Source organism: Rana temporaria, chromosome 5, assembly GCF_905171775.1.
Source record: "Rana temporaria chromosome 5, aRanTem1.1, whole genome shotgun sequence".
Lineage (NCBI taxonomy): Eukaryota > Metazoa > Chordata > Amphibia > Anura > Ranidae > Rana > Rana temporaria.
In genome coordinates, this window is record NC_053493.1 from 378,259,183 (window position 1) to 378,403,361 (window position 144,179).

Genomic DNA, 144,179 nt, shown 5'->3' on the forward strand with positions numbered 1-144,179 from the left:
TCAGATACGGTGCGCCGGGGGAAAACTTTGTGGATCTGCCCCAGGGTCTGCAGATGCAGGGCCGATTCTAGGCAGGGTGCACAGGGTGCATTGCACCCAGGTGCCTGCAGAAGTGGGGGGCACCGAACATCTAACAGACTCTCTAACAGAAGCCCTCTCTGTGTCCATCACAGAGGCCCCCCTCCAGGTCCCAATAAAGTACCCTGCTTCTCTTCCTGTATTTTGTTTATTGTTAAGAGATCATGTAAGGATCCCAGGTTAATGAAGACTTTGTGGGGGAGCATCTCTGTGGTTGAGTCATTGCCATAGAAACATTTGTAAAGGGGAGGAGTTAGTAAAATGATTACACCCATGTGGGGGCGCCAGAAATATTTCTGCACCCAGGCGCCTGTGACCCTAGGATCGGCCCTGTGCAGGTGAGTCATCTGTACACAACAATAGGGCAGAGGTGGGCAGCATTTGTAGCAGCACTTCACACTGAGATAGCAGGACACAGCAAAGGACTAAAACTTCAAGGGACAAGGGAATTTAAACTGGGATAGTTGGCAAGTATGAGGCAACTGCTTTGGGCCCCACAACAATAACAGGGCCCAGGGCAGCTCCCCCTTTTGCCCTGCCTTAAAGATGGCCCTGGTTATGTATACTTCTCAGTGGTCATGGCCAGTCATCAATTGTCAAACAAACAATGAAATACAGACAATTGATTACCTATGCATGACAAAGAAAGAACACAAAGGAGCAGAGTCAAGGCTGATAATGTATTATAACACTAGAGACCGGAGATGTGGGACTTGGTTGTTCTCCTGATTAGATGTCACTCTGACAATGGCTCCTATAATTACAGACCTGTTGAGCCTAATGATAAATCCAGCCCAAGACCCATTCATAAGATGAAAACATTAGCAGAAATATTATAATTTTCTTTTTATTTGATGGCATTCATATTGAAAGCAATTTTTCTTTTGCGGTAAGGATAGGTTCATTTATATGTAGCATGTATAGTCCAGCACAGTAGGGTAGTAAAAATATACCTTGATGTGGATCAGTAGAATTTGTGACTTCCACTCGTCATATTTCCCAAAGGATCATATAAAAGAGATATACAGTTATGAGGTGCAAAGCACAGGACTGCCTAGGAACAGGAAGAGCATGTTTTTATTTTTTTTATTTTCTGGCGGAATCCAATAGATAAGATTGACCACAATTAACATTTCTGAATGTTCATCATTAACTAGCAAATCTTCACCCTTTGAGTTCAGGTCTGCCACGATGCTTGTATTTCAAAGCTTGATTGATTTTATATAGATGAAGGCTGTAACTGGGTTCCTATCTGCTGCTGTACAATGTATCTCCAACTCTCTAAGCGTGGATTTTAACCACTTCAGCCCCGGAAGATTTTACCCCCTTCCTGACCAGAGAACTTTTTACAATTTGGCACTGCGTCACTTTAACTGACAATTGCGCAGTCATGCAATGCTGCACCCAAATTAAATGTGCAACCTTTTTTCCCCCACAAATAGAGCTTTCTTTTGGTGGTAATTGATCATGTGCTATAAATAAAAAAAGCGACAATTTTGTAATAAAAAAATATATTTTTAACTTTTTGCTATAATAAATATTTTTTAAAAACAAATGTCTTCATCAGTTTAGGCCAATATATATTCTTCTACATAATATATGTATATTGATTGGTTTGCACAAAGGATATAGCAACTACAAACTATGGGAGAGATTTATGTAATTTTTATGGCATTTTCTTTTTACTAGTAATGGCGGTGATCTGCAATTTTTAGCGGTACTGCGACATTGCGGCAGACAGATCGGACATGTTTGGCACATTTTTGGGACCACTGACATTTATACAGCGATCAGTACTATAAAAATGCACTGATTACTGTGTAAAGGTCACTGGCAGGGAAAGGGGTTAACACTAGTGGGCGATCAAGGGGGGTTAAATGTGTTCCCTAGTTAGGCCCCATGTACACTTTTTTTACGCATACTGTTAGATGGGTTAATTGGTTGTCTGCAAGCTGGTCGGTAAGTAGGCTTGGTTTTTCCTGGGCATTCCCCAGGCCTTTGTTGATACCCATGTTGGGCGTTTTTTTCAACTGCCCCTGAACTTTCCTCTGTTATCTTATCAGTACATGCACACAGGGTCAGTTATAGTCGTTTCTAGGCAGTTGAGTTTAGGGACTAGATTCAAGTAGCCCGCCGTAAGTTTGTGCGGGCGTAGCGTATGTTATTTACGCTACACCGTCGCAACTTACACAGGCAAGTGCAGTATTCACAAAGCACTTGCCCGGTAAGTTGCGGCAGCGTAGCGTAAATGGGTCCTGCGTAAGCGCGCCTAATTCAAATGAGTATGAGGGGGGCGTGTTTTATGTAAATGGATGGTGACCCGACGTGATTGACGTTTTTCCTGAACGACGCATGCGCCATCCGTGGAATTTCCCAGTGTGCATTGCTCCAAAGTACGCCGCAAGGATGTCATTGGTTTCAACGTGAACGTAAATTACGTCCAGCCCTATTCGCGAACGACTTACGCAAACAACGTAAGAAATTCAAAATTCGACGCGGGAACGACGTCCATACTTAACATTGCGTACACCTCATAATAGCAGGAGCAACCGTACGCCGAAAAAGCCTAACGTAAACGACAAAAATAGCGCCGGGCGTACGTAAATTTGTGAATCGGCGTATCTAGGTCATTTGCATATTCTACGCCGAAAACGACGAAAGCGCCACCTAGCGACCAGCGTAAATATGCACCCTAAGATACGACGGTGTAAGAGACTTACGCCAGTCGGATCTTAGGCTAATGTTGGCGTATCTTGCTTTCTGAATACAAAAAGAAGATACGCCGGCGCAGCTTTGAAATTACGCGGTGTATCTATAGATACACTGGCGTAAATCAATGCTGAATCTAGCCCCAGATGTTTTTTCTGGAACCCCCAAAAATGCGTTCAGAAGCTGTGTTTAGAGGCATTTCAAGCGCCAAACGCGGTTAAACGAAGTAACTCGTGTTCAGCAGCGTTTCGTTTACAGACATTTTTCATTTTAACCCCAAAAACTAAAATATGTTTTTTTCCCAAACACTTCTAGATGCAAACGCGGCTAAACGTGGCATGTAAACGCGGCTAAAATGCTGTTTTTAGATGCCGGTTTCTAGCTGTCAAGTTAATTTGTTCAGGAGAGGTTGAACAACGTCCTGTGTACATGAAGTCTTAGTGTTTCTAATGCCCTGTACACACGATCGGTTCATCCGATGAAAACGGACTGATGGATTTTTTCATCAGATATCCGATGAAGCTGACATTCATCAGTCGTGCCTACACACGCGGTGACGTAAAACACAACGACGTGATGAGAAAAAGGAAGTTTAATGCTTCCAAGCATGCGTCGACTTGATCCTGTGCATGCGTGGATTTTTAACCGATGGACGTGCCCACAGACGATCTTTTTTTTTCTATCGGTTTTTTAACCATCAGATAATTTTAAAACAAGTTCCTAGTTTTTTAACCGATGGATAAAAAAACGATGGGGCCCACACACGATCGGTTTGTCTGATGAAAACGGTCCGTTTTCATCAGACAAACCGATCGTGTACGCGGCATTACTGTATGGGGATAGGACTGACTGGGGGAGGAGACATATCGTTGTTTCTACTTACTAGGAACAAACAATCTGTCTCCTCTCCCCTGACAGAACAGGGGACAAATCCCTGTGCTGGCTCTCATGCCTGTGATCACGGGTGGCCAGCAGCGATCGCGGCCACACGCATTGGGTTCCCCGTCGTGCAGCCTCCGGTGGCTCCTAAAGATAACAACGTACCCATACGTTGTTTTTCACAGCCGCGCAATTCTGCCAACGTATATCGGCGTGAGCCGGTTGGCAAGTGGTTAAAGTGCAGCTTCACTTTCCTGAAAAGAAAAAAACATTCTCCAAATGCAGAATCATACCTGTGTCTGTTCTTAAGGAACTGTTGTTTGCCTTACCGTATTCTTTCCTTGCCGTTCTGAATGTGAAGGTCAGACTCCCAGTTCTAAACATTATCAGATTTGTGAAGAGAAAAGCTTCTCTTAATTCAGAGATTATGAGACTGATTGGCTAAAGAAATAGAAAATCTTAATACTATAGATTGTAGTCGTGTTCACTTTGAATATCCAATCATATGCATAAATCACATGATTGAACAATTTGTGATCTTCACTTAATTTATCAAGTGGAGATTCTCAAATCAGCATTTTTATCTTACTTATATATTGCAGGGGATGCTGGAAATAGGACTTGGACCTCAGTACAGACTTATAGCAAAAGCAGTCAGGTACACATGTTCTATACAAATACCATGTACAAAATGCCTCCAGATTATTGTTCTGCAAGGAAGCAACCTTTTATTATTAACCACTTCCATACAGGGCACTTACGTACCTTCCCGCCCAAGCCAATTTTCAGCTTTCAGCACGGTCGCACTTTGAATGGCAATTGCGCGGTCATGCTACATTGTACCCAAACAAAATTGGCGTCCTTTTTTCCCCCACAAATAGAGCTTTCTTTTGGTGGTATTTGATCACCTCTGCGATTTTTTTTTTTTTTTTCTTGTGCAACAACTAAAAAAAGACTAAAAATTTTGAAAAAAAAATATGTTTTTATTTTTTTCTGTAAATTTTTTTGTAAATAAGTAAGTTTTGTCTTTCAATTACGGGCACTGATATGGCGGCACTGATGAGATGGCACTGATGGACATCGATGAGGTAGTACTGACGGGCACAGATAAGGTGGCACTGATTGGCGGCGCTGGTATGCGGCACTGATGGGCACACATGGGCGGCACTGATGGGCACTCATGGGCGGCACTGATGGGCACTCATAGGCGGCACAGATGGGCACTCATGGGTGGCACTTATGGGTGGCACTGATGGATACTTATGGGTGGCACAGATGGGCACTGGGCATGGATGGGCACTGTGGGGTGGCACTGATGGACACTGTGGGGTGGCACTGATGGACACTGTGGGGTGGCACTGTGGTCGCGTCACCTATGTTGCCAGTCAGTGCCCATTTGTGGGCACTGATTGGCATCTTTTTTTTTTATGTTTTTTTTTTTTCCCAGCCTTTTTTTTTTTTTTTTAGTATTTTTTTTTTTTGGGGGGCATTTTTTTTTAGTTTGCCCTTCCCTGGTGGTCCAGGGTGGGCTTCCCTGGTGGTCCAGTGTGGCGATCCAAGGGGGGGATGCGCTGATAAACAATCAGCGCAAACCCCCCCCTGTCAGGAGAGCAGCCGTTCGGCTCTCCTCTACTCGCGTCTGTCAGACGCGAGTGAGGAAGAGCCGTCAACGGCTCTTCCTGTTTACATCGTGATCAGCCGTGGTTGGACACGGCTGATCACGTGGTAAAGAGTCTCCGTGAGAGACTCTTTACCGAGATCGGTGTTGCGGGGTGTCAGACTGACACCCCGCAACAACGATCGCCGCGATGCGCGCGCCAGGGGGCACGCAGCGGCTCAGAATCCTGAGGACGTCATATGACGTCCGGTCAGGATTCTACAACATCTTTGCCGACGTCAATCTGTCATTGGCGGGTGGCAAGTGGTTAAGGAAAATTTCAGTGTCAGCAGAATAAAAAGTAAAGGTGTTTTATTAAAGCGGAGTTCCACCCTAAAAATGAACTTTCTATTTACAGCTTGCCTCTAGTTCAACTTCCTGTCCTAAGACCCCATTTCCTCCTGGGAAATAATGACACTCATTTCCCAGGAGTCTCTGGGCATTACTGTGCCTAAAAATCGCCCAGCATGCACCTCTCCCTGAAAACCAGGAAGAAAAAAGAACTGGGCTTCACATGCCCACACATATGATGGATACGGCCACAACATGGGCTGGAGGATATAAGGCAAGTGTTTGCAATGATTTCTGGAACTATTGGGGAGCTATTAATATGTTTTAGGGACTATTTAATGTGATAAATTTTAGCTTGCAAAAAAAAAAAAAAAAAGATTATGCCCGAAACCCCGCTTCAATAACAAAGAGGCCTGCGTATAAATGATGCATGCTATTTTATTCTTTTTAAAAAATACATTGGTGTGGGTGCGACTAAAACTTGCGTTTTGTAGTGTTATTGGTAGGCTGAATCACTGGCTTCCTTGTAAAGGGTTATTAAAACCAACAACAGTAAAATCAGTCTGTATATGTAGTAAAGCATGCTTGGTATACTCACTGTGGAGCCTAAGGGGTAAATCCTCCGCCGTCTTCTCTGATCTTCCACTTCTTCCACCCTCCCCCAAACCATCTCTTGATAGTACAGAGCCTTGAAGTCACTCTGCACATGCTCAGTTTGGTGTGTATTGCTAGAGAGTTGTTCTTTTGTCTTAGGAGGGTGCATGTGATCAGCACATAGCCAATCAGCACTGTCCAGACAGAGGGTCATAGGACAGTCAGAGTGGAATGAAAACGCAGGCGGGCGATCGCGGCTTATAATATCATATGACGCCCAGTCAAGATAACAGAACCACCGCCCAGATGTCATTTTGCTATAGGCCATGAAAAAAAACAAAAAAACTTAAAAGCCCTTAAAAGCGGCATTTTTAATGCCCAGTGTGCATGAGGCCTAAAGAGGCATGATCTGTGAATTCTGAAATTGGATTTTCAAAGGAAAAGTTCAGCCATTTTACTTTTTTTTTCATTTGTTAAATTTCTCTGTTTGATAGTCTAGATTTCTATTTGAATGGGATAAACTAAAGCCTCGTACACACGATCAGTCCATCCGATGAGAGCGGTCTGAAGGACCGTTGTCATAAGTTAACCTATGAAGCTGACTGATGGTTCGTCGCACCTACACACCATCGGTTAAAAAACCGATCGTGCCAGAACGCGGTGACATAAAACACAACGACGTGCTGAAAAAAACGAAGTTCAATACTTCCAAGCATGCGTCGACTTGATTCTGAGCATGCGTGGATTTTTAACCGATGGTTGTGCCTACTAACGATCGGTTTTGACCTATCGGTTAGGAATCCATACAGTAGGTTAAATTTAAAGCAAGTTGGCTTTTTTTTAACCTATGGTTAAACAACCTATGGGGCCCACACACGATCGGTTTTGACCGATGAAAACGGTCCATCAGACCGTTGTCCTCTGGTTAACCTATGGTGTGTACGAGGCCTTGAAGCTATTTTTTTCCCTAAATATCTTCCTTTACCTTAGTGCAGTCCTCCTTTACTTACCTCATCCTTCCATTTTGCTTTTAAATGTCCTTATTTCTTCTGAGAAATCCTCACTTCCTGTTCTTCTGTCTGTAACTCCACACAGTAATGCAAGGCTTTCTCCCTGGTGTGGAGTGTCGTGCTCGCCCCCTCCCTTGGACTACAGGAGAGTCAGGACGCCCACTAACACACAGCTCCTTTCTCTATCTGCAACGTAGAGAGCGTCCTGAGTCTCCTGTAGTCCAAGGGAGGGGGCAAGCATGACACTCCACACCAGAACAGGAAGTGAGGATTTTTCAGAAGAAATAAGGACATTTAAAAGCAAAATCGAAGGATGAGGTAAGTGAAGGAGGACTGCACTAGGGTAAAGGAAGCTATTTAGGAGGAAAAAAAATGTACCCTTACAACCCCTTTAATTCCTTCATTAAAGGAAGACCAAGAGACTGAATTTACTGTATACATGTTACAGATTAAAAAGTCCATGTGATGTTTTTTTTTTATCAAATTTCAACATAATGCATGCTATGTGTACTGTGGTTCTTCTCAGCGATTTATGTGCTTCCCGTTTATTGTACAGTTCATTGGGGTGCGATTCACCATGAATGGCACCACAACACACATAGAGCAGGTGCATTGCCATGCTTTTCAGAAATACTGTCATTTTGCCCATTCAGAGCATGAAATGTTATGCTGTCAGACTAAATTCCGACCGTCCAAAACGCAGTGGCGTAAAACACCACAACGAGCCGAGAAAAATGAAGTTCAATGCTTCTGAGCATGCGTCGACTTGATTCTGAGCATGCATGGATTTTTCTCCGACGGAATTCCACACAGACGATCGGAATTTCCCATCGGATTTTTTTCCATCGGAAGAATTTAAAACATGTTCTATTTTTTTTTACTTTTAGTCCGATGGGGCCCACACACAAGTCCATCTGACTTTTTTCATCAGAAAATACGATCGTGTGCACGCGGCATTAGTCTTTTAAAAATAAGTTTCATGTAAAAGTTACTATAATAACAAATTAAGTGTGTTCTTATTAAATATTAGTTGTTATTAACCACTAGAGTACCGGGCCATCGTCAAATGACGGCTCCACGGTGACTCTGAAAACTCAACAGGACATCATATGACGTCCTGGATTCCTCCGGCCACTGGGGGGCGCGCGCACGCCCGGCGCGTCCCCGAGATGCCGATGCGCGTGCCTGGCGGTCGCGATGTCCGCCAGGTACCCGTGATCGGTAACGAAAGAGCAGTGATGTGGAGCTCTGTGTGTAAACACAGAGCTCCACGTCCTGTCAGGGGACAGAGGAGACCGATCTGTGTCTCTTGTACATAGGGACACAGATCGGTCACCTCCCCCAGTCACCCCCCTTCCCCCACAGTTAGAACACAATACAGGTATACATATTAACCCCTCCCTCACCCCCTAGTGTTAACCCCTTGAATGCCAGTCACATTTATACAGTAATTAGTGCATATTTATCGCATTAATCGCTGTATAAATGTGAATGGCGCCAAAAACGTGTCAAAAGTGTCCGATGTGTTCGCCGCAATGTCACGGTGACAGTAAAAAAATCGCAAATCGCCGCCAATACTAGTAAAAAAATTTATAAAATAAAAATGCCATAAATCTATCACCTATTTTGTAAACGCTCTAACTTTTGCGCAAACCAATCAATATATGATCATTGCGATTTTTTTTACCAAAAATATGTAGAAGAATACGTATCGGCCTAAACTGAGGAAAAAAAAAGTTTTTTTTAAAAAAATTGTGATATTTATTAAATAAAAAAGTAAAAAAATTGTGTGTTTTTTTTAAATTGTCACTCTTCTTTTGTTTATAGCGCAAAAAATTAAAACCGCAGAGGTGATCAAATACCACCAAAAGGGGGGCGTGTCCAAGATGGCGACGTGAGCGGTCGCACTCTCCGTGAGCTCCGCTGGCTTCTCCCACTAGATCCGTTCCTGTGGTCTGCAGCCTCAAATTTTTCCGCCCGCTGCCACCTGGATGAGGCGAGGGATCCCCCGGGCGCAGTCCGGTAAAGGAAAGAGGATTCGTTTCCCTCCACAGACGGAGGTACCTCAGCCCCCTCCGGCCTACCACGTGGAGCCGCGCACCACGCGCTCCTCCCGCATGGCGTCTCATCCGCCAGCGGTCCCCGCGGACTCCAGACCATCCTGGCTCCCGGAGGTGATGGCTGCCATAGCGACCTGCCAGTCCACCCTGACGGCCAAGATAGAGGAAGTGCAGCTCGATGTGGGGCTCATCCGTCAGGACATGGACAAGCTCCGCTCTCGGGTCACGGAGACGGAGCAACGTATCGGGCTCCTCGAGGACGATTCCAGTGACCACTCGGCCTCCCTCCGCACACTCCACACTAAGGTGAGGGCATTGGAATTTAGGGCCGAAGACGCCGAAAATAGAAATCGGAGGAACAATCTCCGCATCATCGGCCTCCCGGAGGGGGTCGAGGGGAAGGACCCGACGGCCTACGTGGAGGACTTGCTCCGATCCGTCCTCCCGGACGCGAGATTCTCCCCTCACTACACTGCGGAGAGGGCGCACAGAGTTCCCCCTAAGCCAGGGCCTCCGGGAGCCCCCCCGAGGACATTCATCCTGCGGCTCCTGAACTTTAGGGATAGAGACGAGGTCCTCCGGGCGGCCAGACAGCAAGGAGAAATCCGCTTCCAGAACTCAAGGCTGATGATTTTCCCTGACTACTCCGTTGAGACTCAACGGCAACGCAAGTCTTTTGACCAGGTCAAGGGAGCCCTGAGGGCCCGGAACATCAAATACAGCGTCCTTTTCCCGGCCAGGCTCAGGGTCCAAGATGGCGAATCCCTCCGATTCTTTAACACCCCGAGAGAGGCCTCTGACTGGCTTGACACCTTACCTCCGCACCGCTGAGCAAATAGCTGTGAGTACCTTCCTTGTTTCTTCCTCGTCTCATTTGCTCTAACCCCCGCATCTTGGATGGAGACTCTGACCCCCATGTTGTTGGCTTTTTGCCCCCCCCCTTTTTCGGTCGGATGTCTCTCCGTCCGAGGCCCCCTCCCCTGACTATTATCCTTGCATTAGAAGCCCTGTTGGGGGGCCATGCGGTGGGACCTTGGGGGGTATCCACACCCCCTGCGGGAGTCTCTTGGCTGGAGAGCCGTACCAATGTCACTCTGTTTATACCTGTCGTTGCAACACAAGTTTTGCGCCCCTGAGACTTTCAGGAGAACAGTAAGTTAAGCCTACTTTCTATATCATGCAGCCTACACCTGCCTGCGGGGATCCTCCGTTGGGAAAAAGTTTTCTTTTCCCCCCTTTTCTTTTTTGGATTATATTTTTTTCTATTTTATTTTGACTCTTCCAAGTGAAGGGAACGGAACTGAAGGAGAAAACCTTTTGCCTTTCCCCCGCCGGTTTATGTTTAAGCGAGGTGTGGCGTGACTGTAGGAGATCAGCACCCTAGCAGGGGGGGGGGGACGACACACTGAACGCTGACAGGGGGATTTTTTCTTCCCATTTTTCTGATGTCCTGCCCCCACCTGCTCGATAATTTCACATGGAGAGGCCAGGAGCGGAGAGGCGTCGTGCTCAAGCGGACACCCCCCGGATATCCGGTGGGCCCCGGCTCGCCTCTTGCACATCTACCCCCGTTTGCAGCCAGCGTGCTGATGTGGGACTGGGGATTGGAAGCTCTTCCCAGTTTTAAGGGACTGAGCAGGGTGGGGGGGGGGTTTGTTGCCCGTTCTGGGCTTGTTATGCTATCTGTTTTTTTTTCCTTTCACCCATTTTGTTTTTTGTTTTTCTTTAAGTTTATGTCCAGATGTTTTATTGAGCATGCACGGTGTTGTACACTGTCTGGTCCTGTGCAGTGGAGCCCGCCTCGGGCCCTGGCGCCAGTTTCCCTGGAGCTTGCTTTATATGATCCGGTCCACTACCCTCCCAATGCTCGCCATGCCGCTACTTAACATTATGTCCTGGAACACCAGGGGCCTCAACTCTCCGGTTAAGAGGTCATTGGTGTTCCAATTCATTAGGTCCCACAACCCTCACATTTGCATTCTTCAGGAAACCCACTTAGTGGGCAGTAGAACCTTGGCCCTTAAAAAACCCTGGGTTGCCGCCCACTATCATTCCACATATTCCACCTTTGCTAGAGGGGTGAGCATTTTAGTTAACAAATCCCTGCCCTTCAAGCTCCTGGACCTGGCGCTGGACCCAGACGGCAGATATGTGGTTATTAATGCTAGAATTTTATCCCAGACGTGGTCTATTGTGGGTCTCTACCTGCCTCCCCCAGCCTCCCTGGTATTGTTGAATAAGATAACTGCCATTTTAGCTGACTTTGCTTCGGACCACATGATAGTGTTGGGCGACTTCAACATCGCCCCCGACCCAGCGGTGGACAGGATGGCGGGTGTGGGTCCCTCTTCCCCGGGACTGGTTTCCTGGGCCGAGGCCTACGGCTTGACTGATCTCTGGAGGTGGAGACACCCTCGGGAGCGGGCCTACACCTGTCACTCTGCCTCATACGCCTCCTTCTCCCGCATAGACCTGGCCTTCGCGGGTCAGTCGGTCCTCTCTAGGGTCGGGGAGATTAAGATACTCCCCAGGGGTATTTCAGATCACGCCCCTCTGTGGCTGAGTCTGGGTGATACGGGGACCCGAGCCGGGCTGTGGCGGCTGTCACGGTTCTGGATCTCGGACCAGGATGTTGAGGCGCAATTCACGGGAGTACTAGATAACTTTTGGACTACTAACCCGGGCACGGCCTCCCCGGTTATGGTCTGGGATGCCTTCAAGGCCTTCACCAGGGGCCAGTATCAGACTATTATAGCTCGAGTTAGGAGGGAAAGGCGTTCTGCGCTGGTTGCGGCTGAGGTTGCTGCCACAGCGCAGGAGGCATTGTATGTCCGATCCCGTGACCCCCAGCACTATATCACGCTGCAATCCCTCACTAGAGAGGTTATGACACTCCGTACTTCCCTGACCCAGAAGAGACTGCTGGCACAATCCCACCGTATATTTGAACAGGGGGAGAGATCGGGCAGGCTCCTTGCGTGGCTCTCGAGGGAGCGCTCGGGGGGCATGGCCGTTCCCCAGATTGCTGGTCCCGACGGGGGCATTCTGTATACTCCGGAGGAGATCACCCGGACCTTTGCAGAATACTACCAGCGTCTTTACACAACACAGGTGACCTTTGGTGACGAAGACTTGGCCCTTTACCTGGAGGAGGTTGACGTCCCTGTCCTATCTGACAAATATCGGACTACCCTTGACAGACCCATCTCCCTAGATGAATTACTTACAGCGCTTAAGACCATGCAGCCGGGCAAGACCCCCGGACCCGACGGTCTCCCCGTAGAACTCTACAAACAGTACCCTGACGTGTTGGCTGCTAGGCTCCGGGAGGTGCTGGTGGCGGCCGACCACCTGCACTCTCTTCCCACCTCCATGGGCGATGCGGTGATTGTGGTTATACCAAAGCCGGGTAAGGACCCCTCTCTTTGCCCCTCCTACAGGCCCATCTCACTACTAAACGTCGACGCTAAACTGCTGGCTAAAGTCCTGGCTATCAGGTTGAACACGGTCATCACGGCCTTAGTGCACCCTGATCAAACGGGCTTCATGCCAGGTAGGGGTACTGACATTAATCTCAGGAGGCTCTATACCCACATTGCTAGGGCAGACGACACGGGCCAAACCCTGGTGGCCTCCCTCGACGCCGAGAAGGCTTTTGACTCCGTTGAGTGGAGGTACCTGTGGGCGGTCCTTGCCAAATTTGGATTTGGTCCCAAGTATATTTCCTGGGTCAGACTTCTCTACGACTCCCCCCGGGCCAGGGTCTCTACAAATGCGTGTCTCTCGGATCCATTCCCACTGCAGCGTGGTACGAGACAGGGGTGTCCCCTTTCCCCGGGTCTCTTCGCGCTCGCCATAGAGCCCCTTGCGGCTCTTATTAGGGCGGACGGGGAGATTCGGGGGATTAGGGTCGGTCCTCTACACGAAAAAATTTCCCTTTACGCTGATGACGCCCTACTCTACTTAGCCGACTCGTCCACTTCCCTTGACAAGGCACTGGCCCAGTTTAACCGTTTTGCGGGCTTCTCTGGAGTCCGCATTAATTGGGATAAATCTGAACTCTTCTCACTCCACCCCTCCCCCACTAGCTCCAATTCTCGCTCGCAGCTTAAATGGGTAGGGGAGATTAAATATCTGGGAGTCAGGGTCACTGCGGTGTTAGATGATTTCGTAGCACGAAACCTCCAACCTCTGATGAGACAGGTCACCACTAAACTTGCGGCGTGGCGCTCGCTCCCTTTGACACCGGTGGGTAGGATTAACCTCCTGAAGATGGTACTCCTGCCCAAATTCTTGTACTTCTTCCGGAATACCCCAGTCCACCTTTCGAGGGAATTTTTCAGGAAGCTGGAGAGTCAGATGGGGGCTTTTGTTTGGGCGGGTAAGACCCCTAGAATAGCTAAGAAAACACTCTACCTACCCCTTTCGGGAGGTGGCCTGTCGCTCCCAAACTTTCAGCTGTACTACTGGGCGGCGGTTTTGGTCACGGTCAGGTGGTGGTTCGCCCAGCCCAAGCAGAACCCGGCGGTCACGCTGGAGGCTGCTGTCCTGGGCTCATACGCCGCTCTGAGCAACCTAGCATTCCGGGGTTGCCGGGCGGCCCCTTCGGTCACGGTTCCCATGCAGACCACCATTAGGGCCTGGAGGGACGCTAGGGTAGTCTACACTAAACCCTCCCACGTCTCCCCTCATATCCCCCTCTGGGGTAATCCCCTCCTGCCCCACTTCCACTCTCTTCCCGACCCCTCGGTGTGGGCTAGTAAGGGGATAATAACTCTTAAACATATTGTATCCGATGGCACTCTTATGACTTTCCAGGAGCTAAGGAACCGGTACTCGATACCACCGCAGTGGACTTTCCGGTACTGGCAGCTCAAGCATGCATACGGAGCCCAATTCCCGGACAGACTCACACTCCAATCGGACTCGATTGAGCGACTCCTGACTTCACGTTCCATGGGGCGCCCGTTATCTACCCTTTATCTTTATCTGACGGTAGCGTATGACACTGGGTCGACCCGCACACTTGCAAAATGGAAGGCTGATATACCTGACCTGGATGACGAAAAATGGGAGGAATGTGTCTCAGTGTTCATCCCGTCACTTATAGCAGCTAGAGATAGGTTCATCCAGATAAAATTTTTACACAGGGCCTACTACACCCCTCAAAGGCTGGCTCGTATCTTCCCCCAGCGAGACCCCCTTTGCCCGCGATGTGGGATCCACGAGGGCTCGTTTTGGCACATGGTGTGGTCCTGCCCCAAGATCCAGCCCTACTGGAGCCGGGTTGCCGAGGTCCTGGGCTCAGTGTCTGGGCTGCAGATCCCGGTCGAGCCCCTACTTCTCCTCCTCAGCCATTTGGAGGAGGTGGGGGGGGACAGATACTCCAAACTATTTCTTACTTTCTCCCTCTTCTATGCCAGGAGGGAAATCCTCCTCAAGTGGAAGGCGGCAGACCCGCCTACGGTGGATTCTTGGACCCTGTCTATCAATAAAGTGCTCCCGCTGTACAGGATCACGTATGAGAGTAGACAGTGCCCGGCGAAGTTTGACAAAGTGTGGTCTATGTGGATTGATGCCAGGGGCTAGAGGTGGTCCCGGATTCGGATGCTGAACTATTCATGTATAATATAAGCTGCTCCCTATTGCCTTCTCCCCCCCCACCCCTCCCCCCCCAGCCCCCCCCCTCTCTGCGCTCTCTGGTCTATTCCTCTCCCCCTTACTATATGATCCTCAGAGGGGGGCGGGCATTGTTGAAGGTCCCCGCTACGTTTCCTGTGGTACGGATGGGGATTCGGACATCCTGTTTTTTCACCCTGACGAGGTGCAGTGGCTAGGGACTTGGACTTGCTATGAGCCCTACAAATTTCCCCTGATGTTTGTGCAAATACTGTGCTTCTCTATACATGTGCATATGTAACCCTGCTTTTTTTGTCTCAATAAAACATCTCTGTTAAAAAAAAATACCACCAAAAGAAAGCTCTATTTGTGGGAACAAAATGATAAAAAAATTGTTTGGGTACAGTGTAGCACGACCGCGCAATTATCATTCAAAGTGCGACAGTGCTGAAAGCTGAAAATTGGCTTGGGCAGGAAGGTGCGTAAGTGCCCGGTATGGAAGTGGTTAATTTCTAATAAATCCTACAATAGTTGTTGAAAATATATTTTTCTTATTGCTTGTTGATTTAGTGGTTAGTTATTATTTAGTTGTTTTTTATTTCTAATAAATCCTACAATAATTGTTGAAAATATATTTGTCTTATCGCTGTAGACTAGCCTTCCTCAATCAGGCTTCTGTGTAACCCCAGGATTCCTCCAGAGGTTTTTGGGGGTTCTCTGAGCAATGAACAATTTCTGCCTCTGACCTATTGATCTTTTTAGCTGTATGTCATGCCGCGTACACACGACCATTTTTAATGTTCTAGAAAAAGACGACGTTTTTTTTTCCAACGTGATTCTTGTCAAGCCTGCCTTGCATACACACGATCATGAAAAAAAAATGCTCACGCAAAAGCGCGTGACGTAAAACACGTACGACGGCACTATAAAGGGGAAGTACAATTCGGATGACGCCACCCTTTGGACCGCTTTTGCTGATTTCGTGTTAGTAAAAGTTTGGTGAGAGACGATTCACGCTTTTCAGTCTTCGTGCTTTTCAGCCTGTTACAGCGTGACGAATGTGCTATCTCCATTACAAACGCTAGTTTTACCAGAACAAGTGCTCCCTTATCATAACTTGCTTCTGAGCATGCATGTTTTTTTCACATCGTTAAAGCCTACACACGACCGTTTTTCACTACGTAAAAAACGGCAACGTGAAAAACGACGCAAAAAATTAGAGCATGTTCTAAATTTTTAATGGCCATTTTTCACGTCATGAAAAAATGCTCTGGAGCCTACACACGATCGTTTTTAATGACATTAAAAAAAAAGTGTGTACGCAGCATGAGACTGAGAAGTCATTTTAAAGGTCCCTCCATCTGAAAAAAAATTTGAATGTTTGCTGTAGACTACATCACACTTATTCATTTATGATCATGCCTGTTTTTTGAAATCTCGATACTGATACACTAAATCTTTACTAAGATTATAATTTTCAGGTGTTGGAGCCTGTGTCACGCTCCCTCTTCCCCCCCCCCCACCTTGTCCATCCTCTGCAAGCATGTGACCCTCTGCAAGCCCAGTGGTCTGTGGCGGTTGCTTCCCTTCGGGCTAGGGGGTGGGTGTTTCACCGACATGGACCAATATTAGACCTGGGAAGACTATATGGAATTATTTTTTAAAGAAGTCTCTGGTTAAAATGAACTCCACGTGGCAGAAAGGGTAAATACGCAGTCAATGCAAAACTGAATATATGTTAGCATGTCTTTTTATAAGGTAAAATGTACTACATACTAAAATGAACAAGGCTAAAAACATGTCACAATTATTCTGTAACATATGTACCCTGTTTTTGATGTCCCATAGAAATGTAAGATCCCCCTGAGGAAGACCTAGAATTCCCAAAGGTCGAAATGCATTGGGGCCTTTCCTAGCATCAAACAGCATTGAATTTGATTTTGTGTGATATGTGAATAATGGGGGGAACTAATGCGCAAACCACACTCAACAGAGAACAGCCAAAGAATTTTAACGATAATAAATAAAATAAACTACACACCAACCATAACTAAAATAAATTAAGAGAGATGGTGAGTAGATAAAGTAAAATAAAAAATCCCTAGCAGCAGCCACAACTAAAATAGTGCTGAGACACTGATAACAATATGAAGAATGGGGGGTGTCGGGGCGCTTGCTAATTAAATAGTACGTATTCCAAAGTACGCAAAAACAACATTATAATAAAATTAGTGTAAAAAATATCAATTTTCTACAATGTGCATAATTAAAGTGCACCACTTAGTCATAGGTGTGACCAGCCACGTAACGTGTAAGGGAAGGGGGAGAGCCGTTGGTGACGTCATCCCCGCTCGCGGCCGAGAGCGGAGGAACTTGCTTATGTTTGCTGTTCGTTTTCTACCTAAATGTGAGTGTGATGGTATTTAATAAAACCACATTATTTTAACAATACTGCACTATGGAGCCCCTTTTTGTTTTCTATCTACCACTGGGGGCCATGTATCATCATTGAGAGCTGCTGTGATATCGCCAGCCCTGGAAGTTTTGGAGTGCTCAATCCGTGATTGTTAGCTGCTGCCATTGATACTGGGAGGCTTATGTTACAAGCCAGCTGAGGTGAGAGGCTTGTGAGAACGGGGTCACTTGGAGTGGAGCATCTGTCAGTTTGCGGTGGAACACTATTATATTTTCTTTCACTTTGCACTTCTTGAATTTCATGGACAATATTATTAATTTTGGATGAGATTGGACTTATTTACTTCTGAGGATCACCCATTTGGATTCACAAAAATATGAATTTTTGCATGAAGATCATTCTTTTACTCTTTATTGCATTCTTTGCACTAATACTTGCTCTTTATTTTGATTTTTTCATGCACTTAATTGTACAAAATTGATATTTTTTACACTAATTTTATTTTAATGTTGTTTTTGCGTACTTTGGAATACGTACTATTTAATTAGCAAGCGCCCCAACACCCCCCATTCTTCTTAAAGTGGAGTTCCACTCATAAATATAACATTACATCAGTAGTTTTAAAAAAATGGCATTAGTCCTTTAAGAATATTTTTTTTTTTTTAGATGCCTTCAAAGTGTTGTTGCTAGGCAGAATAGTTAATCTTCCCTCTTCCTGCACCTAGGTGCTCAAGCTTCCTAACCTACACCGCACAGACTCCTGGGAATGTAGTGGGTGTAACTTTCCAGGAGTCTGTGCACTCCCCAGTCTCGAAGAATCATGTGACTTGGACAGTACAGGTGCTGAAACCTGATCTGAAACCTGTTACACTGCTTGTGCAGCACTGAGCATATGCGAGATCTGCAAGGCTGAAATCCAGGAAATCATACAGTCTGGCTTCATGATGCCCACACTTAAGATGGCCCCAGTCAATTTCTATTTTATAAAGTGTCTAAATGCTGCAACAACCTAACAAAACTGACCTCTGTTTACAGACTAACTTTACTAGAATACATTAAGCTTGTGTATTACAGGGGTATTTATATTTAAAAAAGTGAAATTGTGGCCGGAACTCCGCTTTAATGTTATATGTGTATCTGCCTGTTAAACCATTGTTAGCTTTCGCTTTTTTGCACTTACCAGAGCTCATTAATTTTAACATTTGTACATGTGTCATTTGTAATTCCCTTCCTTTTTTCACCAATAAAATCAGTATATTTTATACATATTGAATTGCTAAAAAAAAACCCATGGGGAACTGTTTCTCATTTTTCTAAGTACCAAACTCGGGGTGTGCAGCCCTCTCAGATTCCCATATGTGTCATCTCATGTTAGAGACATTCCAGATAGTAAGCTCCTGTGACACAGCACTGGTTTAAGATGGAATGCCACAAATAGGTAAATCCTATATAACTGCAGATATAAGATAAAAAGAAAAACACACATGCACATATTTGAGACTAAAATATAATTTATTTAAAAATGTATTACTTATTGTTTATTACATATTTTAGAAGAAAATATCTCACAGACAAAAATATTAAAGGATTTTTGTTATATTTTAATTTAGCTAAAATACATGGAGCTCATTGGTGAAATGGAACTAGTATAAACTGCAAGTCCCAAAGGACATAGAGGGAGGCTTTGAATCCTTATGTTGAACTTGTGGTCATATACACATCTAGAAAAGCTTTTCCATTAGAGCAGGTATAAAATTTATTTTACAGTCTTTATCTGTAGAGCACATCTGGAGTCCCCCAAAACAACTTACCGTATGTAAATACTGAGGCCAGATTCACATATAATTGCGGCGGCGTAACGTAGCGTATATATACGTTACACCGCCGCAAGTTTTCATCGCAAGTGCCTGATTCACCAAGCACTTGCGTGAAAACTTATGCCGGCGGCGTCTGGCGCAAGCCCGCCTAATTCAAAGGGGCGTGTGCCATTTAAATTAGGCGCGCTCCCGCGCCGGACGTACTGCGCATGCTCTGTTTTGAAATTCCCGCCGTGCTTTGCGCGAAGTGACGTAATTTTTTTGAACGGCGACGTGCGTAACGTACGTTCGTATTCCCGGACGTCTTACGCAAAAAAATAATAATTTGAAATTCGACCCGGGAAAGACGGCCATACTTTAACATGCCTCGACTAAAGTTATGCCATGTTAAAGCAGCCTTAACTTTGCGACGGGAAAAAAATTACTAGCGATGACGTAACAAACGCGAAAACCGTCGTGGATCGCCGTAAATCCTCATTTGCATACCCGACGCTGGAATACGACGCGAACTCCACCCAGCGGCGGCCGAGGTATTGCATCCTAAGATCCGACGGTGTAAGACAATTACACCTGTCGGATCTTAGGGCTATCTATGCGGAACTGATTCTATGAATCAGTCGCATAGATACTCTGAGAGATACGACGGCGTATCAGAAATACGCCGTCGTATCTCTTCTGTGAATCTGGCCCTGACTTCCTAAAAGTCAGAGCATGGGGCATGTCATCCTCCCTTATCCCAGATTGCACTTTTCAGTATCCGAGTGACCTACCGGAGTGTCCAGGCATTGCCACTTGGAAGGCACAAGGTGTATAATTATATGTTGACTCCCAAGAAGTCAGTGTTTTTATAATTGCTTTAGGTGACTCAGGAGGCCATCTTTAGGCATTTAGAGTAAAATATACTGCATTTCCAAAAGTATTGGGACACCTGCCTTTACACGCACATAAACTTTAAAGCGGGGGTTCACCCTTAGAGGGCACTTTTCCCCCTTAGATTCCTGCTCGTTATTACTAGGGGAATCGGCTATTTATTTTAAAATATGTGCAGTACTTACCCGTTTACGAGACGCATCTTCTCCGTCGCTTCCGGGTATGGGCTTCGGGAATGGGCGTTCCTTCTTGATTGACAGGTTTCCGAGAGGCTTCCGACGGTCGCATCCATCGCGTCACGATTTTCCGAAAGAAGCCGAACGTCGGTGCGCAGGCGCAGTATAGAGCCGCACCGACGTTCGGCTTCTTTCGGCTACGAGTGACGCGATGGATGCGACCGTCGGAGGCCTCTCGGAAGAATGTCAATCAAGAAGGAACGCCCGCTCCCGAAGACCCATACCCGGAAGCGACGGAAGAAGATGCAGCTCGAAAACGGGTAAGTACTGCACATATTTTAATATAAATAGCCGATTCCCCTAGACCGAACGAGCAGGAAGCTAAGGGGAGATTTTTTTTTTTTTTTTAAATGGGTGAACTCCCGCTTTAACCGCTTGCCGACCAGCCGCTCTGCTGGGCGAGATCACGTAGATCTACGTCATTTCGCCGAGCAGCCAATAGGGGCGCGCGCGCCCCCCGCTCACCCCTGACGCCGACGCGATCACCGCCGTGCACGCGCAATCGCTAGTTACAGAGCGAGAACCAGGAGCTGTGTGTGTAAACACACAGCTCTCGGTCCTGTCAGGGGGAGAAATGCTGATCGTCTGTTCATACAATGTATGAAGAGCTATCTGTAATTTCCCCTAGTGAGTCCCACCCCCCCTTCACTTAGAACACACACAGGGAACATAATTAACCCCTTCCTCGCCCCCTAGTGTTAACCCCTACCCTGCCAGTGGCATTTTTATAGTAATCAATGCATTATTATAGCACTGATCGCTATAAAAATGCCAATGGTCCCAAAAATGTGTCAAAACTGTCCGAAGTGTGTCATAATGTCGCAGTACCGATAAAAATCGCTGATCGCCGCCATTACTAGTAAAAAAAAATATTAAGAAAAATGCCATAGAACTATCCCCTATTTTGTAAACGCTATAACTTTTGTGCAAGCCAATCAATAAACGCTTATTTGGATTTTTAACAAAAAATATGTAGAAGAATACGTAACAGCCTAAACTGAGGAAAACATTTATTTTTATATAATTTTGGGGGTTTTTTATTATAGAAAAAAGTAAAAAATATAATTTTTTTTCAAAATTGTCGCTCTATTTTTGTTTATAGCGCAAAAGCTAAAAACCGCAAAGGTGATCAAATACCACCAAAAGAAAGCCAATTTTGTTTGGGAGCCACGTCGCACGACCGCGCAATTGTCAGTTAAAGCAACGCAGTGCCGAATCGCAAAAAGTGGCCTAGTCTTTGAGCAGCAATATGGTCTGGGGCTTAAGTGGTTAAAAGCATCCCGGTCTTCGTTAATAGTGTCTATATTACCAACCAACGATACGTGCGGCGTTGTCACTGTTCAAATACTCTAGTGAGTCTTTACACATTGTTCTTCTGATATACAAACATTACAACTTTTCATCCTTTTTTTCATAAAGTAAAGAACAATTGCTACCGAGATTGTGGCCGGCTGTATTTTCTCCAAGTTCACGACAAAGTTAGCTCCCAAATTGGGTGTCGGGGTGCGTAGACAGTGCCGCCACCATACAAATAATACAAAGACTAAGTTCACTGCTCAAGTTCCAGTATAACTCCTGTCATGTTAATGTAACTCATTTGATGACCTCTTACTGTAAGTTTCTTTATGAATAATAAGAAATGTCATTGATTGCATTAATTACTATGTGAAAATCTCAATAAAAATATTGTTGAATGAAAAGAATCCCGGTCTTACTCCGTAGGATTCAATATTGAGTTGGCCCACCCTTTGCAGCTATAACAGCAAACCAATAAATATATGTTTATTGCGATTTGTTACAAAAAAATATGTAGAAGAATACATATTGGCCTAAACTGATGAAGAATTTTTTTTTGTCTTTTTTTGGGGGGGGGGGGGGGGGGGATATTTATTATATCAAAACGTAAAAAATATTGTTGTTTTTTCAGAATTTACGTTGATTTTTTGTTTATAGTGCAAATAATAAAAACCACAGAGGTGATCAAATACCACCAAAAGAAAGATTTATTTGTGGGAAAAAAATGACATCAATTTTGTTTGGGTACAACGTCACACGACAATTGTCAATTAACCACTTGCCGACCGCGCACCGCCGTTCTACGTCGGCAAGTTGGCTCTGCTGGGCGAGAGCACGTAGTATAACGTCCTCTCTCTCAGCCGCCACTAGGGGCGCGCGCGCGCCCCCACCTCTCCCCCGACTCCCGTGCGTGTGCCCGGCGGGCGCGATCGCCGCCGGGCACACGCGATCGCTCGTTGCAGAGCGGGGACCGGGAGCTGTGTGTGTAAACACCCAGCTCCCGGTCCTGTCAGCGGGGGAAATGCTGATCTTCTGTTCATACAATGTATGAACCGAGGATCAATGTTTCCCCTAGTGAGGCCACCCCCCCCACAGTAAGAACACACCCAGGCATACTTAACCCCTTCCCCGCCCCCTAGTGTTAACCACTTCACTGCCAGTGGCATTTTTATAGTAATCCAATGCATTTTTATAGCACTGATCGCTATAAAAATGCCAATGGTCCCAAAATGTGTCATAAGTGTCCGAAGTGTCCGCCATAATGTCACAATACCGAAAAAAAATCGCTGATCGCCGCCATTACTAGTAAAAAAAATATATTAATAAAAATGACATAAAAATACCCCCTATTTTGTAAACGCTATAACTTTTGCGCAAACTAGGGTTGTCCCGATACCACTTTTTTAGGACTGAGTACAAGTACCGATACTTTTTTTCAAGTAGTCGCCGATACCGAATACCGATACTTTTTTTAAAATGTGTCCCCAAATGCAGCGATGTCCCCCCACAGATGCAGCCATGTCTCCCCCCATCCAGCCATTGTCTCCCCCCCATCCAGCCATTGTCTCCCCCCCATCCAGCCATTGTCTCCCCCCCATCCAGCCATTGTCTCCCCCCATGCAGCCATGTATCCCCCCATCCAGCCATTGTCACCCCCCATCCAGCAATGTATCCCCCATCCAGCCATTGTCACCCCCCATGCAGCCATTGTCACCCCCCATGCAGCCATTGTCACCCCCCATGCAGCCATTGTCTTCCCCCATGCAGCCATTGTCTCCCCCATGCAGCCATTGTCACCCCCATGCAGCCATTGTCACCCCCCATGCAGCCATTGTCACCCCCCATGCAGCCATTGTCACCCCCCATGCAGCCATTGTCACCCCCCATCCAGCAATGTATCCCCCCATCCAGCCATTGTCACCCCCCATGCAGCCATTGTCACCCCCCATGCAGCCATTGTCACCCCCCATGCAGCCATTGTCACCCCCCATGCAGCCATTGTCACCCCCCATGCAGCCATTGTCTCCCCCCATGCAGCCATTGTCTCCCCCATGCAGCCATTGTCACCCCCATGCAGCCATTGTCACCCCCATGCAGCCATTGTCACCCCCCATGCAGCCATTGTCACCCCCCATGCAGCCATTGTCACCCCCCATCCAGCAATGTATCCCCCCATCCAGCCATTGTCACCCCCCATGCAGCCATTGTCACCCCCCCATGCAGCCATTGTCACCCCCCATGCAGCCATTGTCACCCCCCATGCAGCCATTGTCTCCCCCCATGCAGCCATTGTCTCCCCCATGCAGCCATTGTCACCCCCATGCAGCCATTGTCACCCCCCATGCAGCCATTGTCACCCCCCATGCAGCCATTGTCACCCCCCATCCAGCAATGTATCCCCCATGCAGCCATTGTCACCCCCCATGCAGCCATTGTCACCCCCCATGCAGCCATTGTCACCCCCCATGCAGCCATTGTCACCCCCCATGCAGCCGTGTCTCCCCCCATCCAGCCGTGTGTGTCTCCCCCCATCCAGCCGTGTGTGTCTCCCCCCATCCAGCCGTGTGTGTCTCCCCCCATCCAGCCGTGTGTGTCTCCCCCCATCCAGCCGTGTGTGTCTCCCCCCATCCAGCCGTGTGTGTCTCCCCCCATATGCAGCCATGGCCCGCTTACCTGCTACCGCCGACTGTGTACTACGGCCGGCCAGAAACATTACAGCTTTGAATAGCTTTGTAATGATTGGCGCCACGCTGCGTGTATAGACACTCCCCCTCGCTCGGGATTGGACAGTTCACCCGAGCAAGGGGGAGTGTCTATGCGTGGCGCAAATCATTACAGCTATTCAAAGCTGTAATGTTCCCGCCCGTATTACACAGTCAGCGGCGTAACGGCGGCGGATCGCAGCGGCGAATTGCGGCTCCGGTGGCGGCGGTCGGCGGCGGCGCGGCGCGGGGGGGGGTTAAGTATTCTATTTGTGTATCGGGGCGGGGTATCGGCGTCTGACTACCGCCGAAAAAACTCAGAATCGGTCCCGATACCGATACTAGTATCGGTATCGGGACAACCCTAGCGCAAACCAATCAATAAACGCTTATTGCGATTTTTTTTTACGAAAAATAGGTAGAAGAATACGTATCGGCCTAAACTGAGGAAAAAATGTATTTTTTTATATATTTTTGGGGGGTATTTATTATAGCAAAAAGTAAAAAATATTAATTTTTTTCAAAATTGTCTCTCTATTTTTGTTTATAGCGCAAAAAATAAAAACCGCAGAGGTGATCAAATACCACCAAAAGAAAGCTCTATTTGTGGGAAAAAAAGGACGCCAATTTTGTTTGGGAGCCACGTCGCACGACCGCGCAATTTTCTGTTAAAGCGACGCAGTCCCGAATCGCAAAAAGTACTCTGGTCTTTGGGCAGCAATATGGTCCGGGGGTTAAGTGGTTAAAGTGACACAGAGTTGAGAATTTTCACTTCAAAAAACTGAAAAACGAATTTCTGTTCACTTTGAATACTCAATCAAGTGCTGATGAAATAAGTAAACAGGAATTTGCTTTTCACATGAATAAATAATTGTGGATATTCATGCAATTTTTTTTAAAGCTGATTGCTGGCCTCTCCTTATCCCATCCCCCTATAACTGATTCCTTATCCTCCATCCCCCTATAACTGATTCCTTATCCCCCATCCCCCTATAACTGATTCCTTATCCCCCATCCACCTATAACTGATTCCTTATCCCCATCCCCCTGTAACTGATTGCTGCCATTAAAAAGAGAATCCTAAATATGCCCTATTTACTCACCTAAAGCTGTGGTCATATGACGCTCCAATCCAGTGTCATCTCTTGTCTTCTGTTTACATGATTTGGGGTTCTTCTTCAGGTGTTCAAGTCACTCCAATGGCTGTGCAGAAGTGGGGTCCTCTCTGAATCCAGTAGAGGGGTCTTCATGGATGATGTCAGTGTAGGGGGACTGTCAGGGGCCAGCTGGTGCAGGCACATCTGCAGTGCTGGATTATTCCCCACACCTGGAAATATCAAGGGACCTGGATGGTGGACTTGAAGTGGTTGTAAAAGCACAAGGTTTTTTACCTTCATGCAGAAGCCCCCCCCCCCCCCCAATACTCACCTAAGCCCCCCTCTTCATCCAGTGATGTCCACGAGAGCCTTGCCTTTCTGGTGATGTACACTCCTGATTGGCTTTGGGCAGCAGCGAGCCAATCAGGAGAAGGGGAGGGGTGGGGCCGAGCCACGGCTCTGTGTGTGATTGGACACACAGAGCCACAACTCGGGAGCACACCTGCTTGAGTGGCCCCACAGCAACCTTGCTGTGGGGGCAACCCAACAGGAGGGAGGAGCCAGGAGCGCCAGTGTGGCATATCAAGATGCTGATTAGACAGCATGATTATTGCACAGGTGGTGAACTAACCCTTTAAAGCAGTGGTTCTCAACCTTATAGTGCTGTGCACCCCTTGATAAAATTTCCCGAGTTGCGGGGGAACCCTAAGGCCTTGTAAACACGACCGAGTTTCTCGGCAATAACCAGCAAGAAACTTGCTGGGAGATATTTTTTTGCCAAGGAAACCGGTCTCGTGTACATTTTCGTCGAGGAAACTGTTGAGAAACTCGACGAGCCAAAAAGAGAGCAAGTTCTCTATTTCCTTGACGGGAATGGAGAAATTTGGCTTGCCGAGTTTCTCGATGGCTTCACAAGGAACTCGACGAGCAAAACGATGTGTTTCGCCCGTCGAGTTTCTCGGTCGTGTGTACGAGGCTTCACAGTAAAATTATTTTCATAGCATGGGTTGTCAGCACCCAAGGCAAGACAAGTAGTCTAACCCCTAACCCACGGACATTTAGAGCTCCCCGAGTCCCTTACACTTGTACAGTATTAAAACCCCTCCTGGTACATTTTATGTACCTCTCTCTCTTTGTTCTCCTTTCTTTACCTTGTATCTCTCTCTAGCCTAATTTCTTGATTTTTTCCCCCATCCCTCTCTCTAGCCGTCTTTCTTGTTCTTTCTCTCCCTTTTTTTGTTCCTTACCCTCTTTTCCTCTCCCTTCCATGTATTCTCTATTTTTATTCCTTCTCCTACTCCTTGGTGGGGGTTGGGGGGATGGGATGAGTGGCAGTGCTAACGGGGAGTTGGGATGAGTGGCAATGCTGGGGGGAGTTCTGATCAGCCAACTTAGGTGCTCTGGATCAAGGTCATCTCCTGATCTGAGAACTGTAGTGGGGACTTTTAATGGCCACTATAATTACAGGCACACTCACTGTGTCTCTGGCTATGTGGTGTCTCGTAGCAGTGACACCTATGCCATAATCAGGAGATTACAGACTACAGCCCCTCCCACTTCACATTCCTCACCAGTCAGCTGACCTCTAGTCTCTGCCCCCCAGCCATGCCGTGAACTAAATGGGTGGCTGCGAAGAAGCTGAGTGGGTGACTGTGGGCTCCAGGAACAGCCCAGCTGGGTGGCCACAGGCTCCAGGGATAGCCCTGCTGGGGGGCCGCAAAAAGGCTGGGAGAGCGGTGTGGGCTTCAGGAACAGCCCAGGATATGGTGACCCCTGGCAAATCATCATTCGACCATCAAGGGGGTCCCGACCCCCAGGTTGAGAACCACTGCTTTAAAGGAAGTTTAAAAATAAGATACCTCCTGGCCAAGTCAACAGTTAAAAATAAAAGTTAAAAACGAGAAACAAAAGAAAAAGAATGTAGCCACGACATTTAAATGATAGGTTAGGTGCAATATATTACAATTTTTGTGTTGTGGTTTAATAACACTTTATGTTTTTGGCTTTAATAGCACTTCAAAGTGTAAACAAATTAAAAAAATTGCAGAAGGGGTTGGCTCAATTTCGATCTATGTATGGTCGGCTTATGGCTCACATCATTGTTTGGGATAAAACGTCAGAGGCATGATAAACAGGTATCTTTGCTCTAATCAATCAAATATAGAAACGCTGCATTCTAGCGATGACCGCTAGGGGGCGCTCCCATTGTGATCTGTGTATAGTATGCAAATTGCATACTAACACCGATTCACAACGGTGCGCGAGCCCTGCGTACGCAAATTACGTAGTTTGCGTACGTCAGGTTTCGCGTAACGTTACACATCCTAATAGCAGGCGCAGCCAATGCTATAGGATACCCACGTTCCCGCGTCGAGATTTAAAATCTACGTCGTTTGTGTAAGTGATTTGTGAATGGCGCTGGACGCCATTCACGTTCACTCTGAAGCAAATCACGTCCTTGCGACGTCATTTGCCGCAATGCACGTCGGGAAAGTTTCCCGACGGAGCATGCGCTCTACGCTCGGTGCGGGAGCGTGCCTAATTTAAATGATTCCCGCCCCCGGCGGGATCATTTACATTGCGCGCGCTTACGCCGGGCAATTTTGCCGGCGCGCCCTCGCAATTTACGGAGCTACTGCTCCGTGAATTGAGGGCAGCGCAAAATATTTGCGTGGGCGCAGGGCAAAATCGCTGCCCTGTGCCTCCGCAAATAAAGCGCAAATGTACCTGAATCTGGGCCACTCTTTTCTAGTGGTATATTTATTTACCAGACCACAAAGAAAGAAATAAGCTCAAGAAAAAAGGTGTTTTATACACTTTAATAGTCTCCTGTTCTACAGATGTGTATATAATCTTCCTTATTGGTGATTGCACATGTGCCAATCTTACTGATTTTTCAACACACTCAATATTGTAATCACATGTAGAAAAAACATCTTTAAAAAAGCATCTATAGTTCTTCATTCTTTTAGATAATATTTTTTAGGTTCTCAGTTCTTTTATAGCATGTTGGTATTAAAATCAATTTCTTTTGCTGCAATCCCTTGGAGCAGGAAAAATCCAATGAAAATGAGATGAAAATTCATTGATTTTTGTGGGTTTACAATCAAACTTTTGAAAATAATTTCAAACTATAAAAGCAGCAAAAATATTTGTATTGTGGCTGAACAAGCATGCTACCAAAACTGATCGAACTTTCCAATAAAATCTACACATTTTCATGTGTAGGGACGTACACACGGCCATTTTTCATGTCATGGACGTGATTCCTCTTAAGCCTGCCTTGCATACACACCTTTGTGATAAAAAATGCTTGAGCAAAGCACGGTGACGTACAACTCGTACGACGACACTATAAAGGGAAGTTTCTTTCGAATGACGCCACCCTTTGAGCTAATTATGCAAATTTCCCTTTTCCATGCGTGTTTTTTTCCCCGTCGTTAAAGCCTACACGGCGAGAAAAACGACGAGAAAAAGTAGAGCAGGTTCTAAATTTTCATTGGCCATTTTTCTCATCGAGAAAAATGCTCTGGAGCCTACACATGACCATTTTTAACGATCAATTTAAAAAATGGCATTTTTGTCATCATGAAAAACGGTCGTGTGTATGCGGCATAAGTGTATATTGACTGGTTAGCGCAAAAGTTATAGCGTCTACAAAATAGGGGATAGTTTTATGGCATTATTATTTTTTTATATATTGTTTTTCCTCAGTTTAGGCCGATACATATTCTTCTACATATTTTTGGTAAAAAAAATCACAATAAGCATATATTGATTGGTTTGCGCAAAAGTTACAGTATATCGTCTACAAAATAGGGAGTAGACTTATGTAATTTTTATTATTATTTTTTTTACTAGTAATGGCGGCGATCTGCGATTTTTATTGTCACTGTGACATTGCGGCGGTCACATTTGACACTATTTGGGACCATTGACATTTATAAAGCGAGCAGTGCTATAAAAATGCACTGATTACTTTATAAATGTCACTGGCAGTGAAGGGGTTAACACTAGAGGCGATCAAGGGGTTAAATGTGTGTCCTAGGGAATGATTCTAACTGTGGGGGAGGGGACTGATGAGGGGAGGAGACTGATTGGTGTTCCTATATATAAGGAACATATGATCAGAGAGGGTTCCTGCGGCCGTCATATTACAATGGCACGGATGGCAAGTGGTTAAATCAAAAAAATCTGATTTAAATAAAAAACCCAGATTATTTTTTTTTTGTTTCAAATAAACCTTTGATTTTTATCCACCCTGTCGACAACCCATATAAACTGATTAATCTGGATAAGGCCCAACATTGTTAGGCTGGCCATACATTATACCATTTTCTTGATCAGTTTCCTTTAGATTCACCTTCAACTATGTAGGGCAAGAGCAGGGGCGGACTGACCATTCGAGCACCCGGCACTGCCCGAGGGCCCCATGCCACTAGGGGGCCCCATCAGGGTAGCCAGGCTCAGTAAAACCAGGGACAGTATGTAAAAATCTGTGTTTTTTTACATCTGTTCCTGATATGTCCAAAACCGACATGCCTTTGATGTGAAAATCCTGAGATTTTAGCTGCCCCGCCTCTGCACTGCCTCCTGGCGTGGTGGCCATCTGTAAGCCCGGGGGCCCCATAATCTTCTGTTGGCCGGGGGCCCCATGAGTTGTCAGTCCGCCCCTGGGCAAGAGCCTGCCTGGCTGCACACATTGAAAATGTTTTGTTTGGCCTCATTTTATATGAATTTTTAAATGTAAAGGCAAATTGTACAAGAAAATTCAGTGGCCAGAAAATTCTATGGCCAGCCTTAGGAAAGAGGAAAGGGAGGGTCCCTCTTCTGACTCATTCAGTTGTGTGTGTAATCTAACATCCAGATATTGTGGAGCTAGTCACAACAAAGAAAAAATTCATCTTCCAGAAAAGATTACACTGTGACATCACGCTCATCCCCCGGGGCCTGTAAGGCTTGGTTCACACCTATCGCAACTTGGAATCCGACTTGTGAGACCCCAAGTCACGTGACACGTGAAATCCCATGTTAGTCAATGAGAGCTGTCTCCTAATTAGCACTACTGACGCCACTCTGACTTCAGGAAAGGTTCCTGCACTACTTCAAGGTGACTTATTTTCTCTTATATTCTATACTTCAAAGTAAAAGTAGTACTCAAGTCACCAGGAAGTCACCTGGCAAAGTTGCACCGCAAGACGCATGACTTTCAGGACGCGGCAGTATGAACTGAGCATAATGCCGCGTACACATGATCGGAAATTCCGACAAGAAAAGTTTGATGTGAGCTGTATGCTCCATCGGAAATTATCTGTCGGAACTTCCAACAACAAAAATTTGAGAGCTGGTTCTTCATTTTTCTGACAAGAAACGTTTTTGTCGGAAATTCCAATCGTCTGTATGCAATTCCAACGCACAAAACAACACGCATGCTCGGAATCAAGCAGAAGAGCCGCACTGCCTATTGAATTTAATTTTCCTTAGCTCGTCGTATGTCTTGTATGTCTCTGCGTTCTTGACGTTCGGAATTTCAGACAACATTTGTGTGTCTGTGTGTATGCAACACAATGTTGAGCCAAAATTCCGTCTGAAAAAATCCACGGTTTTCTTGTCGGAATTTCCGATCGTGTGTGATCGTGAATTTGAAGTATTAATATTTAATAGATCATATTTACTACTGTTAAAAATGTAAAATATTTGTTCAGTCCAGTGCATGATACCTACATAAATAAACATATATACAAAGACTCTACACATTCCCTATAACACCCCTTTCACACTGGGGCAGTTTTCAGGCATTTTAGTGCTAGAAATAGCGTCTGTAAAGCATCTGAAAACTGCCTCCCATGCCGCGCGAGTATGAAAGCCTGAGTGCTTTCACACTGGGGCGGTGCGCTTGAGGGGCGTTAGAAAAAGTCCGGCAAGCAGCATTTGTGGCGTGGTTTGGGAGCACTGTATACAGCACTCCCAAAATGCCCCTGCCCGTTGTAATGAATGGGCATTGCTTCTGAAGTGCCTGAAAAGCGCTTCCAAAGTGCCAAAACACAGGCGCTTTTAACCCCATCTTTGGGCTTAAACATGCCCTGCTAGCGGCCGAAAGGCACTACTTAAACACCAGTAAAGCGCCGCTAAAATGAGCGGCGCTTTACCGCTACCGCTAACGCCACCTATTACATTAGGGTGTGCACCCCAAAGCTCAAACACACATGTGTGTGTATATATACACACACACAGTGCCTTGCGAAAGTATTCGGCCCCCTTGAACTTTGCAACCTTTTGCCACATTTCAGGCTTCAAACATAAAGATATAAAACTGTCATTTTTTTTGAAGAATCAACAACAAGTGGGACACAATCATGAAGTGGAACAAAATTTATTGGATATTTCAAACTTTTTTAACAAATAAAAAACCGAAAAATTGGGCGTGCAAAATTATTCAGCCCCTTTCCTTTCAGTGCAACAAACTCTCTCCAGAAGTTCAGTGAGGATCTCTGAATGATCCAATGTTGACCTAAAAGACTAATGATGATAAATAGAATCCACCTGTGTGTAATCAAGTCTCCGTATAAATGCACCTGCACTGTGATAGTCTCAGAGGTCCATTTAAAGTGCAGAGAGCATCATGAAGAACAATGAACACACCAGGCAGGTCCGAGATACTGTTGTGGAGAAGTTTAAAGCCAGATTTGGATACAAAAAGATTTCCCAAGCTTTAAACATCCCAAGGAGCACTGTGCAAGCGATAATATTGAAATGGAAGGAGTATCAGACCACTGCAAATCTATGAAGACCTGGCCGTCCCTCTAAACTTTCAGCTCATACAAGGAGAAGACTGATCAGAGATGCAACCAAGAGGCCCATGATCACTCTGGATGAACTGCAGAGATCTACAGCCGAGGTGGGAGACTCTGTCCATAGGACAACAAACAGTCCCTGTATACTGCACAAATCTGGCCTTTATGGAAGAGTGGCAAGAAGAAAGCCATTTCTTAAAGATATCCATAAAAAGTGTTGTTTAAAGTTTGCCACAAGCCACCTGGGAGACACACCAAATATGTGGAAGAAGGTGCTCTGGTCAGATGAAACCAAAATCGAACTTTTTGGCAACAATGCAAAACTTTATGTTTGGCGTAAAAGCAACACAGCTCATCACCCTGAACACACCATCCCCACTGTCAAACATGGTGGTGGCAGAATCATGGTTTGGGCCTGCTTTTCTTCAGCAGGGACAGGGAAGATGGTTAAAATTGATGGGAAGATGGATGGAGCCAAATACAGGACCATTCTGGAAGAAAACCTGATGGAGTCTGCAAAAGACCTGACACTGGGACGGAGATTTGTCTTCCAACAAGACAATGATCCAAAACATAAAGCAAAATCTACAAGGGAATGGTTCACAAATAAACATATCCAGGTGTTAGAATGGCCAAGTCAAAGTCCAGACCTGAATCCAATCGAGAATCTGTGGAAAGAACTGAAAACTGCTGTTCACAAACGCTCTCCATCCAACCTCACTGAGCTCAAGCTGTTTTGCAAGGAGGAATGGGCAAAAATGTCAGTCTCTCGATGTGCAAAACTGATAGAGACATACCCCAAGCGACTTACAGCTGTAATCGCAGCAAAAGTTGGCGCTACAAAGTATTTACTTAAGGGGCCTGAATAATTTTGCACGCCAATTTTTCAGTTTTTTATTTTTTTTAAAAGTTTGAAATATCCAATAAATTTCGTTCCACTTCATGATTGTGTCCCACTTGTTGTTGATTCTTCAAAAAAAATTACAGTTTTATATCTTTATGTTTGAAGCCTGAAATGTGGCAAAAGGTCGCAAAGTTCAAGGGGGCCGAATACGTTCGCAAGGCACTGTATATAGCAGTAGGGCAATGGACGGTGTCAGTAGAACAGTGGATGGTGTCAGTGGGCAGGGACTGTTGTCAGTAGTTTATTTTCAATATTTTTTTTATTATTACTTCTTACAATTTAATTTATTTATTATTTCTTATAATATTTTTTTACAATCATTTTTTATTATTTTCTTTTACAATTTTTTGGGGGCTTTGGTGAGATATCAGGGGCCTAAACAGATCCCTTTTGAGACAGAAAAATGGGCTGAGGACAGAGATTCCTGAGTCCCTTTCTCTGCATCCAAGCATCAGGGGGAACATGTGCATTACAGGGTGATTATGGTATGCCTGGGCACACCTGGCACACCCTGTGCACACGCCAATGCGGAAACCAAAAACAGCAGCTGTAAAAATGTCCAAAAACATCAAGTGTGCATGAGGCATAAATATCAAGGAGAAAATTTGAGATTTTCAAAAACATAAAAAGTGAGCAATTGTATAAGCATGTATGGACACCTCATACTAATTGCAAATAAAAGACACAGAAGGGAAATTATATATTTAATACTGTATAAAAAACATCATGGGTTACCAAAAATCATCTCCACCGCTGCTTCTCGTACTTGCTCGCTCTCTGGTTTTTATTCGTAACATCTCCATGATACTCTTGGCATAAATGTCTCGCAGGTTCACATTTATGTCCGATTCCATACTTATGTTTTTCATGAGTTTCTTCAACGCTTCCCTCTGTCTGAGTGCGGCTTCTTTCATCTTTAATGTAAAGTAACAGGCAGCAAAGCGGTCATTTATAATGGCAATGGGCAGTGCTAAGACTAAAATCCCCGACAAGATGCACAGGAAGGCAATAATTTTGCCAACTGTCGTGTCTGGCCTGATATCACCATAACCAACAGTTGTCATTGAGGTTGTCGCCCACCACCAGGCACTTGGTACACTGGTAAAGGTTGTGTCAGGAACGTTGAATTCAACAGCATACTCCAGGGCGGAGAATATGGAGATACCCACTGACAAGAAGAGAAGTAAGAGACCTACTTCTTCATAGCACTGGGCAATTGTCAATCCTAAAGACTTCAAACCTGCAAAGGAATAGCAAAAAGGTTATTTTGTAGATATTGATTCAAGTCATAGTAAAGCTTTTTTTGTTTTTTTAAGTCAAATAACAAACATGTTAAACTTACTGTAACTGCATTGAGTTGCCCTGAACCTCCCCTTCTGGTTCCCCCTGCCCCGGTGAGCTTGGCTCCTCCTTTTCTGTGTCTGCCCCATAACAAGCTGCTTGCTATTGAGGCACATGTGCCGGCCCAATCCCAAGCTGGGCTTCATTTGTCTATAGACACATACACTGTGGGTCAGCCCCATCCTCACTTTCTCCTCACTGGATTTGACTGGTAGCAGCAGACTGGCACTGCCAGCAGATCTAGCTCTAAGGAAGGGGTTACATCCCTCAAAATGCACCAGGTTGCCAATCAAGTGGCGCATTGGTTTAGGAGACACTTCACTAGCACTGGATTTGTGATTGGTGTGATACAATGCTTGCATCTTTCTTTGCTTGTGAGTATTTGGCTCATGTGTTTATAACAATACATCTTTTGGTAATGCACTAGGCATTTGCTCCCTCCTGTCTGCTTTTCCTACAGTCCCACACAAAGATCTCAATGGATGTGTCAAACTAATGCTGATGTAATTTTGGACCCAAACTAGATCATAAGAAGACCATTATGGAATGAAGTGGCACCATACCCAAAATGGCAGCCCTATCTTTATTAATGGGGTTGTAAAGGTTTGTTTTTTATTTTCTAAATAGGTTCCTTTAAGCTAGTGCATTTTCCTTCGATTTCCCTTCTAAATGTTTTTTTTTCTTTGTTTTCTTTGTCTGAATTTCTCACTTACTGTTCCTCTTCAGTAAGTTGTTCTGGCTGACTAACCCCCATGGATGATGGTGGAAAGCTTACTAAGGAGAAACAGAAAGTGAGAAATTCAGACAAATAAAAAAAATTAGAAGGGAAATCGAAGGAAAAGGTAAGTGAACCAACAATGCACTAGCTTAAAGGAACCTATTTAGAAAATAAAAAACAAACCTTTACAACCCCTTTAACTCCGGTTTCTCAAAGACCCTTAGGCTGGGTTTACACTTGTAACAGGAGGGCCCATGGAACCCAGAATATCTTGGAAAGTATGGGATACCCTTCAGCTCACCATGCACCTCCTATGTCTAAATCACCCTGTGTCTATTAGGCCCCGTACACACGACCGGATCTATCCGCTGAAACTGGTCCGACGGACCAGTTTCAGGGGACAGATCCGGTCGCGTGTAGGCCCGAGCGGACAATTGTCCGGCGGATCGGACAGTTTCCTGCGGATAAAAATTTCTTAGCATGCTAAGAAATCTGTCCGCTGGAAACCTGTCGGTCGGATGTGTTCGGTCGTCTGTACAGACTCACCGGACACGTCTGACCGACCGCCATCCCTCGCATGCGTCGTACTGATTCGACGCATGCGTGGAAGCTTTGAACTTCAAGGCCGCCCACGTCGCCGCGTCATCGTCACGGCCACGCCCCGTGTATTGTTTACGTGCGGATTTCTGTCTGATGGTGTGTACAACCATCAGACAGAAATCCGGCAGCCGGACGCAGCGGACATGTCTGCTGAAAACGGTCCGGCGGACCGTTTTCAGCGGACAGATCCGATGGTGTGTACAGGGCCTTAGGGGCACAGAGTGAGCAAGAAAATAATGGAAATTAAGAAATGTCTTGGATTACTTAAAATGGGACAGTATTATTTATCCACAATATCTCCCAGGATTCATGCCATATTAGAAAGAGTGACTCATTCATACTGTTGGGACATATACCTTAAGGAGATGCTAATGTCATCACCTCCAGTCACCTGTCTGTCTGTTGTCTGTTATAAAGTAAATGAGTCTAGGATAACTTCTTAAGCCTGTACACACGATCGGTCCATCCGATGAAAACCGTCTGAAGGACCATTTTCATCGGTTAACCGATGAAGCTGACTGATGGTCCGTCGCGCCTACACACCATCGGTTAAAAAACCGATCGTGTCAGAACACAGTGACGTAAAACACGACGTGCTGAAAAAAACAAAGTTCAATGCTTTCAAGCATGCGTCGACTTGATTCTGAGCATGCGTGGATTTTTAACCGATGGACGTGCCTACTAACGATCGTTTTTTTTTCTATCGGTTAGGTATCCATCGGTTAAATTTAAAACAAGATTGTTTTTTTTAACCTATGGATAATTAACTGATGGGGTTCTCATCGGTTTGACCGATGGTGTGTACGCGGCATAAGGGTCTTTCATTGTGGCTTGTGCTAATTGACCCTGTAATTGTGTGAAGGATTTCTGTGTTGATTGGTGATAATGTTGATTGTGTCTTCTGAGCTACAAGATGGCAAGTCTAGCCTAAAGGTCATGCCTCTGAGTCATCTTGGCTGCTTAAAGGGATTAGTTAATTAGCTCATGTTAATTAGGTCTGGCCACGGGTGTATTTTCAGCGTAATATGAGCAGGTTGTAGGAACCTCTTTTACTGTATATAAGACTGTATTCCTCAATAAAGATATATTCCTGTTTGACCTTCAACACGGAGCCTCGTCTCGTATTTGGGGAAGAATTATTCGTATGGGTTTCTTCTTTGGATGGTTGGAGTGTTGGTAGCTTCCTTGTGTTCGGGAATGGAATGTCCTAATCGACTTTAACCCTTTTTATACACAGGGTGTCGTTACAACTAGGCATGTGCAAAAGGGAAAAATTTGTTTTGTTTTGTTTTAATTTGTTATTTAATTAATTTCGTTAAGTTAGATTCGTTACATGTGTTAAATTTGTTTTCGGAATTCGTTCGTTTTCGACTGAATTTCGAAAAATCCGGTCTAATTCGAAAATATTTCGACCGTTTTCGGAATTCGTTCGTTTTCGACCGAATTTCGAAAAATCCGGTCGAATTCGAAAATATTTCGACCGGATTCTAAAACAAATAGTCTCTTTTCGAATAGAATTTGTTTTCGAATTCGATTCAAATTTATTTTTATTTTTTTCGAATTCCGATCGAATTTCGTCTGCGGGTTTTCGATTCGGAATCGAAAACATTCGTTCGGATTCGGTAAATTCATTAATATTGCAATTCGGGTGCATCCGAATGTCCGAATAATGAAAAATTTGTCCGAATTTCGATTCGGAACGAAACGAAATGCACATGCCTAGTTACAACACTGAATTTGGTTACAGCACACAGCCGGGTTTCGGTGCCTCCCTGTTCTCTATTTCAGGGACGAAACAGGACCACATTTTGCCAGAATTCGGACCTGAAACGGCGCCAAAGATGCACAGGACCTCTGTGCAATCCACTCCACGGCTGCTCCAGGGATGTATGAACCGGCTCCACTAAGAGCCGGTCACAGTCTCCTGCCCTGCAGGGGAAACCTGCATCCAGTTCGCATAAGTGTGAACCCAGCCTAAGAACTCACCTAGCTGCAGCGACAAATCAGTAGTTACGAATAATACCTTATTGGTATTCACTACACTTGGTCCCAGTCTGGAAAAATAATATAACTAAGGGCAGAAGGTTGGGAATGCTCATCTAACACTGTATCACGTGTCGGAACACTAGGTGGTCTCTCAAGCCTCCTTAGTCCAACTCTGGAGCTTCAATCACTGAAAGTGTCTAACTCATCACACCACATCTTTCCCTGTTATTAACCATCTGCGGCTCTGTCCTTTCAAATCGAGTCAAGCAGGACTTATGCTTCTGTACACAGCTCCAGGCCTGGCTTTCCCATTACTGTAGCAACAGTTGCTTTGCAGTGGCTTGGAAAATATTAAGTTGCAGACACAATAATAAGATCTATATAATATATATATACTGTATAGATATAGATATATACTATCCCATTGGGTTTCATAATACAGCCCTGTTTTCTTGCTGGGTGAGCTAAAAAACGTATAACCTGTAAAGCTCTTACTTCAAATGCTTTGCATTTTCATTCCATGCTCTGTTGAATATTAATACATATGTATTTCCTTTTGACCGTGTTCTGCCACAGACCTGATCCTATGGGAGGCTGATGAGAATTTTAATAACTGGCTGCCTGTGGCATCAGCGTCGCAATAACAGGGAAGGTTAAAGGATGAACAAATGTATTTAATAATAATTATTTTTCTTGTATATTAATGTTTCACAATCTCACGAGCAGCAGTCATAAAGAAATGAATGTATTTTAATTATTTATGTTTAGGGCTATAAGAAATTAGTTTTGGGTGTTTGAAGTTTATTATGTATTGTTTTTATGATTATTAAGAAATTATACCAAAGGCTAGATTTACTGTTGTTGAATTTTAGTTTAGTGATTTGAATTGTCATTATTTATGGGGTTGGACCATCATAAAAATATTTGTATGAGATAATCTAATTGGAATTTTTTTTTTTTTTTGTTTTTTACCTTTAGTTTTATTAGAATTACACTTAGGATTGTCTTTATACCAGAACACTGTTTTATATTATTTCCAGATGAAGTATGTAAATATATGACCCCAATTCCAAAAAAAGTTGGGACGCTGTATAAAATTTACATACAACATATTACAAAGATTTGCAAATCTCCTAAACCAATATTATATTCACACTATCGGCCCTTGTGTACCACAGCCGGTCCGACAGAAGCTCTGATGGCCCCCCTGCCAGAACACTCGGGTTAGCAGAGCGGGGACCTGGACACCAGGGGCCAGATCCACAGAACAATTATGCCGGCTTATCTATTGATACGCCACGTAATTTCAAATTTTGCGCGTCGTATCTTTGTTTTGTATCTAAAAAACAAGATGCGACGGCATCTCGGAGGGATCCGACAGGCGTACGTCTTAGTACGCCGTCGGATCTTAAGGTGCAATTTTTCGGCGGCCGCTAGGTGGCGTTTCCGTCGAATTCTGCGTCGAGTATGCAAATTAGCTATTTACGGCGATCCACGAACGTACGTCCGGCCGGCGCATTTTTTTACGTAGTTTGCGTTCAGCTTTTTCTGGCGTATAGGTAAACCTGCTATTATGAGGCGTACTCAATGTTAAGTATGGTCCGTCGTTCCCGCCTCGCATTTTGAATTTTTTACGTCGTTTGCGTAAGCCGTTCGCGAATAGGGATTTGCGTAGAATGACGTCACCGTCGTAAGCATTGGCTGGTTCCGGTTTAATTTCGAGCATGCGCACTGGGATACCCCCAGTTGAAAAAAATACGTCATTTACGTCGGGTCAAGACGTATTTACATAAAACACGCCCCCATCACATACATTTGAATTGCGCGCCCTTACGCCGCCTAAGTTACGCTACGCCACCGTAACTTACGGCGGAAATTCTTTCAGGATACAAAAAAAAATGTAAGTTACGGCGGCGTAGCGTATCATAGATACACTACGCCGGACGGAAGAATGCGCCGATCTACCTGGATCTGCCCCTATATTTACTGTTGTTGAATTTTAGTTTAGTGATTTGAATTGTCATTATTTATGGGGTTGGACCATCATAAAAATATTTGTATGAGATAATCTAATTGGAAAAAAAAAAGTTTTTTTTGTTATTCTGCCTTTAGTTTTATTAGAATTATTGTCTTTATACCAGAAGACTGTTTTATATTATTTCCAGATGAAGTGTGTAAATATATGACCCCAATTCCAAAAAAAGTTGGGATGCTGTGTAAAATTTACATACAACATATTACAAAGATTTGCAAATCTCCTAAACCCATATTATATTCACACTAGAAAATAGAAAACATATCAAATATTTAAACTGAGGACGTGTATCATTTTAAAGCGGAGTTCCAACCACAATTGGCATTTTTTAAATGTATGTCCTTTCATCCTGCGTTTTTATAATATAAATCCGGTCACTTACTATTTTACAATCCGCAGCCGATCCGCATAGATATTCAAAAAAGATAGTTTATAAAATGTCCACACAGTTGTCATTTTGCTTGTGGGCATTGCGAAGCCTACAAGCACTTACTTCCTGGAAGTCTTGGATGGGGAGTGATAATTGGACAGTGCACTGCATCCTGGGAAATGATGACACACATTTCCCAGGAGCATTAGAGGGAGATGATGTCAGAATCCTAGGTGATTTCAAAGGCAGATTTTGTGGGACCGCATAGCAACAGGCATTTCCAGATGAGTTTTTTTTTATTATTTTACTTGTTTAGGTCTAATGAGCACAATAATGAAAAAAAAAATTGGGATGGAAACTCCACTTTAAGAAAAAAATAAGGTCATTTTGAAATTGATGGTAGCAACATGTCTCAAAAAAGTTGGGACATAGCAACAAAAAGATGACAAATTGGGACTAACAGTGAAGAGCTAGAAGAACATTTTGCAACTTTTTAGGTTAATTGGCAACAGATAACTAACATGATTGGATACAAAAAGAGCATCTTAGAGAGTTGAATAAAATATGGGGTTATGAGATCTGCAAATCATTGCATTCTGTTTTTATGCAGATATTACACAGCATCCCAGCTTTTGTGGAATTGAGGTTGTAGAATTTTACTTATGTAGTACTGACAATCTTTATTGTGTTGCTTCACAGAGAACACTGAACTATTCTCTTCAGTCACTGCACCCAAGGTAGGTCTATTCGTGATGCCCCTACCATAGTCATACACATGTAGGTCCAATTTTGGTGGAAACCAGTATCTACAGAATTTTTTTGGAAAGCATAGGAATATTTAAAAATTCTGTCCCACTGGGAAGATTTCCCTTCACTTCCAGTCCCAGGGACACAATAGGAAGTGATCAGAAATGTCTTCACAATGATTGCAAAACCCCTTTTTAATCACTTGCCGACCAGCGCACACACTTTTACGTCGGCAGAATAGCACAGACAGGCATATTGGTGTAGAGGCAAGTCCTTTAAATTTGCTGCGAGCTCTATGACCTTACCCACGGGACCCACGGACTCGATGTCCGCCAGTGTCCCGCGATCGTGTCACGGAGCTGCAGAACGGGGGGATGCCTATGTAAACACGGTATCTCCCTGTTCTGCCCAGTGACAGGACACTGATCGTCTGCTCCCTGTAATTGGGAGCAGCGATCAGTGTCGTGTCAAAGTAAGCCACGCCCCCACACAGTTAGAATCTTTTCCTAGGACACACTTAACCCCTTCCTCGCCCCCTAGTGGTTAACCCCTTCACTGCCAGTGTCATTTACACAGCAATCAGTGCATTTTTATAGCACTGTTCCCTGTATAATTGACAATGGTCCCAAATGTCCCTGTAATTGGGGGCAGCGATCAGTGTCGTGTCAAAGTAAGCCACACCCCCACACAGTTAGAATCTTTTCCTAGGACACACTTAACCCCTTCCTCGCCCCCTAGTGGTTAACCCCTTCCCTGCCAGTGTCATTTACACAGCAATCAGTGCATTTTTATAGCACTGATCCCTGTATAAATGACAATGGTCCCAAATGTCCCTGTAATTGGGGGCAGCGATCAGTGTCGTGTCAAAGTAAGCCACTCCCCCACACAGTTAGAATCTTTTCCTAGGACACACTTAACACCTTCCTCGCCCCCTAGTGGTTAACCCCTTCCCTGCCAGTGTCATTTACACAGCAATCAGTGCATTGTTATAGCACTGATCGCTGTATAAATGACAATGGTCCCAAATGTCGCAGTCACACTGATCGCCGCCATTACTAGTAAAAAAAAATATTAATAAAAATGCCATAAAACTATTCCCCTAAATGCTTATTGCAATATTTTTTTACTAAAAAAAATGTAGAAGAATACGTACCGGCCTAAACTGAGGAAAAAAAACATGGGCCAAATCCTCAGCCAGCGGGCGTAACGTAATTTTTCCTATTTAAGTTACACGCCGCAAAATTTCTACCTAAGTGCCCGATCCACAAAGCACTTACCTAGAAATTTTGAGCGGTGTAACTTAAATCCGGCCGGCGCAAGGCGTTCCTCTTCTCCAGGGGGCGATTCCCATTTAAATGAGGCGCGCTCCCGCGCCGGCCGTACTGCGCATGCTCGTGACGTCATTTTCCCGACGTGCATAGCGCGAAATTACGTTACGTCGGGCTTTGTGGATTGCGACGGGACAATAAAGTTGCGTCGGGTAAAAAAAAAGATACGGCGCCAAAAAAAAAAATTTAAAATTTAAAAAAAATTGCGTCGCTAGCAAGAAAGGTCTGTTTTTACAAGGTGTAAACAGTTTACACTTTGTAAAAGCAGCCCTAATTTTGCGTTTGCAAAATAAAACTTACGGAGAAAAAACGAAGCTGAAAAGCTTCGTGGATCTCCATAAGTCCTAATTTGCATACCCGATGCGGCATTTCGATGCGAAATGCCCCCAGCGGCGGATGCGGTACTGCATCCTAAGATCCGACAGTGTAATTCAATTACACATGCCGGATCAGTTCAGTTCAGTTCCATAGTTATAAACAGGGATACGACGGCATAACAGCAGTTACTCCGTCGTATCTCTTTTGAGGATTAGGCCCCATGTTTTTATATATTTTCAGGGGATATTTATTATAGCAAAAAGTCAAAAATATTGCTTTTTTTCAAAATTGTCGTTCTATTTTTGTTTATAGCGCAACATTTTTTAACCGCACAAAACCACCAAAAGAAAGCTATTTTTGTGAAGAAAAAAAGGACGTAAATTTTGTTTGGGAGCCACGTCGCACGACCGCGCAATTGTCAGTTACCACGACACAATGCCGAATCGCAAAAAGTGGCCCGGTCATTTGGCAGCCAAATGCTCTGGGCTGAAGGTGGTAAACAGTTGTTACTGGAACAGATTTTCCATTTGAAGATCTACCTCTCTCCTCCTGTTCTGGTTTAGAATCACTTTCTGTCCCGGTAACAAATAAAAAAAGAGGCCGACTCTCCCCACCTAGAACACAGTTAACAATGAAAATTTACGGGAGGTGCTAATATTTTCCTACTCTGGTAAAAAATTATGCCAACCTATCCAACTTCTAAAGCTTTTTGTATTTGATAGGGAATGGTTAGCAACTATGGTCTTTATTTTTGTCTGTGAGAGGGGGTTTCACATCTCTATTTGTCCAAGTGACCACTGTCACATACACTAAAGCCCTGTACACGAGCCAAATGTTGGGCGGCATCGACCGGTTCCAAAAAAAACGGCCGACATTCGGCCCGTGTGTACCACAGCCGGTCCGACAGAAGCTCTGATGGCCCCCCTGCCAGAACACTCTGGTTAGCAGAGCGGGGACCTGGACACCAGGGGCCAGATCCACAGAACAATTACGCCGGCGTATCTATTGATACGCCACGTAATTTCAAATTGTCGCGTCGTATCTTTGTTTTGTATCTACAAAACAAGATACGACGGCATCTCGGAGGGATCCGACAGGCGTACGTCTTAGTACGCCGTCGGAGCTTAAGGTGCAATTTTCCGGCTGCCGCTAGGTGGCGTTTCCGTCGGATTCCGCGTTGAGTATGCAAATTAGCTATTTAAGGCGATCCACGAACGTACGTCCGGCCGGCGCAGTTTTTTACGTCGTTTGCGGTCGGCTTTTTCCGGCGTATAGTTAAACCTGCTATTATGAGGCGTACTCAATGTTAAGTATGGCCATCGTTCCCGCCTCGCATTTTTTATTTTTTACGTTGTTTGCGTAAGTCGTTCGCGAATAGGGATTTGCGTAGAATGACGTCACCGTCGTAAGCATTGGCTGGTTCCATTTTAATTTCGAGCATGCACACTGGGATACCCCCACGGACGGCGCATGCGCAGTTAAAAAAACGTCGTTTACGTCGGGTCACGACGTATTTACATAAAACACGCCCCCATCACAGAGATTTAAATGGCGCGCCCTTACGCCGCCAAAGATACACGACGCCGCCGTAACTTACGGCGCAAATTCTTTGAGGATTCTAAAAAAAAAATAAGTTGCAGCGGCGTAGTGTATCTTAGATACGCTGCGCCCAGAGTATTAATGCGCCGAGGTACGTGAATCTACCCCCAGACCTTTTTCAGTCATGCCCCTTCAACAGAAGCCGGCCAAAAAAAGGTATGTCGTCCAGGTCCCGGTCTGCGCTCTCAGCCAATAGCTGAGAGCGCTGACCAGAGTGTTATGGCAGGAGGGCCATCCCCCATATCAAAACCCAATAGAACAGCAAGGGAGATTGTTGTACTAACATTGAATTGTTAGTACAGTGGCTCTGATCTGAGCTGTATTTTTTTTTATTTCGTTCAGCCTGCTGGGTTGGCTGAATGAAAACAAATAGCAGTGCGTGCTAGGCTTAAAGGGGTTGTAAAGGTACAATTTGTTTTTCCTAAATAGCTCCCTTTACCTTAGTGCAGTCCTCCTTCACTTACCTCATCCTTCCATTTTGCTTTTAAATGTCCTTATTTCTTCTGAGAAATCCTCACTTCCTGTTCTTCTGTCTGTAACTCCACACAGTAATGCAAGGCTTTCTCCCTGGTGTGGAGTGTCGTGCTCGCCCCCTCCCTTGGACTACGGGAGAGTCAGGACGCTCTCTACGTTGCAGATAGAGAAAGGAGCTGTGTGTTAGTGGGCGTCATGACTCTCCTGTAAGGGAGGGGGCGAGCACGACACTCCACACCAGGGAGAAAGCCTCAAATTACTGTGTGTAGTCACAGACAGAAGAACAGGAAGTGAGGATTTCTCAGAAGAAATAAGGACATTTAAAAGCAAAATGGAAGGATGAGGTAAGTGAAGGAGGACTGCACTAAGGTAAAGGAAGCTAGGAAAAAAAATTGTACCTTTACAGCCTCTTTAACAATAAGGAAACATCTAAAATTTGGAATTCCTAGTGGACTCCTCATTATTCTCTCAGTAGAGGCCAAAAGAATAACAACACAGCATTACAGTAACTCGCAGTAACCAGAGTTTACGTGTTTGTGGTCAGATCACTGAGAGATGTATTCTGATAGCTAGAGAGGAGAGCGGTACTACTGTGCTGTATAGTGTCTCTTATTATTCAACTTACAAATAGAATGTATTATGCAAAATACAAGCTAACATGAGTCAGAAGCTTAAAATGAAACAACTGAGAGAAAAATCTACATACTTAGATATGCAAAAGATAGCATACCAAAGGCTAAGCAAGGATAATTTGAAGAGCTTGTTTATGAAGGTAAAGTGAAAATCCCTGAAGTAAGTTTACTGCTCACCATAAAAAAAAGCAAACCAAGTTCAGACAATAACAGAATTTATTATCTTGTTTTTTTGAAAATGGGAGCTCAGTTACAAAATCAAAGACCTTTGCTACTTGCGGAAAGCAGAGCCAAACCTGCGCAAGATATTAACCACTTGCCGACCGCCGCTAGTGCATATATTTCCGCAGAATGGCACGGTTGCGCAAAGCAACATACAAATACTGCGTCACTGCCGCAAGCTTCGTGACCGTGCCCGCCGGTGTCCCGCGATCGTGTCACGGAGCGACAGAACAGGGAGATGCCTGTGTAAACAAGGCATTTCCCTGTTCTGCCTAGTGACAGGACAGTGATCTACTGCTCCCTGTCATCAGGAGCAGCAATCACTGTCATGTCACTGGTAGCCCAGCCCCCACACAGTTAGAATCACTCCCTAGGACACACTTAACCCCTTCCTCACCCCCTACTGGTTAAAGCGGATGCCCGCTGAAAAAAAAAAAATATTAAAAGCCAGCAGCTACATATACTGCAGCTGCTGACTTTTAATATTAGGACACTTACCTGTCCTGGAGTCCAGCGCCGTCCGCAGCAGAGGACGAGCGATCACTCGTCACTCTGCTGCCCCCCCGCCATCCTCGGTGGGGGAACCAGGAAGTGAAGCGCTCCGGCTTCACTGCCCAGTTCCCTACGGCGAATGCACGAGTCACGCTACACCTGTCGATTGGCTCCCGCTGTGTACTGGGAGCCGAGTGTTCCCAGAACACCACGGGGGGACGGGAGGTGACGTCATGCCCGCAGTATGGCCGAGACTGTGTGGCCGAAAATGCACAAAACGCGCTACGCCTGCTGATTGGCTCCCGCTGTATACAGGGAGCCGAGTGTTCCCAGAACACATAGGGGGGACGGGGGGACAGGAGGTGACGTCATGCCCGCAGTCTGCCCGAGACTGTGTGGCCGGAAGTGGGTGCAAATACCTGTTTGCACCCACTTTAAGTCGCCTTGCAGTAACAAGCAGAATACGAGGGATAATACTGTGAGTTTTCCTGTACAAAGCACTTTACTTTAAAGCTACACTCTTAGGGCCAGATTCTCGTAGATCGGCGTATTATTGTGCGGGCGTAACGTATCCTATTTACGTTACGCCTCCACATTTTAATCGGGCAAGTGCTGTATTCTCAAAGCACTTGCTCCGTAAGTTGCGGCGGCATAGCGTAAATAGGCCGGCGTAAGTCCACCTAATTCAAATTTGGAACAGGGGGGCGTGTTTTATGTAAATAACTTGTGACCCGACGTGATTGACGTCGTATCTCTTTTGAGAATCTGGCCCTTAGCATGAATGCGTTTCCTCATGGAATAGTACATTCACATTAGCTTTTAGACCAGAACTCCTTCCTTACTGACACTGCAAAAAAAGGCTGTTGTTTACAGACCTCAATGGCCCAAGCTGATATTTACTCATGAGTGAATGGGCAAGGAGTATTAATAGAATCACAACTGACATGGGGTAACTCAGCAGGGAGGGCTCAAAGTACAAAAATAAAATGTGCTAATTTATTTGCACCTTCACAAATTGTTGATGGTTTGTATAACACTGGAAAAAATAGCAAATGTTGCCAAATATGCAAGTGATGTGTTGGTGACTTCTTGGAAATTTGTAATTCAAACAGTAAATCAAGGACTAAAAACCTACAAGTAAAAATCTTTTACTGTTCTCAATCTTTAGAAAAACTATAGTGCTCTGATATTTTTTTTGTAATGCAGTTAATATTTATTTGTAAAAACAAATATTAACCACTTCCCGACGGCTGTACGACTATATACGGCCGCAGGGTGGTTCTACTTCTCGGGGGCGCCGTCATTTGACGTCCGCCCCTTTCCGCGTTCCCCGCGCGCACTCCCGAGCGCGCAGCGGGGAACTCCTGTGCTGGCCGTGTCCCTTGGACACAGCCAATCACAGATCGCCGTGAACGGCCAATCGGAGTGGCCGTTTGCTAGGCGATCTGTGCGGCCAATGAGAGATGATCTCATATGTTTACATATGAGATCATTTCTCATTGCCGGCTCTCACAGACAGCGGTGCTGTCAGGGAGAGAGGAGACCGATCGGTGTCTCTTGTACATAGAGACACAGATCGGTCACCCCCCAGTCACCCCCCTTCCCCCACAGTTAGAACACTATATAGGGAATACATTTAACCCCTTCCTCACCCCCTAGTGTTAACCCCTTCCCTGCCAGTCACATTTATACAGTAATCGGTGCATATTTATATCACTGATTGCAGTATAAATGTGAATGGTGCCAAAAATGTGTCAAAAGTGTCCGATGTGTCCGCCATAATGTCGCAGTCGCAATAAAAATCGCAGATCGCGCAAACCAGTCGCTTATTGCGATTTTTTATTTTTTTTTACTAAAAATATGTAGAATACGTATCGGCCTAGACTGAGGATAAAAATTTGTTTTTTAAAAAAAATTGAGCTATTTATTATAGCAACAAGTAAAACATTTTTTTTTTCAAAATTGTCGCTCTATTTTTGTTTATAGCGCAAAAAATAAAAACCGCAGAGGTGATCAAATACCACCAAAAGAAAGCTCTATTTGTGGGAAAAAAAGGACGTCAATTTTGTTTGGGAGCCACGTCGCACGACCGCGCAATTGTCAGTTAAAGCGACGCAGTGCCGAATCGCAAAAAGTCCTCTGGGCAGGAAGGGGGTTTAAGTGCCCAGTAAGGAAGTGGTTAAAAATATTACAAAATATATATATAATGATCTAAAACACAAGTTTTAATGCTTGAAACATCAACAAAGTCATAATTTCCTCTTAAACCAACCAGTAAGTGAAGACTTTGGAACCATTATTATTAACTTTTGAAAGCCCGAGCCAATGGTCATTGAAAAATAGGATTCATTTATCAGAAAATAGAGTTTGTTTTACAAAATTAAACTTCACTTTTAGCTTGAAGAAGAAGATACTACTGTGTTCACCTCAAACATCCAATTAAGTGCAAGGAAAAAAAGTTATTTTTCTGTATATTTACTTTGCCCCTGATTGGGTATTTAAAGCGGTGGTTCACCCTCCTTAACATCAGTCTAGCATTACATTCGGCATAGTAGCGCGAGCTACAGTATGCCTATCTGTATTTTTTTATCCCCGTACTCACTGCGCTATTGCACATTGAAGATTCCGACTCCGGCGGGGAATGGGCGTGCCTATGGAGAGGGAGGATGATTGACGGCCGGCTCTGGCACGTCACGCTCCCCGAAGACAGCCGGAGCAGGTCTCGGCTCTTCACGGCGCCTGCGCACAGGCTATGCGCAGACGCCGTGAAGAGCCAAACCTATTTCGGCTATTTCCGGAGAAGCGTGACGTGACAGGGCCGGCCGTCAATCACCTTCTCTCTCCATAGGAACGCCCATTCCCCGGAATCTTCAATGTACAATAGCACAGTGAGTACGGGGATAAAAAAATACAGATAGGCATACTGTAGCTCGCGCTACTATGCCGAATTTAATGCTAGAGGAAAAAAAAAAAAAAAATTTTTTTATATAGGGTGAACCCCCGTTAAAGATTTTCCATTCAATTAAAATAAAACTCCTATCTAGCCAAACTATTAAATAAATAAATTCCACTCATTTTGCATAGAGTTTTGAATATTTTGGTGGAGCTTGCAGTTACAGAGATATTCTGAGATGCTGAATGACAGTTAAACGTGTTTTACCTATATCCCCAGCAACAACATTTCCAATGTAACCCTTAAGCCTCGTACACACGACCGAGGAACTCGACGGGCGAAACACATCGTTTTCCTCGTCGAGTTCCTTGTCAGGCTGTCGAGGAACTCGACAAGGCAAGTTTCTCCATTCCCATCGAGGAAAAGGGAGATATGCTCTCTTTTTGGCTCGACGGGATCCTCGACAGTTTCCTCGTCGAAAAATGTACACACGACCGGTTTCTTCGAAAAAAAAAAAAAAATCCCAGCAAGTTTCTTGCTGGTTTTTGCCGAGAAACTCGGTCATGTGTACGAGACCTAAGACATTATGGCAGTAGAGTTCAAGAAAATTAAAGTCGGTGTTGTATACTTCCCATGCATTCCTCCTTCATGTGGGTGGCAAATAAGGAATATTTAGGCCCTCTAACTCCCTTGGCGACTTCCAAACCCCCCACCCCCACCACCAATGGCATCCTACAATATCAGTGATGTGAATAGGCCCACCCAATGCTTGCATTCTACAGTGAGCTAACCAATTCTTAAAGTGGTCCTACAAGTTCAAGGTTCTATGCATTAAGGTAAAATACCTTCTGGGTGCAGATCCCCCCAGCCCCCCTTATACCTACCTGAGCCCTATCGTGTCAGAAGACTGGCCGTGCGCAGAAGAGCTGTTCGGCGCATGCGCAATAGCGTGAACGGCGCACGCGGGAGCATGCTCCCGCGCGGAGTGACAGCACTTGGCGCCAGAATATGCTATTTAAAGGGGTCAGACACCTTGCTGTCCAGTCTACAGCGTTTCCTGAGACCCCTGCTACTGATTGCTGACCTGTTACCTGATCCGGCTCTTCCCTTGACTGCTCCTGCTTGCTGCCTGCCTCTGATCCCAGCTTGTCCTGACTACGTCTCTGCTTCTCCTCCAAACCTGATTGCTGCCTGCCAGACAACTGACCTGGCCTGGACTTTGACTATTCTCTAAATTCCGCTTCTGTACCTGATCTGCCTGCCTGTGGTTGACCTGGCTTGTCTTCACTTACCAATCTTCTGATCACAAGCACTTCTCTCCTGTTTATGTTTACAGTTCCCAGCCTGCTGCTTGCATCCTGCTTCTGAACTACAAAAAACCTTCCGCTGCTGCATCCAGCCCTCTACTTCAGCTTTCCTGTCAGGCACTTGTGCCCCTTTGCACACTTGAGCTCCTGTTTGCTCTAACAGGGGTTCCTGAGCCAGTGGTATACGAGAGGCCGCTCCCTGCACATTGGGTCCAGCAGGTACGTGAGAGGTATCCTCAATGCTGAGAAATACAGGCGGATACTTATCCATCATGTCATACCCATACCTCCCAACTTTTTGAGATGGGAATGAGGGACACATATTGGCAAAAGTATATAGGCATAGGACACACCCCTGCCACGCCACTTTAATAGGAGATTATACAAAAAAAAAGTTGTTAAACCCACAATTTTTTTTTTTTTTTTTTTTTACTACTATTATTACTTTATTCTGACTTTTGACATTTACAAATGCAGCAATTTAGAAATTGGATGAAAGGTTTAGCATTGGGAAACACTTTTTGAAAGATAAACAGTGCATTTATACAACTATAAAGATCAGACCAAAATGAGGGACAAAGGAGGAGGAATGAGGGGCAGAGAGACATTGCTCCAAATCAGGGACAGTCCCTTGAAATCAGGGACAGTTGGGAGCTATGGATACCATCAGGGAAGCATGTGATTGGTACCATATTATTCAGCAGGACAACGACCCCAAATATGCAGCCAATGGCACCAAGAACTATCTTCTGTGTAAAGAAGAACAAGAAGTCCTGGAAATTATGGTTTTGCCCCCCACAGAGCCCTGATCTCAACATCATTGAGTCTGTCTGGGTCTACGTGAAGAGACTGACATTTTTGAGGCCACAGAAGATCCATGGTTAGTTCTCCAAGATTTTTAGAACAACCTACCTGACAAATTCATTCAAAAACTGTGTGAAATGTACCTAGAAGATGTTATTTTGGCAATGGCAAAGGGTGGTCACACCAAATACTATTATTTTTACTATAATATTTTTTCACACCTGCCTAAAACTTTTAGACAGTTATATATGTGTGTGTGTGTGTATGTATGTTTAATGAGCAGGGCCCTCTGATTCCTCTTGTGTTGAATTGTATTGTAACTGTACTGTATGCCCTCATGTTCTAAAGTGCTGTGTAAACTGTTGGCGCTATATAAATCATGTATAATAAAAATAATAATAATAATAATGTTTGTGCACGAGTATTGGAGTGTAACAGTGCAAGTAAGGCCTCGTACACACGATAGGTTAACCAGAGGACAACGGTCTGAAGGACCGTTTTCATCAGTCAAAACCGATCGTGTGTGGGCCCCATAGGTTATTTAACCATAGGTTAAAAAAAAAGCCAACTTGCTTTAAAATTAACCTATGGATTCCTAACCGATAGGTCAAAACCGATCATTAGTAGGCACGACTAACAAGTCGACGCATGCTTGGAAGCATTGAACTTCGTTTTTTTCAGCACGTCGTTGTGTTTTACCTCACTGCATTCTGACACGATCGGTTATTAAACCTATGGTGTGTAGGCGTGACGGACCATCAGTCAGCTTCATCGGTTAACCTAAGACAACAGTGCTTCAAACCGTTGTCCTCCGGTTAACCTATCGTGTGTACGAGGCTAATACACCATATAAATGTTCTGTTAATGGTTGAGAAAACAATTGTTCCTATTCCTGAAAACTAAAAAAAAAAAACAGCTTAAAGTCCAGGGAGGTTTAACCACTTCCATACAGGGCACTTATACACCTTCCCGCCCAGACCAATTTTTAGCTTTCAGCACTGTTGCACTTTGAATGACAATTGCGCGGTCATGCTACACTGTACCCAAACTAAATTTTTATCATTTTGGACCCACAAATAGAGCTTTCTTTTGGTTGTATTTGATCACCTCTGGGATTTTTATTTTCTTCAAATAAAAAAATAACCGAAAATTTTGAAAAAAAAAAACGTTTTTTTTTTGTTTCTGTTATAAAACATTGTAAATAAGTACGTTTTCTCCTTCACTGATGGGCACTGATAGTACTGCACTGATGGGCACTGATAAGGCGGCACTGATGGGCACCGATGAGGTGGCACTGATGTGGTGGCATTGATGGGCACTAATATGCAGCATTGATGGGCGGCACGGATGGGCACTCATAGGCGGCATGGATGGGCTTGGATAGGTGGCACGGAAGGGCATGGATAGGTGGCACAGATGGGCGGCACGGATAGGCGGCACGGATGGGCACGGATAGGCGGCACGGATGGGCACTGATAGGCGGCATGGATGGGCACTGATACGTGGCACGGATGGGCATAGATGGGCACTATCGTATGTGTTGTACTAATGGATGCCAATCAGTGCCAAACAATGCCTGCCAATCAGTGATGTCCATTGTGGGCACTGATTGGCATCCATTGCGGCACTGATTGGCATCCATTTTTTGTGTCATTGTCATCCCTGGTGGTCTAGGGTGGCATACCTTTTTTTTTTGCATCCCTGGTGGTCTAGTGGGCATCCCTGGTGGTCCAGTGGGCATCCCTGGTGGTCCAGTGGGCATCCTCGGGGGGGCTGTGCTGATAATCGATCAGCACAAACCCCCCTGTCACAGGAGCAGTCGATCAGATCTCCTCTATTCGCGTCTGACAGACGCGAGTGAGGAAAAGCCGATTACCGGCTTTTCCTGTTTACATCGTGATCAGCCGTGATTGGACACAGCTGATCACGTTGGATAGAGTCTCTGTGAGAGACTCTTTACCTTGATCGGTGTTGCGGGGTGTCATACTGACACCCTGCAACAACGATCGCCACGATGCGCGCCCCCGGGGGCGCGCAACGGCTCAAAATCCTGAGGACGTCATATGACGTCCTCAGGATTCTACAACCACTTTGCCGATGTCAATTTGTCATTGGCGGGTGGCAAGTGGTTAAAAAGATTAAAAGAAAAACTTTGTCTACAAAACTTTCTCACTATACAGTTAAAATGTTTATAATAAAAATGTTGGTTTTGGAAAAAAATATCCATTATAACTGCATACTACTATCCAGTATTTTTCAGCTCCTTTAGTCTCTAAAAGCGAAGTTTTATGTATGTAAATATTTGCTGGCAGAGCACAGAGGCTGTTTTACGCTCTCCACCCCGGGATTCTGTAACCCAGCTGCATAGAAGTAATAATCAGAAATACAACCAGTGCTTGTGTATATAAAGCAAGGCTTTTAAAGTCAATAAGAAATGTAATTTTATTTTTATTCACAAGAGGAATAAATTCCCTGTACACAAATGGATGTGAATTGAATTCTTAAGCCAAGGAGCTGAAGTTAGGCAAAGTTTATTTTTTGGAAGCTATGATGTCCATGGAGCTTGGAATATGGCATTTCTTAACTCAATGGGAAATTAAAGATTTACCAGGATGTTGGCTCTTCTTATTGGAGTTTTAAAGTTGTAAACAGATAAACAATATACAGACCCATAAAGGGCTTTTTCCTTTTGGCCCTCCTCACCATTACCTCTCTGGTTATACTTTTTCCTTGCCCCCAAGCCCTGCTTCACAGAATGTTGTTTCCATGAATTGTTCTGCTGAGGACTAAACAAGCCTGAAACAGCTGTATGCAGTTTGGAGTAAATGGATCAATATAATATTAGACTGTATCTGTGCTACAAACCAATGGTTCTGGATGTAGATGTTGCCACATGGCAAATAGAAGGTTTTGCACGACTCTACCCACTATCCTCAAAAATACATTTTGGGCCAGATCCACGAAGCAGTTGCGCTGGCGTATCTATTGATACACCGTGTAACTGCTAGGTTGCTCCGGCGTATCTTCGTTTTGTATCCAAAAGATACGCCTGAAGCTGGGCTAGATCCGACTGGCGTACGCCTTAGTACGCCGTCGGATCTAAGGTGCATATTTACGCTGGTCGCTAGGTGGCGCTTCCGTCGATTTCCGCGTGGAGTATGCAAATTAGCTAGATACGCCAATCCACAAACGTACGTCAGGCGGGCGCATTTTTTAACGAGGGTTTCCGTTAGGCTTTTTTCGGCGTAACGTTACCCCTGCTATATGAGGCGTAGCCAATGGTAAGTATGGACGTCGGGCCAGCGTCAAATTTTTTACGTCGTGTACGTCGTTTGCGTAAAACGTTCACGAATAGGGCTTTGCGTAGAATGACGTTCACGTCGAAAGCATTGGCTTGTTGCAGGTTAATTTGGAGCATGCGCGCTGGCATACCCCCACGGACGGTGCATGCGGCGTTCAGAAAAAAACATCATTTACGTTGGGTCAAGACGTATTAACATAAAACATGCCCCCATCTCATCCATTTGAATTGCGCGCCCTAACGCCGACACAGTTACACTACGCCGTCGTAACTTACGGCGCAAATTCTTTCAGGATACGGAAAATACGCTGAAAGTTACGGCGGCGTAGTGTATCTGAGATACGCTACGCCAGACGGAAAAATGCGCAGAGGTACGTGGATCTGGCCCTTTGTCTTTTGGTGGAAGTGAGACATGAAGATAACTGTTTACTGAAGACTATGTTGTGTTCCAGTATATACAGTAAAACCTTGGTTTGAGAGTAACTTAGTTTGAGAGCAACATGCAAAAGCAAGACAAGCACATTTTTTTTTATACATTTTGACTTGATATACAAGAAATGTCTTGATATACAAGCAGCATCATGTCACAACTAAGTTATAAAATAGAAGAGAGGCACCTCTAAGGCCGTGTACAAACGATCGGTTAAACCGATGAGAATGGTCTAATGGACCGTTTTCATCGGACCAAACCGATCGTGTGTGGGCCCCATCGGTTATTTATCCTTAGGTTAAAAAAAAGCAATCTTGTTTTAAATTTAACCGATGGATACCTAACCGATAGAAAAAAAACGTTAGTTTGTAGGCACGTCCATCAGTTAAAAATCCACGCATGCTCAGAATCAAGTCGACGCATGCTTGGAAGCATTGAACTTTGTTTTTTCAGCACGTCGTTGTGTTTTACGTCACCGCGTTCTGACACGATCGTTTTTTTAACTGATGGTGTGTAGGCGCGACTGACCATCAGTCAGCTTCATCGGTAAACCGATGAAACCGGTCCATTGGTCCGTTCTCATTGGATGGACTGATCGTGTGTACGCGGCATAAGTGTAGCAATGACATTTAATGAAGTTACAGCATTTTGAAACTCACATGGTTGATGATTAAAAGAGGCACATCTAAGTATGCAGGCATCCGGGGTAAAGATGTCCACATAAACCATATTCCTCACCGCCATTGACGTCATCCCTTCCATGCTGCGCTCCACGAGTAATTCAAGCCTCGCTTTTAGATTGCTCTACTGCAGGGTAGTCTTCCCGGTCACGGTTGCAGACAGCTTTACCCCAGATGTCTGCATACTTAGATGTGCCTCTTTTAATCATCAACCATGTGAGTTGGTAAATGTTGTACCTTCATTAGCTGTAACCATATTTCTACACTTAAGTCTCATACACATGATCAGACTTCAGACAAACTTTCCCATGGATTTTTGTTTGAAGGGCGTTGCCGATGGACTTCTGTACACACGGCAGGACTTTGCAACGTAGGACTTTTGTTGCCGAAAAGTTTGTCCGTTTGCAGAGCGAACTTTTGTCCGAAACGGAAAACCGAAAAAGTTTGTCCCAAGTTTTGAAAACCTGCTCATTTTGAAGTTTGTTGTCAAAAAGTCCTACCACGTGTATGGGCCTTTAGAGGTGTCTCTCGTCTCTCTCTCTTTTATACTCTGTAGCTCCTGATGGATTTCTGCTTCTAATCCCCTTGTGGAGGCTTCCATTTGTTGATGGACATTTCATGGTTACACAACCTATCAAATTGCTATAATCTTTTTATAAGGACTATAAACTGAAGGACCTATGAATAAATGGTTGTGGAAGGAATCATTTGAGTTTTCATTATTTCTTATGGGAAAATTTGCTTTGATATACAAGTGCTTTGGATTACAAGCATGCTTCTGGAACGAATTATGCTCGCAATCCAAAGTTTTACTGTAATTTAGAATGATCAATTGTAATTTAAATTGTTTAGCACCATCATCCCTTTACAAGAAAACACAATATACAAAGTCCTATTGGAGGGTGTTGGACTTTCAGAGCGCTATTCACTGATCAAAATACAACAGTTTATAATTAAAACGTTTTTTTTTATTGTTACATACAAAAAGAGAGAATATACAAAAATACATTTTCTCCATACAAGTATTCCAAACTTATCGTTCTACATGTTTTGCCATGTGGCTTCCTCAGGAACAAGCGTGAATATTCTTTTCTATTATACTAGTAGGAACAAAATTATATTGTTACAAAAACACATCTACTGTACCAAAATACAATGTTTACAATTATTCTAGGGCTGTGGAAATTAACTATTAATTCCTCGATTAAATTCTTTTGATCGGTATTCACCTCTCTGCCGGCTTCCAGGTCTTCAGGGAGTTCCCTCTGAGATCCGGTGACGTCACAGACACCGGCCGGGCAATAAAAACAACTTTTTACTTATAAACTGTTGTATTTTGATCAGTGAATAGAACCCTAAAAGTCCCATACCCTCCAATAGGACTTTGTATGTTGTGTTTCAGACAGAACACTGGAAACCCAATCAGTGATGGGCTGAAGCATAACAGGGAATGTAATCTTACTATAGTCCTCACTAATCAGCTGCTTTTGATGAACAGATGTGTTTTATAGACCTCATTCGTAGATTACTAATTGGTTGTTATTTTACCTAGAAGTTATCAATGGCATGAGGGGCAGATTATGAAGCCTGTCTTGATGCTGTGGGAGTCGATCTACAATACGAATAAAAAGTGTTCACTTCTAAGTATATGGAACCAATACTCTAGAACAGGGGTGTCCAAACTTTTTTCAAAGAGGGCCAGATTCGATGAAGTGAACATGCATGAGGGCCGACCATTTTGCCTGACATTCTTTGAACCATTAAAATGCGTTCTAAGTGTGTTTGTTCGAGCACTAATACACCGCCCAACAAGAATTCTCTTGCCTTTGTGGCTGTGGGTGAGTTAAAGAGATGAGCTTGGGCGTGTTATTTGGATATACCGTATTTATTGGCATATAACATGCACCTTCACTTTAAGAAATTGCCAGGAATGCTGCACCCACCATTGCCAGGAATGCTGCACCCACCATTGCCAGGAATGCTGCACCCACCATTGCCAGGAATGCAGAGTCATACAGGAGAAACTCCTGTTTACATGGCGGCCTCTTTAATACAAAGTCCCGCCTCTTATGATGGACAGAACAGTTGTCCAATGGCAGCACAGGAGACGGGAACACCCATTATAGAGGCTGCCCGTAAACAGGAAATTCTCCTCCTGTATGTACAGCACTCGTTCCACCTCCTCCCTGTCCCCTCCAAGGCAGCCAGCATATATATCTTTTGTGGCCCCGGCGCTGGAAGATTGTTGGGGGCCACAAAATATATATATGTCCAAATAACCAGGCGGGCCGCTCAGAACCAGAACGCGGGCCGTGATTGGCCCGCGGGCCGGACTTTGGACATACCTGCTCTAGAACAATCAAAATTAATGACTGGAATTTACATCCTCGCAGTATTGTCTGTTTTTCAGACTTTTGAGATTCCTGGATTTATTTTTATTTTCACTGACTATTTTTTGCACTGCATGTTGTTTGCAGTGAAAGTCAGATCCCGATCTCACACATACCAGAAAAGTGATCACACCTTCAAAGAAATTCACATTTGCCATCTGGGTGAGATCACACAGAGTAGTTATAAATACAATGCTGCTGCTACTCGCCAATCACATGCTCTTCCTAGAAGAGAGTAGAGAAAAAAATGCTGTTTTTAGGATTGTGGTTGTGCTGCTCTGTTTGTTGGTGAATGTAATGCATATGAGCAGCTTTGTGTATGAACAATATATATTTTCAGGCTGAAGCTAATTGAAGCTTAATCTGTAGCATAGATAAATAAAAAAAACACAATTTAATCCAATTATTTAATCCAGTAATATATTTTTAGAACTAGCGAGATATTTCTTCTTACTCACTTCTGTTGTGTTCCCAGCAGGACGTAGATGGCAGAAAAAGAAAACCTGAGAGTGGTGTTAACAATTTCCTACTCTATTCAGGAAAAAAAATGATTTAGAAAAACGTTTTATTTTTTTAAACTTCCGGACCGCCGCACGACTATATACATCAGCACTTTCAAGCGGGATATCTCTGTTATGGCAGCAGCTAGCTGCCATAACCCAGATATCCTCGTCTTCAGGCTGCGGTCCGGTTTACGATAACGGTGGTCTCGGCAGTGGATTCGCTGCAAGATAACCGTTATTGGCCTCCAGTGTTGCCAACCGTCAGTATTTTTACTGGCAGCCAGTAAAAAAAAAGCAGATTTTCCTGCCAGTAAATGCCAGTAAAAGTAAAAGGTTGCCAGTAAAAAATATGGCTGTGAAGCTCAGCTTGGTCCATAGCTGGCTGAGACCATCCGAGTGCCTGCTACAGTGTGATCCGGTGGCTCTGGTGGAGGCGGGGCCTTAGCATGCCATGTGATGTCATGGTGCAATGGAGCCAACGCGTAGCGGCCAGAGCCTCTTGTGCGGGTCTGCGGTATGGGAGCAAGGCAGGCTGGGACCGAGACCGTCAGTGCTGTTTAGACTGCAGTGGACTGGAGGGACCACTTGGCTTGGAGAGAGACTGTCACTGGGACATGCCGTGTCGGGGAGGTCTCATCATCATCTGTGCTGCTCCACACTGCTGTCACTGTCACTGTTAAGCCCCGTACACACGACCGAGGAACTCGACGGGCAAAACACATAGTTTTCCCCGTCAAGTTCCTTGTTAGGCTGTCAAGGAACTCGACAATGCAAGTTTTTCCATTCCCGTCAAGGACATAGAGAACATGCTCTCTTTTTGGCTCGTCGAGTTTCTCGACAGTTTCCCCGACGAAAATGTACACACGACCGGTTTCCTCTGCAAAAAAATATCTCCCAGCAAGTTTCTTGCTGGTTTTTGCCGAGAAACTCGGTCGTGTGTACGAGGCCTAAGAGTCAATTTTATGTGTGTGTGTCGTCCATTCTAATTTCATGCCCTCCTGTCTCCTGTCCCTTAGCTACTTACCGGTACATACTATATCGAAAATAAAGTAAGAAATATGTTTTTTGCCTTATTATCTACCCTAAATAATATTGCTAATTGCACATTGGATTTGTTTGTAGCCTAAATACTCTAATTTGCACTTAAAACTGTAATTATGCAACTTTTGGAAATGTCAGTACAAACTTGGCTGTGTCAGTAAAGTTTTGGTGTTGTGTCAGTAAATTTCAATCTGGTAGGTTGGCAACACTGCCCTCCTCCCGCCGCTCTCCCGCGCCCTCCGAAGCCGTCGGTAGCGGCGGAGGCGATCGTGTTCTTTCCATGGCTGGGTATGGAGACGAGTGAGGGGAAGATGGCCCCCACCCGTCTCCATACCATAGCAGGGCGGAGCTCTTAAAGGGCCTTTTTCTGGTCATTTTTTCAAATGTAAAATTTTTGTTTATTTATTGTATTGCATTTTAGTGTAAATATGAGATCTGAGGTCTTTTTGACCCCAGATCTCATATTTAAGAGGACCTGTCATGCTTTTTTTTTTAATACAAGGGATGTTTACATTCCTTGTAATAGGAATAAAAGTGACACTTTTTTAAAAAACAAACAGTGTCAAAATAAATAAAATAAAGTAAAAAAAATATATTTTTTTTCTTTAAAGTGTCCCTTCCCGACAAGCTCGCACGCAGAAGCGAGCGCATACGTGAGCATCGCTCGCATATGAAAACGGTGTTCAAACCACACATGTGAGGTATCGCCGCGATCGTTAGAGCGAGAGCAATAATTCTAGCCCTAGACCTCAAAACATGCAACCTGTAGAATTTTTTAAATGTCGCCTATGGAGAATTTTAAGGGAAAAAGTTTGTCGCCATTCCACCAGCGGGCGCAATTTTGAAGCGTGACATGTTGGGTATCAATTTACTCGGCGTAACATTATCTTTCATATTATAAAAAAATTGGGCTAACTTTCCTGTTGTCTTATTTTTTTATTCAAAAAAGTGTATTTTTTCCAAATAAAGCGTGCTTGTAAGACCGCTGCACAAATACAGTGTTACAGAAAGTATTGCAATAACCGCCATTTTATTCTCCAGGGTGTTATAAAAAAATATATAATGTTTGGGGGTTATAAGTAATTTTCTAGCACAACGTGTTTTTAAACAACATATCTAAAAAAGAGGCTCAGTCCTTAAGTGGTTAAACTACACCTTTTTTGTATTCCACATTTTTAAATGGTCATACAACTATATCAAAGAAGAACTGAACTGTGAAAACTGTGCCCAAAAAAAGCAGGCAAAACGCAAAGGACTAGTGACCACTAATGCCTGTGGTTTTTCAGCTTCTGATCTTTCCCCATTACTGACTTACCATGCCTTGTTCTGTTATCTGTATGGAAACAGACATATTTGGTTGAGGCAGGGCTTTGCTTTCCCATGTCAGAGCCTCCAGCAAGGAGAACAGTGAGAAGCATGATAGTGACAACACCAAATTTCACTCCACCTCTCTTATTCTGCAGATATACACCTCTTAGGCCCCGTACACACGACCAAGTTTCTCGGCAGAATTCAGCCAGAAACTCGATCAGAGCTGGATTCTGCCGAGAAACTCGGTCGTGTGTACACTTTTCACTGAGGAAGCCGACGAGGAACTCGTCGGGCCAAATAGAGAACATGTTCTCTATTTCCTCGTTATTCAATGAGGAAAGTTGGCCCGCCGAGATCCTCGGCGGCTTCAACACAGAACTCGACGAGGAACTCGATGTGTTTGGCACATCGAGCTCCTCGGACGTGTGTACGGGGCCTAAGGCACTAGGAACAGGAAAGCCTAAACCAGCCATTCTCAAACTTTCTAACATGAAAAAACCTTTTAAAGAAACCTTTGAGGTCTCAGGAAACCTCAGCTTATAATTACTATAGCTACAGCTCAGGCTAGGTTGATGTGAGCAACAAGATATAAGAATACATTAACCGCTTGCCGACCAGCCACCGTCTTTATACGGCAACAGGTCGGCTCTCCTGCGTGTATCGCCGTAGCTGTATGGCAGCTTGCGCAGGAGCGATACCGGGGGGCGGGAGAGTGCCCATGGGTCATGCAAACTCGATGTCCACTGGCGACCTGCGATCACCTATTACAAAGGCAGAACGGGGAACTGCCTTTCTAAACAAGGCGATTCCCCGTTCTGACAGGTGAAATGACAGGAATCTACTGTTCCCAGTGATCGGGAACAGTGATCTCTGTCATGTCCCTGGCAGCCCATATCCCCTACAGTTAGAACATACCTACGGAACACATTTAACCCCTTGATCGTCCCCTAGTGTTTACCATATAGTGTGACCAAATCCCCATATTTTTGAATATGTTCAGGTGTTTTTAAACAGCCTTGCAGGATTTAAATGTCATTGTTGTATGCGTGCTCTATAATCTTTTTTGTTCTGTTTGTGGTCTTATAGCAGCACCATCTTGAACTTAAATGTATTTTTAGGGTGTGCCCCCCAAGTCTGTTGTTTGTATATTGTATAGACCCTCACCAGGTTCCTTGGGCTGGAGAACCCCTTTCCCCCTTCATTAATTATTTTTAGTGTCCACCAGAGTTATAGGAGGAGTCCTTTCAGTTCTCCCATAAAGAGGAGTTTGTCTCCCATGGTTGAGACGCAGGATCCTTCATTCTATTACTAGTGTAGGACCCACTGATAATGGGGTACTTTGTCGCAGTAAGTGGGCTTAGCACTATATGACCAGATAGTGTGACCAAATCCCCATATTTTTGAATATGTCCAGGTGGTTTTAACTGCTAGCCGACCAGCCGCTACAGTAATACTGCAGCAGGTCGGCATGGCTACGTAAATCTCCATAGGTATACGTTGCTCCTTTAAGACAATCGAGTAGGCGCACGCCTGCCATGTGTCACCAGAGCCGATGCGCCTGCCCGGCAAGCGCAAAGTTTGCCGGGCACCAGCGATTGCTCGTAACAGAGCAGGAACATGGATCTGTGTGTGTAAACACACAGATCCACGTCCTGTCAGGGGAGTAGAGACAGATTGTGTGTTCCTAGTATATAGGAACAGTGATCGGTCTCCTTCCCTAGTCAGTCCCATCCCCCCACAGTTAGAACACACCTAGGGAACACAGTTAACCCCTTGATCGCCCCCTAGTGTTAACCCCTTCCCTGTCAGTGACATGTATACAGTAATCATTGGCTATTTTTAGCTCTAATCGTTGTATAAATGGCATAAATCTATCCCCTATTTTGTAGACACTATAACTTTTGCGCAAACCAATCATACACTTATTGCGATTTTTTTTACCAAAAATATGTAGAAGAATACATATCGGCCTAGACTGGTGAAGAATTTTTTTATTTTTTCATTTTTTGGGGGAATATTTATTATAGCAAAAAGTACAGAATATTGTGTTTTTTTTTTTACAATTGTCGCTCTTTTTTCGTTTACAGCGCAAAAAAAAATGCTGAGGTGATAAAATACCACCTAAAGAAAGCTCTATTTGTGGGGGAAAAGGGTCATAAATTGTGTTTGAGTACAATGTTGCATTATGTCTCTGCAGAGATAACAGAGCTGAAATTCGCACCGCACAAGTATAAATCCAGACAGGAAGTAAGTAGTTCCACAAAATAGACAGGAAGTAAGTAGTCCCACAAAATAGACAGGAAGTAAGTAGTCCCACAAAATAGACAGGAAGTAAGTAGTCCCACAAAATAGACAGGAAGTAAGTAGATATCTCACAAAAAGGGAAAACAAGCATAAAATAAAAAAGATTTTGAGTATGAGTTTTGACTTTTCTACATTCTTTCAAAAGCTAGCACAGCAGAAATGGCTTATTGTGCTTTCACACTTCCAGGTCCAGAGAACTCCAGCTGGTTACAAGAGTCTGATATAAAGACAGAATCCGAGTATTCTTATTCTACCTTCGCCAGGGGGCATTGGCACTCTTACAATGTCCATTTCCACCAAGGTATCAATTTTGACATGAGTGTCATGGAATTTAAATATGGCTACAGACCATGAATTCATCTTCTCATCTCCTCTTTGTTTCTTCACAGATTCACTGAATTAACCTCTGCTTTACTGGATATCTATGTAAAACTCATGCTGTGTAAAACTGTTTCTGCAGACCTCTGTAACACTGATACAACAAATAAACCTACAACTGCTTATCTTTTCTATATTAATAAGATCGATTTTACTCCTATTTTGTTTGATAAGATCACCACCTGTTTTAAGCCAGCCATACATGGATCAAAATACGATCCGCTCAGCAGGAGCTAGCCAAATTTTAAACCTTGCATGGGCAAGGTGGTTGTACCCTTTCCTCTTTCAAATTTCACTGTACTTGACTTTTTCTCCAATTTCTCCTAAGATGGATTTGATTCATCAGCCTCCAGGACTGGTGCCCTGCTTCTTTGGTGACTTCTCTGCCTGGCTACCCTACTTGCTTATACTAATAATAATTCTTCCCTGCTCATGCTGACACCCTGACTACCTCTTAGTTTCTCATTCTAACCTAAACATTTGACCTAAATCACTGGGCAACACCCTCTCTAACTTTTGCACTCCGTGCAACCCCTTCAATGCCCCTTTTCTTTCTCTGATCACAAGTTTCATGCTGCAAAATCTGGTGCAGCTGTGCATGGTAGCCAATCAGCTTCTAACTTTAGCTTGTTCGATTAACCTCCCTGGCGGTATGATTCTTTCAGAAAAAAGGTGCTGAAAGCGGTACCATTATTTGCAAGGAAATTTGGTGATTTGTACTGTAGGCCTGTAATTCTTAGGCCCCGTACACACGACCGAGGAACTCGACTTGCCAAACACATCGAGTTCCTCGGCGAGTTCAGTGTTGAAGCCGCCGAGGAGCTCGGCGGGCCGACTTTCCTCATTGAACAACGAGGAAATAGAGAACATGTTCTCTTTTCGGCCCGACGAGTTCCTCAACGGGTTCCTCGCTGAAAAGTGTACACACGACCGAGTTTCTCGCCAGAATCCAGCTCCGACCGAGTTTCTGGCTGAATTCTGCCGAGAAACTCGGTCGTGTGTACGGGGCCTATGGAATAACTCACTTAAATCTGACCAAACAAGAGTCTAGTAGGCATCCTGGGTATGAAATGTTTTTAAAAAACAAAATTATAAATTATAATATAATAAATAATTATAAATAATTATAACAAATAATAATATAATTATAATAAAAATTATTCAATAATGTAATCAACTCAAAATCACTGAAATTTGCTCAGTTGCAGAATTGTCGCTGTCATTACTTTTATTTTTTTTATGACGAATTTCCCCACAAATCGCTATCGCACAATTCTGCAAGTGATTATAATTTATTATCGCTGTTTTCTAGCTGCTCTAAAACCGTTTTTGACATAAAGGGACACTTTTGGTTGCTATGGACAATCTACAGTTTGCAGGGAGAAAGAAAGGTTTTTATTATATAAAAGTGCATGTAGGGCACTGGGCAGACCACTAGGGACAAGGGGGGGGGGGGTGTGTTTTTTACATACAGTACTGTAATCTATAAGATTACAGTATACTGTATGTAATGTGTTTGTTTAAGTTTTTGAATTTGGCGCCGTTCTCCGCTCCCGTGCGTTGTAACGTCGCAGGGAACGGAGATCGGCGGCACAGGAGGACGCTGTGTGAATCGAGCGAAGTCCCGCTCGCTCACACAGCGCGGTGGCATCGCTGGATCCAGGGACAAGGTAAGTAAACACTGTCTGTGGATCCAGCGAGGCGAGCCCGAGTCTGACTCGGGGTTACCGATCCTAGCACAAAAATCTAACCCCGAGTCAGACTCGGGAATACCGCCAGGGGGGTTAAAGTGGAGTTCCACCCAAAAATTGAACTTACACTTTTTGGAATCCTCCCCCCTCCAGGTGTCACATTTGGCTTACTTTCAGGGGGGAGAAGGGATCGGATACCTGTGTAATACAGGTATTTGCTCCTACTTCCGGGTATAGATCACCTCTGTGACCGAGGTGACCTACGCCACATCCGACGCATACTCTGTTCTCCTCCATTGTCTTCTCAGAGACAACAGGTCCCAGAAGACAGCAGGGACCAGTGAGGACGTGCAGCGTGACTCGCACATGCACCGTAGGGAACCAGAAAGTGAAGCTGCAAGGCTTCTCTTCCTGATTCCCTTACCGAGGATGGTGGCAGCAGCAGCCAAGAGCTGAGCGACAGATCGGCATCGGCTGCCGACATCGCGGGCCCCCTGGACAGGTAAGTGTCCTAATATTAAAAGTCAGCAGCTGCAGTATTTGTAGCTGCTAGCTTTTATTTTATTTTTTTTAGGCGGACCTCCGCTTTAAGCTTTCACAATAAAATGTGTTGAATGTATTGTATGACTCCCGCAGATCAACCCTAACCAAACCATACCATTTTCTATGTCCCTACATCTGAAGCAGGACCCAGAATGGTTTGGTTGTATTGGGCCGCTTTCATAATGGAAACACTCAAAATTGCATACCGTACCGTACCAACCCGAACCGATCCGCTCAGTGGAAACGAGGCAATACAGGATTTCTCCGGGGCCTCTCTCATTCTCTGGACCTCCATACTTCATTCCTGTATGGCTATCTTATGCTCTTATGCTCTAGTCAATTCCTGAAAACTCATCTGTACAGGAAGTCTATCCTGATCCTACAACTGAAAGTGATCCTCCCAATCCTCTTCTTTATCTTTACTACTTACCGATTGCACTAAATCAAACTCCTGAATAAGTGTAAGAACAAAAATAATAATAATAATAATCCTATATCAAATATATATTTTTTGTAATAAACTAAGTTAAAGGGGTTGTAAAGGTTTGTTTTTTATTTTCTAAATCGGTTCCTTGAAGCTAGTGCATTGTTGGTTTACTTTCCTTTGATTTCCCTTCTAAATGTTTTATTTCTTTTTTTCCTTTGTCTAAATTTCTCACTTCCTGTTCCTCCTCAGTAAGCTGTTTTGGCTGACTAACCACCGCTCAGATGATGGTGGGAAGCTTACTGAGGAGAAACAGGAAGTGAGAAATTCAAACAAAGAAAAAAATGGGAAATTGAAGGAAAAGGTAAGAGAACCAACAATGCACTAGCTTAAAGGAACCGATTTCTCTTTAGAAAAAAAAAAAAAAAACCTTTACAACCCCTTTAAATTGTGTTTTTTTTTTTATATCTGCCTGGAATAGAATATTAATTATGTATTACTTTCACTACACACAGTTTTTATATATCCACTTCCGGACCGCCTCCTGCACATATAAGTCGGCAGAATGGCACGGCTGGGCACAAGCACGTATATATACGTCCTGTACTTGTACCCAGCCGTGGGTCGCGGGCGCGACCCAGTCCGAAGCTCCGGGACCGCGGGTCCCACGGACCCGATCGCCGCTCGAGTGCGGCGATCGGTCCCCGGAGCTGAAGAACGAGGAGAGCCGTGTGTAAACACGGCTTCCCCGTGCTTCACTGTGGTGGCGTATAGATCGCGTCATCCCCTTTATAGGGGAGACACGATCGATGACGTCACACCTACAGCCACACCCCCCTACAGTTGTAAACACTCACAAAGTGAACCCTAACTCCTACAGCGCCCCCTGTGGTTAACTCCCAAACTGCAACTGTAATTTTCACAATAAAGAATGCAATTTAAATGCATTTTTTGCTGTGAAAATGACAAAGGTCCCAAAAATGTGTCAAAATTGTCCGAAGTGTCCGCCATAATGTCGCAGTCACGAAAAAAATCGCTGATCGCCGCCATTAGTAGTAAAAAAAATGTTTTTTATGTTTTTGGTGGATATTTATTTCTAGCAAAAAGTAAAAAATATTGCATTTTTTTCAAAATTGTCGCTCTATTTTTGTTTATAGCGCAAAAACTAAAAACCGCAGATGTGATCAAATACCACCAAAAGAAAGCTCTATTTGTGGGGAAAAAAGGACGCCAATTTTGTTTGGGAGCCACGTCGCTCGACCGCGCAATTGTCTATTTAAGCGACGCAGTCCCGAACTGTAAAAACACCTTGGGTCTTTAGCCAGCATATTGGTCCGGGGCTTAAGTGGATATATATATTTTATTACTGTAAACACTTGAAGTAAAATTCGAAGGCAACATATTATTGTTTGTCTAGCTGTGGTAAGGGTGCCAAAAGGTTAGATTCTCTGTGAGATATTATTGCACATCTGTGTATGAGAACTAGTTTGCCTAACTTCCTGTCGTAGTGGCCAGAGTTGGATTATCCACAAAGTAATTAACATGGAAGCATATGGCTTGATGCATGTCTATCTGTCAAGCCTCGTACACACGACCGAGTTTCTCGGCAAAAACCATCAAGAAACTTTCTGTGATTTTTTTTTTGCCGAGGAAACCGGTCGTGTGTACATTTTTCGACGAGGAAACTGTCGAGGATCCCATCGAGCCAAAAAGAGAGCATGTCTTCTTTTTCCTCGACGGGAATGGAGAAACTTTGTCTTGTCGAGTTCCTCAACAGCCTAACAAGGAACTCGACGAGGAAAACGATGTGTTTCGCCCGTCGAGTTCCTCGGTCGTGTGTACGAGGCTTTATTCTCCTGAAGTAAACTCAGGAGATAGTACAATTGGTCAAAGTTGTTTACCCACCTGTCATTTTACTAGGGAGCATGTAACAAACCAACCAAGTGTAGGAAACTGGCACTTGAGCTGTTTATGTCGAATACTTTAGAGAAGTTTTCCATTTTTCCATTTTCATTTTGTGAGCCTTCTGTTTACAGTAGTATGTTAAAGCCTTTATATATATATATATATATATATATATATATATATATATATATATATATATATATATATATATATATATATATATATATATATATATATATATATATATATATAATATCAGTCATAACATTTTGACCACCCATCAAATATTGAGTAGGTCTTCTCTGCCAAAACAGCCCTGACCCATGGACTCCACTAGACCCTCTAAGAGCCGGTTCACACTGGGGCGAGTCGTCAGGCGACACAGCCGCCTGACAAGTCGCGTCCCATTGTAGTCAATGGAACCGTTCTAATAGGAGCGACGCAAGTCGCTCCGACTTAGAAAAAGGTTCCTGTACGACTTCGGGGGCGACTCGGGGCGATTTGCATTGACTTCTATACAGAAGTCATTTTGCAAATCGCCTTAGAAGTCGTCTTCAGGACGACTTGCCGAGTGGCCCCCGAAGTCGTGCTGCCCTAGTGTGAACCGGCTCTAAAGGTACACTGTGTGGTGATACTGTGTGTCCAAGCCATCAGTATCAGATCCTTTCAGTCCTGTAAGTTGTGAAGTGAGGTCTCCATGGATCAGACGTGTTTTTGCAGCACATCCACCAGATGTTCAATTGGATTGAGACCTGGATACTTTGGAGGCCAAATCAACACCTTGAAGACACTTTCTTCTTCTCTTCTATTGGATTAGACTACACAGGCCAACATTTGCACCCCACGTGAATCAATGAGCTTTTGCCACCCATGAGGCCCCGTACACACGACCAGTTTCCTCGGCAGAATTCAGCTTCCGACCGAGTTTCTGGCTGAATTCTGCCGAGGAAACTGGTCGTGTGTACAGTTTCGGCCGAGGAAGCCGACGAGGAGCTCGACGAGGAAATAGAGAACATGTTCTCTATTTCCTCGTTGTTCTATGGGAGCTCTCGTCCCGCCGAGCTCCTCGGCGGCTTCAGTGCTGAACTGGCCGAGGAACTCGATGTGTTTGGCACGTCGAGTTCCTCGGCCGTGTGTACGAGGCTTGACCCTTTCGGCAGTCCGCTGATTTTCCTTCCTGGGACCCCTTTTGGTAGGTCCTGACCACCGCTGACAGGCTACATCCCACAAGAGCTTCATTTATGGAGTTGTTTTAGTTGTCTAGCCATTAGAATTTGGCAAAGTCACTCAACTTTAGAGACAACGGGGCAGATCCACAAAAGAATTACGCGTAATTTTAAAGTTCCCGCGTCGTATCTTTGTTTTGTATCTACAAAACAAGATACGACAGCATCTGGGATCGATCCGACAGTACGCCGTCGGATCTTAGTTGCATTTTTTCTGCCGGCCGCTAGGTGGCGTTTCCGTCGAATTCCGCGTCGAGTATTCAAATTAGCTAGTTACGGCGATCCACGAACGTACGTCCGGCGCATTTTTTTACGTTGTTTGCATTAGGCTTTTTCCGGCGTATAGTTAAAGCTGCTATATGGTACTCAATGTTAAGTATGGCCGTCGTTCCCTCGTCGAAATTTTTATTTTTTACGTCGTTTGCGTAAGTCGTTTGCGAATAGGGATTTGCGTAGAATGACGTCACCGTCGGAAGCATTGGCTTGTTCCGGTTTAATTTCGAGCATGCGCACTGGGATACCCCCACGGACGGCGCATGCGCCGTTAAAAAAAACGTTGTTTGCGTCGGGTCACAACGTATTTACATAAAACACGCCCCCATCACAGCCATTTGAATTCCGCGCCCTTACACCGCCAAAGATACACTACGCCGCCGTAACTTATGGCGCGAATTCTTTGAGGATTCTTTGAGGATTCTAAAAAAAAGTTACGGCGGCGTAGTGTATCTTAGATACGCTGCGCCCGGCGGAAAGAAGCACCAAGGTACGTGGATCTGCCCCAACATGTTCACTTGCTGCCTAATATATCCCACCCAATTCCAGGTGCCATTTTCACCACATAATCAATGTTATTCACCTTATTTGACAGTGGTCATAACATATATATATATATATATATATATATATATATATATATATATATATATATATAAACTGTATACTCATATACTTCCCCAGAATACAGTTTGGATGGAGTTCCACTATAACTCAAGAAAATAAATGATCTAAGGGCCAGATTCACAAAAGAGATACGACGGCGTATCTCTGAGATACGATTGTCGTATCTATGCGACTGATTCATAGAATCAGTTACGCATAGATAGCCCTAAGATCCGACAGGTGTAACTGTGTTACACCGTCGGATCTTAGGCTGCAATTCTAGGACGGCCGCTAGGTGGCGATTCCATTGCGGTCGGCGTAGAATATGCAAATGACTAGTTACGGCGATTCACGAACGTCCGCTTTGCCCGTCGATCTAAATTAACGTCGTTTCCGTAGCGATACGCGTCGTAAAGTTAAGGCTGCCCTCTAGGTGGTCTAGCAATGTTAAGTATGGCCGGTGTTCCCACATCGAAATTTGAAATTTCACGTCGTTTGCGTAAGTCGTCCGTGAATGGCGCTGGACACCATTTACGTTAACATCGAAACCAATGACGTCCTTGCGACGTCATTTAGCGCAATGCACGTCGGGTAATTTGACGGATGGAGCATGCGCAGTACGCTCGGCGTGGGAACGCGCCTAATTTAAATGGTGCCCGCCCCATTTGAATTAGGCGGGCTTGCGCCGAGCGGATTTACGTTACACCGCCGCAAGTTTACAGGTAAGTGCTTTGTGAATCAGGCACTTACGCTGTAAACCTGTGGCGGTGTAACGTAAATGGGATATGTTACGCCGCCGCTGCGCAACGTATTTCTCTATGAATATGGCCCTAAGTTACTAATAGAATGTAGAGAATTAGGACTGGAAAATGTAGCTGAGTCAGACTGCTAATTGGCAATATTGTGCATTTAAATGCATTTTTTCTCTAGAGAATGTTTTAATGTATTACCACAGAGGCTGCTAATTAAAATTAAAGACATAAAAGTGTATTCCTGTTTAAAATACGCATATTATGTGATGCCATGAACCAAATGTATAACCAACTGACTTACAGAATATGGATGGCATATATGACAAACTGAATTATAGGCTTTTCATTTAAGGCAGAAGTGAAGACTAAACCTTTTTTATTTTGGATAGAGGATTAGGTGACGGTTATAAACCTTGTCAGTTTTTTTTTTTTTTTTTTTCCCATCTATGTTCCATTTGGGCGATTTATCTTAATTTCCTAGCCCATAGTTTAAACAGGTGAGAAAAAAGCCATGCAAAGTGAAGAATTTGAGCTAGTGTCCTCATTGGAGGATTTCCCCTCTATTCCTTATCTGGTGCCAACCCAAAATTTGGAGTATTCTTTCACGTTCAGTGATAATGGTAAACAAGAACAATAAAGAGGAAAAGGGAGTTACCACTCCAGGTGGGTATGCTGGACAATCGAAAGCTTCTCAGGAGATCAATAGTGCCGGCAATGCACAAGGCAAAATATAGAGGCTAGAAAGATGGACAGCCGCACTTCCAAAAAAAAACTTAGGTTGTCTTTATTGTAAAACAGGTAGAAGATGCGCTACAAAATACAGCAAAAGATAAAGATAGCAGCCTACGCGTTTCACACTATAATCAGTGCTTAGTCATGGCTATATTTTGTAGTGCATCTTCCACCTGCTTTACAATAAAGACAACCTAAGGTTTTTTTTTGGAAGTGCGGCTGTCCTTTTTTCTCGGCTCGTTGTAGTGTTGTACGTCACCGCAGTCTTGACATTCGGAATTTCCGACAACATTTGTGTGACCGTGTGTATGCAACACAAGTTTGAGTAAACATTCCGTCTGAAAAAAATCCACGGTTTTGCTGTCGGAATGTCCGACCGTGTACGCAGCATAAGGCTTTAACCCAACTATATAAGAAAAAATTTACTTGAGTTGGGCTTTAATACATGGAAAAAATAAAACAGGTAATATAAAATAACCCATCACAACTGGTCAAGAAATGTCTTCCCTTTACTGAACTAAAATAAACCGATCGATTGCAAAGGGTAACTGCTTGTTTGAATAATTGTATTAAAGGTCAGACTGTGCACTTTGCAAAATGCAGTTGCCCTCTGCAAGTACAGATGCTCTAGAGGTTAGTACTTTTCAACTTCAGAATGAGGGACAAATGAGCATACCTCCCAACGAAGTTGTTGAGCGGGGGGGGGGGGGAGTTCCGTGGATCGGAGTTGTTGAGCGGGGGGGTACGCGGATCGCAGTTTTTGAGCGGGGGGGGGTTCGGAGTTGCGGACCGCGGGCATTTACAGCGAATCGCGGGACAGTCCCACGAAATCAGGGACGGTTGGGAGGTATGGGTAAGGTTTTATTTTACCAAGAGTACCCAATCACATGCAAGGAAAATAAAATAAAAAAACTGAATTTTTGCTTACACATGATTGGATGAAAGGATTTTCCTTTCAGTTCAATTTCAAGTGCACTTTGCACTTGTAGTTTTCACTTGAAGTGCAAAGTGGAGTTGCCTTTAGTAAATAACCCCCATATCTATACCAGCAAAAAGGGCCAGCCTAAGGGGATCTAACAGGACTTCATTTTCGGAGTAAAGTTCCACTTTAGCTTTGTAAATTGAGTCTCATGTGTGATGTCATATGCTAAAATAACTGTCAGTTCAATATTCAGAGTCTTGTACATGTTTAACCACAGCTGGTTCTATTCCCCGGTGGATCGTCTTAATGACTGCCAAGTATGCACTTGCCCTCTAACAAATACTAAACATATTTCTCACTATGTTTGGCATCATGTCCCACTGTATACAGTTTTCTCAAGCACTGGGGGGGGGGGGGGAATTTATTAAAATTGGAGAAGACAGAATCTGGAGCATCTGTGCATGGCACCCAGTCAGCTTCTGTATTTTATTTTCCAATCTTAGCTGAACAAGATAAAGATATAAGCTGACTGGTTGCCATGCACAGCTGCTCCAGATTCTGTATTTTCCAGATTTGATATATATAGCTTGAAACTGTTGCAAAATCTCTAGAGATACTGTCAGTTACAGTACTGCCAGCAGACAGTTCGTCAGCCACATAAAGCAGAATTACCCACATTTGACGGCTGACATGGAGGAGTTAATCAGCATAGCGTGTGATACTCCCACTAAATTCACTCATATATGGGCTTGTTGGCTCCACTTCAAAAAAAGGATACACTCCTTGACTCCGTAGCCCACACCCACGTACAAAAATGGATCGTCCATCCCCTTCTCTCTATACATGACTCCTCACCCATGCTCCCTCCCAGGGGTGGACTGACCATTTGGGCACTCGGCACTGCCCAAGGGCCCCATGCAAATAGGGAGCTCCATCAGGGTTGCCAGCCTCAGTATGTAAAAATCTGTGTTTTTTAAAATAAAATCCCAAGATTATAGCTGCCCCACCTCTCCAGTACCTTTTCAGTGTGTGTATTCTATGTGTGTATACTGTGTGTATATTGTGTGTCTGTGTGTGTGTATACTGTGTATGCATACTGTGTATACTGTGTATACTGTGTATACTGTGTATATATACTGTGTGGCCCCATAATCTATTGCCTGGGGGCCCCATAATCTCCTTTTGCCCGGTGGCCCCATAATCTCCTATTGCCCAGGGGCCCCATGAGTTATCAGTCTGACCCTACTCCCTCCCTATCACCCTACCCCTTCCTCCTCACCCTGAACACTCCGACTAACCATACGCTAACATGTGTGGTGGTGATGTACCCTATCCAAGGGACTCCACAAGTTTCTTTGTGGTTTATATTCATAATTAGACATGTGCATTCGTTTTCGTCCGAATTTCAGGTATTTTCATTATCGTTTTAACAAACGAAAACGGAAGCACAGAAAACAAAAACCGAAAGATCCGACATAAACAAATGCTTTATTTTCGTTTTCGTTGCGGTCGAATGTGCCTAACCTTAACTCTATTAGTCCAATATTATTCTACATAAAGAGAAAAGATTCGACATAGAGAGAAAAGATTCGACATTATAGAGACATAAAGAAGAGTCGACATAGAGAGAAGAAATTTGACATAGAGAGAAAAGATTCGACATAGAGAGACAAATTTTTTTTTTTTTTTTTTAAAGATTCTGTCGAATCTTCTTTTTTTTTTTTTTTTCTCAGAACAATCGACAGACACCATAAGCCTTCAATGACAGATTCGACATAGAGAGACATGAAGATTCGACATAGAGACATGTAAATTTGACATAGAGAGACATGAAGAGTCAATTTTTTTTTAAAGATTCTGTCAAATCTTCTTTTTTTTTTCTTAGAACATTCGACAGACACCCTAAGCCTTCAATGACAGATTCAACCTTAATTTGGATTTTCGGACGAATGCATTTTTTTAACGAAAAACGAAATAAATAAAAACGAATTTCGGGAGTAACTAAATACATTTATTTTTTGGACAAAAACAAAATTACGAAACGAAATATTTCAGTGTGCACATGTCTACTCATAATGGGGTGCTATGTGACAGTTATGGTTGTTATAATGTTACTTGTCACTTGGTTTATTTTAATGATGGCACTCCTATAGATTATTAACCTCCCTGGCGGTATGATGATTTTTGAAGCTGATGCTTTCAGCTTTAAAAATCATCATACCGCCAGGGAGGTTAATAATCTATAGGAGTGCCATCATTAAAATAAACCAAGTGACAAGTAACAATGTTTTGCATGGAAATTTGGCATTGTATATTGTAGGCCTGTAATTCTCAAGCCTCATACACACGATGAGACTTCCATCAGACAAATCCGTGAATTTTTGTCCGAAGGGCGTTGTCCGTGAACTTGTTCTGCATACAAACGCCAGAACTTTTTCAACCAACATTCACGAAACAAAGTGTTTTTTCTGCTCTTTAGTGCCACCCTTTGGGCAAATTCTGCTAATGTTGTCTGATGGTTAGCATTGGTTCGGAGCATGCGTGTTTGTACTTTAGATTTTAGATTTGTGTACACACGATTGGATACTCCGACAGAACACATTTGTTGTCGGACAATTTGAGAGCCAACAATTGTGGTCGGAATTTACGATTGTCCGATGGAGCATACAGACGGTCGGATTATCCGATAAAACGCATCCGTCGGACAATTGTTGTCGGAATATCCTATCGTGTGTACGGGCCTTTAGAGATAATTGTCCAAACAAGAGTCTAGTAGACATCCCGGGTATAATAAAGTTTGAAACACAAAATCATAAATTATAATATAATAAATAACTATAAATAATTATAACAAATAATAATTTAATAATAATAAACATTATTCAATAATGTAATCAAATCAAAAACACTGAAATTTGCTCAGTTGCAGAATTGTCGCTGTCATTACTTTCCCCACAAATCGCTATCACTCAATTCTGCAAGTGATTCTAATTTATTATCACAGTTTTTTAGCTGTTTTTTAGCTGGTCTAAAACCACTTTGATGTAAAGGGACACCTTTTGGTTGCTATGGACAATCTCCAGTTTCCAGGCAGAAAGAACAGTGTTTATAATATAAAACTCCATGCAGGGCACTGGACAAAGCACTAGGGACAAAAGGGGTGTGAAATAATTGTATACAGTAATATAATCTGTAAGATTAGAGTGTACTGTATGTATTGTGTGTTTTTCACTTTTTGAATTTGGCGCCGAGCTCCGTCCCTGTGCGTTGCGTCGCTTGCAGGGAATGGAGCTTAGCATTGTGATACATTGAGCGGAGACACGGCTCACACACACAGCGGGGAGACATTGCCGGATCCAGGGGACAAGGTAAGTAACATGTACATGGATCCTGCGATGCGATCCCGAGTGGGATTCCCCCCGAGCCACACTCGGGAATACCGCTAGGGAGGTTAAACCAGCTTACATTACGACTTCTTCTAATACACCTGATAAGGTATCCACATAACCAGATTGTTACTCCTGACATAGTCATTTGGAAGTTGTCCTATTTTTCTACATGTACAGGCGGTCCCCTAGTTACAAACATTTGACTTACAAATGACTCTTACTTACAAACAGAGGGAAGCAACAGGAAGTGAGAAGAAATCTACCCCTAGGAAGGGAAATTCACTCCTGTTATTAAAAAGGTGTCTCCACTGATGCTTTAGCACCAAGGCTTGTTTCCACAACAACCCAACATTTTCAAAATCCAATTGTCATTGGGACAGAAAGTGAAGTGAAATCTTCTGAACAGGGGCACAGACAGCAAAAAAAAGGTTACAGGGGTGATAACCCTTCCCTACGCTATCCAAAAAGCTTAAAAAATGTACCTGTTCCAACTTACAAACAGATTCAACTTAACCTGCCTGACGGTATTCCCGAGTCTGACTCGGGGTTAGATTTTCATGCTGCGAGCGGTAACCCCGAGTCAGACTCGGGCTCGCCTCGCTGGATCCACAGGGAGTGTTTACTTACCTTGTCCCTGGATCCAGCGATGCCAGCGCGCTGTGTGAGCGAGCGGGACCTCGCTCGATTCACACAGCGTCCTCCTGTGCCTCCGATCTCCGTTCCCTGCGACGTTACGGGGGCGGAGAACAGCGCCAAATTCAAAAACGTAAACAAACACATTACATACAGTATACTGTAATCTTATAGATTACAGTACTGTATGTAAAAAAAAAACACCCCCCTTGTCCCTAGTGGTCTGCCCAGTGTCATGCATGTCATTTTATATAATAAAAACTGTTCTTTCTCCCTGCAAACTATAGATTGTCCATAGCAACCAAAAGTGTCCCTTTATGTCAAAAATAGTTTTAGATCAGCTAGAAAACAGCGATAATAAATTATAATCACTTGCAGAATTGTGCGATAGCGATTTGTGGGGAAATTCGTCATAAAAAAAAAAAAATGACAGCAACAATTCTGCAACTGAGCAAATTTCACTGATTTTGATTTGATTACATTATTGAATAATTGTTATTATAATTATATTATTATTTGTTATAATTATTTATAATTATTTATTATATTATAATTTATAATTTTGTTTTAAAAAAAATGTCATACCCGGGATGCCTATTAGAATCTTGTTTGGTCAGATTTAAGTGAGTTATTTCTCTCACTTACCGGCCTACAGTATAAAACGCCAAATTTCCTTGCAAATAATGGTACCGCTTTCAGCACTTTTTTCTGAAGTGGAACTTCCGCTTTCACCCCTCTGGCGGTATTACCGAGTCTGGCTCGGGGTGGAATTTCAGCACCAAAAGCGGTAACCCAGAGCCAGGATCGACTTTGTAGTGTCCACAGGCACAATCTACTTACCTTGTCCCCTGGATCCTGCGATGCATCCCGATGTGTGATCGAGCTGTGTCCTCCTCGCTCGATTCACACAGTGCCTGAGTGCCGCCAAGCTCCGTTCCCTGCGACGTTACGACGCACAGGGGGCGGAGATCGGCGCCAAATTTTAAAAAGTAAATAAACACAATACATACAGTATACTGTCATCTTATAGATTACAGTATTGTATTAAAAAAAATACACACCCCTTTTGTCCCTAGTGGTCTGCCCAGTGCCCTACATGCACTTTTATATAATAAAAACTGTTCTTTCTGCCTGCAAACTGGAGATTGTCCATAGCAACCAAAAATTGTGCCTTTATGTCAAAAGGGACAACAGTGATACTAAATTAGAATCACTTGCAGAATTGAGCGATAGCGATTTGTGGGGAAATTCGTCATCAAAAAATTAAAAGTAATAATTTGTATTATTATTATATTATTTGTTATAATTATTATTATTATTATTATTTATTGTATTATAATTTATGATTTTGTGTTTCAAAATTTTATCATACCTGAGATGTCTACTAGACTCTTGTTTGGACAGATTTAAGTGAGTTATTTCTAAGAATTACAGGCCTACAATGTAAAGCGCCAAATTTCCATGCAAAATAATGGTACCGCTTTCAGCACCAAAAATCTGAATTAATTATACCGCCAGGGAGGTTAAGCACTCCTCGCCCCCTCACCTGCCACATTTGGCATGTCATTTTTTTGGGGGGGGGGAGTTGGGGCTTCGGTAGGAGAGGGAATTCCTGTCCCACTTCCTACTTCCGCCCAGGGACCGCCTCGGCGACTTCTCTTCTTGCTTTAGGCGGCCTCTCCCTTTAGGCGATCTCCAGGGACACGTGACAGGTCCCTTGAGATCGCCTGTCCACTCATAGTGTGCAACGCGACTCGCGCATTTGCAGTAAGTGCCCAGTCGTGAAGCCGAAAGCTGTCACGGCCGGGTATCCACACTATGAATGGAGGTGCCGGCCGGAGAGGGGGGGAGAGGAGCGGAGCTCCGGGCGGCCACGTCGCTGGACCGTGGAGCAGGTAAGTGTCTGATTATTAAAAGTCAGCAGCTACACTAAAAGGCTGGAACTCCCCTTTAAGAACAAGCCTACAGACCCCATCTTTTTTGTAACCCGGGGACCACCTGTATATGTTTCTGTACCTTTTTTGATCTATGAAAGACATAGCTGATATGATTTTCTTGTAATGTCTTAAACTTTTTTTACTTTTTTTTGATCATTAATGTATCCCACTACTTTATATCCCGTTGTTTCTTTGTAATTTTGATGTAAAAGTTAATAACATTTATCAAAAAAAAGCAGAATTAAACCCTCCTATCCTTCACAGCCATGGAAGCTGCCATCTTAGCCTCTGTATGAATTGTAATGGTCATGGTGCTGCACGTGTGATCAGTTAGAACAACCACTATTTGACAGTTATTATTCATGGCATACCTTGAATGTAATTGCTTTGGGAAAAAGGTTAAATGTATGGGTTTGGTTCCAGTTTTAAAGTGATAATGGAAGTGGTATACCGCGCTAATAGATAAAAATGTGCAAATAGCAGCGACACAAATACATGAGATATAATAATGCAAACAGAAGATAATAAAAAAGAAAAAAGTCATGCTTATTAAATACTAAAATGAATATAAATCAAGGAATTACAATCAAAAAGTGTGAAACCACAATAGGTGAGTATATGTGAACAGTCAATTGCACATGTGTATGGAAAAATTGATGCAAATGTAAACGTCTCTAAAAGATAAAGGCAATATAAAGTGCAACAATGTTCACAAATTAGAAAGATCCAGCAGGATGAGATGTTCCAGGACTTTCACCACCACCAAGGAAGATGGAGATCTCTGTGTGATAATAACTCAATAAGTGGGGACTCTTACCAGAAGGAGTGGACCTCTTTTAGCAGCGAGGTCAAAAGTGCCTGCGAATATAGCCCTCTGCAGGGTCTAAAGATACGTCCTGTCTCAAGGATTTGCTGACAGTCTAGGGCAGTCTTCCTCGATATCTGGCTAACATCCAATTCTCCTCCTAGAAATCAAACTCCAAATGGCACGGAGCATATAAAAGAATAAGGGCTCCAATAGTGTATTAATGTTAAAACTTATTTTATTGCTTTAAAATCCAGGGCTGGATATATATATATATATATATATATATATATATATATATATATATACAGCATAAAACACATTTGCTGGCAAAACAAAAATTCATGTGAACAATTCATGTAAGGCGTGAAGACATCAGCACATAGCTCCGTCCAACATGTTTCGTCATACGTGACGTCTTCCAGGGGCGTTTTATCGAGTTATTATCACATGGAGATCTCCATCTTCCTTGGTGGTGGTGAAAGTCCTAGAACATCTCATCCTGCTGGATATTTCTTATTTGTTGCACGTTATATTACCTTCATCTTTCAGAGACCTTTACATTGCACTTCATATTGCATTCATCTTTCAGAGATGTTTACATTTGAATACATTTTTCTATACGCATGTGCAATTGACTTTGCACATAAGAAAGAGTAGAAAAAAAAGAAGCACCGCCTAAGTGCAGTATTAAAAGATTCTTTTAATGACACAAATATCAATCACACTTACAGGAAAGGAAGCAAAGGAAGGCTCATCTGTAAAGATCCTGTAGTCCTCGTCCCGGGTCCATGGGCTTCACAGATGTAGAAGATGCAGAATCTGTTTTGGCCAATAGAAGGAGCAGTGGCTCAGAGCGTGTAGCCCAATCACCCCCTTGCTTCTCCTGTGTGACCCTCCTCCCGGAAGTTTTCCCCGGAAGCAGTCACGTGACCCGTGATGTCACGTGCGTTCCATGCTGGACCAGGTCTCACCCTGATGGCCAGGACAAGCCTGAGGAAAACAGACTTTGCATCTTCTACATCTGTGTAGCCCTTGGACCCGGGACGAGGACTACAGGATCTTTACAGATGAGCCTTCCTTTGCTTCCTTTCCTGTAAGTGTGATTGATATTTGTGTCATTAAAGGAATCTTTTAATACTGCACTTAGGTGGCGCTTTTTTTTTCTCTACCAATTTCTTGTTTACTACAGAGTCAGCACTCTGACTTTAGCAGCCGCCATCCACCAAAATATGCTTTTTAACCCTTGAACTGCCTGTTACTATTATTATTTTAAACAGACTCATTGCTATATCCCCATTTACTTATGCACTGTGTTTGCGCTAACAGTTACCTTTTCTATTGTATGACTTTGCACATATACTCACCTATTGTGGTTTCACACTTTTTGATTGTCATTTCTTGATTCATATTAATTTTACTATTTAATAAGCACAACCTTTTTTGTTTTTATTATCTTAAAGTGATAATAAACTATTTCATATGCCCACTGAAGTGGCTAGCCTTAGGAGATATACAGGGATTAAGCAAAAAAAAAAAAACATTTAATAAAAAGTTACCCCTACATCTTCAGCTGATAATAATTTACACTCAAAAAGAGACACATATGAATTATATCAAAAACAGAAGAAAGGGAAAATAAAATGACAAAAAAATGGTAAAAAGTATACAGTATATTATTTGTTATGAAATTGTCTCAGAAAGCACATTTTAATAGGGAGTGACATTTTAACTGTTGAACAGTTTACATCATTATTTAAAATGTTATTGTATGCATACATTTATGTCTTATTATTTGTGATATAAAGTGATCTTTACCCTAGATGCAAAATGCCATTTTAATTAAGCAGATAGTAGATACAGTACATTTGTTTTATTCCTACCATAAGGCAAGGAGAGGGTTGTGCCTAAAGCACCCTAGGCAAAGCACAGAGGAGGGTCCAGACCTAACCCCCTGGCCTACAGCTGCCCTACGTTCCTGTGCAGTCTATGGGAACAATGAACTCATCTGTTGTTCTCACATTAGAGGTAAGTAATCAAAGTTTGAATCTGATCACAAGAATTGTAACCAAGTTTTTCCATCAATATACCATCACTATGTGATCTGCAGAACTAAAACATATTTGGCATCATAAGTTTTACCCCATTGAAAGGGTGATTAACCACTTAAGACCCGGACCATTATGCAGCTAAAGGACCTTGCCCCTTTTTGCGATTCGGCACTGCGCCGCTTTAACTGACAATTGGGCGGTCGTGCGACGTGGCTCCAAAAACAAAATTGGCATCCTTTTTTCCCACAAATGGAGCTTTCTTTTGGTGGTATTTGATCACCTCTGTGGTTTTTATTTGTTGTGCTATAAACAAAAATAGAGCGACATTTTTGAAAATAATTTAATATTTTTTTCTTTTTGCTATAATAAATACCCCCAAAAAAGATATAAAAACGTTTTTTTTTGTCAGTTTAGGCCCATAAGTATTCTTCTACCTATTTTTGGTAAATAATTAATTATTATTAATTATTAATATTTTATTTTTACTACTAATGGCGGCGATCAGCGATTTTTTTTCGTGACTGCGACATTATGGCGGACACATCGGACACTTTTGACCCATTTTTGGGACTATTGTCATTTTCACAGCGAAAAGTGCTATAAAAATGCACTGATTACTGTAAAAATTACAATGGCAGTGAAGGGGTTAACCACTAGGGGGCGCTAATGGGTAAAGTGTGTCCTATTGACAGGGAACAGACCAGGGCCGATCCACCCTATAGGCTCACTATGCAAGCCGCTTAGGGCCCCACAAAGCTGCGGAGGGCCCCCCCAAATTACTAGAGGCCCCGCCTGGTGAGAAGTAATTTTCGGGCCCCTCACCCCGCTTCTCAACTCGCTGGCTGCATGGGAGAAGAGGTAAGAAGTCAGCACCCCCCATCATTTTCAGCAAGCCCCCCCACCCCCCCATCCGCTTTCTCAACTTTATTGTGTAATTTTGTGTAATTTTGCTTAGGGCCGCAGGGAGGTCAGGATCGGCACTGGAACAGACGATCAGTGACAAGCCAAAGAGAAGAACGGGGAAGGTTTGTTTACACTCACCTCTCCCCGTTCTTTAGCTCCTGTGACCCAATCGTGGGACACCTGTGGCGATCCGGTCCGCAGGTGCGTTCACAGAGCTTCGGACCGGTTCGCGAGCGCGCCGCCAGGGGGGCGCTCGCGACCCACAGCTGGGTTCCTAAAGGGGACGTACATGTACGCCCTTGTGCCCAGCCGTGCCATTTTGTCGACGTTTATCGTCGTGCGGCGGCCCTTACGTGGTTAATTTCTGATCTGGTCAGTAGTAATATCAATAATGGTGGGGGCTCTACCATAAACCAATACACTAATAGACACGATAGGAACATTGGATAAATGATTGTCTGTTTTTTTTTTGTATGCTAGGCTCATATCGAAAACCAATAAGTTACTAAAGTTACGAGAATTCTTGTAAAACAGAATATTTGGACGTGATGTAATGTATTGTACTACGTTGTAATGTTTTCTTTAATTTCCGAGCATGCGTGTTCCTGGTCGCCCAATTATCTGTGCTTGTCCCTTTGGATAATTGTTCATGAACTGTTGTGATCACCTCTCGAAAGCTGAGTACTAATAATCAGATTATTGGATGATTGCTCCAAAGGTAATATTGTCCCTCCGATTTTCTAGTAGGGATCTATATTGCCAGTGGTAGATAAAACCTTGTGAGATGCCAAAACTAAAGAAATACCATAAACTGAACTAAAAAGCTAAAAGAAGTCCCAGAGGAAATCATGAGATCTGTGACGAAACTGGTAGGAGGAGCCTGATTGTCTGACGTGTAGGAAGCAGGAAGTAGTCTGGAGAGGAAGTATAGGATGCTTTGTACACTGTGAAACCGGGGCTGCAGATCCACGATTTAGGTGACACAACCCAACCCCCCCCTCTTCAGTACTACAGCAATACAGCACTTTATAAGCAAATCTTTGACTATGTAGATGTGAGTTGAATGTATATAGACCGTTTTTTACATATTAAATGGGAAGGTCGGCCTGAGTTTGTAGGGGGAGTCGGGGGTCCTCCTTACTCCTGTCGGCCTGAGGTTTGTTTCCCACACTCCCGGCCCTTTTTATTTTGCCTTCTTTTTTTTGTTATCTCTTGTTTGGGTAGGCCCCCCCGTTTAGGCGTACTGACCACGTGACCTTTGGCACACACCAGGTCTTGTTCATTTGTTCTTTACCACGTTCCTACTTTATCTCACGTGGAGACTCTGAGTACAAACATTTTTAAACAGTATTACACTATTGTATGCCTCTATCATTTTTCATATATGGTATATATGAGGAGGCTTGGTGGAAGTGACCAGGAGAAATTGGTGCCCTTTTAAAGCTGTGCTACTATCAGGAGCAGGAGGTGACCAATGTGGAGCATCAGCATACAGCAGCCAGTATAGTAAAAGGAGGCATAAGGAAGATCCCGGCCAGCTGCTGTTAACTACTATAGGCTTATTTTTTAAGCCCTTAAGGTGAGGGTACACCCGGTGGGGGAGGAGAGCACATTGCATGAAGTCACCTTTATTCATCATTTTTTATGGACTTTTGCTAATCATTATTTAATATATTGTAATTAGGGTTGTCCCGATACCGATACTAGTACTGCTATCGGGACCGATACCAAGCGTTTGCCCGAGTACTTGTACTCGGGCAAATGCTCCAGATGCTTCACCCGATACTTGTACTGTCAGTGGTGATCAGTGCGTGGGGAAGTTACAAGCACCGATCACCGCTGTATAGATTTAAAATTAATTTCTCCGCTTCTCTCTACACCCCTCCCCCCGCGCGGCTTTCAGCTGCTTTAAAATCAGCGGTGATCGGTGCTTGTAACTCCCCCACACACGATCACCGCTGACTGTCCCGTGTCCTCCTCCAGCCCCCCTCTGTTTTGCTGCAGTCTGTCTCCCTTCCTCCCTCTGTGTATCCCGCCGTGTATCCCGTGCATCCCGCCGTGTATCCCGTGTAGAAAATAAAAAAAATTAAGAAAAAACACACTGACACGGTCCACCCCCCCCCCTTAAAAAAAAGAAAGCATTATAAATAAAAAAAATGGTAAATAAAAAAAAAAAATGTACAAAATTAAAAACAAATTGTTAAAGATAAAAAAAAAAAAAAAATACTGAAACATGTGCCGCTGTCACATGAGATTAAAAAAAAGTATCGGTATTCGGTATCGGCGAGTACTTGAAAAAAAGTATCGGTACAACCCTAATTTTAATCATTAATCATTATTCATAATATTAAGGAATGTGTGTGATTCACGGAGCACGTGCAATATTGTCTATATTTAAAAAAAATTGCAAGTCACGTTTTTATGCTATGCATTTGAACCTGTATTGTTTTATAGCATAGGCTTTATTTATTGATTAGTATTAGTAGCTCAGAGCATGATATATATATATCTTCGATATAGATCTCAATTGCCAGCCATGGCGGTGATCTAAACCATGCTAGCTATGGAGATAATAGCAGAACTCATAGAGACTATTCCAAAGGCCCACCACAGAAGACCCTGACCTTTCCAGGACATCCTAGAGTTTTTCTTTCTTTTACATCTGTTCTTTCACATTACGGAGATAAGTTGGAATGCAGCCTATTCCACATTATTTTTTACACAGCAACTCTTGAATAAACAATCGTCCCCTGAATTGATACAAGAGAAGCCACACTGCTTAGTCAAAGCGCATCTCGGGTCAAAGCTCTAGTCAGTAAGACAATATTGGTGTGTGCTTCTTGAGTAACCAGTGTATAATTGAACCAGACGTCCATTAGTACCTCAAAAATTAAAACTTAAAGGGGTAGTGAAGGTTCATTTTTTTACACCTTAATGCATCCTATGCATTAAGGTGAAAAAACATCTGATGATTACAGACCCCCTGAGCCCCCCGGCTTACTTACCTTAGCCCTTGAAGGTCCCGTGTCGAGAACGCACTTGATCTTGGCTCCGGTCTCCTCGGCTCTTCATTGGATAGATTGATAGCAGCGCAGCCATTGGCAACTCCAATGGTGCGAGGGCCAGGGGTGGGGCCGAGTCCTGTAGTCGGCGGCACGGCCGCCATCAGGGGGGTACAGGCAGTACACCTGTAAGGGGCCCGGATGGCATCCCCCTTTCTTTTCTTTTTTTTTTTTTCAGCACCCAAACCCCCTCTGACCTCTAAGGGGCCTGGTGGTCGCCAGGGCCCCGGACGGCATCCCCCGTTTTTTTTTTCCGTCAGCACACAAAGTCCCCCCGACCTCTAAGGGGCCCGGTGGTCCCCAGATGGCATCCCCCTTTTTTTTCATCAGCACCCAAAGCCCCCCCCGACCTCTAAGGAACCTGGTGGTCCCCAGGGCCCTGGATGGCATCCCCCCTTTTCTTTTCTTTTATTTTTTATCAACAGCATCCAAAGCCCGCCGACCTTTAAGAGGCCTGGTGGTCCCCAGGGGCCTGGATGGCCTCCCCCTTTTTTTAAATATATATTTTTTTTTTCGGCAGCACCCAAAGCCCCCCCCCTGACCTCTAAGGGGCCCGGCTGTCCCCAGGGCCCCAGATGGCATCCCCCCTTTTTTATTTTATTTTTATTTTTCCGTCAGCACCCTCTAATGGGTCCGGTGCCATCCCCCTTTTTTTAATTTTTGTTTTTTGTTCGTCAGCACCCAAAGCCCCCCCGACCTTAATTCATGGTGGCAGCCCCCCCAACCTTAATACATGGCGGCACCCCCCGCTTCTCAACTTGCGACACTCCCCCCGCTGCTTCTCAACTTGTGTCACCCCCCACTTCTCAACTTGTGACACTTCCCCCTGCTTCTCAATTAGCTGCGGCAGCACCCCCCGTGGTTCTCCAGGGGGCCCATGCCTGAAGCTGTGTAAGGGGCCCCAAAATTCTTATGACTATGACTAAGCACTAGTTTCAGTGCGAAATGCGTCAGAGGTCAGGTTTTATTTTATTTTGCTGTGACTTGTAGTGCTGTCCTTTTAAAAAAAGGCTACAATTTGTTCAGAGTGCGGCTGTCCAGAGACATTCTTTGTTCCTGCTTTGCTAAGTGCATTGCCTGCACCTGAGTTGTCTACAACGGAGGATATTCATCTGGGTTCCCACCTGGAGTGGCTATTCCCCATAGGCGTGCGCACAGGGTGTGCCGGGTGTGCTTGGGCACACCCTAATCACTCTGTGCAGTGCAGATTCCCCCTGCTGAACCCCCGTGGCAGCTGATGCTACTGAGAAAGGGATTGGGGAATCCATGTTCTCAGTCCCTTTCTCTTCTATTTCACCAAAGCCCTTCAATAGGGCTCCTGACGAATTTGTAAAAAAAAAAACTCAACCAAAATAATATTATAAAAAAATGATAATAAGAAAATAAAATTGTAAAAATAAAATTAAAATAATAAAAACAAAAAACTACGAACACCAATCTCATTTGTACTGACATCAGCCACTGCTCTACTAATACCAGCATCCACTGCTTTGAAGTTTGCGGTGCACACCCTAATGCAATAGGCTGCGCACACCTATGCTATTCCCTTTCCCCCGACACCTCCCGTGGTTCTCTAGGGGGGCCCATGCCTGAATCTGTGTAAAATTCCTGTTGGCGGCCCTGGTCGGCGGCTATGGATGCCGAATACAGGACTCGGGAGCGCGTCCGCAATGTAACCCCCTTGGGGAAGCGCTTCCAAGAGGGGGTTAGCTGATGCGGGGAGGAGCCAAGACAGCCATCGAGGAACCCCAGAAGACGTGGATTGGGGCCGCTCTGTGCAAAACAAGCTACACAGTTGAGGTAAGTATGAGGCCCCGTACACACGTCCGAGGAACTCGACGGGCAAAACACATCGTTTTGCTCGTCGAGTTCCTTGTGAAGCCGCCGAGGATCTCGGCAAGCCAAGTTTCCCCATTGACTAACGAGGAAATAGAGAACATGTTCTCTATTTGGCTCAACGAGTTCCTCGTCGGCTTCCTCAGGGAAAAAGTGTACACACCACTGGGTTTCTCGGCATAATACAGCTCCGACCGAGTTTCTCGGCAGAATTCAGCCAGAAACTCGATCGGAGCCGTATTCTGCCGAGAAACCCGGTCGTGTGTACACTTTTGGCCGAGGAAGCCGGCGAGGAACTCGTTGGGCCAAATAGAGAACATGTTCTCTATTTCCTCGTAAGTCAATGGGGAAACTTGGCTCGCCGAGATCCTCGGCGGCTTCACAAGGAACTCGACGAGCAAAACAATGTGTTTTGCCCGTCGAGTTCCTCGAACATGTGTACGGGGCCTGACATGTTTGGTATTTAAAAAAAAAACTTTAATGATTGTGTGAGCAGGAATAAAATTACCTGTTGAATGTCTGCCGAGTTTTAACATCCTCAGGGATCTCAGAAGCCTCAAGACTTGTACTATCCTCCCAACGTTTTCAAGCTCGGTACTCTCACCAAACCAGATCTCCACCAAGAGAGTAATATAAAAGGGCAAGATAGCGACAAAGTCTATGATGTTGATAACACTCATCATGAACTGGCACTTGTCCTTTACACACAGGAACCTAAGGGACAGCTCTACTGTAAACCACGAAACACAGATGTATTCCAATACATTCAACAATGGGGAGTCTATAGAGCCCACCTCAGAGGAGATCAGGACCATGTTAGCTATGGAGACCACCACAAAGGTCATGGAGACTGTCCCAAAGGTCTTTGCAGCCACAGAAGACCCTGGCTTCTCTAGGACGTCCCAAAGCTTCTGCCTGAACTCCTCACAGACAACTCCAGAGAAGTCATCGTCATCCTCGGCTTCTACCTCCTCTTCATTATTCTTGATGTCCAAGGTCTCGCTCTTGAGCTTCTTCCTGAAGTACCTGTCCCTACAGCAGTGGTCTATGCTCAGCTCATCGATGCCCCAATACTCGATCTCCTGCAGGAAGGAGACGGCACACAGCTGGTCCATGACATGCAGGCGCCCGGTCCTGTAGTAGTTCATGATGTACTCAAACATCTGAGAGCTGCGGTCAAAGAAATACTCGTTGTCCAGCAAGTTGGCATCATCGCACAGCTCGAAGACCTCATCCCCTCCAGAGGTGGCCAACCTACCGAGGCGGGTGTGCGGGTGGCAGGACAAGGTCTGCTGAGACAGGACAAAGCGGCTCCCGCCGACATTGATGGTCAGATGGTCCCGGGGAGCGGCGGAGTAATCGCTGCAAAAAACGCTGGAGTCCAAAGACAGGGCAGAGTCGGAATCGCCGTCTATATGGGCTCTGAAGGTCGTGCCTAGATTCATGGTACCGCTGCCGGGGCGCAGGGGCATCCTCCTGAGGCTCCCTCCATCCTCCGAATGGCACGGGACGTCTGAGCAGAGCAGAGTCGGTAACATGAGTGCGGTGTGTGCTCGGTACCGATGGGCGGAGAAGCTGCTGCCTGCAGCCTGATAATACCGGGGCTCCTGCAGAGAAGCTCTAAAGTCGTGACTACCTGGGGGAGAAATGCCTCCTCCTGTACCGGCCCCTATTGTCTATAGATCATTCCTCCCATGGGGGGCTTAAAACTTGTCCAAGTCAGGGAGAGGGAGAAGGATTGGCATGCCGCTCGCATAATAAAGGTTCCTGAGAGCTTTTACCACCTTCAGCATGGGCAGCGCACTGTATTAACGAGCTTCCATCATGGGCAGTGTACTGTATTAACGAGCTTCCAGCATGGGCAGTGTACTGTGCTATAGAGCTTCCAGCATGGGCAGAGTACTGTGCTCCATAGGGGTTCAGCACCTTCCAGCATGGGCAGTGTACTGTATTAACGAGCTTCCAGCATGGGCAGCGCACTGTATTAACGAGCTTCCAGCATGGGCAGTGTACTGTGCTATAGAGCTTCCAGCATGGGCAGTGTACTGAGCTCCATAAGGGTTCAGCACCTTCCAGCATGGACAGTGTACTGTGATATAGAGCTTCCAGCATGGGCAGTGTACTGTGCTCCATAGGGGTTCGTTGCCTTCCAGCATGGGCAGTGTACTGTGCTATAGAGTTTCCAGCATGGGCAGTGTACTATGCTCCATAGGGGTTCATCATCTTCCAGCACGGGCAGTGTACTGTGCTATAGAGCTTCCAGCATGGGCAGTGTACTGTGCTATAGAGCTTCCAGCATGGGCAGTGTACTGTGCTATAGAGCTTCCAGCATGGGCAGTGTACTGTGCTGTAGAGTTTCCAGCATGGGCAGTGTACTGTGCTCCATAGGGGTTCTTCACCTTCCAGCATGGGCAGTGTATGTGCTCCATAGGGATTCATCACCTTCCAGCATGGGCAGTGTACTGTGCTCCACAGGGGTACATCACCTTCCAGCATGGACATTGCACTGTGCTATAGAGTCTCCAGCATGGGCAGTGTACTGTGCTATAGAGCTTTCAATATGGGCAGTGCAATGTGCTATAGAGCTTCCAGCATGGGCAGTGTACTGTGCTCCATAGGGGTTCAGCACCTTCCAGCATGGGCAGTATACTGTGCTATAGAGCTGCCAGCATGGGCAGTGTACAGATCTCCCACTGTTCTCCTGACTGCTTTCAGCACCTTCATAGTAGACAGTGTACTGTGCTATAGAGCTTCCAGCATGGGCAGTGTACTGTGCTCTATAGGGGTTCAGCACCTTCCAGCATGGACATTGCAAAGTGCTATAAAGCTTCCAACAAGGGCAGTGTACTGTGCTCCATAGGGGTTCAGCACCTTCCAGAATGAACATCTTATTATAGGCTTCCAGCATGGGCAGTGTACTGTGCTTTAGAGCTTCCAGCATGGGCAGCGCACTGTATTATAGAACTCCCATCATGGGCAGTGTACTGTGCTATAGAGCTGCCAGCATGGACAGTGTACAGATCTCCCACTGTTCTCCTGACTGCTTTCAGCACCTTCATAGTGGACAGAGCACTGTGCTCCTGATTGTTTTCAGCACCTTCATAGTGGACAGTGTACTGTGCTCCATAGGGGTTCAGCCCCTTCCAGCATGGACAGTGCACTGTGCTATAGAGCTTCCAGCATGGACAGTGTACTGTGCTCCATAGGGATTCATCACCTTCCAGCATGGGCAGTGTACTGTGATATAGAGATTCCATCAAGTGCAGTGTACTTTGCTATAGAGCTGGACTGCTTTCAGCACCTTCATAGTGGACAATGCACTGTGCTATAGAGCTTTCAGCATGGGCAGTGTACAGATCTCACACTGTTCTCCTGAATGCTTTCAGAACCTTCATAGTGGACAGAGCACTGTGCTCCATAGGGGTCCAGCACCTTCCAGCATGGACATTGCACTGTGCTATAGAGTTTTCAACATGGGCAGTGTACTATGCTTTAGAGCTTCCAGCATGGACAGTGTACTGTATTATAGAGATTCCATCAGGGACAGTGTACTGTATTATAGAGATTCCATCATGGGCAGTGTACTGTGTCATAGAGATTCCATCATGGGCAGTGTACTGTGTCATAGAGATTCAATCATGGGCAGTGTACTGTGCTATAGAGCTGCCAGTATGGGCAATGTACAGATCTCCCACTGTGCTCCTGACTGCTTTCAGCACCTTCATAGTGGACAAAGCACTGTGCTCCTGATTGTTTTCAGCACCTTAAAGCTGAAGGCCCTTGCAGGTTTGAAGTCTCCCGCGTGCATGCGCGGGAGTGACGACATCGCCGCTCCAGCCAATCACAGCGCTGGAGCGGCTATACCCGAAACACACGCCAGAACAAGATGACATCTCGCTCGGCGTGGACCAGGTAAGTTCCCTACACCTCGTTTTAAGGTAAGTATTTCATAATGAGCTAGTATGTGGTGCATACTAGCTCATTATGTCTTTTACTTTTCAGGTGTTAAAAAAAACAAAAAAACAAATGCGGGTATACAACCGCTTTAATATTGGACAGTGCACTGTGCTCCTGACTGCTTTCAGCACCTTCATAGTGGACAGCGCATTGTGCTCCTGATTGCTTTCAGCACCTTCATAGTGGACAGCGCACTGTGCTCCTGACTGCTTTCAGCACCTTCATAGTGGACAGCGCATTGTGCTCCTGATTGTTTTCAGCACCTTCATAGTGGACAGCGCACTGTGCTCCTGACTGCTTTGAGCACCTTCATAGTGGACAGCACACTGTGCTCCTGATTGCTTTCAGCACCTTCATAGTGGACAGCGCACTATACTCCTCATTGCTTTCAGCACCTTTATAGTGGACAGCGAACTATACTCCTCATTGCTTTCAGCACCTCCAGCACACTCCAGCGCACTGTGCACAGGAGCGGAACGGGCCAACGTCACACGTTTCAGGGCCCAAGACTAAAATAAACTCACGTTCGAGCCAATTAGGTTTGCCTTGCTCATGTCACTGTGTCCTCTGGTGCAGAAAGTTCCTGTGCTTCTGTTAGGTTGATTCGTTTTGTGTTATGCAGAATCATCTGGAGTGTCTATTTCTTTGCCTTACTGATGTGTTTGTATTTACAGCTCATGGTACATTACAGTGATCTGTAAGTTGTGGATACAATCATAAACCAACATTTCTTTAATGACCTCCCTGTTCTATACTACAAAATAGTTTTTATCAGTATTCATCATGAGTCTAGATTAGGGATGAGCCGAACACCCCCCAGTTCGGTTTGCATCAGAAAATACAAACAGGCAATAAATTTGTTCGAACATCCGAACACCGTTAAAGTCTATGGGACTCGAACATGCTAATTTTAAAGACTTATATGCAAGTTATTGTCATAAAAAGAGTGTGGGGACTCGGGTCCTGCCCCAGGGGACATGTATCAATACAAAAAAAAAAGTTTTAAAAACTTCCGTTTTTTCGGGAGCAGTGATTTTAATAATGCTTAAAGTGTATAGTATGCTTATAAAGTAGCACTTGTTTCCCGTACTTAGAACTGTCCCAGCACAAAGTGTAATTTCTGAAGGAAAAAAAGTAATTTAAAGCCACTTGCGGCTATAATGAATTGTCGGCTCCCGGCAATACAGAGAAAAGGCATTGAAAGTCATTGATATAAAAAAAAATGCGTGGGGGTCCCCCCAAATTCAATTACCAGGCCCTTCAGGTCTGGTATGGATTTTAAGGGGAACTCCACCCCAAATTAAAAAAAAATGGCGTAGAGTTCCCCCCAAAAATCCATACCAGACCCTTTATCCGAGCATGCAACCTGTCAGGCCACAGGAGGGGGGATGAGAGACACCCCTCCTCCTGAACCATACCAGGCCACATGCCCTCAACATGGGTAGGATGCTTTGGGGGTCTGTGACCCCTCAAAGCACCATGTCCCCATGTTGATGGGGACAAGGGCCTCATCCCCAAAACCCTTGCCCGGTGGTTGTGGGGGTCTAATCGGAATCTGGAAGACCCCTTTAACAAAGGGGACCACCAGATCCTGCCCCCTATGTGAATTGGTAGAGGGTACGTTATACCCCTACCATTTCACAAAGAAAGTGTAACAAATTGTAAAAAAACACACAGACACCGTTGGGATAAGTCCTTTATTAAAAAAAAGAAGAAGAAGAAAAAAGATTCCAGCGGTGGTAATCCACTCTCGGTCTCCGCTCCAATGCTGTCGGTATCCTGCGATGGATGCTCTCATCTCTGGGGTCCAGCGATGAGATGATCTCCTCTTCATCCAGGCCCAGGATCCAGCAATGAGATGTCCAGCGCAGCGCATCCTGTCTCCACCGGAGACGCCCGGGAATGATGCGGCGGGAGCCAGTGACAGCTCTTATGTAGCTTGGCGGGGCAAATGTTTGGGTCTAACATGAGTTCGACTCAAACTCGAAGCTCATCCCTAGTCTAGATCTCTTGTTAACTCCTCCTCCCTTTCTAGCCTCCAGGACTTCTCCAGAGCCTCTCATATCTTCCGGAACTCCCTGCCCCTGTAGATCTGGCCAGTCCCTACCCTGTCTGCCTTTAGGCAATCCCTGAAAACTCACTCATTGCAGGGAAGCCTATCCCACCTCCACCTAAGAATTGTACCTGAGTCACCTCCATCAGATTATCCCCTGCAGTTATTATTTTTTGTACCACCTCCCCCTCCCTTAAGATTGTAAGTTCCATGAGCAGGGCCATCCCATTCCTTCTGTATTAAACTGTATTGTAATTGTACTGAGCCCCCTCTACATTGTAAAGTGCTATATAAACTGTTGGCACTATATAAATCCTGTATAATAATATTATCAATAATAATAATAATGATAAAATATTGAAATTATAACTAAACCCAAAAGAATAAAATTGTATATAGTGCAGCTTACCAATCCTTAATAGGGTTGTAAATGTTAGTTTTTTATTTTCTAAATAGTTTTCTTTAAGCTAGTGCATTGTAGGTTCACTTACCTTTTCCTTTGATTTCCCTTCTAAATGTTTTTTTTTTCTTTGTCTGAATTTCTCACTTCTTCTAAGCTTGCCTCCATCATCCGAGCTGTTCTGGCTGGGGGTTAGTCAGCGTGCTTGCCCCCTCCCTTGGGACTACATCCCTGCAGGGAGACGCTGTGAACGTCAGAGGTCCGTGAATCTCTCTGATATGAATAGCAATCACATCACCTGCAGTTGCAAGCTGGAAAACAAATAACTGGCAAGCTTTTTTTTTTTTAAATATACAGTTAGATTTATAAACAGCATATATTTATAAACTCAAAAAAATGTATGTGATAGCTAAATTTTCCAACTACTTTAAGGTCCGATGCACAATTGAGAGATTTGAAGTGTGTATACTGAAGCGTTTCGACATCCAGATTCCCATAATATTTATTGGAGCCCTTCACGCTCCAGAGTCATGTCACCTGAAGCTTGGCGCTCGAAGCTTGAACAAAATCTGTGAGCTTCTATGGGGAAAGAGTTGCATGTTTTCGGTTTCTGTAAACTTAATTTTTTGCATGGTTTCTTTTCCTTCTCCTAGTTACCTTCTTTTCATTTGCTCAAGCAAAAACTCTCAAGCCTGAAAATACCTTAACAACTCCTGTACAAGTGTAATGCCACGTACACACGATCATTTTTCAGCATGTCCAAAAAACGACGTTTTTCCAACTTCATCATTAAAACGATGTTGCCCACACACCATCGTTTTTAAAAAATGATCTAGCAAAGCGCGGAGACGTACAACACGTAAGACGGCACTATAAAGGGGAAGTTCTATTCGCCTTTGGGCTGCTTTAGCTGATTCTGTGTTAGTAAAAGATGATTCGCGCTTTTCTGTCTGTTACAGCGTGATGAATGTGCTTACTCCACTATGAACACTAGTTTTACCCGAATGAGCACTCCCATCTCATAACTTGCTTCTGAGCATGCGCAGGTTTTTTTCGTCGTTTTAGCCCACACACGATCATTTTTTACAACCCGAAAAACGACATAGTTTAAAACGACGTTAAAAAATGCAGCATGTGATGCACCCTCACCCTAACCTATAATATATTGTACCTGATATTTCTGTGTCTGTATTGTACGCACTTGAGCTATGTATGTACCGTATTTATCGGCATATACCGCGCGCCGGCGTATAGCGCCCCCCCCCCCCCCCCAAGCTGAGAAGGGAAGTTTAAGGAAAAAATTACATTTTGGATGTCTTGCCCGGCGTCCATCGGCGGCCTTGTCCGGCGTCCGTCTGCGGCCTTGCGCGGGGTCCGTCCAGCCTTGTCGGATTTCCTGCGCACTTGGCTTCTCTCGGCTCCTCTAGTGTGGCTGCGGGCGGAGCCAAGCGTGGCCGAGCCTAGCCGAGCCTAGCTGAGTGCACAGTACACTCGGCTCGGCTCGGACAATGTCGGAGACAGCGGGGATCGGTGGGGATCGGCGTATATCGCGCACCCACGATTTCCCCCTGATTTTAAGGGGAGAAAAGTGCATGGTATACAGCGATAAATACGGTATCTTGTTTTGTTTGTTTTGTTTTTCTTTTGTACTATGAGAAATACCTTAATAAAAACAACTTAAAAAAAAATGCAGCATGTCCGAATTTTTTTTTTGTCGTTTTTCAGAACCTGAAAAATGATGTGTAGCCCACACTAGATCATTTTAAATGATGTTTTTGAAAAACAAAAAAAATTTCCATGCCGAAAAATGATCGTTTGTACGCGGCATTTGGCTTTTCCCCCCTTTATTTTTACATGTGGATCTAGCCAGTAAATCTGTTATTCTGCCTTCATTCAACAAACCAAGCTGACCTGAAAAGTAAGCAGTTAGGGGGTTGAGACAAATCATTTGACACTGACAGGAGTGCTTACATTGGTCAGCTTTTATTAATTTTTGTAAAGCCTTTATCCCAAAAGGAGAAAATAAAAGTTGCTGTAACTGCTTAAAGCAGTTGTATACCCGCATTAATTTATTTTTATTTTTAACACCTGCAAGGCAAAAGGCATAATGAGCTCATTATGAAATACTTACCTTGGAACGAGGTGTGGAGAACTTACCTGGTCCACGCCGAGCGAGATGTCATCTTGCCTTGGCGTGTCTTCCGGGTATCGCCGCTCCAGCGCTGTGATTGGCTGGAGCGGCAATGTCGTCACTCCCGCGCATGCGCGCGGTAGACTTCACTCCGGCAAGGTCCGGCGGCTGCCGGTCCTTTAGCCGAGGATCCCCGCTGCGCATGCGCCGCTGCAATCAGCGGCGCATTGCGAGGGAAATATCTCCTAAACCGTACAGGTTTAGGAGATATTCTTTATACCTACAGGTAAGCCTTATTATAGGCTTACCTTTAGGTAAAAGTGGTAGTAAAGAGTTTACTACCACTTTAACAGCTTCCTGTCTGCCGTATGTACAGTATACATATGTCCTCAGAGGGGAACAATGATATCTCGATCATCACTGCAGCAGGAGCAATGATTTGAGGTATTCTTTTTTATAGAGTAGGCTATGGACTTTCATGTAAATGTGATCACTTTTACAGGCAGTGGAAGGAGGCCCCCTTCCTGCCACCTTTACCAGGCTCTCCCGTCCCACTGGAGAGCCTGGTACTGATGCTACTGGTCACATTGGTAGCACTAGGAAGAGTGGGAGAAATTTCTGTTTTTCCTCACCCTCTTTGATGTCAGAAGTCAGATTTCACCACTTCTGGTTCCGGCTTGTTCATTTACATACAGTTACTGGTTTGTAGAGCATCTGTGATTAAATCAAATTCAGTTTGATCAGATGGTTTTGAGGGTAAAGAAAAAATCCGGGGTCTAATAGACCCCAGATCTCCTATTAAAGCGGATGTGCCATGGGGAAAAAATATTAAAAGCCAGCAGCTACAAATACTGCAGCTGCTGACTTTTAATATTAGGACACTTACCTGTCCTGGAGTCCAGCGCTGATCGCAGCAGAGCACGAGCGATCCCTCGCCTCTCTGCTGCTCCCCCCACCATCCACGTTGAGGGAACCAGGAAGTGAAGCGCTGCGGCTTCACTGCCCGGTTCCCTACGGCGCATGCGCGAGTCGCGCTGCGCCCGCCGATTGGCTCACACGCTGTGTGCTGGGAGCCGAGTGTTCCCAGCACACAACGGGCGACAGACGGGAAGTCAGAAAAACCCGTCTTTCGCCCGTAGCGTGTGGCCGGAAGTGGGTGCAAATACCTGTCTTTAGACAGGTATCTGCACCCCCCTCCCCCCTGAAAGGTGTCAAATGTGACACCGGAGGGGGGGCGGGTTCCGATCAGTGGGACTCCACTTTAGGGTGGAGAACCGCTTTAAGAAGACCCGTCACGGCCCATGCTATCACAAGGGATGTTGTTCATCCCTTGTGATAACAATAAAGTTCAAGTAAAAAAAAAAATGAATGGTACAGAGTCAAACTTGTATAAAATAGATTTAAAAAAAAAATGAAGTGTCCTGTTCCACCATGTGCAAACACAAATGTAAACGGTGATTGCACCATACATGTTAGGTATTATCATGAAGGTCAGAGTGAGAGCAATAATTCTAGCACCAAAACTGTATGGCCGGGATTCAGAAAGGACTTCCGACAACGTATCTCCAGATACGCCGTCGTAAGTCCAAATGTGCGCCGTCGTATCTATACACTTATTCAGGAAAGCAGATACGCCTGAATTTTGGCAAGATACGACCGACGTAAGTCTCCTACGCCGTCGTATCTTGGTTCCATATTTACACTGGCCGCTAGGGGGGCGTCTGTTGATTTACGCGTTGAATATGTAAATGAGCTAGATACGCCGATTCACGAACGTACTTGCACCTGTCGCAGTAAGCTACGCCGTTTACGTAAGGCGTACATCCGGCGTAAGTTTACTCCTCATAAAGCAGGAGTAAGTCATGTTCAGGTATGGACGTCGGAAACGTCGGAACAGCCGTCGGATTTTACGTCGTTTACGTAAGTCGTACGTTAATGGGGCTGGGCGTGGGTTACGTTCACGTCGCATGAATGGACCCGGCGTATCTTAGGGAGTAAATTCTAAGTGATTCTGAGCATGTGCGCGCATGCGCCGTTCGGTCGGCCATGCATTTACATGGGGTCACGCTTCATTATAATACAACACGCCCACTGCCTTGCTACTTTGAATTACGCGGGCTTACGTCGGCCCATTTACGTTACGCCGGCGTACATATGGGAGCAAGTGCTTTGTGAATACTGTACTTGCCTCTCAATGTTACGACGGCGTAGCGCACATGAGCAATTTTAAAGTGTGACATGTTAGGTATCTACTCAGCAAAGCATTGTCTATTTTATTTTACCAAAAAAGTGTGTATTATTTGCGTCTGTCTGCACTAAAATTCATTAACGTGTATTTTGTCCTGAAAATTTGCATTTGGTAAACTTCTGCACAAATATTGTGCGACATAAAAAATTGCAACAACAATCATTTTATTCTCCAGAGCCTCTGCTTAAAAATATATACAATGTTTGACAGGGGGGGTCTGCGCTGATTATAAGCGCATTGATTATCATTGCAGACCTATCAAGGATGCCCACCCATGACCACCAGGGATGTCCACCCATGACCACCAGGGATGTCCACCCATGACCACCAGAGAGGTCCACCAATGACCACCAGGGATGCCCACCCACGATCACCAGATATGCCAATAAGTGCTCATTAGGGATAGCACTCTGTGCACATCAGTGATCTTTGCCAGTGCCTCCTTATCAGTGCTGCCCAACAGTGCTGCTTATCAGTGCCGCCCTTCAGTGCCCATCAGTGCCGTCTATAAGTGCCCATCAGCGCCAACTATCAGTGCCCATCAGTGTCACCTATCAGTGCCCATCAGTGCTGCCTATGAGTGCCCATTAGTGCTGCATATCAGTGCCACCTATCTGTGCCCATCAGTGCTGCTTATCAGTGCTGCATATAAGTGTCTCAGTCATCATCAGTGTCACCTCATCAGTGCCAATCAGTACTGCCTCATCAGTGTCCACCAGTGCAGCCTTATCAGTGCCCATCAGTGAGGGAGAAAACATACTTTTTTACAAAGTTTTGTAACAGAAACAAAGAAAAACAAATGTTTTTCAAGATTTTCAGCTTTTTCATTTGTAGCACAAAAAAAATAAAATCTAGTGGTATACCACCAAAAGAAAGCTCTATTTGCTTGGGTACAGTGTTGCATGACCGCGCAATTGTCATTCAAATTGCTACATCGCTGAAAGCTGAAAATTGGTCTGGGTATGAAGGGAGAAAAGTGCCCAGTATTGAAGTGGTTAAAAAGGAAACTAAATTCAGCCCCTACATTTAAGAACCAGTAAGCTTCAATATTTTAATTTTTTTTGGGAGGTTTACATATACTTTAACCACTTAAGACCCGGACCAAAATGCAGGTAAAAGACCAGGCAACTTTTGGCGAATCGCCACTGCGTCGCTTTAACTGACAATTGCGCGGTCGTGCGACGTGGCTCCCAAACAAAATTGGCATCATTTTTTTGCCACAAATAGAGCTTTCTTTTGATGGTATTTGATCACCTCTGCGGTTTTTATTTTTTGCGCTATAAACAAAAAAAGAGCGACAATTTCGAAAAAAATTCAATATTTTTTACTTTTTGCTATAATAAATATCCCCCAAAAATATATATAAAAAAAATGTTTTCCTCAGTTTAGGCCGATACGTATTCTTCTACCTATTTTTGGTAAAAAAAATCGCAATAAGCGTTTATTGGTTGGTTTGCACTAAATTTATAGCGTTTACAAAATAGGGGATAGTTTTATTGCATTTTTATAAATAATTTTTTTTACTATTAATGGCGGCGATCAGCGATTTTTTTCGTGACTGCAACATTATGGCGGACACTTCGGACAATTTTGACACATTTTTGGGACCATTGTCATTTTCACAGCAAAAAATGCATTTAAATTGCATTGTTTATTGTGAAAATGACAATTGCAGTTTGGGAGTTAATCACAGGGGGCGCTGATGGGGTTATGTGTGACCTGAAGTGTGTTTACAACTGTAGGGGGGTGTGGCTGTAGATGTGACATCATCGATTGTGTCCCCCTATAAAAGGGATGACACGATCGATGCTGCCGCCACTGTGAAGAACGGGGAAGCCGTGTTTACAAACGGCTCTCCCCGTTCTTCAGCTCCGGGGACCGATCGCGGGACTCCAGCGGCGATCGGGTCCACGAGTCCCGCGGTCCCGGAGCTTCGGATCAGGTCGCGGGAATGCGCAGAGGGCGCGCGTCAGCGACCCACAGCTGGGTACTAGTACAGGACGTACCTGTACGTGGATGTGCCCAGCCGTGCCATTCTGCCGACGTATATGTGCAGGAGGCGGTCCTTAAGTGGTTAATGGACAGAATTGTGTCCTTACATTAGTAGTCCTGGTAGTGACCCATTTCATTGCTGGTCAGTGAAAAGGGGCTTCATTGTATTGTTAGTCAGAAAAGACATGCTCTTTCACATGGTCAGCTGTTAAATGCCCCCCCCCCCCCTGCATTTGAGATCAGTGTAGAGTGTGCTACATCAGTTGCCACATTGGAGACATTTTATCTTGCACCAGTGGTTGTAGTGCCTGCTTACAGTGGTGGACAGTGGAAAAATGTCCTTAATTGGTCAGTGGAGAAGGCTCAACTTATTTAAGAGGTTGGTGGGGAAGGGTCCCCTCATATTGGTGGTCATTGAACAACCCCCCCCCATTGGTAGTTGGTAGAGGTGAATGCCCAACTTCATTGATGGTTAGGGGGGAGAATGCTACTTGCCGTGGTGATCAGTGGGAAAAATATCTCTCTTACAGACAGATAAAAAGATAATTGATACCAGAAGTAAGGAGAAGAAACACTTTGCTGATTCCTTGTCCATGCCAAGTGACCTAGATAGAAGATGTAACATGCACACTGATTTCTTCTTTTCACTTGAAAACTATTAGTCCAGCAGTCACAGAAAGACTCTGCCACAACCTCCCTCTAATAAGGTGACCACCGATGGACGCCGGGCAAGACACCAACGAGGGGCATTCAAACTGTAAGTATTTCTTTTTTTTCCTTAAAATTCCCTTCTAGGTTTGGGGTGCGCGCTATACGCCGGTGCGCGCTTTACCCCGATAAATACGGTAATCATTTCTGGATTAGCAGCAGCTATCAAGTCCCTGATGCCGATGTCACTGATTAAGTATTTTTGGGAAGTGGAATCTCTGCAAGACTGACTAGGCTGCCTAGCTTTGTGAGTGTTGATTTTATCTGGAAGACATATTTTGCTATAGGTTTCACGGGCACAATTAACACCCAAAGACCAATTTTTCCACACCTGTTTGGCAGGTGCATATCATTAAAATATTTGACAACAAGGCCAATTTTGTTTTTTATCAACTGTACCTCTATAGGATTATGGTGTGAGAGCACCACTCTTCTTCCACTTTTTTCATAGTCTGCAAAACAGACATCAGAATTTATCCAAAATATCTGTAATCTTGTTTAGAGTGCACTAAATTGTGGCCTCATCATACAGACTGGTCCCCAAGCAAAATAAAGAAAGATTGCATGAAAAATATTTTTTTTCTTTATAAATTTCATTTTTGCTGCAGCAGGTTCTATACATGTTACATATGTGCCACATTACAGGAAGACTAAGGGGACCCCCCCCCCCCCACATGCGCTTTATTTTAACCACTTCCCAACCTCCTCATGTACATTTACGTCGGCAGAATGGCACGGACAGGCACAATCACGTACCTGTACGTGCCTGCCTAGACGTGGGTGGGGGGTCCGATCGGGACCCCCCCGTACATGCGGAGGTCGGGTCCGCTCGGGGAGCGATCCGGGACGACGGCGCGGCTATTTGTTTATAGCCGCTCCGTCGTGATCGCTCCCCGGAGCTGAAGAACGGGGAGAGCCGTATGTAAACACGGCTTCCCCGTGCTTCACTGTGGCGGCGCATCGATCGAGTGATCCCTTTTATTAGGGAGACTCGATCGATGATGTCAGTCCTACAGCCACACCCCCCTACACTAGTAAACACATACACAGTGATCCCTAAATGTTACAGCGCCCCCTGTGTTTAACTCCCAAACTGCAACTGTCATTTTCACAATAAACAATTTAAGCAATTTAAATGCATTTTTTGCTGTGAAAATGACAATGGTCCCAAAAATTTGTCAAAATTGTCCGAAGTGTCCGCCATAATGTCGCAGTCACGAAAAAAAATCGCTGATCGCCGCCATTACTAGTAAAAAAAAAAAAAAAAAAAAAAATGCAAAAAAACTATCCCCTATTTTGTAAACGCTATAAATTTTGCGCAAACCAACCGATAAACGATTATTGGGATTTTTTTTTACCAAAAATAGGTAGAAGAATACGTATCGGCCTAAACTGAGGGAAAAAAAAATTTGTATATATGTTTTTGGGGGATATTTATTACAGCAAAAAGTAAAAAATATTGCATTTCAAAATTGTCGCTCTATTTTTGTTTATAGCGCAAAAAATAAAAACCGCAGAGGTGATCAAATACCACCAAAAGAAAGCTCTATTTGTGGGGGAAAAAGGACGCCAATTTTGTTTGGGAGCCAGGTCGCACGACCGCGCAATTGTCTGTTAAAGCGACGCAGTCCCGAACTGTAAAAACCCCTTGGGTCTTTAGCCAGCATATTGGTCCGGGGCTTAAGTGGTTAAGGATGTTTTCATTTTTATTGTTTCACTTTAAGCATTTTTAAATCACTGCTCATTTCAAAATGTTTTAAAAAAAACTTGTTTTGCATTGATACATGTCCCCCAGGGCAGTACCCAGACCACCATACCCTTTGTATGCCCAATAACTTGCATACAAGCCTTCAAAATAGGCACTTTTGATTTTTCCAGTACAGGTCCCATAGACTTTAATAGGGTTAGTTGTTCAGCTCAAAACTTTTGGGATGTTCGAATGTTCTGGCGCAAACCGAACCGGGGGGGTGTTTGGCCCATCTCTACTCCTTACTAGCAATGACCATAGGTTTAGTCAGAACCTAAGTTCAGACAGAACTTTGGCTATTTGGGCTCATTCAGTGGCTCCTGTGCCAAGCAGCCAACCTCTTGTGTTTAGAATGCAGAAGGACAGCCATTTGCTGCTGGAAACAAATGCAGGTGGAGATCACTAGAGTAGCTGGGTATTGGCCAGGTATAATATATGCATAGTTACTGTGGGGTTTATTTATTAAAGCTGGAGAGTGAAAAACCAGACCCACTTCTGCAATCAGCTTCCAGGTTTTATTGCCAAAGCTTATTTAAGAAGGTGAGATTTGAAGCTGATTGGTTTCTATGCAGAAGTGAGCCTGATTTTGCTCGCCCCAGCTTTAATAAATAAAGCCCTTTGGGTCAAGTAGGACCAATGTAAATATGTATAAAATATCCATATGTGGAATACCTCTTTAAAGTTTAAATGCGGATAGTACTTAGCAAAGTTCTTCTGAGATCTTGGAAAGTAACATATTTCTCTTAAGACAGAGGTGATAAAGCACTCCATTCGTTTTTACGTCAATCCAGGAGAAATATTTCAAGGTACGGTGTGTTGCTAGTTATAATGTAACACAAGTCAAAGTCAATTACATTAGGTAAGCACTGAGGCATTAATTATAGTTGTGTTTGAGACACAGGGAGAAATCACTTATGTGAAACAAAATACATTGACATCAGTGTTCTGCGATAACCCAGTTTATGATTCACTTCTTTGGTACCAGGTGCTCATAAACTGTAAGCAATTTGGGCTATTTTACAGCATATTTGAGTGTGTTTATGCCATAAAATTCTCAATAGAGAATGTTTTTTTTTTTTTATAAATGCAGAATCTAAATGAAAAAACTGAATATGCATTTTAGAATTGGTAAGGCGAGTCCCCTTCAATTTGCATGGAAATGAAATATTTAATAAAGAAAGTCTTATGAGGTGAGTTCAGTCAAATATCCAAGGTGCATTTGTCATTTTAAATGGCCTTATCACACAATTTCAGAATTCAGTGGACTACAATAACTCAAAAATATACCTCTCTAAAATATATTTATAGATCTTCTTCCAACCCAAACAATGGAGATCTTCCCACCTGTACATGTTCCAGCTCTTCCAGATGCACTCTCCCTAAACACGAGACTAATACTCAAATGTAAATGAAAAATACAAATTGAATTAGTAGGGCCCCATAAAGTAGCAATAGATAGCTCATATTTTACTGTTTAGCTCACTTGAGTACTCCAAATCTTCAAAAGCATCTATGCAAATGGAAGTTTCATGAATGTCAGAGTGTATACTAGGAATGAGCCGAACACCTCCCGGTTCGGTTCACATCCAGAACAGACCAAAAGGTCACGCGAACATTCGAACACTGTTAACGTCTATGGGACCCAAACGTGAGAAATCAAAAGGCTAATATGCAAGTTATTGTCCTAAAAAGTGTTTGGAGACCCGGGTCCTGCCCCAGGGGACATGTATCAATGAAAAAAAAAGTTTTACATTGTTTTTCAGGAGCAGTGATTTTAATAATGCTTAAAGTAAAACAATAAATCAATAAAAGTGAAATATTCCTTTAAATTTCCTACCTGGGGGGTGTCTAAAGTATGCCTGTAAAGTAGTGCATGTTTCCTGTGTTTAGAACTGGAACTGTCCCTGCACAAAATGTAATTTCTGAAGGAAAAAAAATCATTTTAAACTACTTGCGGCTATTCATGAATTGTCGGGACCCGACAATACAGGGAAAAGTCATTAAAAAAACGTCAGCCCCCCCAGTCTATTACCAGGCCCTTTGGTTCTGGTATGAATATTAAGGGGGAACCCCTGCCATTTTTTTCAATGACTTTTATCTGTATTGCCGGGACCCGACAATTCATTATTAGCGCAAGTAGTTTTAAATGACTTTTTCTCCTTCAAAAATTACATTTTGTACAGGGAACCAGAATTAAAAAAATTAAATAATGTGTGGGGGTCCCCCCAAATTCCATATCAGGCCCTTCAGGTCTGGTTAAGGGAAACCCAGCGTAATAAAAAAAAAATGGCATGGGGTTCAGGTCTGGGATGGATTTTAAAGGGAACTCCGCGCCAAAATAAAAAAAATGGCGTGGGGTTCCCCCAAAAATCCATACCCTTGCCCAGTGGTTGTGGGGGTCTGTGAACAGTGGGCTTATCGTAATCTGGAAGCCCCCTTTAACAAAGGGGACCCCCAGATTCCGGTCCCCCTATCTGAATTGGTAACGGGATACATTGTACCTCTACCATTCTACAAAAAAAAGTGTAAAAAAAGGTAAAAAAACACAGACAGCTTGGGAAAAGTCCTTTAATAAAAAAAAAAAAAAAAAATCCAGCGATGTACATACTTCCACGACCCGGACCTGCGCTACCCGCCGCTACGAACGATACAGCCTCCTCCATAGAAGGCTCCTGGACGAATGACGCATGAGCCGTGTGACATTTCTTTTATAACCGAGGGTGGGGCCACCCGTCCCATGGACGAGTGACCCCGCCCGTGGACAAGTGACCCTGCCCCGTTCTGACGCAACAGGGTTTCCGGTGGCTTCCCCGTGGTGTCACGTGGCGCACCAGAGGGGGCGGGGTCACCCGTGACACCACAGGGAAGCCGCTTGAAACCCCTGTTACGTCAGAACAGGGCGGGGTCACTCGTCCCTCGGTTATAAAATAAATGTCACACGGCTCACGTGTCATTCGCCCGGGAGCCTTCTATGGAGGAGGCTGTATTGTTTGTAGCGGCGGGTAGCGTCGGGTAGTGGGGAAAGAGAATAGCCGCTCCAGGTGGGAACCCAGACGAACATCCACCGTTGCAGACAACTCGGGGTACAGGCAATGCACTTAGCAAAGCAGGAACAAAGATTGTCTCTGGACAGCCGCACACTGAACAAGTTATAGCCTTTATTGAAAAAAGGACAGCACTACAAGTCACAGCAACGTAAAATAAAATAAAACCCAACTGCTGAAGCGTTTCGCACTAACACTAGTGCTTAGCGGCAGGTAGTGCGGGGCTGGTCGTGGAAGGATGTACATTGCTGGAATTTATTTTTTTTATTAACTTGCCGACCAGCCGCCGTCGTTTTACTGCGCGAGAGCGCGTAGCTATACGTCGGCTCTCGCGCAGGCCACTAGGGGCCCGTGCGCGCCTCCCGCTCGCCCCCGACTCCCGTGTGCGTGCCCGGCAGGCACAATTCGCCGCCGGGCACTGGCAATCGCTCGTTACAGAGCGGAGACCGGGAGCTGTGTGTGTAAACACACAGCTCCCGGTCCTGTCAGGGAGAGAAATGCTGATCTTCTGTTCATACAATGTTCATACAATGTACAATGTATGAACAGACGATCGGTCATTTCCCCTAGTGAGGCCACCCCCCTACAGTTAGAACACACCCAGGGACATACTTAACCCCTTCCCCGCCCCCTAGTGTTAACCCCTTCACTGCCAGTGGCATTTTTATAGTAATCCAATGCATTTGTATAGCACTGATTGCTATAAAAATGCCAATGGTCCCAAAAATGGGTCAAAAGTGTCCAAAGTGTCCGCCATAATGTCGCAGTACCGAAAAAAAAACGCTGATCACCGCCTTTACTAGTAAAAAAAAATATTAATAAAAATGCCATAAAAATACCCCCTATTTTGTAAACGCTATAACTTTTGCGCAAACCAATCAATGAACGCTTATTGCGATTTTTTTTATGAAAAATATGTAGAAGAATACATATCGGCCTAAACTGAGGAATTTTTTTTTATATATTTTTGGGGGATATTTATTATAGCAAAAAGTAAAAAATATTCATTTTTTTTCAAAATTGTCGTTCTATTTTTTTTATAGCGCAAAAACTTAAAAAAAACAAAACGCAGAGGTGATCAAATACCACCAAAAGAAAGCTCTATTTGAGGGGAAAAAAGGACGCCAATTTTGTTTGGGAGCCACATCGCACGACCGCGCAATTGTCAGTTAAAGCAACGCAGTGCTGAATCGCAAAAAGTGCTCTGGTCTTTGGGCAGCAATATGGTCCAGGGGTTAAGTGGTTAAAGGACTTGTCCCAAGCTGTCTGTGTTTTTTTTACCTGTTTTGACACTTTTTTGGTGAAATGGTAGAGGTACAATGTACCCTGTTTCCAATTCACATGGGGGGGTTCGGAATCTGGGGGTCCCCTTTGTTAAAGGGGGCTTCCAGATTACGATAAGCCCCCCGCCTGCAGACCCCCACAACAACCAGGCAAGGGTTGTGGGGATTAGGCCCTTGTCCCCATCAACATGGGGACAAGGTGCTTTGGGGGGTCACAGACCCCCAAAGCATCCTCCCCTTGTTTAGGGCATGTGGCCTGGTACAGTTCAGGAGGGGGGCACTCTCTCGTCCCCCCTTCTTTTCCTGCGGCCTGCCAGGTTGCGTGCTCGGATAACTTTTGATTTCTCCCACTCCGTACTGTACAAGCTAAATTTGATGGGCACAATGAGGCTGCAATTGATGGGCATATGCCTGCGCTTTTATGTGATGATGACTAAGCCCCTCCCCTTCATGACATTATCGAAAATGGGCAGATCATGGGTGACCTAAAATGATGCCCCCCCTGAAAAAAGTTCTGCGGACGCACATGGTTTGGATGTCAGGGGATTGGGGAGCCATCTTGTATAATCTTGGGTTAACAGTTTAAAGAGAACCTGTTGGTTTTAACAATAAAAAGCAGAAGTAGGTGGCACACAGCAACACCTGGGAGCTTTGGCACAGCTATTTCTCTTCCATACCAGCATCCACAGCTGAGGAGGACCATTTGATATTGGGAATGTGGAAGGACAAGTCAAGTTCAAGGTAATTTAGAGCTCTGATTACAGAGATTAGCTTGGTTTCTGAGTTTCTGAATCACTTGTAGAAAAGGTAGACAAAACTGTACATGAAGGCACCTTGCAGTACCTGCATTTCAGCACTAACTGTGACACTTACACAGATTGTGAGCTTGTAAAACTAAAATGTTAAACTGTATATCCAATCAAAACGTTTAGTTCGTTTTGAACAGAGTAAGGAACCCCTTGTCAAGTTTTACTGCTGGGGCTCCATTAGAAAAAAATTCTCTCTCACCATCTTCTTTTATTTATTGATTTATACTGTCTTGATGCCAACACAGATCTCAGATAAAAAGACATTGGTCAGTGTACTATTCTGAAATAGATGTATAATCATCCATTCATTAATATTGTTAAAACTGTGGTGTTGTTGGAGGACAACCTAGTATATTCCTAAAGTTTCCACACATCTGTTTTTACAACCAAGATCAGATGACACTTACAGTCCCCAAACAGAGTTTGCATAGCAAAAAAGGGATTGTCTCGAGCCCACCTGGTGTGTTGGAAGCTTCAAAGAGTTTGATGGCAATGGACTGTGCATGGACTGCAATACCACCCCCATAGGCCAAGTATGGCAGGCAAGGCCGACATCAGGGGGGTACAGGCAGTACACCTGTAAGGGGCCCAGATGACCACCCCCCCCCTTTTTTAAAAAATAAATAAACTTTTCTTTTTTTATATTATTGTATTTCTTTTTTTTTCCTTGTTATTATATATATATATATATATATATATATATATATATATATATATATATATATATATATATATATATATATATATATATATATATATATATAGAGGGCCCCATGTGGCAAACCCCTTTTTTTATAAATGTTTATTTTTTTTATTTTTGTGTCTAAAAACGTTTTATTTATTTTTTATTAAAGGGCCCAGAGGTCCCCAGGGCCCTGGATGGCAACACCCTTTTTTTTTTTTTATAAATGTTTATTTTATTTTTTATATATTTTTTTCATTTTTTTTATTAAAGGGCCCAGAGGTTTCTTTTTTTTATTTTTATTTAAGGGCCCAGAGGTCCTGGATGGCAACCCCCCTTTTTTGTAATTTCTTTTTATAAAAAAAAAATGATTAAAGGGCCCAGAGGTCCCCAGGGCCCCAGAAGGCAAACCCCCCTTTTTAAAAAAAAGAAATATATATATATATATATATATATATATATATATATATATATATATATATATATATATATATATATATATATTTATTAACCACTTACCCCCCGGACCATATTGCTGCCCAAAGACCAGAGTACTTTTTGCGATTCGGGACTGCGTCGCTTTAACAGACAATTGCGCGGTCGTGCGACGTGGCTCCCAAACAAAATTGGCGTCCTTTTTTTCCCACAAATAGAGCTTTCTTTTGGTGGTATTTGATCACCTCTGCAGTTTTTAGTTTTTGCGCTATAAACAAAAATAGAGCGACAATTTTGAAAAAAATGAATATTTTTTACATTTTGCTATAATAAATATCCCCCAATAATATATAAAAAAACATTTTTTTTCCTCAGTTTAGGCCGATACGTTTTCTTCTACATATTTTTCGTAAAAAAAAATCGCAATAAGTGTTTATTGATTGGTTTGCGCAAAAGTTATAGCGTTTACAAAATAGGGGATATTTTTATGTCATTTTTATTATATTTTTTTTACTAGTAATGGCGGCGATCAGCGATTTTTTTTTTTCGGTACTGCGACATTATGGCGGACACTTCGGACACTTTTGACACATTTTTGGGACCATTGGCATTTTTATAGCGATCAGTGCTATAAAAATGCATTGGATTACTATAAAAATGCCACTGGCAGTGAAGGGGTTAACACTAGGGGGCAGGGAAGGGGTTAAGTATGCCTGGGTGTGTTCTTACTGTGGGGGGGGGGTGGCCTCACTAGGGAAAACACTGATCCTCGGTTCATACATTGTATGAACCGAAGATCAGCATTTCCCCTGCTGACAGGACCGGGAGCTGTGTGTTTACACACACAGCTCCCGGTCCCCGCTCTGTACCGAGCGATCGCGTGTGCCCGGCGGCGATTGCGCCCGCCGGGCACATGCACGGGAGTCGGGGGCGAGCGGGGGGCGCGCGCGCCGCCGGAGGCTGGCGGCTGGGAGAGAGGACGTCATATTACGTGCTCTCGCCCAGCAGAGCCACCTTGTGGACGTATAACGGCGGTGGCCGGTCGGCAAGTGGTTAAAGGGCTCAGAGGTCCCAAGGGCCCCGGATGGCTACACCCCTTTTTTTATATATATTTTTCTTTGATTCTTCTTTTGTTTTGTAAAGGGCCCCCCCCGCTTCTCAATTCACGGCAGCCCCCCCCCCCCTGCTTCTCAATTTCAGTAGGCCCATGCCTGAAGCTGTGTAAGGGGCCCCATAATTCCTGATGGCGGCCCTGATGGCAAAACAGTCAGTGAATATAAACTACGGAGGAAGATTGGCCTATGAAAGAATTGGCCTAAAAGGCACAGGGGGTTGGCAATGGGGGGAGTTTGAAAGACTGAGTTTTTTAAAAAGGGTTCATAACACAGAGCTCAGCCTCTATGGCTGCAAGGGCCTCTGCCAAAAGGTTGTCTTTATGTCTCTTGCTGGGACTTTGCTCTGACTGCCATTTTTGGGCCTAAGACATGCGGCCTACAGAGGCCTACAAAGGCCTAGCTCTTTTTACATCTGCGCACAGCCAGTGAGGGTTTACCTAGTGGAGTGGATAAGTATCTTTCATTATTAATATTATTGTTATAGACTTTATAGACATCTGTTGTTAGAATATGATATTCCTAATTTAAAGGAAATAAATGTAACTTGTTTTACTCAAATGCGTCTGTCTTTATAGCTAGCATAATAGCATTAGGTCTACCATACTCTTTTATATTAGTTAAAGCGGGAGTTCACCCATTTATTTATTTTTTGACCTTTTCCCCTTAGATTCCTGCTCGTTTTGTCTAGGGGAATCGGCTGGTTGTTTTAAAATATGAGCAGTACTTACCCGTTTTCGAGATGCATCTTCTCCATCGCTTCCGGGTATGGGTCTTCGGGAGCGGGCGTTCCTTCTTGATTGACAGTCTTCCGAGAGGCTTCCGACAGTCGCATCCATCGCGTCACTAGTAGCCGAAAGAAGCCGACCGTTGGTGCGGCTCTATACTGCGCCTGCGCACCGACGTTCGGCTTCTTTCGGAAAATCGTGACGCGATGGATGCGACCGTCGGAAGCCTCTCGGAAGACTGTCAATCAAAATAGGAACGCCCAGTCCCGCAGCCCATACCCGGAAGCGACGGAGAGGATGCGTCTCGTAAACCGTAAGTACTGCTCATATTTTAAAACAACTAGCCGATTCCCCTAGACAAAACGAACATCAATCTAAGGGGAAAAAGTATATTGTAGGGGTGAACCTCCGCTTTAATAAAGAGACAAAATACAATTAATACATTTATGCAATAGCTATGTATTATGGGTTACAATAGAGTGTATTTTATTGCATCGCGTTTAACACGTGTAAAGTATTTTTTTATGACAATTATATTGTTTTGTGACTAAATTGACATATCTGTCACTAGTCAGTGTACAGCCAGCTCTACGGGAGGACTGGTGTAATCTTCCAATATCCTCACTTCAGTTTCCTCATGTAGAGGTACGAAAATGAAGTCAAACTCTCAAACACTGGGGGGTCAAATTAATTGGGAAACCACAGCTTTTATTTTGTGACTGTAATCTTCCCTGTGGTCCATTAATCAAGAAATATAAAAAATAAGATTGAGAATCACCAATTATATTTAATATCTGCAGACACTGTATGAGTTCTCACCATGGGTAATATCTTTTATCAGGAAAATTGGTTTACTAACAAACTAATTAACAATTGCTGAATATTTCCAAAATGTAGTAGAATGTTTATTTTGAAGCTGAAAACTGTGTATCGGCCCTACATGGAAAAGGCATACGCCTACAGAGCAGAGGCTAATTTGGGTTTTTTGTCTTTAGTACAACAATAATACAAATCTACTCAAAGAGGGTCATTTAAAAATAAAGCCAGCATCTACAAATCCTGTAGCTGCTGACTTTTAATAAAGAGACCCTTACCAGTCTAGGCATCCAGTCTTTACCCAGCCAGTTCTTTGACGGTCTTTGGGTCTCTGGTGCCGCCATGTTGATTGTTTGAAGCCATCTGTGACTCCATGTGGCTTCAGAGTAAACTCCAAACTGCTCATGCACAAGCAACCCTGTGCTCTGTGAATGGTCCCGCAGCCTTTTTGGACCTGTGACATGTCCCAGGAAATTTCTGGCAGGGAGGGAGGGGACAAACTTCTACCGGGATTGCCAGTCAAAACTTTGTAAAAGGGAGCTTACATATTTTGATAAGCCCCCCGCCCGCAGACCCCCACAACCACTGGGCAAGTTTTGTGGGGATGAGGCCTTTGTTGAGGGCATGTGGCCTGGTATGGTTCAGGAGGGGGGGCTCTCTCTCATCCCCCCTCTTTTCCTGTGGCCTGCCAGGTTGCGTGCTCGGATAAAGGGTCTGGTATGGATTTTTGGGGGGACCCCACACCATTTTTTTTATTTTGGCGCGGAGTTCCCCTTTAAAATCCATACCAGACCTGATGGGTCATGGAACCCCATGTAATCTTTTTTTAATTACTCAGGCTTTCCCTTAATATCCATACCATACCTGAAGGGGCTGATATGGAATTTGGGGGGACCGCCACACATTTTTTTTTTAATTTTGGTTCCCTGCACAAAATGTCATTTTTGAAGGAAAAAAAAAATATTTAAATCTACTCGCGCTATTAATGAATTGTTGGGTTCGGCAATACAGATAAGTCATTGAAAAAATGGCAGGGGTTCCCCTTAATATTCATACCAGACCCAAAGGGCCTGGTAATGCACTGGGGGGGGGGGACCCCTGTAATTTTTTTCAATTAATTTTTTTCTGTATTGCCGGGACCGACAATTCATGAATAGCCGGGAGTAGTTTTAAATGACTTTTTTTTCCTTCAGAAATGACACTTTGTGCAGGGACAATTCTAAACACGGCAAACATGCACTATTTTACATGCATACTTTAGACACCCCCCAGGTACGAAATTTAAAGGAATACTTTTATTGTTTCACTTTAAGCATTATTAAAATCACTGCTTCCGAAAAAACAGCAATTTTAAAAACTTTGTTTTGCATTAATACATGTCCCCTGGGGCAGGACCCGGGTCCTCAAACACTTTTTATAACTTGCATATTAACCTTTAAAATTAGCACTTTTGATTTTTCATGTTTGTGTCCCATAGACTTTAGTGGTGTTGGCATGTTCAAACAAATTTTGTTCTGGTGCGAACTGAACTGGGGGGTGTTCGGCTCATCCCTACTGTGAAGTTATGCCTAATAATGTAATGCCTGGTACACAGGCTCCGATTATCGGACAAATGATCGTCCGTTTTTTTTGTATGCTAATCTCACGTCGAATCTGATGAGTTTACTAAAGTCACGAAAATTCTCGTACGGCAGAATAAAAAATCGGAAGTGATGTCATGTGTTGTAATGCAATTGTATTGGATTTTCGAACGACAGCTGTACTGATTAAACAAAAATCGTACGACCTGGCATCGTACGAAAAAAAATTCCGTGCATAGAATAAAAACGGATGAACTGTCCTGATCGGCTTTCGAAAGCTCTGTACTAACGATCTGATTATCGGACGATTGTTTCGAAAGCGGAATTTTTCGTACGATTTTCGGATCGTGTGTATGAGGCTTAAAGTGGATGTCACAATGTAGAGAATACGATTTCCTATCATCTGTGCCCAGTCTTGCCACACAGAGTTAAAGGAACACTAAAGGCAAAACATTTTGGGGGGTAAAATAACAAACATGTTATTCTTACCTCCACTGTGCAGCTTGTTTTGCACAGAGTGGCCCCGATCCGTGTCTTCTGGGGTCCCTCGGCGGCTGTCTCTGCTCCTCCTCGCAAAAGCTTTCCACCTTCATGCGAGCTCCCTCGCATTGGTGGAAAGCTTTTGCGAGCGCGGTCCTGTGATACAGCGGCGGCCATAGCTGCCGACTGTATCTCTCAGCCCCGCCCCCGGCGCGCCAATGGCTGCACTGCTATCGATCCGTCCAACCTAGCCAATCAACGGGCAGGCTGGGAACCGAACAGGATGACGAGGACGCGCCCGGGACTTTCGAGGGGTGAGGTAAGGGGTGTCGTATGTTTTTTTACCTTAATGCAAAGGATACATTAAGGTAAAACAACTTTTACCTTTACAACCCCTTTAATCCAGTGCTGAGTAATCCTCTTTTTATTGTTCAGTGAAATAAAACAGACTTCCAGATAAAGACCAAAGTCCTTGCTTGAGTGACAGGTTATTTACATATCTCGTGCACTAGCTTGCAGATATGCACAGCTTCTTGTCTATGTATATTCTGATGGCTGTTTACACTGAACTGTGGATCACCCCATATTTTGAAAACATTTAATCAAAACACAGGAAAGACAGCCAATCCTGGGAGAGCTGGACGGGAGAGGAGAAGAGGAGAGGGGAGGGGGATGTGAATTGTGCACTTTACAGAAGCTGTGCATGTCTGCAAGCTAGTGCACGAGATATGTAAATAACCTGTCACTCAAGCAAGGACTTTGGTCTTTATCTGGAAGTCTGTTTTATTTCATTGAACAATAAAAAGAGGATTGCTCAGCGCTGGATTAACTCTGTGTGGCAAGACTGGGTACAGATGATAGGAAATCTTATTCTCTACATTGTTACATCAATAAAATAAATAAAACATTTTTGGGTTTACATCCACTTTAAGTCTTAGGCCTCGTACACACGATAGGTTAACCGGAGGACAACGGTCTGAAGGACCATTTTCATCGGTCAAAACCGATCGTGTGTGGGCCCCATAGGTTATTTAACCATAGGTTAAAAAAAAGACAACTTGCTTTAAAATTAACCTATGGATTGGTAACCGATAGGTCAAAACCGATCGTTAGTAGGCACAACCACCGGTTAAAAATCCACGCATGCTCAGAACCAAGTCGACGCATGCTTGTAAGCATTGAACTTTGTTTTTTTCAGCACGTCGTTGTGTTTTACGTCACCGCGTTCTGACACGATCGGTTATTTAACCTATAGTGTGTAGGCGTGATGGACCATCAGTCAGCTTTGTCGGTTAACCTAGGACAACGGTCCTTCAGATCGTGTGTACAAGGCTTTATACTAAGATAACTATGAGGCCCCGTACACACAACCGAACATGTCCGATGAAAACGGTCCGCAGACCATTTTCATCGGACATGTCTGCTGGGAGCTTTTGGTCTGATGTGTGTACACACCATCAGACCAAAATCCCAGCAGACAGAGAACGCGGTGACGTAGAAGACACCGACGTTCTCTAACATGGAAGTTCCATGCTTCCATGCATGCGTCGAATCAATTTGACGCATGCGCGGGATTTCGGGGGCCGCTGGTTATACGTCATAACCAGCGGACATGTCCGATGAGTCGTACTAACCATCGGACATGTTAAGAAACTTTTGTCCGCTGGAAACCTGCCCGCTAGGCCGGAAAACTGTCCGCTAGGCCGTACACACGGTCGGACATGTCCGCGGAAACTGCAGACCAGTTTCAGCGGACATGTTCGGTCGCGTGTACAAGGCCTGAGCGATATATCAATATATCAAGGCAAATATTTAAAAAAAAAAAAAAAACACAATTTCCCAAATAAATAAATGCATACATAAATAAACTAATAAATAAATCTACTTTGAATAATAGGTTACAGTCTGTCTCTCTCTCCCTCACTGTAATTTCATGCTATACTCTTCAATAGAGAATCTGATGAGGGACATCTGACACAATTTACGAAGTTCAGATATTTGTTGGAATGTCCCAAGAATAGATAAAAGATCCCTCAAGTCAGTCTGTATATTTGTCTCAGTAAAATGGGCAGGAAAAACAAGAATTGAAATAAAAATGTACACAATTATAAATTACATTCAAATGGAAGCATCATCACACAAAGGTACAAAGCAGGTACAAAACCGACAGTGGAAAATATGTATGTAAACAGATGGCTCCAGGGAAAATATGGATTTTACATTTTGTTTCTGTTTTACTTTGTCCTGGCAATCTGCTGTTACAGATGTTGGGACCGTGGCCTGCACATCTCATGTGTTACAGTCAAGGTAAAGTTCTTAAAAAAAAATTCGGAAGATGAACGGTTTTATAGCAGAAGAGACATACAGAATTTCTTACGCCATAAAATTCTACCTAACAGTTTATTTTTTTAATTTAGTTCAACTCTAAAGAACATTTGCTGTTTGGGACTTTTATTGCAGAATCTTTCAAGTGCCTGTAGGTTTACCCCAATCCTTGATAGTCAAGTCTGCTTAGGGGTATAATCAATCATCCAAAATGGAATAGTTCAGCTGATCACAATTGAATTTTTATCTGTAGCGAGACTTAAAGTGTCCGGGAAACTTTGATAGACAGATCACCCATCCAATCCTGGGATGGGTGATCTGTCTATCAAAGTGCCCGGACAAGGGGGAGGGGCTGTATATGACGCGAGCGGCAGGGAACACAGCTATTGAATTGAAAGCTGTAATGTTCCCCGCGCTTTGAACAACCAGAGGACGACAGCAGCTGCAGCGGCGACTCTGCTCTCCTTGCTCGCCCCCCCCCCTGCTCCCACGCAGCCCTCACCCGCGAGCCCTCAAAATGTACTCGCAAAATGCGAGCAGGCGAGTGTAAATTTTGAGGGCTGGACTACAATACCCAGAGAGCAACTGTACAACCCCAGAATGCTCCCCTACAGACTGCTGGGGGAGGTAATTTAAGGAAGAGGACATTCTTGGCGCGCTCTCTCAGGACCGCCTCTCCAACCCAGGAGGACGCCTGTGTTTAGGTGTCTCACTGAAAACCTAGGTCAAAGCCTGAGGCCTATCCATACCCGAGCAGATCACCATCCAGCAACAGAGGGAGCATCCCTGATGGAGTGATCGGACGGTGTCACAGCACAATGGTGACTTGTGAGAGAACCGGAGAGTGTCATCCTGAAGGACTGTGAATCGGAGTTCGCAGACAGAGTGTTCCGGAAGGACAAGGCCTAATCTGGTTGGGTGAGACGAGCACCTGACCAAACCTACTGACTGTGTTGCAGAGGGGGTGGATCGTTTGCATTCACCACTGTGGTTTAACTGTTCAGGCATTTTCTACTCGTTGACTTATTCACTTTTTGGATTACAAATTACTCTTTACGTGCCAACGCATGCCTACGCGGGATTGCACGGACTGCTGAGATAATTTGTATTGAGGCTTGGTCTGGCCCACCAAACCAAGTTAGTGAAATATACTATCTAGAGCATGGGTCTTCAAACTATGGCCCTCCAGTTGTTCAGGAACTACAATTCCCATCATGCCTAGTCATGTCTGTGAATGTCAGTGTGTTACAATGCCTCATGGGATGTGTAGTTCCGCAACAGCTGGAGGGCCATAGTTTGAGGATCCCTGATCTAGAGACTGCCTACCAAATATAGTGAACTGTTGATATCTATTCATATACTCTTTAGTTAGGTAATTGCTTTCATTATTACTGTACAGCATTGTTAGTAAAAAGAACTGGGTGAGGCTTGGCAAGGAGGTGCTTCAGTGTGGATGTCTTGCCGAAGGAGCCCCTTTGCTGTGTGCTTACACAGGTCTGCATAGTTATTATAATTGATTTTGTATTTATCTGTTACCACTAATTCTGACTCTTGTAGGGCCCTGCAAAAAGTCCACTGTTGTTTTACCTTTGTTTCTTTTCTTTTGTTTTAACAAGTAAAGAGTTACATTGGTTAAGCTGAATTTGTGTGCGGTCCATCCTGCGGGATCAATAGGTCTCAAGGTAACCATTTGTTTACTGTGGTGTGATAGGACATTGTGCCCTCCAACATCTATTGGGGTCCACAATTCCCACTGATACCAGTTGTGCCAAGGGAGGGTTCGAGACAGTTTGAGGGGTTGATAGCCAGAGTACAGATACCCAAAACAAACCAGCAGCTCCTTCGGGGGTAGTGCTAAAAATGTAACCCCCAGGGAAGGGATATTAATATTATAATGATTTGGAAATGTCCTTGTGTTCCTGCTAGTCAAAATAATGTGGCTACTCCCGAAATGCTTTGGATACCTTTAGGACTGTCTCCCTCACTTTTTATTGGAATAAAGTTGTATCTGGACCTTTTTAGCAGCGGTGTAGAGGGCCTTTTAGCAGCGATGTAGTGGACCTTTTAGCAGCGGTGTAGAGCAGTGGTCATCAACCCTGTCCTGCAGGGCCCACTAACAGGCCAGGTTTTATGTATTACCTTGGGGAGATGCAGTCTAGAATACTGCAATCACTGAGAAGCAAATGATATCAGCTGTGATGTATTTCAGTTATCTTGCAAACCTGGCCTGTTAGTGGGCCCTGCAGGACAGGGTTGATGACCACTGGTGTAGAGGACCTTTTAGCAGCGGTGTAGAGGACCTTTTAGCAGCATTCTGTTGCATTACACTACATGCCAAGGAGACTGTGGAGATCATCTGGGGTGTAGAAGCTACCGACCCAAGCACCATTTTATTAACATCAATATCAATGTTTTAAGATAGCAATACCAGTGAGAAAATCCTATGGATCCAGCGCTATTTTTTCACTTTCCTCAACATAAAAGAATTGTTTCAGTTATGCTTTGTGAAACAACTCTGCTGCACAGCTACATGACATGTAGTAGAGCAAATGTCTCTGGTAGGTGGCTACATCAATCCTGTAAAAAAAATTTAACAATGAATTCATTCCTGGGTATAATATTTTGCGTGATGTACATGTAGCGCTACCCCCTCAGGAGCCGCTGATTGTTTTAGGATCGGCGTATTGAGTTACCTCTATGCAGTGGCATAGTGTGGGTTGTCAGGACCCGGGGCAAGGCAAGAAATTTGCGCCCCCTAATCCGCTGACTTTGAGCACTTCCTAAATCCCTTCTGAGTGTGTGTGGCGTGCAGGGTTGAGGAAGTGTGCGGCGTGCAGGGTTGAGGAAGTGTGCGGCGTGCAGGGTTGAGGAAGTGTGTGGCATGCAGGGTTGAGGGGGTGCGCTGTGTGCGGCGTGTGGGGTTGAGGGGGTGCGCTGTGTGCAGGGTTGAGGGGGTGTGCTGTGTGTGTCGTGCGGGGTTGAGGGGTGCACTATGTGTGGTGTGTGGGGTTGAGGGGGTGCGCTGTGTGGGGTTGAGGGGGTGCGCTGTGTGCAGAGGTGTGCAGGGTTGAGGGGTTACATCTGTGTACATCTCCCCTCTCCCAAATGCAAAGCTCTTTTCCCCTCAGCTCCCCTCCTAGGCTTGGCTGCCACCATGCAGTACATACAGAGCGAGTACTCACAGTGTCCGTGCAGGCTGATGGTGAGGAGGGGGCCGGGGCTTCTGTCTGTGTGGATACCACATCATCCTTCTCCTGGCCTGGGTTTCCTCCAGACAGTCATGGGGGGTGGTCGTTTCAGAGTCAGAGTGCCGGGCCCCGTAGCAGCACAGTGACAACTGACAAGCACAGCAGGAGTCAGACAGACTCAACACTCAGGAGAAGCGGGAGCTGACGTCAGGGGTGTGGGACGAGCTAAGAGAACGTGGGCAGAACGAGCGGGGATCCTGGAGAAGGAGGATGCCGCCCTCGGCTGCCCTAAATTCCCCCAGCCCCCATTTTTCCGCACGCTGCACGGCCTCATTCCCTGGCAATGCTGGCATCATCGTCTTCACTCACTCTGCACTGTTCAGTCACTCACTGCGGACACTGCAGTGAGTGACTGAACAGTGCAGAGTGAGTGAAGACGATGATGCCGAAGTCAAAGTGTTTAGTGTTACCGGCCGCGGCGCTGGAGCCTAAGCTGCACCGCAACTGTTTTTTTATCACGAACAGCTGCTCACGGTCTTCTTAACGAATCTCCGGCCTGTCACTGCGCCCCTCCAAATGTTGCGCCCGGGGCAATGGACCCCCTGGCCCCCCCACGCTATGCCACTGCTTGCAAGACAAGGCCGCCAACTCAGAAACACGTCTGACAGATGTAATGGCTACTAGAAAAGCCACTTTCTGAGATAGTTTCAAGAGAGGAATTTCTCTGATGTTCTCAAAAGGAGGCTCCTAAAGAGCCAAGAGCACCAGATTCAAATCCCACGGAATAAGCGTGGTCTAATCGGGGGAAGAACATGTCGAACCCCCTGCACAAAAGAACCTACCAACGAGTGAGTCGCCAAGGGTCATTGAAAGAAAACAGCCAAGGCTGAAATCTGACCCTTAAGACAAGTTTCTGATCCACTCCACGGTGTAAAAACAGCAGGACCCTGGAAACCGAATAAGTCCGTGGACCCCACTCCATCTCCCTTGAGATGTAGGCCTTCCAAGTGCGATGGTAGATCTTCTGCAAAGATGACTTCCATGCCCTCAGCATGGTTAAAAATGACCGAATCCGACAGACCTCGGTCCTTAGTACCTGGCTTTTAATAGCCATGCTGTTAAAGCCACTGTAAAGCAGGGTGAAGTATGGGACCTTGAGACAGAAGGTCCTCCCTCATTGGCAGCCGCCAGGGTGCATCCGCCACCAGGTGCACGAGGTCAGCGTACCAGTGACGCCGTGGCCAATCTGGAGCGATTAGAATCACTGGGATCCCCTCTGTGTCCACTCTGCGGAGCAAACGAGGAAGCAACTTTAGTGGGGGAAAGGCATAAATTAGCCGATACTGACCCCACGGGGCCACCAACGCATCTGACACATCTGCCCAAGGACCTGGCCACGAACCTCGACACCTTGCGATTGAGTCGAGAAGCCAGGAGATCCACGTCCAGTGTGCCCCACCTCCGGCAAAGGAGTTGAAACACCTCCGGATGTAACGACCATTCCCCCTGATCCAGCATCGGGCGACTTAGGTAGTCCGCCTGCCAGTTTTCTACACCCGGAATGTAAACGGCTGACCACAGGATGTGAGCGACCTCCGATGCCGCAGCCGAGCTCCTTGTTCCCCCTTGATGGTTGACATAAGCCACCGCCGTGGCGTTGTCCGACTGGATCCTGATTGGACGACCTTGTAGCCTCTGCGACCATGAGGAGAGGCAGAGCCTGATCGCTCGTAGTTCTAGTACATTGATCGTCAGGCGAGATTCGTCCAGAGTCCAGCGACCCTGGGCCGACTAGACCCCTCAGACTCCCCCCCAACCTGTGAGGCTGGTGTCCGTCGTGATCACAGTCCAATGGAAAGTAAGTAACGACTTAACGGACTGAAGAGCCGGGGATCTCAGCCACCAACTCAGGGAAGCCCTGACCAGGTGACTTACCTGAATCTGAAGATCCAGAGACAATGGAGATCTGTTCCATTTGGACAGGATCTCCTTCTGCAATACTCAAGTGTGGAATTGGGCATACGGTACTGCCTCGAAGGAGGCCACCATGAGACCCAGAACTCGCAGCAAAAACGGAGAGATGACCATTTGCGGGATGCTAACAATTTCACCGCCGACTGAAGTGTCTGCAACTTCTCCAAAGGAAGGAAGACCTTTACCTCCGAGGTGTCCAGGATCAACCCTAGGTACTCCAGATGCTGAGTTGGTACCAACACCGACTTCTGGATGTTCAGTACCCAACCAAATTCCTGGAGGGTCTGACTGGCTATAGACAAGTCCTCTTCTAATTCTGAGCCAGAAGCAGCTCTCAGAAGAAGATCATCTAGGTATCCCACGATAGCAATGCCTCGCTGTCTCAGCAAAGCCAGAATCGGAATGAGCACCTTGGTAAAAACTCTTGGTGCCGACGCTAGGCCAAGAGGAAGAGCCACAAATTGATAGTGGTGTTCGCCGATTGCAAAGCGCGGAAACCTCTGATGGCTGGTGCAGATGGGGACATGCAAGTATGTGTCCTTGATGTCCAGGGATGCCAGAAAGTCCCCCGGATGGAGTGCAGCAACCACCGAACTAATGGATTCCATCCTGAACTTTCGCACCCTCACAAAGGCATTTAGGGCCTTGAGGTCCAAGATTGGATGGAGACCGTCCTTCTTTGGGACTACGAACATATTTGAATAGAATCCCTGAAACCTTTCCTCCAGTGGCACAGGTAAAATTACCCCGCACCTAAGCAAGTCTTGTACTGCTCCCATCAAAGCAGACTGATGAGCCGGAAGGAGAGGAAGATTTGAGGGAAAGAATCTGTTTGACGAACAAGAAAGAAACTTGATCTTGTACCCCGAAGTGACCACCTCGCAGACCAACTTGTCGGAGAGCAGGGAGGTCCACCGAGCTGCAAACTCGCAAAGCCATGCCCCCATCCTTGAGTCGGGCGGGGGCAAAACTTCATGCGGTAGCAGGCTTGTTAGCCGGCTTGTTCGGCTTACGCACCCAGGGACGCTTCTGTCCCCCAGCTGGAGCTTTGTCAGTCTGGGAAGACCTGTCATCTGATCCTGACTGATGAAAATACCGCTTCTGCGCAGAATAGGAGGGCTACAGCTTACGACGCAGCTCCTTCCCGTCAGAGGACTGCGGGAGAAGTGTGCTCCAGTGACATCCTTAATAATGCCGTCCAGCGAGGTACCAAAAAGCTTACCACCTTTGAAGGGCAAATCTGAGCTTTTCTGGATGCTTGGTCAGCGGACCAGCATTTCAGTCAAATCAGGCGGCGCAGTACCACTGCAGATACAGAGGCTCTGGAGATCAAGGGGGCCGCATCCAGAGTGGCATCACAGACATGAGACACCAAAGTTGCAGGCAATATAGGTCGCAACGCTGACCCCAGCATGGTGAACATGGAGCGGGTCACTGCTTCGGACCTTCTTTCAGTAGGGTCCTTAAAGGCAGGGGTCCCCTCTACCAGGAGAGTGGTTACCTTATTTAGCCTAGAGACCGGGGGGTCCACGACCGGAGGAGAGGCCCATTTTTTCAAAAGGCTCTACTCAAAAGGATAACGGACCGCGGACCGTTTTCATCGGACATGTCTCCTGGGAGCTTTTGGTCTGATGTGTGTACATACCATCAGACCAAAATCCCCGCGGACAGAGAATGCGGTGACATAGAAGACACCGACGTTCTCAAACACGGAAGTGCAATGCTTCCAAGCATGCGTCGAATCAATTCGACGCATGCGTGGGATTTCGGTCCGCTGGTTAGACGTACTAACCAGCGGACATGTCCGACGGACAGGTTTCCAGTGGACAAGTTTCTAAGCACGCTAAGAAACTTTTGTCCGCTGGAAACCTGTCCGCTAGGCCAGGAAACCGGTCCGATAGGCCGTACACACGACCGAACATGTCCGATGAAACTGGTCCGCGGTCGTGTGTACGGGGCCTAAAACAACACTTTTCCTGGCTCTTGTGTCCAGGGAAGAAGATAATGGAGCATGATCTAAAAGACCCCTGATGTCTCATTAACCACTTTAGCCCCGGAAGAATTGGCTGCTCAATGACCGGGACATTTTTTGTGATTCAGCACTGCGTCGCTTTAACTGACTATTTTGCGGTCGTGTGAGGCAGTACCCAAACAAAATTGAAGTCCTTTTTTCCCACAAATAGAGCTTTCTTTTGGTGGTATTTGATAAACAAAAAAAAGAGCAACAATTTGGAAATAAACACAATATTTTGTACTTTTTGCTGTAATAAATAGCCCCATTTTTAAAAAAAAAAATCAGTTTAGGCCGATATGTATTCTTCTACATATTTTTGGTAATAAAAATCGCAATAAAGCGTATATTGATTGGTTTGCGCAAACGTTATAGCATCTACAAAATAGGGGATAGATTTATAGAATTTTTATTATTATAATTATTTTACTAGTAATGGCGGAGATCTGCGTTTTTTTTATTGGGACTGCGACATTATGGCACATCAGACACTTTTAACACATTTTTGGGACCATTGGCATTTATACAGCGATCAGTGCTATAAAAATGCACTGATTCCTGTAAAAATGTCACTGGCAGGGAAGGGGTTAACACAAGGGGGCGATCAATGGGTCAATTGTGTTCCCTAGTGTGTTTCTAACTGTATGGGGAGGGGACTGACCTAGAGGAAATTACAGATTGTGTTTCCTGGCTATTAGGAACTCACAATCTGTCTTTCCTCACAGAACAGAACAGGGATTTGTGTGTTCACACACACACACACGTCCCTGTTCTGCCTCTCATGCCCGCGATCGCTTGCGGCTGGCAGTTCTCGTGACCGCTGGTCACAAGCATCAGCACCCCTGCGATGCAGCGGATGTGCACACGCCTTATATCCCGCTTAAAGGGACTGACGTACACCTACGGCGATTCGTGGGATCGTGCCAACCTGCCGCTGTATAAAGACGGCAGCTGGTTGGGAAGTACTTAAAGAGAACCTGTCATAAAAATATGTAACATATACTTTTTGTCCCATTTATAATATGTTTAATGTTTTAGGGAAAAAATAAAGTTGCACCCGAGCATTTAAAAATTCCCCCCATGTACACACATACTTGAACATAAATGCACCCATCAGAGGCCCCTGTGTGTGTAAACTAAAAATTCTGAATGAACCATCTGCATATTGTTATATACCATTTCTAGCAAACTTTGCATAAAGGCAGGGATTTTTAGTTCACATATATTGCAATACGGGTTTAAGCTGGACAACTGCTTCAAAGTAGTCCCTCTCTGGCTAGTCCCTAACCTACTTTATTCCTATTCCTACTCTACTTTGCAAAATGCAAATGCTTGCTTATAGATAGCACACTTCAGTAGATATTTGGCCAGATTCAGGTATGGCAGCGTAACTTTGTGCGGGCGTAGCGTATGGTATTTACGCTACGCCGCTGCAAGTTAGAGAGGCACGTGCTGTATTCAGAAAGCACTTGCGTCCTAAGTTATGGCGGCGTATCGTAAATGTGCCGGCGTAAGCGCGCCTAATTCAAATAAGGCAGAGGTGGGCGTGTTTTAGGGAAATTAAGCATGACCCCACATAAATGACGTTATCAAAGAACGGTGCATGCGCCGTCCGTGGACGTATCCCAGTGCGCATGCGTCGGATAGAATGCCTAAGATACGTCGAACACTGCCTACGACGTGAACGTAACTTACGCACAGCCCTATTCGCGTACGACTTACGCAAACGACGTAAAAAGATAGGCTTGTTCCGACGTCCATACCTTGCATGGGCTGCGCCACCTAGGGAGCAGCTTTACCTTTACGCCGACGTATCTCTTACCTAATTGCGACGGGCGCATGTACGTTCATGAATCGGCGTATCTTGCTCATTTGCATATTCAACGCGGAAGACAACGGAAGCGCCACCTACCGGCCATCGGAAATATGCACCCTAAGATACGACGGTGCTCGTATCTTAGCCTAATTTAAGCGTATCTGGTTTCCAGAATACGCTTAAATTTACGACGGCGTAGATTCAGAGTTACGACAGCGGGCCGGATTCAGATACCTGTGCGTATCTCTCCGGCCGGCGTAACGTATCCTAGATACGTTACGCCGCTGTAACTTTGGGCGCAAGTTCCGTATTCAGAAAGAACTTGCACCCTAAGTTACGGCAGCGTAACGTATGTGGGCTGGCGTAAGCCCGCCTAATTCAAATGGGGATGTGGGGGGCGTGTTTTATTTAAATTTTGATTGACCCCGCGTATTTGACGTTTTTTTGCACGGCGCATGCGCCGTTCGTGAAAACATCCCAGTGCGCATGCTCGAAAATCCGCCGCAAAAGGTCATTGCTTTCGACGTGAACGTAAATTACGTCCAGCCGTATTCGCGAACGACTTACGCAAACGACGTAAAAAATTCAAAACTCGGCGCGGGAACGACGGCCATACTTAACATAGGATACGTCGCACATACCCCTCATATAGCAGGGGTAACTTTACGCTGGAAAAAGCCGAACGCAAACGACGTGCGGTCGTTCTTTTCTGAATCGACGTAAATAGTAATTTGCATATTCCTCGCGTAAACAAACGGAAGCGCCACCTAGCGGCCAGCGTAAATATGCAGCCTAAGATCCGACGGTGTAAGACACTTATACCTGTCGGATCTTAGGGATATCTATGCGTAACTGATTCTATGAATCAGTCGCATAGATACGACCAAGCGCACTCAGAGATACGACGGCGTATCAGGAGATACACCGTCATATCTCGTTCTGAATCCGGCCCAGCATATCTACTGATACGCCGCCGTAACTCTCTCTGAATCTAGCTAATAGTGCCAATATGGGGCAAATAGACAAGCTGTAAAAGAGCTACAGGTTCAGGTCTGGTCACGGACCTGCACTATGCAATAGAAATAAGATATACCTGTCCTCAAATGCAACTACTTATACATATATAATGTATCAGGTGTTAAAGGGGTGTGACCATATGTTAACACTAAACATTCTGAACAAACCCTCTACACACTGCTATAGACCCTTTCTAACCAACTTGTAAAAAAACAGAGATTTTTTGTTCCCATATATTGCAATACATGTTTAAGCCGGCCAACTACGACAAAGTAATCCCTCTCTGGCCAGCCCTACACTACTCTACCATTTTTTTTCTACTCCTTTTTCACCTCTACCCAGGGCCGCCATAAGGGGGGTACAGGCAGTACACCTGTAAGGTCCCCAGGGGCCCAGATGGCATCCCCAGAGCCCCCCGGATGTTAACACTCCCCTTTTTTTTATATATATATATTTTTTTTTTATTAAAGTGCCCAGAGGTCCCCAGGGCCCAGAAAGGCAACCCCCCTTTTTTTATAATAATTTTTTTTTTTTTTTTTTTTTAAAGGGTCCAGAGGTCCCCAGGGGCCTGGAGGTCCCCAGGGCCCCAGATGGCAATCCCCCCCCTTTTTTATGTATAAAAAATCTATATATATTTTTATATATATTTTTTTGTTTTTATTAAAGAGCCCAGAGGTCCCCAGGGCCCCTGATGGCAACCCCCCTTTTTTTTATTTTCTTTTTTTATAAAAAAAAGAAAATGTTTTAATTTAAAAAAATGTATATATTTTTTTTATTCTTTTTTTATTAAAGGGCCCAGTGGTCCCCAGGGCCCCGGATTGCAACCACCCTTTTTTTTTTATAAAACATTTTTTTTTTCATATATGTTTTTTTCTTTCTTTTATCTCTTTATAACAGGGCCCGGAGGTCCCCAGGGCCCCGGTTGGCTACCCCCTTGTTTTTATATATTTATTTTTGTATTTTTTTAAGGGCAACCCCACCCCCGTTTTTGTTTTTTTTGTTCGTCAACACCCAAAGACCCCCGCGACCTCAATTCGCAGTGGCAGCACCCCCCCCCGCTTCTCAATTCGTGGCAGCCCCCCTGCTTCTTAATTTAATGGCGGGGCAGTTCTTTGCTCCAGGGGGCCCATGCCTGAAGCTGTGTAACGGGGCCCATAATTCCTGATGGCGGCCCTGCTTCTACCCCTCTCCTCCCCACCCCTCTCGTCCCACCCCTCTCCTCCCACCCCTCTTCTACTAACCCTTTTGTTCTTCTACCCTTCTCCTCCCCTACTCCTCTTCCACATCTTCTCATCTCCTCCCCCCCTTTTTTTATGTATAAAAAATCTATATATATTTTTTTATATATATATTTTGGTTTTTATTAAAGGGCCCAGAGGTCCCCAGGGCCCCTGATGGCAAACCCCCTTTTTTTTTTATAAAAAATGTTTTTTATATATATATATATATATATATATATATTTTTTTTTTTTTTTTTATTAAAGGGCTCCGTGTGGCAACCCCCCTTTTTTTATTTATTTTTTTATAAAAAAAGAAAATGTTTTAATTTAAATTTTTTTATATATTTTTTTGTATTCTTTTTTTATTAAAGGGCCCAGTGGTCCCCAGGGCCCCGGATTGCAACCACCCTTTTTTTTTTATAAAAAATTTTTTTTTTATATATATGTTTTTTTCTTTCTTTTATCTCTTTAAAACATGGCCCGGAGGTCCCCAGGGCCCCGGTTGGCTACCCCCTTGTTTTTATATCTATTTTTTTATTTTTGTAAGGGACCCAGAGGTCCCCATGGCAACCCCACCCCCTTTTTTTTTTTTTGTTCGTCAACACCCAAAGCCCCCCGACCTCAATTCGCAGTGGCAGCACCCCCCCCCCCCCTGCTTCTCAATTCGTGGCAGCCCCCCCTGCTTCTTAATTTAATGGCGGAAGCACCCCCCCCAGTTCTTTGCTCCAGGGGGCCCATGCCTGAAGCTGTATAAGGGGCCCCATAATTCCTGATGGCGGCCCTGCTTCTACCCCTCTCCTCCCCACCCCTCTCCTCCCACCCCTCTTCTACTACCCCTTTTGTTCTTCTACCCTTCTCCTCCCCTACTCCTCTTCCACATCTTCTCATCTCCCCCCCTTTTTTTATGTATAAAATATATATATATATTTATATATATATATTTTTACTTTTATTAAAGGGCCCAGAGGTCCCCAGGGCCCCTGATGGCAACCCCCCTTTATTTTATTTTATTTTTTTATAAAAAAAATGTAATATATATATATATATATATATATATACACACACACACACATATATATATATATATATATATATATATATATATATATATATTAAAGAGCCCAGAGGTCCACAGGGCCCTGTGTGGCAACCCCCCTTTTTTTATTTATTTTTTTCTAAAAAAAGAATTTTTTTTAATTTAAAACATTTTATATGTTTTTTTTTTTTTTTGTTCGTCAACACCCAAAGCCCCCCGACCTCAATTCACAGTGGCAGCATGTATAAAAAAATCTATATATATTTTTATATATATTTTTTGGTTTTTATTAAAGGGCCCAGAGGTCCCCAGGGCCCCTGATGGCAACCCCCCTTTTTTTATTTTATTTTTTTATAAAAAAAAATGTAATATATACACACACACACACACACACACACACACATATATATATATATATATATATATATATATATATATTATTATTAAAGGGCCCAGAGGTCCCCAAGGCCCCGTGTGGCAACCCCCCTTTTTTTATTTATTTTTTTCTAAAAAAAGAAAATGTTTTAATTTTAAATTTTTTATATATATTTTTTATTTATTTTTTATTAAAGGGCCCAGTGGTCCCCAGGGCCCCGGATTGCAACCACCCTTTTTTTTTTATAAAAAACATTTTTTTTCATATATGTTTTTTTCTTTCTTTTATCTCTTTATAACAGGGCCCGGAGGTCCCCAGGGCCCCGGTTGGCTACCCCCTTGTTTTTATATCTATTTTTTTATTTTTGTAAGGGACCCAGAGGTCCCCAGGGCAACCCCACCCCCACATTTTTTTTTTGTTCGTCAACACCCAAAGCCCCCCGACCTCAATCCGCAGTGGCAGCACCCCCCCCGCTTCTCAATTCGTGGCAGCCCCCCCTGCTTCTTAATTTAATGGCGGCAGCACCCCCCCCCAGTTCTTTGCTCCAGGGGGCCCATGCCTGAAGCTGTGTAAGGGGCCCCATAATTCCTGATGGCGGCCCTGCCTCTACCCTTCTCCTCCCCACCCCTCTCCTCCCACCCCTCTTCTACTACCCCTATTGTTCTTCTACCCTTCTCCTCCCCTACTCCTCTTCCACATCTTCTCATCTCCTCCCCTCCCTTTTTTTTTTTTTCAGGAGAAGGGACAGAGGGGGGAAGCCGCAGCCGCGACCTGGATGAAGGAGAGAGATGGAGGGGGGAGCCGCAGCCGCGACCTGGATGAAGGAGAGAGATGGAGGGGGGAAGCCGCAGCCGCGACCAGGATGGGGGAGAGAGACTGAGGGGTGAAGCCACAGCCGTGACCTCTTCTACTTATACCTCTCTCCTCCCCTTCCACTCCTACTCCTCTCCTCCCCCTCATCTACTTCTACTCCTCTCCTCCCATACTCTTCATATCCATAAGATGCTTCTTTGCAAACGGAATATGAGAAAACCTGGATGGAATAGACATAGAAAACAATATAAATTGTTAGAAATCGGATGGTCCAACCAGCATTATGCTATGCTTTTGTAGGCTTGGGTGGTCGTGGTGATGGACGCTTGAGTTTTTTGGGAAATGGTGTGAATTTTTTATTCTCTAGACAGTGAATTAAATGGGGCCTTAGGAGCTTATTGGCATATTTACACTCTGGATTACCTCCAGGACTCAAAAGCTCAACCAAATTTGCAGCTGAGAATATTACACAACTGTGATCATCTGCTGCCTGCTGATTTACTTTTAAAAATTGGATGTGATTTAGAGGGTCTTGAAGAATTACTTCATAGCTCTCCTTGATCTGTTTGTAGGCAGCTGATGTATAATCGATTACAGTGTCCAGGTCACTGTCGGCCATCAGCACTCGTTTACCATCACAAGCAGTGACAAAAGCATGTGCAAACTCAAAATCAACATGCAACTGAATGGTTGGTCGTGACACGGGTGTTACGGTCTTGCCAACCAGTCTGATGCGCTTATTTTTGAACTGATTCCTCAGTATAGTAGCTACAGCCTGGCAAACAACATAGTTGACAGGCTGATCATTTAGAATGTCAGCCTTGTCTTCCATGGTAAGTCCCAAGTCTGGGATCCAGGCTGCAGTAGAAACCTGTTTTTTGGTCTTCTTCCTTGATGTCTGCGGCTTGCAGTCATCACACGAGGGCCTCTTCTTTCCACGATGCTGCTGGGGTTCCGAAGCAGGCGGGTCCTCTGGGGTGTGGCATGCCACAGCTGTGGAAAATACATGAATTAAAATGTTATTGTATGCATTGCTACCTTGCTATGAACTTTATATTTATATAATGTAGAATAAAGTACAACCCATACATATTAATGTGCAAACAAAAGTCAAACACTGTTAATATGAAATTAATCAACAATCATCAATATGAACCTCTTATATTAAATAATTATTAAAGTGCAGAAACTGCCACCCTTCAAATTAATTTACATATCCAAATAAAACAAATCAACACAAGGGTGCTGCTGCATATAGTCAATGCTGAATTATTTCCAGGAAAAATAAAACTTGTTTGGTGCTTATTACCCATTAAAGTGTTTGTAACCTTAAAGCGGGGGTTCACCCGAAAAACCTTTTTTAACATTAGATTGAAGCTAATTGTGGGAAGCAGAATCGGGTGTTTTTTTTTTAATCAATGCAGTACTTACCGTTTTAGAGACAGATGTTCTCTGCGGCTTCCGGGTATGGGCTGCGGGACTGGGCATTCTTATTTGATTGACAGCCTTCCGACCGTTGCATACAGCGCGTCACGCGTTGCCGAAAGTAGCCAAACGTCGGTGCGCAGGCGCCGTATAGAGCCGCACCGACGTTCGGTTTCTTTCGGCAACTCGTGACACGCTGTATGCGACGGTCAGACGGCTGTCAATCAAATAGGAACGCCCAGTCCCGCAGACCATACCCGGAAGCCGCGGAGAACATCTATCTCTAAAACGGTATGTATTGCATTGATTTAAAAAAAACACCCGATTCTGCTTCCCACAATTAGCTTCAATCTAATGTTAAAAAAATGTTTTCGGGTGAACCCCCGCTTTAACAAAACAATTCACTGCCAGCCCCTCTCCTTTATCCAGCATTACTACACAGTGCAAGTGTTTACTGAAATAGATGCCTCTAAATCTTCAGGCCGGTCACATGACTCCCAGCCGCTCTGCTACTCTGATCCCCGGGGCTACAGCGGGAGGGGCCGAGCTTTCCCTCTGACGTTAGCTGGGAGGTCATGTGACGGCTGTGCGAGCTGCTTAGCCCATCCTGCTGTAACCCGGGAAACGGAGTAGCAGGGCGGCCAGGAGTCGCGAGACTGGCCTGAAGATATCAGAACATTTAATTTAGAGGCTTTTTAGTGAGCACTTGCACTGTGCATTATTGCTGAATAAAGGAGAGGGAACAGCAGTGACATTTGTTAAAATTGAATGTACTTTGAATAGCAGCAGGAGGAGGGTGGAAACGGCTGACACAGGCACATGGAGCTGATAAGGAGGGAGGGGGAGTGGACAGAGGAGAGCTACAGATGATAGAGGCAGGTAAACTGTCCACGGTGTCAGGGCTCAGCAGTCATAATGAACCATGGTCAGTTTACAGGAGGAGGGCAGAAACTGGCAGGATCAGACAGGTGTTTTTACAGCTTCCAGAGGGGCAGGTTAGACAGCATAAGCATTGTGCTGATTAACCTGCTATAAGGGAACAGGATCTTTTTTTTTAGGGTTACAAACACTTTAAAATGCTCACTCACCATACTGTTTTGACTCTTTAATGTGATACTATAGGTGTATTTTTTAAAATTAACAATATTACCTGCTCTGTGTAATGGTTTTGCACAGAGTAGCCCCAATTATCCTCCTCTTTGGGTCCCCTGCTCCTGTGTCCTCCCCCCTGCTGAGTGCCCCATAGCAAGCCGCCTGCTATTGGTCACTTGTGCATGATCGCTCCTGAGCTGTCCATAGACACACAGAGCACGGCTAAGCCCCACCCCCTACTCACTGGCTGTAATTGACAGCAGTGGGAGCCAGTGGCTGCTGCTGTCTCTGACCCAATGAGGAATGAGAGAGCCAGGAGAGCCGTAGTTCCCATGCACATTGTTGGATTGAGAATGGGGGGCTGTGGGTGGAGTTACACACAGAAGGTTTTTTACCTCCATGCACAGAATGAAGGAAGGAAACCTTCAGCCTTTAGAATCATTTTAGTAATAATAATTGGATCTGAATGTGCTTTGAATATAATCTCCACACACTCCTGATATTTCACTAAACCTTGCTTCTCTCCATTCTACATAGGAAGGTAAAAATTTCTGTACCACCAATGGGTCTTCTCCTTTCCTTTAACCATAGGACACCCAGGGCAGGCCACTAACCTTTCAATCCATACAGACCGGGAAGAATCCTCATAGTTTTCCAGCTTTTTATTATTTTTAAAACACATGTAATAACATAAGATATTTACTCACATTGCCCTGTGCCTGATCCGGCTCTCGGAATGGAAAGCCTGAATAAACTGCTCCGATAATCACCTGGAGTCAGCATGCATTCCAACCTGGGCAGAAGTCACGTCATCGACCCAAAGCCTCACCCTCCACCAATCCCGACATCCTCCGCAACTCCGACTGCGGAACCGACAGTTACACCCACCTGTGCCTGTTAGCCGGGCCAATTATATCAGTTTATTGTACCGGACACCAAGGATAGGTCCTGGATAGAGTTGAGCGGACACCTGGATGTTCGGGTTCGGGTCCGAACCCGAACCCCATTGTAGTCAATGGGACACAGACTTTTAGAAAAAGAATGTGCGGAGGTCCCCGCAAATTCAATAACCAGACCCTTTAGGTCTGGTATGGATATTCAGGGGAACCCCGCCGTCAATTTAAAACAAAAATGACGTGCGGTTCCCCCTAAATATCCATAACCAGACCCGTTATCCGAGCACATTGACCTGGCCGGCCGCAGAAAAGAGGGGGGGACAGAGTGCGCCCCCCCCCCTCTCCTGAACCGCACCAGGCCACATGCCCTCAACATGGGGAGGATGTCCCCATGTTGATGGGGACAAGGGTCTCATCCCCACAACCCTTGCCCGGTGGTTGTGGGGGTATGTGGGCGGGAGGTTTATCAGAATCTGGAAGACCCCTTTAACAAAGGGGACCCCCAGATCCTGATCCCCCCCTGTGTGAAATGGTAATGGGGTACACTGTACCTCTACCATTTCACGAAGGAAGTGTAAAGTATTGTAAAAAAATACACACACACACATCGTAGAATAAAGTCCTTTATTAAAAAAAAAAAACATCCAGCGGTGAGAAATCCACTCGTTCCCGGCTTCCTGCGTTGTCCTGATCCTGCGACGGCTGCGGGTGATCTCCCGCGATGAGAAGATCCTGCGTCGGGTGATCTCCGCTCCGGTGATGAGAAGATCCATCCATCCGGCGCAGCAGCATCCTGGACCTCCTCTCACCGCTGGGCACAGCCCAGCGAATGACGCGCTGGAGCTGTGACATTACTTATATAGAGGAGGCAGAGCCACCCGTCACGTGACCCCGCCCCCTCTGACGTACCCTCTGCTACGTCACTGGGTATGTTCTATCCTATACTATAGACACCTAATGTTTATATGTATTATATGTATTATATTATACTGAAAATAATAAAAACATATTTAACATCAGATCCACCTTTGGAGGGAGTCTATTCCACATTTTCACAGCTCTTAGGCCCTTTTCACACTGAGGCGGGAGGCGCGGTGGCGGTATAGAGGCGCTAAAAATAGTGTCTCTATACCGTCGGATTTGCCGCAGGATTCGGCCGCTAGCGGTGCGGTATTAACCCCCGCTAGCGGCTTATAAAGGGTTAATATGAGCGGTATTGCCGCGGTTTCTCATTGTTTTAAATGGAAAGGAGCGGTGAAGGAGCGGTATACACGCCGATCCTCTCACCGCTCCAAAGATGCTGCTGGCAGGAGATTTTTTTCTCTCCCGCTAGCACATCGCCATTGAGTATGCAGTGCAGGAGTTTTTCAGGCGGTATAGCAGCGCTATTTTTAGCGCTGTACCGCCTGAAAAACTCCTCAGTGTGAAAGGGGTCTTACTGTGAAGAAACCTTTCCATATTTGGAGATGAAATCTCTTTTCCTCTAGATGTAAAGAGTGCCCTCTTGTCTTTTGTGTTGACCACACAGTCAATAACTCAACACCAAGTTCACTATATGGACCCCTTATATATTTGTACATGTGGATCAAATCCCCCCTTATTCTCCTCTTCTTAAGAGAGAATAAACGTAGTTCCTCTAATCTTTCCTCATAGCTGAGCTCCTCCATGCCTCTTATCAGTTTGGTTGCCCTTCTCTGCACTTTCTCCAGTTCCCCGATATCCTTTTTGAGAACTGGGGCCCAAAACTGAACTGTATATTCCAGATGAGATCTTACTAATGATTTGTACAGGGGCAAAATGATATCTCTCTCTCTGGAGTGACTACCCTAGAACTTTACATTATACAATCCCTTTTTAATATATACCCTGTAAAAGAGGAAGATAACAATTAAAATCAATTTATTGATAAGACAAAATGTGGCCCTGTCCTGGGAAAGTTGCTGCTTAATGTGTGCCAACATAATTGTGTGACATCACGCCCGACTCCTGCAGGAAAAACAACCATGACCAGTGTAGTCAGGATATCCCTCTTACCATATCCCTATTCCATCCCCATACCTTTTATCCCTCCCCACCCCCTTCACATAACCATAATAATGAGACCACACCTGAGTTTGGAGTATAACTGGCCATAACAGCCGTTTTATTATTACCAAAATAACTAAATAATTAAGTAATTTTCAAAAAAAACAAAGCCTGTTGGTCTTTGACGGCAACCCGAACTTAGAAACACTACCACCACTACACTGCGGGACCATTTTCCATACCAGGCCTCCAGCCGTATCACAGAGACAACCCCTTTTTCCCGCAGTGCCACCATACCCATATTCCAGCGGACACCGTTCCACAGGAATACCCCAGAGGGACCATACCACAGATGAACCCCCCACACTTCCATCACATCTGTTATCTTCCACCATCAAAGACCAAGGACACCGCCGTTCCACTGCTGTTATGACGACCTGCATCCAGAAATCCTGAAAGAAAAAAGAAACAAAAACAAACCACACAACCATACAAACATAGGGAGGGTGGGTGGGAAAACTGCCTCCCAACGGTGCCCACAAGGCCCCGCCTCCCCCTCTAATACTGCTCCTCCCCTCACTAAACTTTTCCCCAGTCTGCCCCTCCTTGCAACCTCCTCCCTAAGAAAACGTAACCCTGTGCAGGCTCCCTTGCACATGGTCATGCCCCAGCCCTCCAGTACTGTTTTTTCTGTCCTCTCCAAAGACATTTTGGATAATTTCATACTCCCAACTTTGTGGGAATCGTTTGGGGATGGCCCCTTCCTGTTCCAGCATGACTGCGCACCAGTGCACAAAGCAAGGTCCATAATGACATGGATGAGAAAGTTTGGGGTGGAGGACCTTGACTTACCTGCACAGGGTCCTGACCTCAACCTGATAGAATACTTTTGGAATGAATTAGAGCAGAGACTGCGAGCCAGGCCCTTCTCGTCTAACATATGCGCTTCTGAGAGAGAGGTCAAAACTTCCCATAGTCACACTCCTAAACCTTGTGAACTCCCTTCCCAGAAGAGTTGAAGCTGGTATAGCTACAAAGGGTGGACCAACTCAATACTGAACCCTACGGACTAAGACTGGGGTGCCATTACACTTCATGTGCATGTCCCAATACTTTTGGTAATATAGTATCTGGTAATAGTGTGTTTAGCATTTTTGGTACATTATAGGCACGTTATTAACCACTGCCTCCCAAAGGACTCTATGTGCTTGGTTTACCTTTTGGATTCCTAAAATCAAAATATCTGTACCCAGTGTTATTAATCCATAAAATCTATCTAATGCCACGTACACACGATCGGAAAATCAGTGGATTTTTTTTCCGATGGAATCTTGGCTCAACTTTGTGTTGCATACACACAGTCACACCAAAATTCCGACCGTCAAGAACGCAGTGAAGTATAACACTACGACGAGCCGAGAAAAATGAAGTTCAATGCTTCCGAGCATGCGTCGACTTGATTCCAAGCATGCGTGGTTTTTGGTGCGTCGGATTTGCATACAGATGATCTGAATTTCCTCCAAGAACTTTTCCTGTTGGAAAATTTGGGAACCAGCTCTCAAATTTTTCTTGCCAAAAATTCCAACAGAAAAATTCCGATGGAGCCTACACACGGTCGGAATTTCCGACTAAAAGCTCACATTGGACTTTTCTTGCCGGAATTTCCGATCATGTGTACACGGCATAAGACTTTTGCACAGTACTGTTTGTATGTATGTATATGTGTGTGTGTGTACAGTAAATATATATATATATACATTGGAAACTCGAATTGTGATTAACGCGGTACTCGGTTTGCGAGTGTTGTCTTGCAAAACGAGTAGGATCCAGGCCAAAGCGGTGTGCAGTACCACGTGTGACCTGAGGTGGGGGATGCTGGAGCCGAAAGGCAACGCCATTCGGAAATACAGTGAAAGGCCAGAGGATAGCTCGGCTGACCTCGGCAAAAGTCAGGACAGGGTCATGAACGGAGTCTTTCCGTGGTTTGTTGAGGTCAGCCGAACTGTCCTCTGGCCTTTCCGGACGTTTTCTAGGCTCTCCATCGCCCCCCCCCACCTCTGGCCGCATGCGGTATTGCATGCCATTGAAGTCAATGCGAGTACTTTGGATTACGAGGATTCTCCTGGAACGGATTATGCTTTAATCCGAGGTTCCACTGTGTATATATATATATGTGGATTTTTTTCTCAAAGAATAGGTGCAGTAACTCACTCCCCACCCCTAGGTCACACTTGTCTACAGCCCTACCCATTTCCTAGCACCGCCCCTTGTCTTAACCACACCCACCTCCTGGCACCACTCCCTTTTAAAGATCATGGAGCCAAGTATCATTTTTTGGGGATATGTATTGTTAATAATAAAAAGCAGTAAAATAAATGTACATAACATTTGACATATACAACACTTACCAAAGTAAACTCAGAGGCACTGTGCAAATAAATATAAAAGCTTTGCCCAAAGGGACACTTGCACCCGTACTGCATGAAGGAGGCATTTGTTTTCGCTCCTACATCTGCCCCGAGCTGCATGCAAGCACCTATAGAAGTGGATGGAAAGGCAGAGGTTGTATAGACACAGCTGCATGTCAAAATCTGACAGCCATGCAGGAGCATCTGCACAGCCCTCTATACACACTGGGCTAGATTCAGGTAGCCGGCGCATTATTACGGCGGCGTAGCGCATCGTATTTACGCTACGCTGCCGTAAATCAGAGAGGCAAGTGCTGTATTCACAAAGCACTTGCCTCCTAAGTTACAGCGGCGTATCGTATATGGGGCCGGCGTAAGCGTGCCTAATTCAAATGAGGATGAGGGGGGGTGTGTTTTATGTAAATGGGTGGTTACCCGACGTGATTGACGCATGCGCCGTCCGTGTACATATGCCATTGTGCATTGCTCCAAAGTACGCTGCAAGGACGTATTGGTTTAGACGTTAACGTAAATTACGTCCAGCTCTATTTGCGAACGACTTACGCAAACGACGCAAACAATTCAAAATTCGACATGGAAACGACCTCCATACTTAACATTGCGTACGCCTCATAGAAGCAGGAGCAACGTTACGCCGGAAAAGCCTTACGCAAACGACGTAAAAAAATTCCGCCTGGCGCACGTACGTTTGTGAATCGGCGTATCTAGGTAATTTGCATATTCTACGCCGAAAACGACGGAAGCGCCACCTAGCGGCCAGCGTAAATATGCACCCTAAGATACGACGGCGTAAGAGACTTAAAGGATCACTAAAGGAATTTTTTTTTTAATCTAAATAGCTTCCTTTACCTTACTGCAGTACTGGTTTCATGTCCTCATTGTTCGTTTTTGCTTTGAAGTAGCTGTAATTCTGCTGTGATCTCCACACTTCCTGCTTGTCTGTTTCCTTATAACCATCATACTGGGAGCTTTCTCACGGTGGTCTAAGCTGTCATTACTGTGTGTCTAAAACTTCCCAGAACCAATCAGATTCATTTTAAAAACAAAACACTGCCCTGGATTTGTTTGTTTTTGTTCTGTGTGTCTCTTTACTTCACAGAAACATGAAGCCAGTTAAAAAGTGAAAGTGAAACTAGAGGCACATTATATGATTGATTTTTATCTATTTTTAATCATTTTTAAAAGGAATCAGTTAACTTTTATGTCTCTATACCCTGTAAACAGTCATTTCAGCAAAAAAAAATTTTCCTTTAGTGACCCTTTAAGCCAGTCGGATCTTAGCCTAATTTTGGCGTATCTTGCTTTCTGAATACAGAAAGAAGATACGCCGGCGCAGCTTTGAATTTACGTGGCGTATCTATAGATACGCCGGCGTAAATTCTTGCTGAATCCGGCCCACTGTGTTTGGGGATTCACACCATCTGCATGACTGCTGAGGCACAATGGGCCCAGGTACAAATTACATGTAACATACATGGATAGAAACCCTCACCCTTACCCCTTCACCCCATTAAATAAACACACTTACAACAATTAGGTTGGAAAGGGCAAGGCCACAGCTTTATTTAAAAGACAACACATAACATGTGAACACTTTTAAACCGGTGCCAGTCACAGTTGTACTGTGAGCACGCAATTCCAAAAGGGGGCCTGTCCTTACCATAAGTGCTGGACAGGCCGTCTACTTCCAATTTCCATCAAGGGCATAGCCCATTACCATACCTCCCAAGTTTTTGAGATGGGAATGAGGGACACCTATCAGTAAAAGTATGTAGGCATAGGACACACCCCATGTCACGCCCCCTTAAAGGAGAATTGTACAATAAAAACAAGTTTGGTTAAACCCACAAGTGCTTTTTTTTACCACTATTATTCCTTTATATTGGCTTTTGGAATTTACAAATGCAGCAATTTATAAATCAGATGAAAGATTGTGCACTGGAAAACACTTTTTTAAGGTAAAAAGTGCATTTTATATATATCTATATAGATCAGACCAAAATGAGGGACCAATGAGGAGGAATGGACAGAGGGACATTGCTTCAAATCAGAGACAGTTGCATTACAGCAACTGTTATGCTGGCAAGGTCAGAAAACCGCAGCAAGCTGTGACATACTATAATAAAAAAAAGGGGGCGGGAGGGTGGGCAGCTCTTTCAGCCACATTTCTCAAAAGACCCATAATTCCCTGGGGCAATACTTTCCTGAGCTCAAGCCCAGCCCATCCCCCATAGTTCAACCAATCCTTGGCGACCACTCAGCCACCTTGTCCAGCACCTGGCCATGCCGCCATCAGTCAAGGCTCTCTTTCCCTAAAGGGGATCAAGAGGCCTTCATTTGGGGCTGTGCGGCCTCTCCTGCACAGCTGTCAAATGTTGACATGAGGGATCTGTATTCACTTCTATAGGCTGTCTGCATGCAGCTCAGGGCGGATGCAGAAGCTAAAACAAAGGCAGCGTTCACCCAGGACAGTGCCAGCGCCCATCCGAATGAGGCCTTAATGGCAATATTTCACATTGATACACTTCATAGAGCTGCGCTGTACTTCTCAGTGCCGGCAGGTGAAAAGGGACTTTAGGGCTCATGTACACGGGCCCTCCGAGCCGCACAGCATACAAAAGATGTCATTTGGCCACGGGGCTTGTGATTAGTTAGTTGCTAACGTCCTGTAGAAATCAATGCCAGGATGAAATACACAGGAACTGTATACATATTTACACATCCCAGCGATAACTGCATACAGGGACAAATGCCAACAGAGATATGCCCTGAATACAGACTGTGCTCAGAGCATATGTCCCTATACACATAAATCACTGATCACAAGTACCACTGTGGCGGGGCAATATTATATGGGTACTGATGTTGTGTATTTCAGCCTTCTATTGATTTCTAATAGCAAGACCTACAATTTGCTAACACAGAAACACCCCCAGTTTTTACACTGTACAGCTCTAAGCACCAGTGTGCATGAGCCATTAGAGTGCATCTTTGTAGCAGCAACAAAAATCCCCCCTGACCCCAGAAAAAATAGACCCCCAGCTGTAATAATAGACCCCTTCAAACAACAGAAGTTACCCCAGCAACAATAGTTACCCCAGCAGCAAGACTAGATACCCCAGTAGCAAAAATTAGACCCCCCCCACCAGCATTATTAGACCTCCATATTGTACCTCAGCAGCAACAATACATTCCTTTTCCATTTCCACCATGTACAATATATATATATATATATATATATATATATATATATATATATATACACACATATCACACACTTTATTTATTTTTTCAGATTAGTATAATGTGACACAAGCCTCCACATCACAATGCCTCTATGTGGTGAACAGAACTGAATGAAATGTCACTTGTGACATTTCAATAAAGCTTTAGTGAACTAGTAAACAGTGCGATGCACCCAAATCAGATATAGTGGATTTCTTCTACATAAATAGGTGAATATAGAGACCATTGTATGACAAGTGTATTAGGAGGAACAATGTGGGGTTGATAATAGCAGAATGTGTTTATTTTCACAGCCTGGAGCAGCACAGAAAGCTAGAAGGTGACTGGTTGCTAGGGGCAACAAGAGCTTTCTGTCACAACACACTCCCCAGACTGAGATTTCAGTGAATTCTGCTTAGGGATGATGGCGGGCTGTACATAGGCTGATATCTAAAGGAATGCTGGGACTTGTAGTCTACACTAGGCTCCAGTCACAGTGCCATTATAACATATGGAGGGGGGGGGGGGCTGGGAACCAGAGGGCAGGGCTAACACACCAAACCCCACCCATGGGGAATATAACTTGTCCTCTATAGGAGGGGTAAATCTGGTGGGTGGGGCTAGACCTGTATTTGGGATTATTGATGATACCCAGTCATTCAGATTCCCAGGGACACCGCTGGGGACAGACCCTTCAATACAATGACAGCTGGTAACCATAGCAACAGTTTAAAAGGTATTAAAAAACACTTACTATGTGTCTGTGGGCGTTCAGACGTCATCTCCAGTCCTCTCTGAATCAAAATCGCTGAAAAAATCGCTGTGGGTATGGCTGTATATCACCAGCCAAGTCTCTCGCTTCTCTACTCACCAACCGCTGAATTGAGAGTGACTCACTGGTGTCACTGGTGTGAGGTACCTCACACGGCGACATCACACTCACAGGTGCAGGTCACATGACCCAGCTTTCCTCTGCACTTTCTGGCACACAGGCTAAACCGCACAGTTTTGGGCTGACAATTACTTTACATTCCCAACAAATTATATATTTTCTGAAAGCAGAGACTCTTGGGAACAACATGATGGTAGTTGCATTTTTTTATGTGACAGAATATTAGCGCAGCGGTTTAAAAATTCCATATTGTTAGTAAAAAAATATATATTAAAGTTAGTTTTAATGTACACAAGTACAAAATAATCCCAATTTTTTGGTAAAATATGAAAACTGAGATTAAGCCAATGAGATTCCCGACATTTCAAGCCATAAAATTGAAATGGTAACAAACTTTGATACCCAAATTTTCCATAGGCGATGCTTTAAAACCCCTTACAGGTCATCATATTTGTTTTTATAGATACAGTATGTTATAATAAAGAATTGGTTTTATCGGATGGCAGTCATCCATCCATTTTCTATGTATCTAGAACAGGAAACACATGATCCACAATAAAAGCCTGGGCACACTACATACGTGTTTACCTTTGAATATGCATGTGTGTCTGTTGTGTGTGTGTGTGTGGGGGAGGGGGGGGGGGTTAAATGAACTGTCGCTGGTATTTAGTGTACTTACAGATGTGAGGGGGATATCCGGTCCCCCGATGGGTGTTGTGGTTCCGCCTGCTGACTGCCGCAACACCACAGAGCTCTGTGGTCACATAGCAGCCAGCAGGATGAACCACAACACCCAGCAAGGGACTCCATATATAACACACAGCAGAATAATGTTGGATAGCAACAGCACCCATCACCCGGCCATAACTCTTCAAGAGAGCAAAGATATGACTCTCTTCTGCCCTCTGGAAAGGAAAGTGTTCATTTACAATTTAAGACTTAGTTCACACCTATGCACATTGGATAAGGGTTTCCCCCATCCTATTCACATGACAGGAGATTGTGACCGGCTTTCTATGGAGCCGGTTCACATATCTCCATTGCGGCTGCGGAGCGGCTTGCACAGGAACGCTGTACGTCTTTGGCTCCGTTTCAGGGCCGAATTCAGGCAAAAATTCGGTCCTGATTCCTCCCTGAAATGGAGAACAGGGATGCACCTAGGCTGGGTTCACATATATGCGAATTGGATGCATTTTGAACCGCATCAGATTCACATAACATATGAACCGAACGGCTTGCAATGGAGCCAGCTCACATATGTCCTGGGCGACCTCAGTCCATTTGTAAACAGAGTCATGTGCATTTTTAAGTCTGGTTCAGGTGCAATTTTAAGTAAAAAAATTGTAACTAAATCGGTGAACAAAACCACACCGGACTCCTTTAAAAAACCACGGCCAGACATATGCGAACCAAGCTTAACATGTCCATATAGATACAATGTTGTCTATGGAGATGCAAAAACCCAAATGATCCAGGTTAGAAGGAGGCCAAATTCAAGTCACAATGCAACTGTGAATAAATTCTGAATAATCCCAGAAGCATCTCAAACTGATGCTACGAACTCAGGCCTTAATAGAACAAAGAAATAATTAGGGTTGGGTTCACACCTATGCGAATTGAATGCGGATTTCCCCACATCCATATTGGCATGATTAGAGAATGTGACCGGTTCTCTATGGAGCCGGTTCACATATCTCTGGGACAGCTGCGGAGCGGCTTACACAGGAACGCTGTGCGTCTTTGGCTCCATTTCAGGGCCAAATTCAGGCAAAGAATCGCCCCTGATTCCTCCCTGAAACGAAAAACAGGGACGCGCAGCATTCCTGTTCGATCCGCGGCTGTCTTAGGTCGGTTTGGTCTGATGAGAATGAACCGAAGTTCATTTTCATCGGACCAAACTGACCGTGTGTATAGGCTATCGGTCTGTTTTCCTTCGGTCCAAAATTTCTAAACATGCTTCAAAGCCGAACCGATGGACCGCTGCCCCATCGGACCAAACCGATGGTTAATACAGAAAAGCATCGGTTCAAAACCCGCGCATGCTCAGAATCAAGTCGACGCATGCTTGGAAGCATTGAACTTCGTTTTATTCAGCACGTCGTGTGTTTGACGTCACCGCGTTCTGACCCGCTCGGATTTTGGACTGATGGTGTGTACACATATCAGGCCGTACGGCCACTTCAGAGGTGAACCGATGAAAACGGTCCGACGGGCCAGTCTCATCGGTTTGGTCCGACCGTGTGTACGGGGCCTTAGGTGTGAATCCAGCCTAAAGGGTCAGGCCTCGTACACACGACCGAACATGTCTGCTGAAACTGGTCCGCGGACCAGTTTCCGCGGACATGTCCGACCGTGTGTAGGGCCTACCGGACCGGATTCCTGGCCGAGCGGACAGGTTTCCAGCGGACAAAAGTTTCTTAGCATGCTAAGAAACTTGCCTGCTGGAAGCCTGTCAGTCGGACATGTCCGATGGTCAGTACGACTCGTCTGACATGTCTGCTGGCCCGAGAACCCGCGCATGGCGTCGAAGTGATTCGAAGCACGCGTGGAAGCATTGAACTTCCGGGTTCGCGCACGTCGCCGCCACGTCACCGCGTCATCACCGCATATTCTGTCAGCGGGGAATTTGGTCTGATGGTGTGTACACACATCAGACCAAATGATCCCAGCAGACATGTCCGATGAAAACGGTCCACGGACCGTTTTCATCGGACATGTCTGGTCGTGTGTACGAGGCCTTAGTGGTTGTGTCCTGTAATTTTAGTAAAACATATGTAAAGCCAAAATGATTTTTTTCAGTTTTCAGTGGAGTAGAGAAAGGTTAAAACAGCAATTAGGTAAATTTTTCTGACGCCTGTGGACTGCTAAAGGAGATTTCCTTTCCTGTCACAATGCAAAAGGAAATGAACAGAAATCTCTCCAAAAAGTAAGGAATTCCCATGTTGAAGCGTTGTCACGGGAACAGGTGTCCCCACTGGGTGATTTCATGTCACCTCTTGCTTTAGGATTTCCTCACACTGTGTCTCAGTGACAATGGTCAGCAGGACACACAGAGAGACTGAAGGGTGAACCTCCACAGGGGACACAAATAGCAAAAGAAACAAAACAAAAAAAATGTATACAAAATGAGTGTCTGCAGGCAGCAGTGAAGTATGGTGGAGATTCTTTGCAAGTTTGGGGCTGCATTTCTGCCAACAGAGTTGGAGATTTGTTCATGACATGTTAAGGGCCGACTTAGAATTCTGACCACCCACCTTTTACCCGCTACCCACTTTCCCCCCTTTACCAAAA

General features: G+C 44.6%; 1 protein-coding gene across 1 annotated transcript; it reads right to left on the minus strand.

Moving 5' to 3' along the window:
* Nucleotides 1-33,720: 33,720 nt before the first annotated feature.
* Nucleotides 33,721-88,699, minus strand: KCNV1 (potassium voltage-gated channel modifier subfamily V member 1). The gene is made up of 2 exons (XM_040352018.1): nt 87,432-88,699; nt 33,721-34,269 (listed from the first exon to the last, which is right to left on the minus strand). Exons 1-2 carry the CDS (start codon nt 88,459-88,461, stop codon nt 33,761-33,763), a joined length of 1,539 nt encoding a protein of 512 aa, XP_040207952.1. The 5' UTR covers nt 88,462-88,699; the 3' UTR covers nt 33,721-33,760.
* Nucleotides 88,700-144,179: the final 55,480 nt, after the last annotated feature.

What these genes read in the sequence shown, in the direction of transcription:
- KCNV1 (XM_040352018.1), bottom strand. Translation starts at nt 88,461, where the DNA reads ATGTTACCGACTCTGCTCTGCTCAGACGTCCCGTGCCATTCGGAGGAT. An exon ending in ACTCGGCAGACATTCAACAG is followed by an intron (nt 34,270 to 87,431) that starts GTAATTTTATTC and finishes ATTCCTTTGCAG; the next exon opens with GTTTGAAGTCTTTAGGATTG.